At 35.5% G+C, this 144,179-nt stretch overlaps 3 protein-coding genes across 6 annotated transcripts in view; 2 read left to right on the plus strand and 1 right to left on the minus strand.

The window, feature by feature from the left end:
• Nucleotides 1-42,193: 42,193 nt before the first annotated feature.
• sema4c (sema domain, immunoglobulin domain (Ig), transmembrane domain (TM) and short cytoplasmic domain, (semaphorin) 4C) lies at nucleotides 42,194-115,386 on the plus strand. The gene is made up of 16 exons (XM_051109665.1): nucleotides 42,194-42,672; nucleotides 80,956-81,166; nucleotides 94,182-94,336; nucleotides 94,594-94,656; nucleotides 94,788-94,886; nucleotides 96,856-96,952; nucleotides 97,181-97,300; nucleotides 101,129-101,280; nucleotides 102,977-103,152; nucleotides 103,434-103,578; nucleotides 105,715-105,928; nucleotides 108,484-108,599; nucleotides 108,784-108,941; nucleotides 109,168-109,259; nucleotides 110,033-112,072; nucleotides 114,302-115,386. Exons 2-15 carry the CDS (start codon nucleotides 81,064-81,066, stop codon nucleotides 110,938-110,940), a joined length of 2,598 nt encoding a protein of 865 aa, XP_050965622.1. The 5' UTR covers nucleotides 42,194-42,672; nucleotides 80,956-81,063; the 3' UTR covers nucleotides 110,941-112,072; nucleotides 114,302-115,386.
• Nucleotides 115,387-116,301: 915 nt separating this feature from the next.
• LOC127165260 (uncharacterized) lies at nucleotides 116,302-123,326 on the minus strand. 2 transcript variants are annotated; one of them, XM_051109674.1, is made up of 2 exons: nucleotides 122,131-123,326; nucleotides 116,302-116,346 (listed from the first exon to the last, which is right to left on the minus strand). In XM_051109674.1, exon 1 carries the CDS (start codon nucleotides 123,040-123,042, stop codon nucleotides 122,134-122,136), a length of 909 nt encoding a protein of 302 aa, XP_050965631.1. In that variant the 5' UTR covers nucleotides 123,043-123,326; the 3' UTR covers nucleotides 116,302-116,346; nucleotides 122,131-122,133. The 2 variants fall into 2 exon arrangements, with proteins under 2 accessions (XP_050965631.1, XP_050965630.1); XM_051109673.1 differs by lacking the exon at nucleotides 116,302-116,346 and adding an exon at nucleotides 118,878-118,922.
• Nucleotides 123,327-133,355: 10,029 nt separating this feature from the next.
• The window catches only part of cdca2 (cell division cycle associated 2), a 20,674-nt gene continuing 9,850 nt past the window's right edge, over nucleotides 133,356-144,179 (plus strand). For all 3 annotated transcript variants that reach the window (XM_051109667.1, XM_051109669.1, XM_051109668.1), the window contains exons 1-9: nucleotides 133,356-133,560; nucleotides 133,835-134,037; nucleotides 134,237-134,367; nucleotides 136,241-136,397; nucleotides 137,196-137,350; nucleotides 137,523-137,634; nucleotides 139,378-139,682; nucleotides 139,790-139,850; nucleotides 139,941-140,093. In XM_051109667.1, coding sequence (XP_050965624.1) covers nucleotides 133,881-134,037; nucleotides 134,237-134,367; nucleotides 136,241-136,397; nucleotides 137,196-137,350; nucleotides 137,523-137,634; nucleotides 139,378-139,682; nucleotides 139,790-139,850; nucleotides 139,941-140,093 — 1,231 coding nt within the window. In that variant the 5' untranslated portion in view covers nucleotides 133,356-133,560; nucleotides 133,835-133,880. The remainder of the gene's footprint in view (nucleotides 133,561-133,834; nucleotides 134,038-134,236; nucleotides 134,368-136,240; nucleotides 136,398-137,195; nucleotides 137,351-137,522; nucleotides 137,635-139,377; nucleotides 139,683-139,789; nucleotides 139,851-139,940; nucleotides 140,094-144,179) is intronic.

Consider the following 144,179-nt stretch of genomic DNA (forward strand, 5'->3'; position numbering starts at 1 on the left):
AGACTAGAGTAATGGCTGATGAAAATTCAGCTTTGCATCACAGGAATAAATTGTATTTTAAAATATATTAAAATAGGCAACCACTATTTTAAACTCTAATAATATTTCACAATATTACTGTATTTTATTTATTTTTTTTCTATATTTGTGACCCTGGATCACAAAACTGGTCGTAACTGGTCAGTTTTCTGAAATTGAGATTTATACATCATCTGAATAAATAAGCTTTCCATTGATGTATGGTTTGTTAGGAACTTAGAATATGACAATATTCGTCCGAAGGGTGCAAAAACTTCAAAATACTGAGAAATATTAGAATATAAAAGTTGTCCAAATGAAGTTCTTAGCAATGCATATTACTAATCAAAAATTAGGTTTTGATATATTTACAGTAGGAAATTTATAATATATCTTAATGGAACATGATCTTTACTTATTATCCTAATGATTTTTGGCATAAAAGAAAAATCGATAATTTTGACCCATACAATGTATTTTTGGCTATTGCTACAAACCGTGCTACTTAAGACTGGTTTTGTGGTCCAGGGTCACATTTTTTATTTTTTTTTTATATATATATATTTTGCATTATGGATTTGAATGAATCTCAGTTGTATCAGACTTGAACAGGTAAATTCATACTAAATAAAACAAAACAGCTGTTTTAAATTTTAATAATATAAAAAAGAAAATCACTACTTTTACTGTATTTTTAATGAAATAAAATACAGCATTAGTGAGGGGAGACTTCTTTCAATAATTAAAAAGAGATCTTACACACCCCAAATTATTAAACAAAGTTAGTAGTGCTTTTAGTCAGTTACTTTCCAACACTGCTCCTTTGATCTCTTCTCTTCTGCTATAAGTTGATCTTCCATCTTCTCCGCTCCTCTCACTTCTTCTTGTCTCATCTCCCTTGAAGTTCTTTCCTCTCCTCTTTGTTGATCTCCTGTACTCTCCTGTGCAGTGACATACTTCAGAGAGTGAGAGAGAGTGGATTCCTCGCAGAATTATGCAAACACATGCTGATCCTCCCTCAAACCTTTCAGTCTTTTCTTTCTTCTGCGCAAACACACCTTACTCTCCTGCTGCAGTGACCGCCTGCAGTTTGACAAGACGCACAAACAGTTTTGTCAGTCGTGCTCATGCTTTTAAAATGTGCGAGACATACTCCTGTTTTCCTCTCAGTTCTCAGTTCCAAGCAAGCACAGCACACAACAAAACACTTCAACATGTATGCAGTACACGCATTCATACAGAACACATTTAAAAATGGATGTGAGAAAATGCAACAATCAACATGTCAGCAGCACTAAACAAGTTTGTGTGGCATTCAGAATTGAATGGCGAATGCCTTCAATCTCTCACTTTGAATTGAGATGACGAACTGGACAGAGAATTGCAGTATAAATTGGTATATTAGGAAGTAGAATGAATTCATGTGACTAAGTTTTAACTAGAAAAGCAATATCTGTCAAGATAAATTTGAGATGTTTTGAAGTTGGAGGCTTATAGGATTGATAGATGTTTGTAAAAGATAGATCAGTGGAGGATGAATGGATGTGCCAGCGGGCGGATGGATGGCTGGATAGATTTACGATAAATGGATAAGTGGAGGATGGATGGATGGATGGATAGATTTAGGATAAATGGATAGGTGGAGTTTGGCTAGATGGATGGATGGGTGAACGGATGGATAGGTTTACATTAAATGTATAGGTGGAGGATGGATGGATGAATGGAAGTGTCGGCAGGTGGATGGATGGATGGATGGATTAAAGATAAATGAATAGGTGGGGTTTGGCTAGATGGATGGATGGGCGGGTAAATGAAAAGATTTACGGTGGATGGATGGATGGATGGATGGATGGATGGATGGATGGATGGATGGATGGATGGAGGATAAATGGATAGGTGGAGTTTGGCTAGATGGATGGGTGGACGGATGGATAGGTTTACATTAAATGTATAGGTGGAGGATGGATGGATGAATGGAAGTGTCGGCAGGTGGATGGATGGATGGATGGATGGATTAAAGATAAATGAATAGGTGGGGTTTGGCTAGATGGATGGATGGGCGGGTAAATGAAAAGATTTACGGTGGATGGATGGATGGATGGATGGATGGATGGATGGATGGATAGATTTAGGATAAATGGATAGGTGGAGTTTGGCTAGATGGATGGATGGGCAGACGGATGGATAGATTTACATTTAAATGTATAGGTGGAGGATGGATGGATGAATGGAAGTGTTGGCAGGTGGATGGATGGATGGATTAAAGATAAATGGATAGGTGGAGTTTGACTAGATGGATGGATGGACGGATAAATGGAAAGATTTACGGTGGAGGATGGATTGGTGGAGGATGGATGGATGGATGGATGGATGGATGGATGGATGGATGGATGTCCAGTGGGCGGATGGATGGATGGAGGGATGGATGGATAGATAGATTTACGATAAATGGATAGGTGGAGTTTGGCTAGATGGTAGGAATGGACATTTGGGAAAATTTCTCATTTCGATCATCAATAGGTTTTAAAAACGATTAATCGAGTAATCGGGGGTGGGGCTTGTGTGGGCGGCGGGACATGGTCGTAATGGATATAATGAAAAAATCTGAAGACCATTATGAAAATGATTGTTAAAAATATAAAAATATAACATAAAAACCTGTCTATGAAAAAATGAACACATTATTAGGTCACTGTTAAATTATGATTATGATGCAGCAATGCTTAATTAATAGCATCTAAAAAGAAATAGTTGCCTGAGGTAAGGAGTGACTTTATGCCAATAAACTAAAGAGAGAGATCGAGCTCCCGCCGTGGCGGCTTTCATAAAGGCGTGGACGGGCAAGTACAGAATTTACTATTCTGTAAAGTTCTCTTTATAGATGTTTATGGCAGATTTGTGCTATATTTTCATCTACATCAAGTGATTGCATAAATCGCCTGCGCGTTTTTGAAGCCATACAAATTGAATTATGCCTATTGTTGAACAAATATGACAAAAACAGTGGCATGATGGGTTTTCATGACAGTACATTGCAAGGAAAGCAGATAGAATTTACTATAGATTTCACATTCTATAAAGTTCTAAGTATAATGCTATGTTTGTGAAATGCCATTGAACTTTAAGTTACGTGCTATAGCGTGAGAGAGAGTGCTCCTGCCGTGATGCGCTTTCATAACAACGTGCTGAAACACGAGCAAGGAATTTACTATAGGTTTCACATTCTTTTAAGTTCTCATTATAATGCTGTTTATGGCAAATTTGTACTATATATTTTTATCTACACTATCAAGTGATTCCTGAAATCACCTGCGCGTTTTCAAAGCTATACGAATTCCGAAAACAATTGAAATTGAAGTAATCCTTGTTGAACAAATATGACAAAAAAAAAAGCACTGCTGCATTATTATGACTTCAGTATTATTTTTTTTTTTAAAAAAACATCTAAAAGCAATATGACCGTCTCAAATATCGGGTATTACATTTGAGCATAACCCTAAACACAGGCAATATGCAGCACATTCAGCATGTTAAATATCCCAACGCATCCTAATAGATTAAGCAGATATGCATGTAGTTTACCCAGACATCACAAAGTGACTTCAAAGCTATGCATCTCTCTCTTCTTATGTTTATATATTTTGGACCACATGCTAAACAATCAGAGCTCAGGGTGCCACCCAAAGTGCTGCTACAACCAATCAGAAAAAAAAAAAAAAAAAGCTCCACGATCATCATTTTCATGATCGATCATTGCTGTAACAGCCGAATACTCGAGTACTCGATCGCTGTTGCACATCCCTACTAGATGGATGGAAGGATGAATGGATGAATTTATGATAAATGGATAGGTGGAGGATGGATGGATGGGTAGATTTACAATAATTGGATAGGTGGAGTTTGGATGGATGGATGGATGTCCAGTGGGTGAGTGAATGGATGGATGGATAAATAAATAGATTTACGATTAATGGATAGGTGGATTTTGCTAGATGGATGGATGGATGAATGGATAGATTTACAATAAATGGATAGGTGGAGTATGGATGAATGGATGGACGGATGGCTTGATTTATGATAGTTGGATCAGCAGAGGATGGATGGATGTGCCGGTGGGGGTGAATGGAAGGATGGGTGGATCGATTTACAGTACATGAATCAGTGGATGTTGGATTGATGGATGGATGGATGGATAGATTTACGATAGATGGATTGGTGATGGATGGATGGATGGATGGATGGATGGATGGATGGATGGATGGATGCATTAATGATACATGCATAAGTGGAGTTTGGCTAGATGGATGGATAGTTTTAAGATAAATGGATAGGTGGAGGATGGATGGATTTATAAATGGATAGATTTACAATAGATGGATTGGTGAAAGATGATTGGATGGATGGATGGATGGATGGATTTACAATAAATGGATAGGTGGAGTTTGAATAGATGGATGGACGGATGGATGGATAGATTTAAGGTAAATGGATAGGTGGAGGATGGATGGATGGATTTATAAATGGTTGTATTTACGATAGATGGATTGGTGAAAGATGAATGGATGGATAGATGGATGGATATACAATAAATGGATAGGTGGAGTTTGACTGGATGGATGGATGGATGGATGGATACATTTAAGGTAAATGGATAGGTGGAGGATGGATGGATTTATAAATGGATAGATTTATGATAGATGGATTGGTGAAAGATGAATGGATGGATGGATTTACAATAAAGGGTTAGGTGGAGTTTGATTAGATGGATGGGTAGATTAAAGGTAAATGGACAGGTGGAGGATGGATGGATTTATAAATAGATAGATTTACGATGGATTGATGAAAGATGAATGGATGGATGGATAGATTTATCATAAATGGATAGGTGGAGTTTGGCTGGATGGATGGATGGATTTACAATAGATGAATTGGTGGAGGATAAATGGATGGATAAATGGGGTTAAATAGGGTGTCATATTGGTCACTGATGGATGTAATTTGGAAGGGTGCTTACAAACCCTTGTGTCCACATATTTCTCTCAACGCAACATTTTCTCCTCTGTGAAAAGACTGCTTAACTACTACCCAACAGTCTGTGCGGCATTACATCACTAAAGTTTATATTCAGAGAAGGATTGCAACAGCTGAGGGCACCACTTAGAATAGGGACTATTGGTTTAATTCTCTTGGTGGCATCTCAAATTTTCTCCACGAAACAGTAAAGCTGCATTGTGTGATATTCGTATCTGTGTGTGTGTGTGTGTGTGTGTGTGGGCCGACAGACTCTCTGTCCTCTTTAGTTTCTCCTTCACTGCTATGTGTTGGTCACCTGAGGCAGTTTATACACTCACACAACATCAGCCTCTCCCTGATGCCATTGGATTTGAGACTGCCAGACATGAGAACAAAGTGTATGTGTGTGTGCACAGAGGAATACTGTTGTGATGAAAGTGTGAATGGAAGATTAGCAACTCTGATGGATGTGTGTGTGAACTTTGTGTGTGTACCCGCGTCGTGCTCCAGCCAGAAGCCAGCAGGCCGTACCACGGCTCCGCACGAGTGCCTACGGAGAGGGACCGGGTGCTCCCTGGAGAGGTGAGGTGTTTAAAACAGGGGCCACTGTGACAGGAGCCCTGCCCTTCCTGAACTCCCCAGCGGCACAACATCAGCGCCTCCAGTAGTTCAACTGTGAGCTTGATGACACACAAGCTAAACACGAACGCACACACACAGGAGAAAGAAGGAGAAAACGTAGAGAGGATAAGGAGAAGAGGCGGGCTGGCGACAGCGCTGGGACTTGAATGCTGATGCACAAGTTATTTTCTTCCTACAGATTTCAAGTGGCTGTGAATCAGAGCAGTGTGTCTGAATGGCACGTGCGAGCCGCTGAGATTCTAGTGCAAAGTGAGGTGAAAATCTAGAGGTCAGATTGTGGGATTGTGTGAGTTTGAGTTGTCTGCATTTTTGCATTTCTCAGATTGATTCCTTCAGAGGTTTTCGTGTATGTGCCAGTCTCAGACAGAAATTAGCATCCGACTCGGTATGAGTAGTTTTGATGCAAATTTTCCTGGCAATTTTCATCAAGCAATTAGAGTCGTTTTGTCATGTTGCTCTTGGTGTGAATAGGCATTTACTCAAAGAGCAATGATATCAACAACCTAATGTCTGTTTGGAATTCTCACATGACTCAAGTCTTAAATCTTATTGGTTCATGAGATTATTTACCTATTGAACATTAAAAATGACAGCATGGCAGAAAACACACTTTTGGCGTCAAGTTCATTCTTGCATGTAGTGTACAGGGATGCCATAGGGTTGCACTGTTTGGATTTTAAAGTCTTACAATGGGGAAAAATTGTTGAAAGGTATATATAAAGGGTATTTTGATGCAAATTTTGTTAACAATTTTCCTCTGCAATTTGAACCACTTTGTTGTATCCCTCCTTATATGAATGGCTCTTTACTTGCAACTAGGCCTATTATTTCACTCAGCGTTTTGACTTGAAAGCTTTTGGAGGTGGAAATTTGTGGCAGAAGGGTCAAACTGTGTGAATATAAAATACTATAAATACTTCATAGTCTTGATGCAGAATTAACATTTTTAGGCTTTGATGATTAACTGAAATGCCCGCTTGATCCAAAATCTTCTATCGTGACATTATTTCACTTTTTGAAAAAGGCCACATTTATGAAAACTGAGCAATTTTAACACAGGAAGAAGTCTCACACAATGATGCATTGTTTTGATTGAAAGGCTTGTCATGGGGGAAAATCTGAACTAGAAATTCTTTCTAGTAGTCTGTAGGCCTTTAGACTGGTGCTTTTTAGTGATTAGTATTTGTGTATGCCAGTCTCAGATGAAAAATTGTATTGGGATCAGTGTAATTAATTTTTATGCTAATTTTGTGGACAATTTTTGTCTGTGATTTGAGTCGCTTCATTCTAATAGTGATGTGAATAGAGTTTTATTAGAAGACCATTGCAACTCACTTTCATGGCGGCTCACAGCATTTTGTGCTTTGGTGAATTTAGGGGTGGACCTCCATGCTTATTTATTTCTAAAAAATTTACATTTCTGTACAAATCACATTATATGGATTTATTTGAAATCATAAAATAGTTACGTTTTTTTAACTCTAGTTACATTACAATCAGAGAGGTCAGGTTGGACCAATGATTTAAATCGGCTGATTTCTATTTGGAAAATATTTCTAGTCAAGTGATTCTAAAACACAACTTAAATAGTCTGTTTTTTTAAACCACAATGACTTTATTCTTAAATCCTTTGACTTTAAAGGTGACATATTATGTGCCTTTTTACAAGATGTAATATAAAACTTAGGTGTCTGTGAAGTTTCAGTTCAAAATACCCCACCGATCATTTGTTATATTATTTTTAGTAGAAGCAGAAATATGCTGTTTTTGTGCATGTCTCTTTAAATGCAAATGAGCTGCTCCCCGCCCCCTTTTCAAGAACAGGGCTGTGCCTTTACAGCTCCTACCTCAGATACTCTGCCAAAAAACATATCTTTGGTTTTGATTATCATGCCTATCCTGTTGAAATCATGCGTTTTAAAGCCATATCAGTTTAAACTTCTGATATATGGTTTTATGATCGCACATATTCGAAGTGCTCGCACAAAAAGTGGTTGTCACATAGCACGTGAGTACTAAATTATGTTCTCTTTCATGTCTTATTGCGCTTAAACTGTCAAATATACAAGTTTATGTTAAAAACACACAAGTTACACAAGCAGTCAGTTATGTCTGTGAAGGTAAACAGCTGGGAAAGAAAATTGCATGTTTGTATTAGATCTGTGTGGGAGCAGAGTAATACTGGGTTGGTATATGCACCAGGGACCTGTTTATAGCACTTAGACATGGAAAAAGTCAAGATTTTCATGATATGTGTCCTTTAAAGTGTTCTTAAGGTAAAAATCTGTGACAAAAATTCATGGTGTAAATATCTAATAATATAAAATATGATTGCAGCTGTGTATAGTTTTGGGAAGTAGGCTATTTGGTATGCCAGTTCCAGACACATGACCCAAACATATTTTAATAGGTCAGTGACTTTTTGCTGAGCAAAGAGAAAAATCAACGCACAGAGCCAAAAAAAAAAAAAGTTGCTTTGTCACAGGAAGTCTGAAGGAGTTCATAATGATGCATTGTTTCAATTTTAAATGCTTGTTGCTGCTGCAAAAAAAAAAAGTGCAGTAAATTTGTGCTTGGTGTGAGTTGGCCTTTATATTATGTTTATGTGTACTGGCATGTCAGAGAACAGCAGTGGGCATCAGGCGTGGGAGAAACAGAGGTGGAAAGCAGGGGAGGGGGGGAACTGGACAACAGCTTTTACAGAACAGAGACTCATTCACCAGCCGTCCCACCACTGAAACCGCAGGGGCACAGGAAGTCATGTTAGATTTGCATCCACATCAGTTTGGCTTCTCTCTCCATAAACGTCCGTCCATTCATTTGTGTGATATTGTGAGTGGAAGCAGCAGATGTTACTGGAGGCTGGTTGGGGTGGAAAAAAAGAAGGGGGGTTTATCGTCCCATTGGGGGGCGCAGTGGACAGCTGGCCCTTGTCTGTCCACACCAGACTTTGTCTGGACAATGAACGACAGAGAGAGAGAGAGAAAGACAGAGACAGAAAAGAAACATTAGGGTGGGGAAGGAGAAAAGAGAGAGAGATAGATTGTACCGTTGTCTGCTCAGGGCTTAAAAAGGGATTGACGGAATGGATGATGCTGCAACTGGTGGTAACAAGACCTCAGTTCCTTCACCACACATGACGGGAACCTAATCTCAAAGTTTTCGTCATCCCTGCATACTTCTTTCCCATAGGAAAAAAATATCACAAATGAGATCTTTAATAATTCAGATGTTTTCCCACACAGCACTGAGATTAATGGAGAGCAAATTAGGCTAAAAGGCTGAAATACTGAAAGGAAAATTTGGCTGAAATACTTCCTTCTGTCGGAAATGTTTCTTTAACAGCATATCATTTTGCATTAGCCTTAACATTACTGACAGGTCATTTGTACAGTGATTCATTTTTAAACCTAATTTTTATTCTGGGTGAAATATGCTATTGTTCAAACATTTGAGGTTGGTATGATTTTTTTATTTTATTGAAAGGTTTTTCATGGTCACCAAGGCTATATTCATTTGATTAAAATTTTGTAGTAGTAATATTGTGTAAGTAATATTGTAAGATATTATAATTTAAAATAAGAATTTTCTATTCTAATAGAAATGTAATTAATTCTGGTGATGCAAGGTTGAATTTTCAGCATTGCTCACTGTCATATGATCCTTCAGAGGTCATTCTAATATACCGATTTGGTCCTCAAAAAACATTCAGTATGCTATCAGTCTTAACAGCTGTGCTGCATAATGATTTTGTGGAAACCATTTACATTTTAATATAATATAGTAAATAAAGTTCAAAACACCTGCATTTATTAATAAAAGTATTAAGTGTTACTGACCCTAAACCAAACTTTTGAACAGTAGTGTATCTTCCTTTTAAAAAAGTTAAGTGCACTAATTTGAGAAGATGTGGAATCGGTTATTTTATAATTGCATTTACTTTGAAATTGGTGTGAATTGAGACATTTGATGGGATGAAAATTTTAAAAAGTGTTGTGTAAGTGAAATGGGTAAAGAGTGCTGTCAGAAATCTGCCTTATTATTATTTTGTTTTCATTCCTTATTAACTCAATGTGTTAAGCCAATTAAAAAAATACACTGACCAAAATTATAAACGCAACACTTTTGTTTTTGCCCCCATTTTTTATAAACTGAACTCAAAGATCTAAGACTTTTTCTATGTACACAAAAGGCCTATTTCTCTCAAATATTGTTCACAAATCTGTCTAAATCTGTGTTAGTGAGCACTTCTCCTTTGCCGAGATAATCCATCCACCTCACAGGTGTGACATATCAAGATGCTGATTAGACAGCATGATTATTGCACAGGTGTGCCTTAGGCTGGCCACAATAAAAGGCCACTCTAAAATGTGCAGTTTTACTGCATTGGGGGTGTCCCGGGGGGGTCCGAAAACTGGTGTGACCACCATTTGTCTCACGCAGTGCAACACATCTCCTTCGCATAGAGTTGATCAGGTTGTTGATTGTGGCCTGTGGATTGTTGATCCTTTCCTCTTCAATGGCTGTGCGAAAATGCTGGATATTGGCAGGAACTGGAACGCGGTGTCGTATACGCCAATCCAGAGCATCCCAGACATGCTCAATGGGTGACATGTCCGGTGAGTATGCTGGCCATGGAAGAACTGGGATGTTTTCAGCTTCCAGGAATTCTGTACATATCCTTGCAACATGGGGCTGTGCATTATCATGCTGCAACATGAGGTGATGGTCGTGGATGAATGGCAAAACAATGGGCCTCAGGATCTCGTCACTGTATCTCTGTGCATTCAAAATGCCATCAATAAAATGCACCTGTGTTCGTTGTCCATAACATACGCCTGCCCATACCATAACCCCACCGCCACCATGGGCCACTTGATCCACAATGTTGACATCAGCAAACCGCTCACCCACAAAACACCATACACACTGTCTGCTATCTGCCCTGTACAGTGAAAACCAGGATTCATCCGTGAAGAGGATACCTCTCCAAAGTGCCAGACGCCATTGAATGTGAGCATTTGCCCACTCAAGTCGGTTACGACGACAAACTGCAGTCAGGTCGAGACCCTGATGAGGACAACGAGCATCCAGATGAGCTTCCCTGAGATGGTTTCTGACAGTTTGTGCAGAAATTCTTTGGTTATGCAAACCGATTGTTGCAGTAGCTGTCCAGGTAGCTGGTCTTAGACAACCTTGGAGGTGAAGATGCTGGATGTAAAGGTCCTGGGCTGGTGTGGTTACACATGGTCTGCGGTTGTGAGGCCAGTTGGAGGTACTGCCAAATTCTCTGAAACGCCTTTGGAAATGGCTTATGGTAGAGAAATGAACATTCAGTTCACAGGCAACAGTTCTGGTGGACATTCCTGCAGTCAACATGCCAATTGCATGCTCCCTCAAAACTTGTGACATCTGTGACATTGTGCTGTGTGATAAAACTGCACATTTTAGAGTGGCCTTTTATTGTGGCCAGCCTATGGCACACCTGTGCAATAATCATGCTGTCTAATCGGCATCTTGACATGCCACACCTGTGAGGTGAATGGATTATCTCTGCAAAGGAGAAGTGCTCACTAACACAGATTTAGACAGATTTGTGAACAATATTTGAGAGAAATAGGCATTTTGTGTACATAGAAAGTCTTAGATCTTTGAGTTGAGCTCATGAAAAATGGGGGCAAAAACAAAAGTGTTGTGTTTATAATTTTGGTCAGTGTAAATCACAAGATTAATCGTTTTAATTGTTTTAAATCTGTATATACTTTATTTTAAAGGACGTAATTTCTATACTTTATATACTTTATTTTTCATAAAATCAAAATCTTGCCGAGTACCTTCCGACTTGGGAATCACTGCTGTATTGTTTCAGAAAAGATCTCAAGCTGTGCTCAAATTTACCAGTTTTAATAAAAAATCATATATTTTTCATTAAACTGTTCCAATACCAAATCGTACATGTGACTCTGGACCACAATACCAGTCGTAGCACAGGTATATTTGTAGTAACAGCCAACATGCATGGTACGGGTCAAAATTATCGAGTTTTCTTTTATGCCAAATATCATTAAGATGTTAAGTAAGGCCATGTTCCATGAAGATATTTTGTAAAATTCCTACCATAAATATATCAAAACTTCATTTGGACAACTTTAAAGGTGATTTTCTCTATATTTTTGGCACCCTCAGATTCTAGATTTTCAAATTGTTGTATCTCGACCAAATATTTTCCTACCCTAACAAACCACACATCAATGGAAAGCTTATTTATTCTGCTTTCAGAATGGACCCTTATGACTGTTTTTTTTGGTCCAGGGTCACATATTCTCTATAATCTTATTAAATGTCAATAGTTATCTCATTTGTACCTATTTTTATTTCTCCTCAGGACTTTTAAGAGAAACATTTGAGACAAAGTTCATACTTTATTATAACTCAGAACTTCTTTAATCTCTGAATGATCAATTAAAAGCCCCTTCCCCCTCTTTCATTAGATATACTTGCATCTGAGAGAAAATGCTTATCAAACCCTAATTAGTAACTGCAGAGGTTTTACCCCCATTTTATGTAGGACACTGATGCAGCAATAAGCCCATTAAATATTTACATCCCTCTTCCCCTTTGTGTCTGCTTTGTTGTCTGGTTTTCTCTCGTTCCATTGTTAGAGTCCTTTTCCCTTCTTTCCCCACGTTAGGGTGTATTATTTAAAAAAAAAGCCTGGGCAGGCTGCCCTACTGAGCGGAGCATTTTATCTGTTAAACCGCGAGGCATATCACCATCTGAACGTTGGCTGAGGTCCTATCAGATGAGCTGAGAGCAGGAGAGATGAGATGGAGAGGAAGTGAGCCTCTGGCCATCTTAAGAGAAACTTAAGCACACACACACACTCACGCACACACACCTCTTGAGAATTAATCTGTGTTCAGCTGTCCTATCAGACTTGGCACGGATACAGTAATAGTTGTTAAAGTTATCTCAGCACCTCTTCCCCTGGCTCCTATTTCATGTCAGCCTCTCAGATCTCTTCTTTTTCACAGCAGAAGTTTGCTTTTAGTTGGTGTTTTACTGCTATTGTGTATCAGGAATTGTTTTAAATGCCTGCAGATGCTAATTACGCCCAAGTCACGGCCTAGCGGTTAGCGCACATCCTCCAAATTGCAAACAACATGAGCCCGGCTATGTTCGGAATGGAATACTAGTGTAATGGATCTCAACTGGTGGGTCACGACCCAAAAATGGTATTAAAATCTATATTGAGTGTTGCGGACAGCAGGAAAAAATAATGCTAAATGCAAATAATAAAATGCATCTAACCATATAATCATGCGTCGTTAGGCTTATTAGCTTTTTAAAGCATCCCATATCTTTTGTTGTTAGCATTAAAGGCTCTACGTTCTATCAGGCTGTTTGATATTTTGCTGCAAATTGTGTTGGGTCTCCATTTGATGTCTAATGCAAAATCTTGGTCTTGAGGCAAAATCAATTGGAAACTACTGCTCACTGCATACTGCACAGTTTACATTGACTACTTTATGGCCCATTATGCAGTAATATCCTGCATAGTTGTTGATTTAATTGTGTTGCATTTTTAATTCACTGACTTGCATTCACTTATAACAGAAATTAGTGTTTACATTTGTATTTTAATGCTGCTTTCTTTAAAGCTGTCTTAATTATGAGATACGGTATTTTAGTCTATCAAGACACTGTAGTGGTTGAAGTCAAAAGTTTACATACACCTAGCAGAATCTGCAAAATGTTAATTATTTTACCAAAATAAGAAGGATTATACAAAATGCAAGTTATTTTTTGATTTAGTACTGACCTGAATAAGATATTTCACATAAAAGATATTTACATATAGTCTCAGTCAAGTCAAGTCACCTTTATTTAATATAGAGCTTTTAACAATACAGATTGTGTCAAAGCAGCTTTACAGTATTAAATAGGAATTAGTGTCACACTCAATTTTCAGTTAAAGGCATTTCAACATTGAATTCAGTGATGTCATCATCCAGCCCAATTCAGTTCAAGTAGTATACGATATCGCTGGACATTAATTTTCCCCAACTAAGCAAGCCAGAGGCGACAGCAGCAAGGAACCAAAACTCCATCGGTGACAGAAATGGAGGAAAAAACTTTGTGAGAAACCAGTCTCAGTCGGGGGGTCTCAAGAGAAAATAATAGTTGAATTTATAAAAATTACCCCATTCAAATGTTTATCTACTGTACACTTGATTTTTAATACTGTGTTGTTACCTGAATTATCCACAGCTTTTTTAAGTTGTTTATGAGTCCCTTGTTTGTCCTGAACAGTTAAACTGCCTGCTGTTCTTCAGGAAAACCCTTAAGGTCCCACAAATTCTTTGGTTTTCAGCATTTTTATGTATTTGAACCCTTTCCAACAATGACTGTATGATTTTGAGATCCATTTTTTACACTGAGGACAACTGAGGGGACTCATATGCAACTATTATAAAAGGTTCAAATGCTCATTAAGAGCATTAATGCATTAAGAGCCGGAGGGTGAAAACTTTTTTAATTTAAAGATCAGGGTGAATTTAATTTATTTTGTCTTGTAGGAAACTTCTGTAGCTTCTGGGCAGTACAAAATGAAAAAAGGCAGAATAAAATGGTAAAATAAAAATGCACACGTCTTTATTCTGTTCAAAAGTTTTCACCCCCAGCTCTTAATGCATCATGTTTTCTTCTGAAGCATCAGTGAGCGTTTGAACCTTCTTTAATAGTTGCATATGAGTCCCTCAGTTGTCCTTAGTGTGAAGAGATGGATCTCAAAATCATACAGTCATTGTTAAAAATGGTTCAAATACAGAAAAATGCTGATTTATTTTTCTGAGGAACAGCGGGTAGTTTAACTGTGCAGGACAAACAAGAACAACTTTCATGAACAACTTTCATGAACAAAAAACACAGCTATGGATCATTGAGGTAACAACACAGTATTAAGAATCCAGTGTATGTAAACTTTTAAATAGGGTCATTTTTATAAATTCAACTATTATTTTATCTTGTGTACTATATGTAAACGTGTATGTGAAATATCTTATTCAAGTCAATACTAAATAAAAAATAACATGCATTTTGTATGATCCCTCTTATTTTGCTAAAATAATTAACATTTTGCAGATTCTGCAAGGTGTATGTAAACTTTTGACTTCAACTGTATCACTGCACCGCACATAAAATAACCTTCTGTTGTTGTTTACATGTCAGAGATGCATTAATTTATGCATTAATAAATTATTCACACAGAAATAAAGTTCTTTACCCACCCTCATGTTGTTCTGAATCTGTATGCTTGACTTTCTTCTGTGGAACACAAAAGAAAATATTTTTTTTTTAATAAAATAATTATATTTTATTTCGTTTTATTTTATGTACAAATGTTGTTCTGCAGTGTTATTTGGATCATCATCTTTTGAAGAAAGAAAACCTCATTCAGGTCTGAAACAACAGGAGGGTGAGCAAATGGTTATATAATTGTCATTTTGGGTGAACCTAATATTTTTAGATTTTCTTAAAAGCAATTAGCCCAGTTCGTTGTGCCTAACAACACTTTTACTGTGTTGCATGAGGCATGGAATACAGCAAATTTGCATAATGCATGCACAATATACATACTGCATACTGTGGAAAAAAAAGCACTAGTAGTATGGATGCTTGCTAATTGGAACAGCCTTTGATTTGCCTTGCATTTTATCTATTTATTTATTTATTCATTCTGTGGTTCTGTAGATTCTCTTTCTCCCATAATTCATCACTTAAAAAAAATAATAAAAGTATAATATACAATTTATAAGTCATTTAGCATCATAAAATGTCTCTCTCGTGGACAAACACATGCATAGGCATTTTCCGGTCTCACGTCACAGGCGTCCAGCAACCAGTCATACGAGTTTTCACATGATCTTCAGAACAACAACAACCTTATTAAGAAAGAGGGCACAGTGCGTGCATAAAGCCCGAATCACCCTAAAGTCATCTACAAGCTATTAGATAACACATCTCTGTGTTTCTCATTTAGGTTTGTTGTTTTGGACGATGGCTAATATTTTGCCGTGATGTTTCAGAGAGCTGCCAGGCCCAGATGTGCTCAGTCTAAATGAAAACACAGTTGAGCCTCAGTCACAGGTCTGCTGCTGCAGGATTGCAACAATTAGCCCAGTGTTTCTTCCTCCGCAGTGCCTGCAGACCAACAGCCAGCACAGCAGTCTCTCTCTCTCCTGCTCTCTCTCTCTCTTCCTCTCAAATCTTTCTCAAGCTCTGTGCCTTTGCTTCAGTACCCTGAAACCACCTTTTTGCACCATCACATCCCTCTAAACACACTTTTGAACATGTGCTCTTGCTGCTGGCCATCACTGTCACTTCGTTTTAAAAAATAGTGAGGAAAGTTAGAGCACAATGAGGGGGTGCACAGACATTCTGGTTGTAACATCAGTTAGGTTATACAGAACTAATATAAGGTGATTTTATTTATTTAGTTAATTAGTTAGTCATTCATTTATTTTGAAAGTCAATGGAGTGAGTACTGTAATTGGTGACATAATTGTCATTTTTGGGTACAATGTTGCTTTAAAGGAATAGTTTACCCACAAATGAAAATTTGTTGAAAGTTGACTCACCCTCAGATCATTCAAAATGTTGATGAGTTTGTTTCTTCATCAAAACAGATTAAAAGAAATTTAGCTTTACATCACTTGCTCACCAATGGTTCCTCTTCAGTGAATGGGTGCCGTCAGAATCACAGCTCAAACAGCTGATAAAAACAACAATTCACAAGTAATCCACACGACTCCAGTCCGTCAAGTAATGTCTTGTGAAGTAAAAAGAGGAGAAAAAAGTCAGAATTGCGAGATGCAAACTCGCATTTGCAAGAAAAAAAGGCAGAACTGTGAGATGCAAATTCGCATTTGCAAGAAAGAAATCTGAATTGCTATACAAACTCGTGTTTATTTGCGAGAAAAAAATCTAAATTGTGAGATGCACACTTGCATTTGTGAGAAAACAGTCAGAATTGGGAGATACAAACTCACATTTGCGAAAAAAAAAAAGTCAGAATTGCGATACAAACTGGCATTTGTGAGGGGAAAAAAGTCAGAATTGTGAGAAACAAACTTTCATTTGCTAGAAAAATGTCAGAATTGTGAGATGCTAACTCGCATTTGTCAGAATTTGGAGATGCTAACCCGCCTTTGCGAGAAAAAAGTCAGACTTGTGAGAAACAAACTCACATTTGCGAGAAAAAGTCAGAATAGTGAGATACAAATTTGCATTTGCGAAAAAAGGCAGCATTGCGAGAAAAAAAACTTGCATTTGTGAAAAAAAGTCAGCAATGCAAGATACTAACATTTGCGACAAAGTCAGAATTGTGAGAATCAAACTCGCATTTGTGAGAAAATCAGAACTGCTAGAAAAACAAACTCGCATTTGCGAGAAAAAAGTCAGTATTGCGAGATACAAACTTTCATTTGTGAGGAAAAAGTCAGAATTGCGAGATGCTAACACATTTGCAGAAAAAAAAGTTAGCATTGTGAGAAACAAACTCGCATTTGTGAGAAAAAAAGTCAGAATTGTGAGAAAAGTTGCAATTACCTTTTTTATTTTTTAGATCAGTGGTGGAAATGGGCTCCCATACCATCATGTCATTCCAAACCTGTAGCTTTCTTCGATGGAACACAAAAGAAGATATTTTAAAGAATCTTGGTAGCCAGTTTTGTTTCCCATTGACTTCCACTCTGTTTTTGTCCATATAGTAATAAACCAACATTTTTTTGTCTATAAACATTCTTAAAAATATCTTATTTTGTTTTTCATAGGAAAAAAAAAAAAAAAAGTAATACAGGTTTGGAATGACATGAGGGTGAGTAAATGATTACAGAATTTTCATTTTTGGGGGAACTATTCCTTTAAGGTAAGAAAACCCTCAGTTATAATTGTAATGCAATTATAAATTCAGTGTTTTCTTTACTTGAGGGTTTTTTTGCAACTGGCTCGGAGCAGCTGTATGATATAGTTCCAGATTTGACACAGCAGCACTCCTTCACACAAAGACACCTGTTCGCACATTTATCTTCACACATTTTTATTGTTTCTTCCCTGTGCAAAACAGAGCATGACTGTTTGAAGGAAAGGAACAGAACTGGTTTAAGGCGATAAAGTGGGGTGCCTCAGATCTGATTGGTCCTTGTTTTCTCTCACACTGCATTGAGGAGAATTAAAGCACTGCTAGTAAAGTCATGTGACCTGCATTGTCACATGTACACTGAATCTGTCCCATATGGAATAGATTAGATAACACGCCTCCCTCTTTCCCCCTTTTCCCTTTAGAGACTGTGGATGAAAGCAGTTAGTTTAGCTGTGTGTTTGTAACATATGAGCCTTTAGTATTTCTTGCAATTGCTTTACATAGTCCGCAATTCTGACTTTATATCTCGCTATTCTGATTTTATAACTTTTGAATTTTGAGTTTATATCATGCAATTCTGAGGGGGGAAAAAAGTCAGAATTATGAGTTTGTATCATATAGTTGTGAGGGGAAAAAAAGAGAGATAAAAGTGAAATATAAATTTGCAATAGGGTGAAAAAAAAAAGTCAGAATTGTGAGATAAAGTTTGTTGCCTTAAGCCTAAAATCTGACTGGGTGATCCAAGAAAATAAAAAAAAGAATATATATATATTTTTTTTTATTTTAAAAAAGTTAGAATTACAAGTTTGTATCCCGCAATTCTGACTTTATATCTCGCTATTCTGACCTTGTAACTTTTGAATTTTGAGTTTATATCATGAAATTCGGAGAGAAAAAATGAATTACCGGTTTGTATCATGCAATTGTGAGAAAAATAAAGAGAGATATGTGAGATATTAACTTGCAATTATGAGAAAATCAGTCAGAATTGTGAGATAAAATTTGTTGCCTTAAGCCTTGGTTGATCCAAGAAAATAAGTAAACAAGAATATATTTATTATTTATTTTTTAAAAGTTAGAATTGCAATGCAAACTTGCATTTGTCCGAAAAAAAAGTGTATTTTTTGTTTAATATATTTCATTAATTTTTGTTTAATATTTTTATTTTATTACAATCAAAAAAAAAATATGAGGATTACATTTAGAGCCATAAAATTGGAGTAAATATAGGAATAGATTTAAATATAAGATATATATATATATATATATATACACACACACACACACACACACAAAACACAATGTAGTGCTATTGATTGTAAAATAAATATAGAAATAAATTTCTTTTGTTGCTATTTTAAGGCTTTTCAATGTGTACATTTGGTGCAACTAAAGTGTAAAAATAAAAATAAAAATTTTAACTGAACATAATTACTCATATAAGCAAAATCAGCAGCCATATTTGTAGCTATTTTATCCTCTTTTATTATTTGTTTAATTAATGTGCGTTCCTTAATATGTTCATTATGTTTTTAGATTGCTGCTTTCTTAGTTTGCACTACTTCATTCTACATTCATTTATTTATTTGTCTTTTGCCTACTGCAATTATTTAGGACTCTGTTTTCACTTAACATAGTTATTTAGTGTGATTGATCATAAAAAAAATAAAATAAAATAGCATAACATAACATAATGGATTGTGTTCAGTGGTATGGAAACAAAGCAAATATGTATTGACGACTTGCCACATTTTATCATGTAAAGTCAGTGCTTTCACCTGCCTAAGGTGAAAGTATCTCCAGTCTTGTAGAATATGGCAAAGGCCCAGTTCCCTCAAAACATGAGGGCCGCTGCCAGTTCAAACACATCTGGAGTGAAGCTGAATCCTTTCAGCGCCGGCCAGCTGCAGTCAATACAGCACGCTCCCCTCACCTCTGTAGACAGGACCCGGTTTAGGGCAGGTTTAGCGCGGTAATTACTACAGAGCCACGTCCAGCCCCCGGGGGACCAGAGATGGGAGTGTTCGAGCAGGCGTGTTTTCTTTGTGTGGCGGAGTCCTGCTATCGCATTACTGCACACATGCTGATGCAGCAGTGCCACACAACCCCCCAACATCCTACCATCCCCCCCTCCTTCCCTCAGGACCCCAAATTTCAGACGGCCACAAAACGCCCGGCACCTCGTTACGGTTCGGTTTCCAGAACTGACTGTTTGTTCTAAGTCAAAGAACAAACGCTTTTTTGTTTTCTCTTTCTTTCTTTCAGCAGAATTAGCATTCGTATTTCCTTTTTCATCCTTCGTAACAGGCCGAATTTGCCACAGATCAAACGGTCTGACTGCAACTCTCTCGCACTGTGATGAATTTTTGATCAGTAGGCATAACCTGCGAGAGAGGCCTTTAAATCGGCCAAGGCACATGAAATATGAAGTCGGCGCTATTGGAAGCGTCTAAAAAAAGTGTTGAAAACAGGAAATATTCCTAGGGGCTTCTTTTATTTTCCTCCCGGTAGAAAGACGCTCATTGACGCTTTAGGAAATTGCTCCTCTGAGGTACGCCAAACTTTATTATTAGAGCATTTCAAGGGGGAGCCTGTAAACTCAACAGCCGTTGCTGCCGTACTTGATGATTTTTGTAATAATCCTGCTTTTATTAGTAGGAGTAGCGAGGGGCGGGCGCTCTGTAGTCATAAATGCACAATTCATGTTCATACAAAAGCCGAACTGTACTCGGTGATACTGTACTGTTTGTTTCAGACTGCCAGACACGCATGCTACTGGAAAAGTGGTTGTGGTTGTGTAATGTACACAGTACAAGACATATGAGAGGGCACATATGCCTGTGTGTGTGTTTTCAGTCAGCAGAACGGTATATGTGAATATATGGGTGGGGGGTCTTTATGACCTGCTGGTGTTTGAACAACTTATTCACAGTTCATCTGGAGTTTCTGTTTGGATTTTTCCACAGTTGAAAAAAATAGAAATAAAAAAAAAAAAACCTCTCATGCACTGTGATTTAGCCAAGTAAAGGGCATGTTCACAGACCAACATTCTCTAATTTTAAGAGTAATAAATTGTTATTATCTTTTATTTTGTACAAATGATATTTTAATATGGATTTTTTAATATAGTTTTAATATGTTATATGATATATTAATATACTAAATTATATTATTATATTTTATGATAGAATACAAGGATAGGGCATGTTCATGGACCAAAATTTTCCAATTTAAAACATAATTAATGGTTATTTTATTTAATTTTATACAACTGATATTTTGTTTATTTTAATATGTATATTTTTAATATAGTTTAAATATGTTATATGATATATTAATATATTAAATTATATATTTATAGATTTTATGATAGAATGCAAGTATAGGACATGTTCATGGACCAACATTTTCCAATTTTAAGCATAATTAATGGTTATTTTCTTTCATTTTATACAACTGATATTTTGTTTAATATTTTAATATTTTTTTTAATATACTTTTAATATGTTATATGATATATTATTATACTGAATTATATTAATATATTTTATGATAGAATACAAGTATAGGACGTTGATGGACCAACATTCTCTAATTTTAAACATAATTAATGGTTATTTTCTTTTCTTTTTTTTATACGACTGATATTTTGTTTAATATTCTAATGTGTATTTTAATACAGTTTTAATATGTTATATTATATATAATAATGAATTATATTAATATATTTTATGATAGAATACAAGTATAGGACATGTTCATGGACCAACATTTTCCAATTTTAAGCATAATTAATGGTTATTTTCTTTAATTTTATACAACTGATATGTTGTTTAATATTTTAATATGTGTATTTTAATATGTTATGTGATTAATACATTGAATTATATTAACATATTTTATGATATAAGAACTTCATATTTCCCTAATATTTTATTTCTTATTACAATATTACTTGTTTCCTCCATTGTTGGTGCTATAAATTTAACCCCTTAATTCATTACAGTTTATCATATAAAATAATGAGATGATATAACATAAATGACTATATTCTTATTTATTTATTGTCTTGCATCAGCCAATAAGATTTTAGGCTTGAATTGGTGCTTGAACAACATAATTTTTTTTATTATTATTTTATTTTAAGGGTTTTTATTTTATTTTATTTTATTTTATTTAGTTTTTAAATTTGCACATTTCATATTTAACTCAATTGTATTATATATTGTTAAAATGATATGATGTAACTCACCATAATTCTAATACAATAATTTTTATTTTAAGTTTACTAAGATTTTATTTCTTAATATTTCTCGCTTACTACCTTTTGAGGCCATCAGTATGAATTGTTAATTAAGTGTGATTTGTTTTGATTTTTTTTTGGATCAGCCAATCAGATTTTAGGGTTTCAACGAATCAGATTTTTTATTGCATTTGTAATAACCTGTTGTTTCCATGTCATTTTAGGAGTAGTTTTTGGTTAAGGTTATGGTTGGAATTGGTTGATTTTGAGTTTAACTTATAATAGCCATTAAAAATAACTCATTAGTACTGGTTTGATAGGAATGTTTTTCTAGAAGAAGCCAAAAACGTTGATCCAGGAACATGTCTGGCAAAACCGCATCATGGAAGCACTCAAAATGCACACAAAGCCAACAGGTTCTAATCCAACTAGTTAGGTTTATTGCAAATAGTCTGGCTGCAATTGAAGACAGAGGTCCATTGCGCCGTGTGAATATCAATTACGCTTTTAATTCCAACAGGTCAGCAGAGATTCCTTTGACCTGCTATGGTGGACGTTTAAAGACCACACGAATCTGAAGCTAAAAAGCACATGTGGGAGGATTAATAAAATGAAAATGAATCTTTAAGAAGAACCCCATACGATGAAATTAAAATAAATGTTTGCCTCTCTTCTCAGATGAAATTAAAGGGCCGCTCGGAAACCATCGCCTCTCTGAATGACGTTTGCCAGCAGCGGGGGCCAGAAATGACTCTCAGGCCAATGGGTATTTAGCAGACAGATGAATACTGGCTGAACTTTCCCGAAATGAATAATTTGCCCTTTAGGACTACGTGCATGCCTATGGACTCCAGCGAACCCTGAATGCACAGCAAAACAGAGTGGTATTGATATGAAAGGGCAATGGTGGGCATTGACAATCTTGTTGGGGTTATCAAAGGCCATGGCTTACACCAACAAAAAATGCTTTTTTGAGAAGTGGCATGCATGTTTTGAACAACTGGTGCCATATGAGTTGAAAATGACTGGCATCTGCTGGCATCCTATAAACACATTTGCTTGCATTGTGTTTGTTCTGAGCACATGATATCAGTTGCCTTAAAAGCCACAAGTGTGTCTAGGGCAACAGATATGAGGCGGGTAATTGATTAAATCACATTAAGGCGGACGCGTTATGAGAGTGCACCATGATTTTGATTAAATTAGCTGATTTAGAACAGTGGGTGGGGTGGCAATTGTTCAAAGTGCTTGTTGCCAGGTGATCTAAACCAGGATGATTGTGCAAAAATAGTCTTTGTAATATCTCAGACCCATAAAATACTGTACAGTATATAATCCTCATATGTACTGTAAAACACCAAAGCTGGAAAAACGCTGTTTATAAATTCAATTTCTAAATTTGCACCTCTGCAAATCAAGAGTGTTTGTTTTATCATCTCTAAAAATGTTCTGGAAAAATGCTTGGGCTTTTGCACCTACACAATATATGCATTTCTCAGATCTAACTTTAGAGATGGGAGTAATTGGTTCATATCAGTCTTGTTACTAAGCAATGTGCAACGAAGCCAGACCACTGTATATTTCACAGAGGGGACCAGAGGCAAAATGTCAGCTTCAGCATAATTTGGATGTCTGACCAGGCCAGCGTTTGATCTGCTCAAGAAAAAAAAAAAAGTACTGTAGATTAGTTCACTGAAAAATGAAAATTCTGTCTCACCCTTATGTTCTTCAAAACCTGCAATTTTTCTGATCTGAACACGAAAGCAGAAATGTTCAATAATATACTAGTCGCTCATTTCCGTGCAGTTATAATGAATGGTGCCTGGGTCTTTCAAGCTTCAAAACGTGCATAAAAGTTGTTGTTATGACTTGTGCACTATAATCCAAATAGTGAAAAAATTACAATTTATATAGTTTTTAACCTTAAATGCTCGTCTTGTGTAGCCCTGCGTGTACTCTGTGTATTCCAGTTGAAGACAGTTAGGGTAGGTAAAAAAAAATGCCAAAATCATCTTACATTGCTGTTTTACCTTTTTTTTTGTAAAGGGCGTTTGATCTTCTTTGCACGTTTACTTTGTAAACACTGGGTCGGTACTTCTGCAGCGATGTAGGACGATTTTGAAGTTGAAGGAGAAAATGAGATGGGAGATTTTCGACCTACCCTACCTATAATGAACCAGAATACACAGAGTACGTACAGAGCTAGACAAGACAAGCATTTGAGATTAAAAAGTATATCAACTGTAATTTCTTTTCAGAAAATAACTGATCGTTTTGATAGATAAGCCCTTTCTTCCTCGGCTGGGATCGTTTAGAGCCCTTTGAAGCTGCATTTAAAATGCATTTTGGAAGTTGAAATGCACTATATGAAGCGAGATCCTAAAATGTTTTCCTCAAAAAACATAATTTCTTTACAACTGAAAAAAGAAAGACATGAACATCTTGTATGACAAAGAGGTGAGTCAATTATCCGTAAATTTTTGTTCTGGAAGTGAACTTCTTTAAAGGGATATTTCACCCAAACATCTAAATTCTGTCATTAATTGCCCACCCTCATGTCATTCCAACCCATAAGACCTTCGTTCATCTTCGAAACACAAATTAAGATATTTTTGATGAAATCCAAGAGCTTTCTGATCCCAGGGTTGCCAGGTTTTCACAACAAAACACACCCAATTGCTACTCAAAACTAGCCCAATCACATTTTGAGAGTGGACCCCCATTAAAAATTGCATTCTGGGGGATAAAATACACACTTTTTTGTCTATGCAGTGTCAGAAAGCTCTCGGGTTTCATCAAAAATATCTTAATTTGTGTTCCAAAGATGAATGAAGGTCTTATGGGTTTGGAAGGACATGAGGGTGAGTATTTAATGACAGAATTTGCATTTCTGGGAGAACTAACCTTTTAACATCTCTGACCGGATCACTGAATCAATGAGCTAAACTTTAGAAACTGATCATTTTGATTCATGAATAAATCATTCAGTTTTGTGAACTGGATTAACTGATTCACTAAAAAATGGATCCATCCATATGTATATGTAAGTATGTTCTATAGAGTAAAGTCACCTGCTATATATATATATATATATATATATATAAACTAAGTATGTTCTATAGAGTAAAGTCACCTGCTGTGAATTCAAACATACTACACTTTTCATATATATATATATATATATATATATATATATATATATAATTACTAAGAAATTACTTACTCGAAGAAAACACCCATTCAGAAAACATATGGTTTTGGATGCAGCCAATTTGTTGAACTGGTTGAACCAGAGTTGATCTGGGTCATTTTGATTCATGAATGAATCATTCAAACTGGATCAATTGATCAATTGATTCATGATTTGTTCACATTTCTATGAAGAGCAAGAACAAGAATAACATCAATTTTCTTGCAGAAAACTACTGTATAACTTCAGAAGTCTTAGTACACAAGTCACATACACCACTTACATACACATACACCACTTTTGGAACTCTGCCCCAGTCCTTATTCATGTTCATTTATATTGAAACGATTGACTAGAATATTGTTCAGACTTTTTTTTTCCTTTCATGTCTTGCTGAAGAAATATCGTCACACGGGTGAGTAATTGATGACTGAATTTACATTTTCATTTTCTTTAACATTGCCACCCTGGTTCACAGGTGAAATTTCATCTGCTCTGACATCAATGGTCCCCTCTATCTCGGAACACGGGGAGAGTTCTGGAATAAGAACAATTCCTCTTTGAACTACCATTGAAGTTCTAATAGAACTTACAAGCTTAGCTGAATTCTAATGGATTGTGTTATCATCTGAGTGCTCTGTGATGTGAGGCAACTGTTCGTGTGTGTGAGTGTGCGCTCATTAAAGTGAGCAGACAGCCAGAGACAAGCTGGCTAGGGAGGAACAGAGAGCCGGTATAGTCCCCTGAGTCTGCCCAACATGCCTCCCTCAGCACTTTTCACTGTGCTGCACAATGGAGCAGCCAGAGGGGATTCAACCCACTAAGTCTCGAACACAGTCCAAATGTGCTCACAACTTTCCTAGTTGCGTCCCACAAGACATTTGCATAGCGCGATGCGATAATGTGACTTCAGCAGAGCGTTGGCCTTGGTTGGTTTCGAAAACACAAATTCTCAGTTGCAAATCTGTGATATGTCTCATCATTTTCCCGTGATGAGCGAATAATCCATCCCAAGCGACTCCGTCCGAGCCGCTCCAAAGAATGAGAAATGGCGCACAGCGTGGATTTATGTTTTTATCTGGGAATGACTGACTGCACCCCTGTACAATATTTAACAGCGTCCCTGCATATTCAAATCTAATTAAACATTATCAGATGGAATTAACATGCTCTCATCAATTTGTAATTGTGCAAATGAATTCTAAACACATTCTTCCCCTTTGAGCCTCTTAATTCTAGGCTTTCTTCTCTGAATCATCCCCAAGCGGCCACCCAGCTGCGCATTTGTACGTTTATTTAAACATTTCTGCTGCGAAAGTGGGTTTAAAGTGAAAATGTCCTCTTTTTTTAAAAAAAAAAAAAAAAAAAAAAAAAAGCACCCAATGGATGTGCCACTCACAAGAAATCGTGTAGCGCCGGCATGTAATTTCCTGCTAGAGCCACAGAGAAGTGTGTAACTCATCTCCTTCCGACATCTTTTAATGCCTTTCTCAGATGTTAATGAGTTTCGGTACTTTCTGCCAATATTGAAAAATACCACCCACGACTCAAATATATCAAGCCCCTTCCTGCATGCCCGCATGAAAAAATCACTACACTTCAACTGGTTATGTAATGCCGAGTGACAGCTCGTCATTTTGGGAAACCTGGGTTCCTGTCAGGCAGCCAATGTAGCGATAAAAAACTCTCAGACGAGCGTGAAGATGTATCTGTACGCAACTCCAAACTTCACAATTTCATCTCGCTGCTTATAACTTCTTACATGGTTCATTGGCGACGCTATAACCATTAATTGTATATTCTAAACGTGCTGTAGACTGAACGTTTCTCTTGTGTTTTATTAATTGCCAGCGCTGATGGAGTGTGAGTCTGGCGTTTTGGTGCATAAATGAATGATGAACTAATCCGAAATGACACTTCAAAATGCTGCTGCAAAAACAGAGAGTAAATTGGACACCTGTGAAACACTACAGAGCCATTCATCAAGATGTCTCGCAGGGTTAATGAGAAAGGGCAGGAAGGAACTAAATAAATAAATAAACCTTTTTATTTATCTCCTTGTTACGTCTATTCAAAGATTCACCCAGGGTGTCTTCTGTGTCAGATGACCTATTCACAGGTGCTGTATGTCAAGATGACAGAAGAGAGGTTAAGTCTGTTAGATCTGTTACGCTAAACCAGTTCTAAGCCGGTTGGGGCTCAATATTTCCTTTCAGATTTTCTTAAACAGGCCCTAAAAGCTATGGAGCGCCAGGTGTAACCTGACTAATTTTGTGGACTGACAAGAATTGAGCTGTTTTTTGACAGAATGCCGTTTTAATGCACTTTGTACACAAAAAAGCAAAAGCCAGTTGGATTTTTGTCAACAGGAATGTAAAGTCAGCACTATGTTCTCCACATAATGTACATTTTGTAACCGAAATGCATACATAGGACATAAAATGAAGTGCTGAACTGCATTTTTGTTGACAAAATACAACTGGCTTTTATCGTTCTTTTTACATAGTGTATTAAATGCAGTGTTGGGGGTAACGCATTACAAGTAAAGCGAGTTATGTAATTAGATTACTTTTTTCAACTAGTAAACTAACACATTACTTTTTCATTTACAAGAAAATATCTGAGTTACTTTTTCAAATAAGTAACGCCAGTTACTTTTTTCCCCCATTTATTGACTGAAAGCTGTCCTGTCTCCATGTTGAGAAAAATTGGGAGTACTTTAGTTCTAGAATAAATGTGAATATTCATTAATTCATCTCACTAACAAATAAAAAAAAAAAAACGGATTCATTATTCCTCAAAATGAATAGAAACTGAAATGCATCTCAGAATATAATGCAAACCTGCAATAATTAAATATATTAAATAATACAAATATCCTTAATACCATAACCATAATAAGCAAACATTACTCAAGAAAAACTAACATTTGTTCTTTTTTTCTTGTTGAAGAATGTTGAACTTTTTTTCTGTGTTCTACTATACAGACAAGATGCCCTGCCCAGATTTAAAAAGTAACGCAAAAGTAATGTAATGCATTACTTTTTTATAAAAAGTAACTAAGTAACATAATTAGTTCCTTTTTAGGGAGTAACGCAATATTGTAATGCATTACTTTTAAAAGTAGCTTTCCCCAACACTGATTAAATATATAACTGCATTTTCTTATGAAATTCAGCATTTTGTATCATATACTACAATTAGTTTTTTTAAAGGAGACATTGGATGCGAAATTTACTTTTACACTGTGTTTGCATATAAATGTGTCTTAGCAGTGTGTGGAATTTTTAAATACCCAAAAAACCTAAACAGTCTCAATTATCAAGCCGTTTTGATTTTCTGAGCATTATGATGTCATACTGCTCAGGCCCGCCCACAACTGCTGACGGACTGTCCCATATTAGCTGTATGCTATCCGCCATTTTCTCCACACTCGAGTAGCTGTAGCGACAACAGTAGAGGTGTGTTTGACATCACACTGAAAGCTATATTGGCTCCATATGCTTTCGAATCGGTCTCGCGATACTTTAATGTCAGACACAATCGGTCTTCGCAGCGGTGCTTTGAGTCAAACACACCTACTGTCTCATGAGCAATGCAGGTTTGTAGTTGGATGTAAGAGTGAACATAGGAGTCTTCATTGTGTCCCAATATGAGAAGCACTGAAGATGCAGTGGATTTGTTTTGTTTTTGATGATAATGCACCTCCAAATGCACAAAAAAATGGAAGATTTATAAAGAGGCATGCACCGAAATGAGTGGCTTTGATAAGGTAAAATGGTGTTGTTTTACATGGCCATTGAAGAATTTTAACCAAAGTATGTTGCAGACATTTCATGAAGACCTTAAAGGATCATACCAATATGAGTAAAAATGATAAAAAGGATAACTGATGTCCCCTTTAAGTTATACAGTATCGTTAAAAAGTGTGGAGTAAGCAAGATTTTTATTCAGCAAGGATGCATTAAATTGAATAAAAGTAGCAGTTAAGGAAGTAATGGTAACACTTTAGTATAGGGAACAATTCTCACTATTAAAGAAGTCCACTTCCAGAACAAAAATTTACAGATAATTTACTCACCCCCTTGTCATCCAAGATGTTCATGTCTTTCTTTCTTCAGTTGAGAAGAAAATACGTTTCTTGAGGAAAACGTTCCTGAATTTTCCTCCATATAGTGGACTTCAATGGTGCTCCTAAGTTTGAACTTCCAAAATGCAGCTTCAAATGGCTGTAAACGATCCCAGCCGAGGAAGAAAGGTCTTATCTAGCAAAATGATCGGCCATTTTTGAAACAAACTGACAATTTATTTACTTTTTAACCTCAAAGGCTCGTCTTGTCTGGTCTCTGTGATGCGCATGTGTAGTCTGTGTAATCCGGGTCAATACAGGTAGAGTACAATACAGGAGTTTTTCGACATACCCTAACTGTATTGACCATATTGAACCGGAAAAAGAAACGTTCACGTAGACTTAGACAAGATGAACGTTTAAGGTTAAAAAGTATATAAACTGTCAATTTGTTTTGAAAATAACAGATCGTTTGGCTAGATAAGACCGTTCTTCCTCGGCTGGGATCATTTAGAGCCATTTGAGGCTGCATTTAAACTGCATTTTGGAAGTTCAAACTTGGGGGCACCATTGAAGTCCACTATATGGAGAAAAATTCGGGAATGTTTTCCTTAAGATACATAATTTCTTTATGACTGAATAAAGAAAAACATGAACATCTTGGATGACAAGGGGCTGAGTAAATTATTTGTAAATTTTTGTTATGGAGGTGGAATTCTCCTTTAATTAATTGCTTATTAGTATACCTAATATTAACAAATTGACAGTTTATTAGTGCTAACATATTCTCCATATTTTATAACATATAAAGCACATATTTTGCATAACCATATTCTACATTCCTAATCCTACCCAATACTTAACAACTACCTTACTAACTATTAATAAGGAGTTCATAGCAAATTAGGAGTTTATTGAGGCAAAAGTCATAGTTAATGGTTTGTTGATAGCGAGAATTGGACCTTAAAATAAAGTGTGACCAAATTTCTAGAAAGATTTCTATTTGAAATAAATGAACTATAAACAAATAAATTATTTATTCTTTAAAGAAACCTGAAAAATGTATCATGGTTTTTTACAAAAATTTTGTCTTTGTTCAACATTGATAATAATAAGAATTGTTACTAGAGCACCAAATCTGCATAGTAAAACGATTTCTAAAGGATCATGTGAAGACTGGAATAATGGCTCCTGAAAATTTAGCTTCCACATTTTAATTTATATTAAAATAGAAAAGTTATTTGAAATAATAATCATTATTATTGTGTTATATGTGACCCTGGAACACAAAATCAGTCATAAGGGTAAAAATTTTTTGAAACTGTTTGAAAATCTGGAATCTAAGGGTGCAAAAAAATCAAAATACTTAGAAAACCACCTTTAAAGTTGTCCAAATGAAGTTCTTAGCAATGCATATTACTAACCAAAAATTAAGTTTCTATATATTTACGGTAGGAAATTTACAAAATATCTTTATGAAACATGATCTTTACTTAGTATTCTAATGGTTACTGGCATAAGAAAAATAGATAATTTTGACCCCTTACATTGTATTTTTGCCTATTGCTACAAATATAGGCCTACCCGTGCTACTTAAGACTGGTTTTGTGGTCCAGGGTCACATATGTGTTATGTGTTATAATTAATTTGTATTCATTAATTTATTTATTGATTCCTTTATTTATCATTGTAAAATATTACAGTTTTTACTGTATTTTTAATCATATGAATGCAGCTTTGGAGGGTATAATAGACTTCTTTCCAAAACATTGGGGAAAAAAAAGTCACCAACCCAAACTTTTAAATGGTACTGCATGTTTTGGCATTTTTTTTGTTTTCATTTGAATAGGACGGTTTTAAGACAGGACACTGTTGCACAGTTTATCAAAGCACTTTGTACAAGAATATGACTCAGATCAACCCACAAAATTAGTTAGGTTACTCTTGGCGCCTCATAATAACAGGAAACATATGTCACCTCCTAGTAAATCTAAACTAACACAAGTCACCCTGTAAATGTTGTTTTAAAATTACTTTTAAAATCGACCTTAGCAAGTTTTGTTCTTTAGTAGTCAGCTCACTGTCTTAAACATTATTGCTGTCTGATCGACTAGGTTTATGTGTGTTCTGAATGTTAAAATGCTTTGTCCTATCCCAGCCTAATATGCAGCGACAAATACAAGCATTAAAGAGCAAACACTGAGGCGCTATCAAAATATTGATCTGTTTGTTTTAGCATCCTGACGTGATTAGCGCCAGTTTGAGGTGGGACTGTTTGTTTGACCGACCAGTGGTGGGAAATCAACCTGTTACAATTTTTGCACTTTACTTTGCTAATGCGCGTGCCAAAAAAATGAGTCATTTCACCTTTAAGAACTAAGATTGAGTAGTTTGTCCTTATTTGATCCAAGGACCTCATTAAAGGGTCGTGTAGCTCGGACATGATTAGATGCTGTTGGCCGGCGACTGTAGATGCCTTGCAATCCATCAAGTTATTTTTTCCTGCGCTCCTAACATTGCAGCAACTCAGAGGAGAGGAGAAGAAAAGAAAAGCACGTATCGGATGTTTTGACATGCCATCTTGGGATATAGGCTCTTCAGTGAAAAAGAGCTTTTTTCAGGTGTTAAAGTAGAAGTTCGTTTTCAGAATAAAAATTTACAGATAGTTTACTCACCCCCTTGTCATCCAAGATGTTTGTGTCTTTTTTTCTTCAGTCGATACAAAATTGTTTCTTGAGGAAAAAATTCAGGAATCATCTCCATATAGTGGACTTCAATGGTGCCCCCTGGTTTGAACTTCCAAAATGCAGTTTAAATGCAGCTTCAAATGGCTCTAAACAATCCCAGCCAAGGAAGAAGGGTCTTATCTAGCAAAAAGATTGGTCATTTTCAAAACAAATTGACAATTTTTATAATTTTTAACCTCAAAAACACATCTTGTCTAAGTCTGCATGAACTTTTTTCTGGTTCAATACGGTCAATATAGTTAGGGTATGTCGAAAAACTCCCATCTCGTTTTCTTCTCCAACTTCAAAATCATCCTACATCACTGCAGAAGTACACAAGTTTACAGAGTGAACATGCAAAGAAGATCAAACGCCCTTTACAAATGAAAAGGTAAAACAGTGATGTAGGACGGTTTTGGACTCTAAAAAATTAACCCAAATGCTGAGTTGAGCCTTTTGGGTCAATTAGGATTTTTTTTGTGTGTGTGTATTTGGGTAGTTTTTGTATTACTCAGATCCTGGGTCAGGACGTAACCCAGCAGTTGAGTTAATTATCATGGGGATTTTGCATCGAGAGAGCAGTTCTAAGTGCCATCGAATTGATGCATTTCTTTGGTAAAAACAGGTTTGTGTACATTTTATTTTATATATAAAAAAATTACTGTGCTGGATCGTTCAGTTTCATGCAGAGCAACATGCTGGCGCACAGTGTGAATCACCAAAACATCAGTCTCATCGCGTGATGGAAAAGCCTGATGCTCTGCATAAAATAAACGATTTTCATAAAGATACAGAATACAAATACTTTTGGATGTTAAAGTATTTCCTCAGAGCTGTTTACTGTTTGTTTTTGGGCAGACTGTGAAAGCAGTCGCAGTATATTTTAGCTAAACACAGGGCGGCGGTCTTAGCCATGAGCAGTTCCCCGCCGAACACTACTCCAGCTAGGGCACGAGAACCAGCGCCGTTACGGTGGAAATGGAATAACAGAGACTGGTCGATTACATGTGAATTACTTCTGTTTAATGTTTAATTCGTACTTTTAATGTTTGTTAAACAAATTTAAATAGGCAATATGTAATACATTAAAATTATATACATTTAAATGCTGTAAATGAAAAATATAGGAAGTTATCAAGCAAACCAGTGGTTGTGTGGTGTATTTTACAAAAGTTTAGATGATTTAAGTTAATCTGTAAACATTATTTCATATATAAAGTAAAAAATAAGCTATATTACAATAAAAATGAATCAACCCATTATGATGGGTTAAATAAACAACCCAATTTGCTCGGTAATTAACCCCAAATGTTCTACCTAACTATTTACCCAGCCCTTGGGTTAAAAACAACCTAAATTGAAATTAAAAGAAATTCTGTTTTCTGAGGAAACATTTCAGCATTTTTCTTCATATAATGGACTGCTATGGTGCCCCGATTTTGAACTTTCAAAATGCAGTTTAAATGCAGCTTCAAACGATCCCAAATGTGGTTGTAAACGATCCCAGCCGAGAAAGAAGGGTATTATCTAGCGTAATGATTGGTTATTTTCATAAAAATAATACAGTTTATATACTTCTTAATGTCAAACGCTTGTCTTGTCTTACTCTGCCTGCACTGTTTTGTCCGGTTCATGACAGTTAGGGTATGGCGAAAAACTCCCATCTCATGTTCTCCCTCAACTTCAAAATCATCCTATATCGCTGTTTTACCTTTTTTGTTTAAGGGTGTTTGATCTTCTTTGCATATTTACTTTGCAAAGACTGGGTCGGTACTTCTGCAGCGATGTAGGATGATTTTGAAATGATTATTGAAGTTGAGGGAGAAAATACGACTGGAGTTTTTCAACATACCCTAACGGTCTTGAACCAGAATACACAGATTTCAATGAAAGCAAGGCAAGATGAGCATTTGAGAATAAACAGTATTTAAATTGTATTTTGTTTATGAAAATAACAGATCGTTTCGCTAGATAAGACCCTTCTTCCTAGGCTGGGATCGTTTGGAGCTGCATTTAAATTGCATTTTGGAAGTTCAAAATCAGGGCACCATAGCAGTCTATTATATGAAGAAAAATGCTGAAATGTTTCCTCAAAAAACATAATTTCTTTACGACCGAAGAAAGAAAGACATGAACATCTTGGATGACAAGGGGGTGAGTACATTATATGTGAATCTTTGTGTGGACTTCTCCTTTAACTCAGTGTTTTTTAGATTGTGACGCTTAAGGAGAAAACAAGATGGGAGTTTTTCAACATACCCTAACTGTATTGACCCAGATTGTACAGACTACGCATGCGTATCGCAGAGACCAGACAAGACAAGCATTTGAGGTTAAAAAGTCAATTTGTTACGTAAATGGCCGATCGTTTTGCTAGATAAGACCCTTCTTCCTCAGATGGGATCGTTTAGAGCCATTTCAAGCTGCATTTAAACTGCATTTTGGAAGTTTAAACTTGGAGGCACCATTGAAGTCCACTATATGAAGATAATTCCTGAAATGTTTTCCTCAAGAAACATAATTTCTTTACGACTGAAGAAAGAAAGACATGAACATATTGGATGACAAGGGGGTGAGTAAATTATCTGTTAATTTTTGTTCTGGAAGTGAACTCAAATGAAAACAAGCTGCTGTTGTGAAACAGAAACTATCCGCTCCCTTCTGTTGTCATTGTTGACTACCGTTTGTGTTTAAGGTTATTTGAACTCTCTTGTTCTGCGAATGGTACCTCGTCGCCTTTAGCGAAGATGCTATCACGGTTGATTTTAAATCACCTTCTGAACGGCCGTATCTTTAGATGGGATGTGGAAGGAACCAGCGGCAGATTTGTCTTTCTTGGAAAGCCCTCACAGCAGACTCCGTACTGAGATTATGGACGACATGGTGCCAGTGCACTTTGTGCATGAATCTTCAAAAGTCGGGCAGGGTTCCACACGAACGGAAAGATCTGAGCTAGTTTTTGGTGCAGGATGAAAAGTTGCCAGAGCATCTCAGGCGGTTCCTTTCATATCTGAACTTATTCAAGCATTCAATGAATTCATCAGTGCTTTGGCAGCAAGTTTAGTGGCAGGCAGAAGGAATTACCACAGCTGTCCAAAGCATCCGTATCCTGTGAAACCTCCAGGCTTTGAGATGATGCATTAGTGATAGCGAAATTCTCGCTCTGTCTTAGATGCTTTGCATGCGAAATGAGTGGCTTGGTGATTTCAGAATTGGCCGCAGAGTTGTGTGAATAAGCGAGGCTTAATTAGGCCTCTACATGCTGTGCCAGATACTCACTGTTTACCTAAACCCGACGACTAAAACAAGTTCTCATCAGCATTCATTCCTTTTGAAAGTGTGTCTCTGCATCAGTAAGACACCAAAAATCTGCAGCAACTTTTCGACGGTAACACGATAGGATTTAGCTTCCTTACATCCTGCCGTTTTTTCCCCCTAATTTCCATCTAATTCTGCAGCGCTGAGCATTTTTTCCCCCCCAACTATATATTGAAGCTGCCTTGTGTTATTTTCTCATTGTTTTCATTTAATTGCTCCAGATTAGCTTATAGCAAGGCTTGCAATAGCTGTGCTATCATCTTCCTGCTGTGCACTAGTGCAAGTCAATTCCAGGCCTGTCATCCAGAACTGAGCATGTTGGCTCTCTCCCTGAACTGTAGCTGAACCTGGCAGCGTTTCTCTTTCGGCTGCAGGTAAATAGAGTTAGACGACAGACACGGCTAGCCTATCCACATCACTCCTGGGAGTCAGGCTGCTATGGAAATGCTCAAGTCGCTCTAGATTTATTTCGCTGTTGGGACAAAGTTACTGTAAGACTTCAAGTAAAAATGTGCTTTTAAGGTAATGCGCACCCATGATAAACGATGGTGATGCATTTGATGAAGTGATGCATTTATGATGAATGCAGCCATATGGGATTTTTGTAGATGCCAATAGATGATAATTGAGTTATTTTAATGCTTTTGGCCTGAAAAACCAATATGAGGTTCGTATTATAAATTTAAAAGGTTTGTTTGTTTGTTTGTTTGTTTGTAATTAGCCTATAATAAGCCTCATAATATCAAGAATCAGGTGTATAGAACAAGTGTTTAAAAGGACTGTTTTTTATTATTATTATATTTATTAAAATAATATTTTTTAAATTCTGTCTCAAATGAAAATTTAGAAAATTTCTAACTTTTTTAAAAGTTTAACAAAGATTACATATTAGCACCCCATGAATTTTTTTCCCCCTAAATTCCATGTTTTCCCGTTTAATTACATTTGAAATAATAAAATAATAATAAAAAATTATAAAAACATGTCTAATCAACTGAATTTTTAAAACTTTTAAGCAATAAAATAATTTATTACAATTTCATTTTTTTTTATTTAAAAGGTTTGTTTGCTTATTTATTTATTTATTTATTTATAATCCTATGAGCCTTTTATAATCCCATAATAAGCCTCATATTGTCAAGAATCGGGTGTATAGAACAAGTTTTTAAAAGGACTGTTTTTTTATTATATTTAATAAAATTATATTTTTTAATTCTGTCTCAAATGAAAATGTTCATGTTTTCCTGTTTAATTGTTTAATTACATTTTTAAATAATAATAAATAATAATAATAATAATAAAAATAAAAATAATAAAAACGTCTAATCAGTTGAATTTTTAAAACGTTTAAGCAATTTAATAATTATTACAATTTCATTTTTTTAATTAAAAGGAATTTTTTTTTTTTTATTTATTCATAATTCTATGTCTTTTCTAATCCCATGAAAGCCTCATATTGTCAAGAATAAGGTGTGTAGAACAAGTTTTTAAAGAGCTATTGTCTTTAAAAAATTATATTTATTACAATTTTTTAATTCTGTTTTAAATGAACATGTAGTGATCAAAATATTTTCTAATCTAATAAGGAATTGTATACAAATTCATAGCAATTTATTAAAAGATTATGAAATTGTTTTATTTTCATAATCTCCCATGAAATTGCTTTATTTTCCCAAATTCTATGTTTTCCAGTTTGTTTAGTTACATTTTAAGTAACAAAAAAACATGTCTAATCAAATAAATTTTTAAAACTTTTGAGCAATTTAATAATTTATTACAATTTCATAGATTTTTTTATTTAAAAGGTTTATTTATTTATTTATAATCCTATAAGCCTGTTATAGTCCCATAATAAGCCTCATATTGTCAAGAACTGGGTGTGTAGAACAAGTTTTTAAAGGGCTATTGTCTTTAAAAATATATTTTAATTCCTTTTTTTAAAAATTCTGTCTTAAATTATAGTATTGATCAAAAAGAATTTCTAATGCATTAAAATCACCATGAAAACTATGAACTATGAAATTGTTTTATTTTTTCCCAAATTCTGTTTTATTTTTCCCAAATTCCATGTTTTCCAGTTTAATTGTTTAATTGCATTTTAAATAATAATAAAAAAAAAACTAATCAATTGCATCACTTTTTTAGCACTTTTTTAAGCAATTCAATTATTTATTACAATTTTATTTATTTTATTTAAAAGGTTTGTTTGCTTGTTTATTTATTTAATTATTTATTTATAATCCTATAATAATATATATATAATATAATATAATAAGCCTTATGTTCATCACGAATCGGGTGTGTAGAACAACATTTTAAAAGACTATTATCTTATTAATATATAAAGAGAGAGTACTTTATGAACATATAATATGTGTGGAAAGCATTCACTCAGTATCTTTATATTTGACCAAGATGGCTTTTAGAGGCTTTTGCATTGGAACTCTTCATATATATATATATATATATATATATATATACATTTATTAAAACTATATATTTTTAATTCTGTCTCAAATGAAAATGTAGTGATCATCATATATATATATGATGTATGTATGTATATATAATATAAAAGTAACTGGTATTAAGCCACTTTACCTCACATTAGAGTATACTTCATTACAATACATATATATATATATATATATATGTGTGTGTGTGTGTGTGTGTGTGTGTGTGTGTGTGTGTATACAGTATATATATACATATATCCTAAATGTATCTGCAAATCTAAAGTGCATTACAAGGTTCTTCATTGGTTCATAGATCTGACTATTGACTTTGCATATGCATATTTATAAGTATTCCGCTAAATAATGAGTAACCTTGTTAGTGAAGTTGTGCAGTCATGCTGTATTTTCACTATCATGACAGTGCATGTTTTCGGCACTGTGGTTTGTGTCTAAATTAGAGCATATGAGCTGTAGTAATATATCTATAGTTGTAGCTTTGGGGATTGGACCTCTGGACCCCATCCTAATGAGTGTACACCTTACCTCTTTGTCCTGGCCTAGTTTCCACATTTGTCTGCTTTGTGTGCTATATTCCAAGCTGTGCTGGTTCCACATGACTAATACAACCTTGCTGAAACAGGAACTGTGAATAGAGACAAAGTCGACTCTCACTCAAAAAGTGATTCTGCATTTCAGTAGAGTGCTAAAAAGTGTTTCACTCAAAAGGCAGCGTCTTCTCAAGGTTCAGCATGTATCAGAAAGACTCACCCACCTCCATAACTTAATTGGAATTGAGAATAACCCTGGTAAACCTTCCATCAAGGGCAGAACCTTCACATAAATAAAAACTGGTAAAGTTTGCACCTAAATCCTTTGAACTGATGCAAGCAACAGGGTTGTTTCTTTCTACAGTACGTTATGTTAAATGTTGTAATCATATTCCATAAGAAACCGCATGAAATAGTCCAACATTGAGATGGCAATCAGAGGATATTTTTGGAAATTCCAATTATTTTATTTTATTTTATTTTATTTTATTTTATTTTATTTTATTTTATTTTATTTTATTTTATTTTATTTTAATTTATTTTATTTTATTTTTCCCTGTATTCTTTTTTCTGGATTTTTCTATTTTTTATTTTATTTTATTTTATTTTTCCCTGTATTATTTTTTTAGGATTTTTCTATTTTATTTTATTTTTTCTGTATTTTGTTTTATCTGTATTTTATTTTATTTTATTTTATTTTATTTTATTTTATTTTATTTTATTTTATTTTATTTTATTTTATTTTTATCTGTATTATTTTTTCTGGATTTTATTTTATGTTATTTTATTTTATTTTTTATTTTTTATTTTTTTATTGTTTTGTTTTGTTTGTGTGTTTTCTTTGTTTTGTTTTTTCCAGATTCTGTTAATGGTTAAATTAAATTTTAGAGATTAGTGAAAAAGTTTAATTAATTTATTATTATTATTATTATTATTGTTGTTGTTGTTGTTGTTACTGTTAACATCACAGCCAAGATTAAATGTAATTTTAATTTATTTTAATTATATTTAAAATTTAATTATTTTATATATATATATATATATATATATATATATATATATATATATATATTTATATATATAAATTACATTTTTATGTATTTTATTTATTTAATTACAATTAAATAAAAATTATTATCAATTTATTAAAAGTTTAACAAATATTGCATTTTTCCCCCAAATTTTGAGTTTTCCAGTTTAATTGTTAATTACATTTTAAGTAATAATAATAATAATAATAATAAAAACCATATCTAATCAAATTAATTTTTAACACTTTTTAAGACATTTAACAATTTTTATAATACCAAGGCCCTGTGAAATGTTTTATTTTTCAGATATTCTGTGTTGTCTTTTAATATTTCTGGATATATTATTGTATACAGTTTTATTATTGAACATAGTGGCAATCAAATAAAGACATAAAACATTAACAATTTAATCATTGTAAGAATAAGCAGACTCAATGTTTCAATATCAGTTTTTGTGCTTTAATATTCACACTGATATATATGTCTGGTGTGAAAATGAAAATTAATGTCAAAATTAAGAATAAAAAAAAAAAAGTTCTTTAAATGCTTTGAAATAATTTTTTTCGGCAAATCGGTTTTGAAAACGACACCAGTACGATAGCGATAACTTTAAAATGCCTAATATCAGCGCTGATAATTGGCCAGGCCAATTAGGACAATCGGTTGACCACTAATTCCTTTGATATCCAAAATGTGCAAACTTCTGTGATTCTGTCTTTATAGAGCTCTACTACTGGTACACCATGCATGATCACTGATAATCGATTAAAACATGTCACCATGCAGAAATACAAATCAAATCCTTCTCATTGGGTCAAATGAATCTTTAAAGGTGCTCCATATGCTGTGGCAATCGCATGTTTCACCATGCAGCTTGGCATGATGGAGACTGTTTTTGTTATAATGCGAAGGGTTTTGTGGATTCGTCTCTCTGTGGTCTCCTGGGTCCTGCTGTGGACTGGTGTCCATTATCCATTCGATTCGCCTCCCAGAGTAAATCCTCATCCAAACAGATTCTAAATGATATCTATGCTTCCTCCGTTGCCAGCGCCTGCACTCAAGGCTTTTATTCGTGAATCTGAGGGGCCTCTGGGGCAAGAGGCTTTTATTTAAGTAGCCTGTGCCACTCAGAAGTATAATGAAGATTTCCATTATGATTACACTAGAGAAAGCACTGCCCATAATTGAGTGTCACAACTGCAGTTATACATGTTTAGTTTGAGAGGTATGAAAGACTCCGTCTAGTCAACTGAAGACACTCTAAATGTTCTAGAAAGGCCCCTCCTCATTCAGATCTGCTGCAGTCCCTTGACTGTCCTAAGCATGAAGTATAATTGGTTATGTGCTTTTCTAAAGAAATATATGCCACAAAAACATTGACATACCCTTTGAAATACTCTTTTCTTTTAATTTAGGTTAATCCTTTGGCTTTAGCAAACGCAAGATGCTTATCTCTAAATAGTATATATTACATGATAGAGTGTTTTAAGCTGAGGATGCAGACAGACAGATCCATTCAAGTGTTAAAATGCAGAGACGGCCGTAATCCATTGAATCCACTGAAATCAGAATATAAAGGATTATCTGAGCGTTTGTTGTTTTGCTTCCTGCTGCTTCAACTAATGTTTTAATCATAACCCCATGCATATCTGTCTGTCTATCTATCTATCTATCTGCTGGCATTTTAGTGCCTGTATATTTCAATTCATAACTTCATATTTCTTTATAAACCATTTCACACATATAAAACCATGTACACTACCAGTCAAAAGTTTTTTGTTTGTTTGTTTGTTTTTTTTAAAGAATTCTCTTCTGCTCACCAAGCCTGCATTTATTTGATCCAAAATACAGCAAAAGCAGTAATATTGTAAAATATTTTTACTATTTAAAATAACTGCTTTCTATCTGAATATATTGTGAAATGTAATTTAATCCCGTGATCAAAGATGGATTTTCAGCATCATTACTCCAGTCTTCAATGTCACGATCCTTCAGAAATCATTCTAATATGCTGATTTTCTTTCATTTATTATTATGCTTATTATTAACATTTAAAACAGTTGAGTAGAAATTAAGAAAGAAATCATATAAATGAATGCTTTTGTTTAGCAAGGATGCTTTAAATTGATCGAAAGTGAAAATAAGACATTTTTAATATTACAAAAGATTTGCGTTTCTGATAACTTCTTCTGAACTTTCTATTCATCAGAGAAACCTGAAAACAAATCTGTTTTCAACATAAAAATTATAAATGTTTTTTGAGTAGCAGATCAAAATATTAGAATGATTTCTGAAGGATCATGTGACTGGAGTAATGATGCTACAAATTCAGCTTTGCAATCAAAGGAATAAATTACATTTTAAAATATATTCAAATAGGAAACATTTATTTTAATAGTAAAAATATTTCATTTTTACTGTTTTTGTTGTATTTTGGATCAAATAAATGCAGAATGACTTGGATCTAGTCAGATCTTTAAAAAAAAACGTAAAAAATCTTACAGTTCAAAAACTTTTTACTGGTATTGTATTTCAGCTGAAAACAATAAAGAGAAGTGTTTGTTTATTTAAATGTGAAGCACAGCGATGCTATTTATTACAATTATGTGATGCACATACAATATTTCTCTTATTTAAGCTTTGAATGTAAAAAAAAAAGGTTAGGTTTTACAAGGTTTTTTAGGTTGTAAAATCACATGTATTATCCTATTAAATCGAAAATACCTTTACATATGTAGACCTAACGGTAAAGTAACTTACAGTTAACCGTACATGTAACAGCTTGTATGGGTGCTAACAGCATGGATACCGTAATGTGTCTTACACTTTAATACTGTAAAGTGTTAGAAAAAGTCATTAAAATAATGTAGTAGTCTACAGCACTGAAGTCCATTAGAGAATGACAAATGCTTCACTCCGTCTGATTATGATGATATTCCGGCCCCGTTCCCGTACAGGACAGGGGAGGTTGGGGCGGAGACCTGTTTGTAGTGCTTTTGTGAGCCACCGGTCCGCCTCATCGCTTTACCGATACCCATCAGGAGGCAGTATATCCTCCAGTGCAGTGTGTGTGGCGTACTGGAGCTGCGCTTCCCATCCGCTAAGCACCTTTGTCTCTCTCACAGAGCTTCTCTTGGACAGGGGCGCGGGGTTCAAGTTGCTGAGACGGAGGGGAACCGCTTTGAATAAGTGAATCTGGACGGGTTTAATACACCCTCCCTCTCCAGAACTACTACAAAGGGAGTGAACGGAGAGAGTCTTGCTGCGTAAACCGACACCGACCATCGCGTCGCTTGCCCGCTCGCTCGCTCTCCCAGCCGTCAAGAAAGAAAGCATGCGGGAAAACACAAGGAGCTGAGTCTTTCTTTGGAAAATGTGGGATTTGTTGGCCTCGTTTTGAAATGGTGCTCTTGTAAGACCCAAGCGCTGTGTGCGTTTTCAAGCGTTTTTGGACGCGCTGACAGCCCGTGAGCGTTACGCACTGACTCGCCGGAGGTAAGTTTGACGCCTCCAATACAAATACAACTGGATTTATTGCAGTGTTGTATTATTGCAGCGTTGTGTTCTGTTATAAAGTGACGTCACAAGGTAACATAATTAGTGTTTTTTAAAATGCCGTTTATTGTAAAAGCGATGGGGGTGGAAAGGATATTTGATACCGTCATTAAGTCAGTCAGTCATTCAGTCGGCGGAGCTCCAACTGTTGCCATATTGTTTAGATAAGTTTAAAATCCCAACTAAAGAGGATTGGAATAAATGTTTTTGTCACTTTAGCGAATATAACTTGGCGCAAACGCATTGCGGTTTTAATTGGACGCACATCTCAACGTGAAAACAAATAAGACACTAAAATCTTTACGTGCCATATTGAGCGAGTGAATAGCGCTGACGGTTTATTGTATATGTAGTAGGGTTTTATATATTTGAAGCACAACATCAGCACTTTTTACTTAGTGCAATTACATCGCTCCTGCCACGTTCACAGGACAATAAAACGGTTTGCCTATCTCTGAGGGAATATTGACTGAACAAAAAAAATCACAGTGACACAGGTACTATGTGATGAGCATATTCTGTTGAAATTATACGTTAACGTGGTGTTTAAAACCACACAGTCGTGCTTCAGATTGACCACCGGCAGATGTTTTTGTGCTGTGACACAGGCAGAGCGCCTTTTCCCTTCTTTTCCTTCTTTTCTAGTGACTGGTTGTCTATAATGAAATAAGTGCGCACTGCATACTGGAGATTACAGTAATTACAGCATGGAGTGGACACTGGTGGTTATAGGCTGGGCGCTCATTCAGGCAGTGAAACGGTCAAAGGGACAGTTAACCTAAGAATAAAAAAATACTGTCATTATTTTCTCACCTTCATGTCGTTCCAAGCACTTATGGCTTACTTTCCGCTGTGGAACACAGAAGGAGACATTTTGGAGAATGTCTGGATCACAGCTTTGACAGACAAAAGTGACTGAAGATGTCAGTTTTAATGTATGATTTAAAATCTTGCAGTAGCACAGAAATTTAAGTTGTTATTTAGTGATCTTCCCTTCTTTTGAGCTGTTAACTGCGATGAGTTGAACTCAGAATCAGACCAGACGTAGCTGCCATACTTGTTAAAGAGTGCAAGGATGGATGTAAGAACTTTTTTAAGCTTAAAATTTGGTTTGTTGGTCAGATAAAGCTATTGTTTGTTCAGAAGACTTTAAAAGAACACGTTTTTGTGAATTTTGTGTTGTTCTCGGGGCTTGACGTCTTCATTTACCCTTCTTTGTTATTGCATGGACCAGTTGTTTGTAGAGATTTGGATTGGTGGTAAGCAAATGGCTACAGAATATAAATTTTGGGGTGAAACATCCCTAAAACATACAAAGTTTTAGAGGAAATGTGTGTTTGCTTACAAGGTTCATAAATGGTCCAATTTACATCTTAATTAAAACGCTAAAATGACAAAAAGTGTATGCGAATGGGATTTTATAGCTTGCGTGTGTGTATATGTGAAAGTGAGGTCAGTGTATATCATCACATCCATTATAATATAGTGATTCATGCTGTGTCTGTAAGCATAGAGAAGACTTGAAGCCTCTAACAAAGCTCTTTATTATTGTGACGTGGGGCTGTCATACGCTCTCGTCATTGTCTGTTAATGAACAGTGGAGGCAGAAGAGAGCGATAACTGTATTATTGTGCTCCATTCATGTTTGTTTCCAGCCTGTCCTGGACAGTGTTCTCGCATTAAATGCAACTGGCAGGGAATAGCTTGCTGGGAGCCCATATACTGTCACCCCTTCAGCCCAGATGTTCCTCAAACCCATTGAGAGTCAAATTGGGCTCCTGGAGGGAAGATCTTCTCATTGTTGTGCAACAATGGACTCACATCCTTCCTTAGTCAATAGTAGCTAAATCTGAATCACGCACACACACAGATTCCCATACAAAGTTTAGTACATGAGGGATTCATCCAGTGTTTAAGCTAAAATGTTCAAAACCAACTCTTAAAATCAAGACTTTGATTTCAGGCTCTTTAAAGAGAGGTTAGGTAACGTAAAAAAATGTTCTTCATAGAGTAACATCTAAATTAACCCATTTGATTTGGTTCAAAGAAACAATTATACATGACTGAGTTACTCAAATGTAAGAATCAAATCAGATAGAAAGGTCTTTTCAGCTGCGTGTGTTCACTTTTGTAGTGTTTTTATTCCAAAATAAGTGCTATCCATGAGCTTTAAAAGCTGTTTGACTGGATCCAAGTCACAGTTTGACTTTTTATGTGACTGTAAAGATACATTCATGGTAAATGTCAGGTATAAACCATCCATGCTAATTAGATCGTTGGAAGTTCACTCATAATTCCCAGAACAAAAATATATTACAGTGTCAAAAACGTGTGCACAGAGCAATCGGAAATACCTGTACGGAATTGGAAAGCCTCTTTTCTAAGCCGTCCCGAACGCTCGCTATCAACCCCTGCAGGAGCTCATATCACATGAATGAATTATTGGATTACATCCCTGACATCACGAAGCAAATGTTCTGGCCTTGGGTCTTGTTATGATCGTGCGGTTTTGCGGACACAGTGGCACAATTAGTGCATGCAGCTAACCAACGTGACGCGTCCCTGAACCGCTTCTACGGCGAATGAATAGAAATCAATTGGCGAGCACAATTGCGTAACACCTTCCGTCCTCTGGCTTATTGTAAAGTTTGTTCCCTATTCAAGCCCGTACAAGGGTTGTTTGTCCCCGCGTCTCTGCTGGGAGTTGATGTGTGGTGGCCGTGCGCATTGACGGCGACCCCTTCGACTAGAACCCTCATTATTCTCTATCAGTGTGCGCTCCTATATGCCATTTCCTCTCTGCCTCTAGTTAGTCTCTGTTTTCTGGCTTGCACCTGTATTAGTAATGAGCACAATGGTACTCCAGGAGTGTGTGGGTCTCGAGAGAGATGTGTAAAAGTGGAGGGAGGTCATGCAGTCAAGGCGAGTCCGTGATCTGAAGTGGACGCATGCGGACGGCTTGTCTGCTGAAAACGGCTGAGTGAAAACAGCAGGGGCTGGGGATGGACATGGGTGATGTTTAGATAAGGGGATGGGGAAGAGTGTTTTAAGAGCAGCACTGCAAATAGAGAAGAGATTGCATGTGTGTTCGTGAGTGTGCGTGGATGGAAGGCCAGCTTGTGTGCATTTGTGTTAAGGGTAGTGCTTTTTTCCACCATCCCCCAGTGTGTTTACACATATTGGAATGATGTGATGCTGCTTGCGTGTGTGTGTGTGTGTGTTTGTGCGTGTGTGTGCGCAGCTGTGGGCCAGAGGTGGAGAAACACATCCGCACAGAGCTGTGAAAGTGATACAGACTTGACTGTTTCAGAAAAATCAAGTTTTGAAAGATAAACACATTTAAAGTGATAGTTCAGGCAAAAGTTAAAATTGTGTTGTCATTTACTCTTTCCTGTCATTTCAAATCAGTTAAACTTTCTGTCTTCTGAAGGCCAGTGCTATTTTAGCATTATTTATAAATATATATTTTTATTTTTTCAGCTGTCTTTTTAAGTTTAGTTTAAGTCATTTTGTTTTGTGCTGTTTTGATTTTTGTTATTTTTAAAGTATTTCTATATCTTTAGTTTGTATTTGTATTTATTGTAGTTTTAGTAACTTCAGTACCTTAACTTTAACTTATTTTATGTCAGTTAGTTGTCAAGGCGAAATGTCAAATTAATACTTTAGTATTTTATGTCAGTTGGCTGCCAAGGCAAAATGTCAAAATAATACTTTAATATTTATAAATATTTAATTTAATTTTTTTTATTTTTTTTCTATTTTAGTTGTAGTCATTTTGGTTTGTGCTATTGTAATTTTTAGTAATTTTATATCTTTATTTATTTTTTTATAATAGTTTTATTTTAGCTTATTTTATTTCAGTTAGTTGCCAAGGCAAAATTTCAATTTTTTAATGTTTAAATGTCTCATCCAGTATTTATATATCTTTTTATTTCCACTTTGTTTTAATTAACCGAAAACAATTTTTAAAGGTGCTGTATGTAATATTTAGGAAATATGCTAAGTTCACACACTGTAAAACTTTTCTCCAGTTTCAACTTAAAAAACGTAAGTTCAGCAGCTGCCTTAAAATTTGAAGTTAAATAAACATCAAGTTAAATCATCTTTAATTTGTATTTACTTATTGCAGTTTTAGTTTTACTATCTTTAGTACCTCAACTTTAACTTTTTTAGGTCAGTTAGCTGTCAAGGCAAAATGTCAAATTAATACTTTAGTATTTTACGTCAGTTAGCTGCCAAGGCAAAATGTCCATTTTATTTTTTATATTTTCAGCTTTCTTTTTTCTATTTTAGTTTTAGTCATTTTGTTTTATGCTATTGTCATTTTTAGTATTTCTATATCTGTATTTTTTATTTATTTTATTATAGTTTTCATTTTAGTGACTTTAGTTTTTAAATTTATTTTAGCTTATTTTATTTCATTTAGTTGCCAAAGCAAAATTTCTTTTTTTTTTTTGTTTGTTTAAATGTCTCATCCAGTATTTATACATCTTTTTATTTCCACTTTATTTTAATTAACCAAAAACAATTTTTAAAGGTGCTGTATGTAATATTCACACACTGTAAAACTTTTCTCCACTTTCAATTAAAAAACGTAAGTTCAGTAGCTGCCTAAAAATTTTAAGTTAAATCACTTAAAAGTACAAGTCATTTCAACTCACTACAATAAAATACATTTAAATGACTTGTACTTTTAAGTTGATTTAACTTACGAGTTGAAATGACTTGTAATTTTAAGTTAATTTAACTTTTTTTAAGTTTTTGAAACTGGTAAAAACTTTTTTACAGTGCATTGTTTCTCTGAAAAACAATGCTTTGGCCAGTTATTTTACTTTGAAAATGTGCATTCCGTGTCGGAATGTCTGTTTTTGACCACTGCCGGCTTAACCAGTAGTATTTCGAATTCTGGGTTGCCAGTTGTTGGAAAACACAGCGTACTGAAGCCATGAAGTGCAGCAAATGTACTGGCTCAGAGATCGGAGATTCTGCCCAAACTAAAAAGCCTCAGCATCCATCTAAAAAGCTCTGTGAGCAGAGGAATATTAAACCTCAGATTAATCAACTCATAAACTTAGTGTATGGTTCATTGCCTTCCATTGTCAGTTGTGCTCGTTTGTGTTTTGTGTCCTCAAACTGACAACCGTGTCTGAGGAGGAGGAGGCTGTCAGTATTACCTACTGCATCTTTAATAGTTTTATTTTTAGTTAACAAAACTGCTGCAAAGCAGAAAAGGACCAGAAAAGTTTTTTTATCCATACAATGAAAGACTGATGTCTGTATAATGAAAGTCAACGGCGTCCAAAATGATACCGGACCCCAGTGACTTTCATTGTACAGACCACACTCTTTCTACAAGTATTTTCTTGCCAGAATTTTCATTTTTCCTGAACTGTCCCTTTAAAATGGATTCAGTGTTGCTCATTAGGCCATGAATGCCATTTTCGGTAGCGTTTCCCTCACCTCGTTTCGCTTCCTCCGCCCTGGGGCTTGTTTTCCCGGTGCTGAGATGGATCCATCAGGCCAGTTTTGCGTGTCTTTTACGAGCTGCATATGGAGGCCTCGCAAAGGGGAAAGGTGGAGAGCGTAGGCCCTCTCGTTTGCTAGCAAATGACCAGTATCGACCATCTGCTATTTCGGTGTCCTTCCCCGCAGGCTCTGCCAGTGATTTTTTCAAGCTGTGCATTTGTTGTATATGTATGAGCGCAAGTGTATGCGTTCGTGTTTGCGTGGCTTTTCTTCTAGTCCGTCCTAAAATTAGGATCAGATTTTTGTTTTTGGCCATTCAGAGCTTGGCAGCCACAGGTAGGAACTGAATTGCATTAAAAGAGCCGGTCAATGATTTGCTTTTGTGTGAGCCATTTCCAAATGTCCTTTTGGAAATTGTGTTTACAGAAATGTTATTTAGAAGCACAGTCACATGTCTGTGCTTTTGCTTTGAGCAAGTGCAGCCTTTCTCCTCCCTCTGTGCTCTTTTCAGTCTCTCGCTCTCTTCTCCTTGCGCGTTCCTAACAGATGTTTGCCCTAATGCATCTCGGGCTCAGGTTGTTTACTGAGCTCACATCTGGTTTGGGTGCTTCATATCCCCCTTTGCCCAGAATTAATGGGTGTTTTTGTTCTCCCCAAAAGCCAAATGTATTTGCTTAAGTGTATTGTTGCACACAACGGTGCTGGAACGGTGAAATCTCAGGCCTTTTTCAGAGAATGTTTGGTACTGATTTCAACTCTGGCTGTATGTGAACGTTGCAATGTTTAAAGCCCATCTGCACCGAGAAGTGTTTGAAGGGTGTTTAAACTTTACGGTTTGTGTCATTAGTGGTTCTAGGATTTGAGCAAACCTGTAAGCCTAAGCATTAAACTTAAGTGTGTAACTCGTCCCACACCATTTGTGCTATACAGACATTAAGGCTGCATGATCAATCAAAAGAAAATCAAAATTGAGATACGGCTTAGTGCGATTATTAAACAAAAGCTGCAATTGTAAGATATATGGGCTGCTCATTATCTGCCGGTGTTTGCAATGTCTCAGAGCGGCTCGGTGCTACTCAACATAAACTCCATCTCTGCATCTGCACTGAGATTGAGTCGCTTTAACATGCATTTGGGAACACAAAATGCACAAACCATCTTCCCATACTTATAATGAGAAACGCTTATCAACAAAAGAGATTTTTTTTAAGACTTTCCTGTGGATTTCTATCGAAGTAAACCATAAATATTAGGTTGGTGCCCATAGCGGAGCTTTTCCAATCCCATCCCGCCCCCTATATATATTAGTATTGTAATTCTACAGTTGCAAAATAAAATTATTTTATTTTTTATAAAATTATTTTAATGTGAAATATTACAAAAGTATTATTAATATTTTTTTATTTAATTGTTTTTAGATTTTTAATTAGTAATAATAATAATAATGATGATGATTATTATTTTATAGCCATATTGACATATAATCACAAGATCTGGCCAAATTGTGCAGCCCTACAAACAAGCACATCAAGCTTTTTTTTTTTAAATTACAGTAACAATTTGAAACCGAAAAATTGTGCAGTTTGCAACTTGGAAAAATTGCAAAATATATATATATATTTTTCTCCATATTGTGCATGAATGATATGCCTTGTTGAGATGTGCATTCGTTTTTTAAAGGGATAGTTTATCTAAAAATGAGAATTTGAGAATTTTTGCAAATTGCAGATATTGTGAAAAATTAGTTTTTATTTTTTTCCATTTTGTGCATGAATGTTGTGACTTGTTGGGATGCGCAGTAGTTTTTAAAGGGATAGTTTACCTAAAATGAGAATTTGAGTATTTTTTTCAAATTGCAGAAATTGCGAAAAATTTGTTTTTATTTTTTCTCCATATTGTGCATGAATGATGTGCCTTGTTGAGATTTGCATTAGTTTTTAAAGGGATAATTTACTTAAAAATGAGAATTTGAGAATTTTTGCAAATTGCAGAAATTGCGAAAAAAAAAAAAAAAATTCTCCATGTTGTGCATGAATGATATGCATTTTTGAGATGTGCGTTTATTTTTTTAAGAGATAGTTTGCCTAAAATTGAAAATTTGAGAATTTTTGCAAATTGCAAAAATTGTGGAAAGGTTTTTTTTTTTTTTTTTTACTTTAACTCAATTTTTTTCTCCATATTGTGCATGAATGATGTGCCTTGTTGCGATGTGAATTAGTTTTTAAAGGGATAGTTTACTTAAAAACGAGAATTGAATCATTATTTACATCATTATTATGTGTTTTTGTCCATATAGTAAAAGTCAGTGGAGTCCAATGTTATTTTGTTCAAGTAATTAGATTATTAGCAATTAGATGATTGGGTATGCGTCTCTTTTTTGACTGTTGACAGTAAGAAACCACATAGCAACCCCCTAGAAACGTATCAGAATGTCTATTCTATGTCAATTGCAACTTTCAACCACGTGCACTAGCAATACGTGTTACATTTCAGAAAAAGGTTTTTTCTTCAGAAAAAGTAGTAATCTAGCTCATTTTGGCATTGTTTCGCCCATAATTCCTTCCCGTGTGACTTAAAGATTGAATCGTTAGCAGCAGGAAACACCAGAGGAACAAACATTCAAGCACTCCAGCATTCACGCACACAATAAAAGTGGCTGTGTGTTGCCGTTGGGCCAGAAACACAGCCAGGGAAATGGCTCCACAGCTGGGCTCGGCCCCCTTCCCTTAACCTCCCCCCCCTTCCCTCGGGAGATACGTCCACAAAAAAACCTCCCCGCACAGGCCCGGACCACCCCAACACCGCTGCCTCCTGGTGTAAGGCAGGTTTCTGTGCCCGTTTCTACAGCTTGATCCCCAAAGCAGATCCCCCCCAGATGTGCAAGACCCACAGGATGGAGTAACAATAGCGAGGCTGTTGGACCATTAGACCCTGGTGAGGCGGTGTGTGCGAACGCTTAGCCCCTCACCCTCCCCCATCTTCTGCAGGACGACCTTTAACCCTGGTTCGCTACATGCTGCACACCTCCTGCTGCGCCTCTCACACGCCGCCACACTGGCTCTGTCACTCAGAAAGAAAGATACTAATGCAGATAGAGAGGACAGAGAGCTGATATAAAAAAGCAAGATAGAGAGAGATCAAATGCAAATACTACTGGGGGAGGATAGTTCATAGTGCGTCTGCAGAATTCATATTTTAGCTGCACACCCTCAGAAACCACTTCGATCATCATATTCTAGTTGTCTGTGCTATAGAGGACTCTTAAAGCTATAGCCCAGCCAGAAATGAACAAAATCTATCATTATTTATTCACCCTCATGTTGTTCCAAACCTGTATGACTTTATTCTTCCATGGAACGGGATACTTTTATGGTGCTTTTTGTCATTTTGGAGGTTGACAGCACCAGTCTTTATTCACAATCACTGTATGGAAAAGAGTAGCTAGGATATTTCTCATAAAATCATATGTTGTGTTTGGAGTGACATGAGGGTGAGTATATGATGACAGAATTTTCATTTTTGGGTGAATTATTCCTTTATTATTATTCCATTCTGTCTTTCTTTATTGCTATTTTATTTTTGATTTTTTTATTCTATTTTTTCTTCCTCTTTTTCTTATTCATACTTCAGCAGTATACTAGAGTTTTTAATGTTATTTTATTTTTTATGTTTTATTGTATTCAAATTCTTGTCCCTCTTTTTCATATTGAAGCTTCGGCAATATAGTATATAATTTACTTGAATTTTTATCTATTTTTATGTTTTATTTTATTATTCTAATTTGTTTCCCTCTTTTCCATATTGATGCTTTGGACATATAGTATGTAAAGTACTTTAAATTTGTTTCAAATTTTTCTCCCTCTTTTTCATACTGATGCTTTGGCAATATAGTATGTAAAGTATTTTAAATTTTATTGTATTTTCATTTATATATTTAATTTATTTAAAAATAAATTATATTGAATTTTTAAATAAGAATTTAGATGAACAATTTCTTTATTCATAGAATGTTTGTTTAGTCTTTATTTATTTAATTTTATTTAAATTTAATTCTATTTTTGAATATTTTTTTGTTTTGTTTTGTTAATATTTTTTGTTTCAAATTTTTCTCCCTCTTTTTCATATTGATGCTTTGGCAATATAGTATGCAAAGTACTTTAAATGGAAATTGAGAAAGAGAGAATTTCTTTCCAAGAGAGAGGGGAAGATAGAGGAGCAAAGCATGGGAGCACCCATAAACGTTGGACCTGAGAAACAGAGATAACGGTGAACCAGCAGACAGCAAATACAGCATCAATCTCCTCAGTCACTCCTTCTCTTTCTGCTCCTCTCTCCATCTCTTTTCCCTCCAGTGAGTCTTTTTTCTCCTAGATCCTCATGCCGAGTGCTCCTGTGTGTTTGTAATAGACCCTTTCCACGTGCTGCCTGCTCTTTCTCTCTTTTCCTTTGCCTTGCTCACTCTTTCTCTCTCTCTCTCTCTCTCTCTCTCTCTCTCACCTCTCCAGCACACATGGAACAGTTTATCTAGGAGCTTATTTTTTGCGCCTATTAAGCAAAGTTCCTTCTCACAAAAAAAAACAAAAAAAAAACGGCAGCCATAGAGAGAGAAACTCTTTTTATTATGATTGTATAGCAGTGCTGCGAAACAGCCGGAGAGATCGAGAGAGGGAAAGAGAGACAGAGAAAACCCCCCGGTAAGCCATGGCTCCACCACGCATGAGAAAATCAATAAAGCATCCCTTTAAAAGAGGTTGACGAATAATGGAGAAAGACGGGTGGGAGAAACAGACCTGGTCCCACGAATACCTTTCTGCCCTTTCTCTTTTCCCTCCAACCCTCAAATACGCCTTCCGTGCTGTGAACAGGCGACACAAAGCAACAAAACTGCATCGCTACCATTGCTACATCACAAATGCATGTTTGCAGTGCAGGTTCTCTTGTTAATCGTAATGGGAGCAATATAGCTGTCGTGTCATAACAGAACAACCGGTGTCAAGAACATCTGTAATTCCTGAAGAGAGCTTTTCGTTAGCATTCCCATGCATCAGTGCCAGTTCCTCACCTGGTATTCAACCTCCAAAGTCGTAAATTTGGCATATATACGCCGTATGTCAAAAGGATGCTGTGTGAATTGGATAGAAGGTGGCACTCCAATTAATAAATGTAGATTCTTTTTCACATTTAAGGAACCTTGTTAGCCAAAATGTAAATCCTTCATCTGAATCTGTAAGTGAGTGACTACAACTAGAGATTTGCAAAGAAGTTTTGATTTATTACCTATTAATAAAATTTCAGTTTTGTCACTAGTAGCCTTAAGGAAATTACATGTAAGACGACAGAGCAAAAGAGAAGGCGGTGATAATGTTGAATTAGCCTTTGAAGGCATATAGAGCTGAAATCTAATGCCAAATTTATGGAAGTCCAAAAGGCAATAGATAAATAATAAACAGCAGAGGGCCCAAAACTGAGCCCTGAGGCACGCCACTAGTAATGTAAGATCTGTCTGTCTATCTATCTATCTATCTATCTATCTATCTCTTTCTAATATATATATATATATATATATATATATATATATATATGAAAATATTGTTTGTGAAGAATTTTTTTTATTGTACATGTTGTCATGCCTAAATTTACTTGCTTTTAACATTTGAAAAGAATTTTTGTTTTGTAGTGATTTATTTTGAATTTAATCAACCCTTGGGTGCCATATAGACTGCTTTAAGTATAATGGGTGCATGATTTAATTTCAGATAAACAAAGCAAATGAGAAGGTGATAATGTTAAATTAGGCTTTGAAGGCATATGGAGCTTAGTGTCATCAGCATAACAATGAAAATTTATACCAAATTTACGAAAGATTTGTTCTAAAGGCAATAAATAAATAATAAACAGAAAAGGGCCCAAAATTGAGCCCTGAGGCACGCCACTAGTAATTTGAAATAGCCATGATTTGACATTTTTAATTTGAACAACCTGAGTTTGACCTGATAAATAACATCTAAACCAATTAAAGGGAGTACCAGTGAATCTAATGGAAATCAACCTCTCCATTTTACGGGTTTCCACTTTTTTCTAACATTTTTCATACCCTTCTTAAGCCATTTAAACAATTCACTTGAAATTTGGTCTACAAATTATTATTACTGAATAATATTATTGAAGTATGTTTTATACAAAAGTAGTATTTCAGTTATTCTATACTTCAAAATGTCATGTTTCATTCAATATGTTGTTTGCTGTTTCTTTGTAATTATTTGTGAAATTTGCTAGCAGTTTCTGATTGAAAAATACACAAAATTGGTTAATGGCAGATATCAACATTGTATAGATAGCATGTGTTATTTTAGTTTTAAGAATGCATGCTTTTTCATATATATATATATATATATATATATATACATATATGTATATATGTATGACTTGAAATAGACCGTTTTTTATTGTACATTATGATGTTGTCATGCCAAAATTTACTGGCTTTTAAGATTTGCAAAGCATTGATTTTAGTTTTTTAGTGATTTATTTTTAATTTAATCAGCCCTTGGATGCTGTATAGACTGCTTTATTAATTATAATGAATGCAGTGTGGTTTTTTTTGCATTGCTTTGCTTGCTTGCAGTATAGACTGTATCATTTATTAAAATGCGATCTAGTTTTCCCCACTCACTTGATTATAATGTGATCTAGTTTTGTTGCGTCGCATCATGCCACACGTTGAAAGAGTGCACTACGCATGACATTACCTCTCTCTCTCTTTCTCTCTCTCTCTTTCTGTCTGCCCATCCAGCCTTCTGATGCTGTTATTGAATGTGTGCTGATTAAATTCACACAATCCACACACCCCCTCCTCTCCCTCAGGGAGCTTTTATTTAATTAATAACGCAGGCTTACCATTAAAACACTTGCTGCGTGTGTAGGTGTTTGTCTGACAGAGTGAGTCTCATGGCTGTTGTGGTTGTGATCGCCGTGTGACGCTGTGTGTGCACTTGTATTGTTGTGTTGGTGGGGTTCCCCTCCCAGCCTAACAAAGCAGTATTGTGTGCGTGGTTATTGTGGTGGGTTAAGCTGTGCTCAGGGCTGTCATGGCTAATCTGCAGCGCTTCACTCCATTAGTCTGTACCTGGAGATTCAGGTTTGGCTTACATATTAGTGCTGGATTGTATAACACGTATATGATGTGCATTGATCAAACGGATCGGGTGTCTTGGAGTACCGATGGAATGTAACTGCCAGTGTTTCTGCTATTTTTAGGGATGCACAATATATCGGTTAAGCTATGGATGTTGGTCAATATCTGTCTGTCTGTCTAGAGAGTGAGAGATACATTACCATTCATAAGTTTGTTATCTCTATTTTTGTGTATTTGAACACTTTCCAACGACTGTATGATTTTGAGATCCATCAGAAGGAAACACAATGCATTAAGAGCTGGGGGTGAAAACTTTTTGAATTTGAAGATCAGGGTAAATTTCACAAAAATTGTGAAAAATCAAAAAATGTGTGTGACCTAATGGATTTTTTCTGAAGAACAGCAGGCAATTTAACTGTTCAGGACAAACAAGGGACTCATGAACAACTAACAAAAAAAAAAAAAACACCGTTGTGGCTTATTCAGGTAAAAACAGTATTAAGAATCAAGCTTATGTACACTTTTGAATGGGGTGATTTTTATAAATTAAACTATTATTTTCTCTTGTGGACTATATGTAAGCGTCTTTTATGTGAAATATCTTATTCAGGTCAGTACTAAATAAAAAATAACATGCATTTTGTATGATCCCTCTTATTTTGGTAAAATAATTAACATTTGCAGAATCTGCAAGGTGTATGTAAACTTTTGACCTGAACTGTGTATATACATTGTATATATTTGTATTTTTTTACTTATTAGATTTGAGATAGTTTGACTATATGAATATGAATACTCATATTTTGCATTAGATTATTGGAGTATGTTAAAGTATGTTAAAGAAAATACTATTTCAGCTTTTCTACTTCAAATTTTCACATTCAGTTCATTGATGTTACTTGCCATAACACACTGAATTTTTGATATTTACTAGAAACTGAAAATTGATTCTGCACTTTTTTACAGTGTAGGAAATTGGTATCCTAGCACAAATTTAACATTTACAGTAGGGGTGTAACGGTACACAGATGTCACTGTTCGGTACGTACCTCGGTTCGAGGGTCACGGTTCGATACGATTTCGGTACAACAGGAAAAAAAATGCTAGGTTTCTTTTCATTTATTTTAAACGTGAAAATACTAAATATTATATCAAATTAATGTCTTATATAGGCTATAAAGTCTGCAGTACATATATACATACAAGGAATAAATACTTGAAATATATTTAATTTAGTTAACTGATAGACAAGGGGAAAAACTGTGCGACATGTAACGTAGCCTATATTTGCTGAGTTTCAGTTCAGTGTTGTGACAGAAAGGAAACTCAATTGGCAGAAAGTGACATTTGTTTTTTGTTTAAGTTGATTTTGCTGGTATGAGGAAAAGTTGAAGTAATCGCGCCGGCGCACACAAACACAAGACATATCAGTTCCAGGCTTCTAGCATTGCTAACTTGACAACGCAGTTTATCAAAATAAAACAGTGAACCAAACATCAGCGCGCCCACCTCACTGAGTCACTGTTAGAACGCAACTGAACTACAAAGTATATAATTTACATAATAAATAATAGTTTAGCATTTGGATGCATCGCAAATATGGAAATATTGGATTTGTGCCAAATGAGAAAGATAAGATACATGAACAAGCTGTTCTTCTGCTGGCGGTTATCAAGCAGTGTTGAATTACTGTGGGCGCCCCCTTCTGGATTGAGGGTGAATTGCCTGTATTTGTTGTAAGGCCTCATGGACCGAACTGAGATGCCCGTACCGGGACGGTTCGGTACGAATACATGTATCATTACAACTTAATTTACAGGTATACAGGTAGAATATTTGGCCACAGAATGTCACAACTGACCAATGGGAATGGACCATTTCCAGAGTACTGGAATACTAATAATATACATGAACATGCATTATCTCATTACATATCATGTGTTCAGTTTATCTAATTTGTCTTGTCAGAGATTAAGTTTGTGGAATGACTCATTCGGGTATTGGTTTGACTTCGAGCTTGTGTGTGTCTGGCTTCACTTGTTACTAGTGTAATCAAGGATGCTGCACAGGTGGCCTTCATCCTCTCAGGAGGAGACCTGAAGTGCTCTTCACCTCTGTGCAGCTTTTTCCTATTTCTTTTGTTTTTCACTACAAGGCACTGACCCCAGGCCATCCCAGTGGTGTACTTCTTCCCATCCTTGCCTTCTCTCTCATCTCTCTTTGTGTGTCTTCATGCCTCTCTGAAATTTTATTTTCATTCCGCCTCTTAACGGAAAATATATTCTCATTTGAAAGGGCCGACTCGCCTGTAACCGAATCACTTCGCACCCTGAACATATCAATTTAAAGATGCGCGAGAAGCGAGACGTGAGACGTGAGCTAGCTGCACTGAAAGATTTCACAGTCATTGATTGGCTCTGGGTCCGTTGCGGATTTTAATAGCGGCTTTTAAACTTAGCAACATTTACCAGCAGTTTATTAGCTGGCCGTTGACCGAAAGTGGTTCTAAATGAATTTAGACCGAGGCCGGAGAAGGTTTGAGAGCGTCTACATGGGATCCGCTGAGTAAAACAGAAACGGGGCCTCTGCTTCCTCTTTCTCAGCTCTTTACCTATTAGAGATCCATTACCAAAGAGAAGACAGGACTAGAGGCCCTATAGAACAGAGATAGAGTTTCAATCCTTATCTACTGAGAGTCTATTGAAAAGAAAGAGAGAGTGATACACAACCTTTAGCTGTAGGTGAGACTGCTTTAGTGGTCGCTCTGATGACTTGGAATAACTTGACTTGAAACTTCCCTGAAATCTGGTTTACTGTTGTTTGTCATGGTACGAAAATTTCAATTATCAATACCAGAGAAAGTGCACTTTGCATGGACATTGTGCTCTCATGGACTTCATGGACATTAAGTGTACCATTCTGGTCAGAACCATTAGTGACTTTTTTAAATAGTGATGTAAAAGCTATAATTTTAAGTCCATTTAAAAATTAAATGAAATAATACAACTGGTCATTGGAAAAACAGCTACTGACGTATAATGGACTATATTTGATTTATTTGTTACTTGGCAAAAAAAAAAAGTAATTTAACTTCATTAAATAATTATGTATTTCACATTATGTTCCAACATTACATCATACACCATTAAATGGCCCAAATATATTACTAATATAGATGTTGAAATAGATTTACATGAATATATTTGCAATAAGTTTTAGTTATTTGATTTATATTTATTCATATTTTTGAAAAACTCTATAAGACATTGATAAATGTACATAAATAAAATATATTAAATTATATATATAAAAACCTGTAATACTTTTTTCAGGATTGTAAGTTAAAAATAAATAAAAAATAATATATATATATATAGTTAGTTTTTGTTATAGTTATATAGTTTTAGACCATATATATAGTTTTTGTTGTTTTGTTTTTGGAATCTATGTTTCTTTCTAAGTTAAAAGAATATATATATAGAGAGAGAGAGAGAGAGAGAGAGAGAGATAGATATAGATATAAATTTTTCAGTTTTTTAAATACAAAGTTTACTAAAATACTATCATTTTTTTTTAAATACTAAGTATTTATTGTAAACAGTATGGCGTTTAGATATTATTTTGATGAAACCTTGAAAAGCCAACAGATATTGTAATATATATATTCATATGGAAATTTATTTTATATTACAATATATTGTATTATGTTACAATATTCCTTACAATATACAATAACCTTTTCAAGGTTTCATCAAAATAAGGTTTCATTAAAAAAAAATATATATATATATATAATTTTTTTTTTTTTTTTTTTTAAATGCTGCTCTTTTTAAAAAAGTATCACAGGTTCCAAAAAAAAATTAAGCAGTGCAACTGTTTTATATATATACATATATATAGTTTGAGTGCTTTCCCAGAGCATGCATGCTAGTGTTTAAAATCAGTATGTACAGATACTGCACAAAAAGTGATGTCTTGTTTTATTTTAGTATCGACTTAGTGCAGAAGTACCGTTACAGTACTTTTGACATTCTTAATCACAGCAGTAAAATGTGCAGTTGGCAGTAAGACCGCAGTATATGAGTTACTCTCTCTCTCTGTCTCTCTCTCTGTTTCTGTTAGCTTTTGACAGATGTGCCTCTAATCCATCCAAGCTCCCAACCGCCACCATGGCCCTGTGTAACCTCTATTTTTCTGTGTGTCTCTCTCTGTCTTTCTTTCTCTGTGTTCTCTATGCAGTGTTCTCTGACAGACCAACCCTGCTGAGTTATAACAGGGGCAACGTGTCCTACTAAACAAACGTCTACACACACATACACAGGGGAACACAGGCACAAACACACATGCTTACATGTGCATATTGTCCCATTAAAATCGTCCCTGTCTGTGCACACGTCGGCCTGCCTGTTTGTATTAGTAATGGTGTTATTAATAAATATGACCTCATCTGTGTCCACAGAGAACTTCCTCTCCCTTCCCGGCGCTCCCTCTGTGGACTTCATTTGCTTTTCCCTTCTTTCTTTGCAACTCTCTCTCACAGTCTCTTTCAATGCAATACATCTTTCTGTGTCTCTGGTATATCTTGCCTTCACCCTCACCCTCTGTGTCTCACCTTTTCTCTGTTCTTGTTCTGTTTCCTCTGCTGTTTTTTTTTTTCAGAGTGTCATCCATCTGCCCTCCCTCTGTTTTTTCTTTACTCTAGTAGTCTGTGTCTCTTTCATGTCTGCTCCTTGTCACTCTCTGGCTCTCACAAGCTCAGTTGTACTCTTATATTCTGTGTGTGGTGTATGAAAACACAAAGAAATATCTTAAATTTACCAGGTTGAAGCCCACAAAAATACGTTCAGGTCATATTTCACACTAAAATTAAAAGATTTTATGTGCATGTAAATATGCATGTGTATATATATATTTTTTTAAACTACAAATTACATTTAATTTAAAATAATAATTTTAGAATTATATACCTTAGTAATATATAGTAGTATATTTAGTATTCCATAAACATTTAGTATTCCATAAAAAAATATTTAAAAAATATTTCAAATTGAATATATTAAAAAAGTATTTTTACATTTTTTTATTCATTAAATGCAGTAGACTGCTGTTCAAAAGTTTGGGATCAGTACGATTTTTTAATATATTTTTTAAAGACGTTTCTTATGCTCATCAAGGCTGCATTTGTTTGATCAAAAATACAAAAAAAAAAAACAGTAATATTGTGAAATATTATTGCAATTTAAAAAGCTGAATTTTCTTCAGACATTACTCCAGTCTTCAGTGTCACATGATTAAATTATTTTTTTTTAACAATATATATTACTGTTTAAAAGTTTGGGGTCAGTAATTTTTTTCATTTTCTTTTTCTGATAAAAATTAATGCTTTTATTCAGCAAGGATGTGTTAAATTGATATAAAAAAAAAAAGTAGAAAAGATGTATATTTAAAATAAATTGAAAAGGTTCCAAAAAAAATATTAAGCAGCACAACTGTTTCCAACATTGATAATAAATCAGTGTATTAAAATAAATTCTGAAGGATCATGTGACACTGAAGACTGAAGTAATGATGCTTAAAATTCAGCTTTGCATCACAGAAATAAATTATATTTTTAAGTATATTAAAATACAAAACCGTTATTTTAAATTGTAATAATATTTCACAATATTATTGTTTTTTTATTTTATTATTCTTACCAATCCAAAACTTTTGAACAACAGTGTGTAACTTAATTTGCCGTCAAACATGACCTGGACACATTTCGTGAGATTCGTTCAATATCACTGTCAGTCTATAATTCTTTTATCCACATCGATTTACTCTGCTTGTTATATTATGTTTTTTTTTGGACAATTCCAGCTGCGTATCTGCATGAATGTTTCAGATCGCAATGTATCATAATTAACCTTAAGATAGCGTGTACCTCATTTATTTTAACGATAAACAACTGGCAGCTGGTTTACTTTCAATTAACATTCACTGAATGCATTAGCTAATTTACGCTGACAGACTGCCATCAAACTATTTACCTGATGTTTAAATAGAAACATTGATTCATTGTAGAGCAGCAGCCATATGTGAGAATTATTGCAATTAGAACCAGCATGTGAGGCTTATCCCAAAGGCTTGATGTCATCATGTCGTAATTAGAGCCAATGATGTTTCTTTTATGATGTGATGTTTTATACAGTGTGAAAAGGTGTATTAGGATGCATTAGAGACTGTGGTAATCAACTGGATACCATAGTATTTCCTCATTATAATGTGTAGCAGCTCTACTGTTCCCTTCGGGACGGAGTCTCAGGGTAAACATATGAGCTCACCTCAACCTTACCTCACCTCTGCGCGTGTATGTGCGCAAAGGTGAGCCTTCGTATTCTTAACGGTCAATAAAGCATGTCAGTATGCACTTATTTGAAATGGATATGTGCATTTTTCTATTATTCATATCTCATGAATAAAACTCAGCTAAAATATTCTGGTTTCTCCAGTCTCGTCGAACACAGCTGAGATATCAGTAACCTTTGGAAAACTGACCCACACGCTCTCCTTTCTCACCCCGCATGGACGTCCGTAGGGCTCGCAAACACTTGCTGTTGAAAACTGAAGCGTCATTAAGAGAATATTATTTATTCTGCTGTCGAAAAAATGAGGGAGCAGATTGTTTTATAGCAGAGCTGAACTAATGCAAGACCAGCTGATTTTTAAACAATTGAAAGTAAACCAAATTACTTAATGTTGTTTTTCATGCAGTCACCATCTGTCGTTTTCGTTCTCTTTGCATTTTGCTGCACTATATAATTACGGCCATTGTGAGAAAGGTCCTTGAGAATAATGTGGTAATTTCGAATGGCAAAGTTTATCACAATGAAATGTCCACTAACGAGACATCTAGTTTTATATTGTGATAAAACAAAAATTGCTTCACCCTCAGCAGAACAACTTGTACAGGAACGCTTAATTCTGTACCTAGTAGACCAAGAACGAAAAAAAAAAACAAGTTTGTTTGGGCAGGGTTGAATCCTGGGCTCGAGAGCCACAGTTTATATCAGTGGGCATCTCCTAACATGGGATTTGTTTGGTTTGTACTTTTTTATGAGAAAATTTTCAGATAAATCTGACACAGCCCTGAGGTTTGTTGTGAAAAGGCTTGAAATGAAGCCAGAGCATTACTTTGTGATCCTCCCACTTATATAAACACAACACACACACTAAGCACTGGCACCCTAAAATCTCACCCACACAGATCCTCTCACATACTTGATAAAGTATCAGCATGAATTATAAAGACATTAAACACTTATTGGTATATACAGTTTGATTAAACCACACTCCATAAAATATTTCAAAATATATATTTTTTATTTTTTTTTAGACATATTCAAAAAATACAATTATAATAATGTATTAGTAATATAAAACAAATATTTTATATATTTATGTTTTACATAATATAATATTTTTATTTTTTATCATATATTATTTTGGCTATTTTTAACATACAGTACATTTTAAATGTAAATATCTTATATTGAGAATATAAATATAGATATAGATGGATCTTGCAGAATCTGCAAAATTGTACTAATTTTACCAAAATAAGAGGGATCATACAAAATGCATGTTATTTTTTATTTAGTACTGACCTGAATATTTACATAAAAGACATTTACTGAATGATCTTCAGAAGGAAACGTTAGACCGGGGGGTGAAAACTTTTGAACAGAATGAAAATGTGTACATTTTCCTTATTTTGCCTAAATATCTTTTTTTTTTTTCATTTAGTACTGCCCTTCAGAAGCTACAGAAGATACTTGTTATATATACATGTTTCCCAGGAGACAAAATAGGTTGCATTTACACTGATCTTCAAATTCCAAAAGTTTTCACCCTTGGCTCTTAATGCATCATTTTTCCCTCTGAAGCATCAGTGAGCATTTGAACCTTCTGTAATAGTTGCATTTGAGTCCCTCAGTTGTCCTCAGTGTGAAAAGATGGATCTCAAAATCATAGTCATTGTTAGAAAGGATTCAAATACACAAGAATGCTGAAAATCCCCAAAATTTGTGGGACCTCAAAGACTTTTCTGAAGAACAGGGTGTAGTTTAACTGTTCAGGACAAACAAGGGATTCATGAACAACTATCACTAAACAAAAAAACAACAAAAACAAAAACAGCTGTGGATCATTCAGGTAACAACACAGTATTAAGAATCAAGGGGATGTAAACTTTTGAACAGTGTCATTTTTATAAATTCAATTCAATTCAATGTAAATGTCTTTTATGTGAAATGTCTTATTCAGGTCAGTACTAAATAGAAAATAACATGCATTTTGTATGATCCCTCTTATTTTGTTAAAATAATTAACATTTTGCAGATTCTGCAAGGTGTATGTAAACTTTTGACTTCAACTATATATAGAAGCAAAAGCCTCTAAATCCATCTGACGTCTTCCTTTAAAAAATGCATCAGGCTCCTATATGTGGGTTTCTGTGTAAGTACCAGCACTTCTGATTGGGCTGAGGCTGGGATTTTAGTGAGTTTGAAGTAAAAGTATTTGACGGACATATATATGTATATATATATAGATAGATAGATAGATAGATAGATAGATAGATAGATAGATAGATATATAGGAGGGTTGCACCACAAGCTTGCTATTTAAAGCTTGAATAAAACGCATTTGCACCAAACACTGTGTGCTTCAGTGAACTTATTAGACATTTCACCATCTCTGGACGGAACAGTTGCACAAGTTCTTTCAAGGTCGTGGCGCTCATAAAAGGTGGTGCATGAGTGAAACTATTTTAGCACAGAAGATTCTCTAGACTGTTTCTCAACCGTCTCAGAAAGGCCGTCCTCCCACACACTGTCTAGTCATAGAGAATGTGTGTTTGTGTGTGTGTGTATGTGTGTGTGAGCGTCTCCACGCTGGCCTTGTTGGCGGGTTGCTAATTTCTTGCCAGGCCCAGCAGCAGGTGGAGGGTATTACATGCTTCTTTCCCCACACACTGGCATAGTTAAAGAAATAACAAAAGCAACCCACGGCATTTTCTCAGACGAGCTTTTATCGGCTCAAACACACCACAGCCAAAGCCCACTCTAATGAATGCTGCTCGAGCTGTGTGACTGTGCCACTAAATATTCATATTTGTCACAACCACTGCTTTTTTCCTTCTTTTTCTTGCTTTCTTTCTATTTTTAGAGGACTGAGGGTGAGGGTCAGCTTGACAGCAGGCTAATTTAAAGCGAAGGTCGGCCATCACGACCCCATGAATAATTGGCTTCTTGGGGTCAAAGGTCAATGCAAAAGTGCAGTCACTCAACAAAGAGAGCACACACGCGAGCCGACGCTTCTGCCTCGCTGACCCACACTGCTCCTCTTATGTGTGGACAGACTTTAATGGCCTAACGAATGACCTTGCAAATGGACACTGGTAGAAACGAAGGACACAATACGACACTTTGATCAATACTAGTGCTTACAAGCATGCTAATATCTAGATGCTGTTCACATACTAAACTAGTTTCACTCCATTTCACATATGCTGCTATCAAATGCTTGGGCTAATTCAAGGTAATGTTTTCGATTGTTTTACCCAAAAATTAAAATTCTGTCATTAATTACTTACCTTCATGTAACCCATAAAACCTTTGTCCATCTTTGGAATATGATGTTTTTTTAAGAAATCAGTGAGATTTCGGACCCTGCATAGACAACAATGCAACTGAACGTGCAGCGAAGACTGACACACAAGAGAACAAATAGTTCAATAAAGTCGATTTTTTTCTTTTCACACAAAAAGTATTCTCGTAGGTTTATAACATTACGACTGAACCACTGATGTCACATGGACTCATTTAACGATCTCCTTACTACCTTTCTGGGCCCTGAACGTGCATCTTTGTCCTAAACGTCTATGCATCTTTGATGAAATCTCTCGAATTTCATAAAAAAATTCCTTAATTTGTGTTCTGAAGTTGAACAAAGGTCTTACGTGTTTGAAACAACATGAGGGTGAGTAATTAATGACAGAATTTTCATTTTTGGGTGAACTGTCCCTTTAACATTTGTACTTGTAGTACTATATCCCTCTCAATTTTGACTGTATAGTGTCTCAAGCTTCATTTTATGATTCTGGGTAATTTTTGGGTAAAATTTGTTGGATAGTCTACTATTCAGACACTATTGGTATACTAGTTTCAACATGTGCTTTGGGACATGCTTATTAGGACGGGTATATGCAAAATGGGACATAAAACAAGACTTTTACACTTAGAAAAGTGTTCCAGTGAATCCAAAACCACAGTTGCATGAATGACGTCCAATCTGAAGCGAATGCAGTAAGCGCTAAGCCAGTATTCTCGCAATTAGCACTGCTAGCACCAGTGTCTTCACCAAAGCCGAGCCAAAACCGCAAAAGCGGCCTCGGATAAGCATCAGAGAGCATATGACTCAGCAGTGTCTCCCCTCCGCTCTGCACGGCTGTGATTAGCGTTAGCAACGTCAGCTAATGAATCATCCGTATTATGCCGCTGTCACGCTTGATTTCAGAGCTTAATAAAGGGATGTTTTAATTTAGCTCTGACTGCTCTCTGTGCGTTTCACCATAGGTGAGAAGGTGGTCAGATTGGTTTGAATTTATTCATGGCCGAGGCTTTTTACTACAGCACTGTTTCAGAAACTCATTTACAGTGGCCCATGGTCGATTTGCTATTAAACGAGAGGTTTTAAACAGTGTGCTGGGCTACACATGTCTAATTCATGAGGGTGTTGAAAGGCTTTCTGAGTGACACAGAAAGTTTGGAGGCAAATTTGCTGAAAATTGTTATGGGAAGTTAGCTGAATTTGATCAGCTGAGTGTTTTATCAAGGGAAAAACTGGTTTATAAATAAAGCAAATATGTTTATAGTTTTTAGTTGTTATAATTAACTTTGTATTGAGCTAGCATTTAGATAACTACAGTATGTAAATGTTTGTGTGTTCTGAGAAGTTTAAAACTTCGGAGTTTGGTGCGATATTTAGACTAGACTCAGAAAGTTTAGGTTAGTTTTTAGTAGAGATAATTACATTTGTATCAAGCTAGCATTAAGATAGCATTTAGAAAGCTACAGTATATATTTTTGAGAAGCTTAAAACTCAGGAGTACGACTTTTAGTGCAGCAGTTAGATTAGATTCTATAAATGAATGTTAGCTTTTAGTAGTTAATTACCTTTGTGTCAAGCTAGCATTAAAATAACATTTAGAAATGTTTTTGTATTTGTACAACTTTTAGTGCAGTAGTTACATTAGGTTCAGTAGGTTAGTTTTCTGCAGTTAATTAACTTCGTATCAACCTAGCATTTAGAAATCATCAGTATGTAAATGTTTTTGTGTTTGAGAAGCTTAAAACTCAAAAATAAAACCTTAAAGGGATAGTTCACCCAAAATGAAAATTACCCCATGATTTACTCACCCTCAAGCCATCAAAGGTATATAAGACTTTCTTCTTTCAGACTAATACAATTGGAGTTATATTAAAAAATGTCCTGGCTTTTCCAAGCTTTATAATGGCAGTGAATGGCTGTTGAGATTTTGAAGTCCAATGAAGTGCATCCATCCATCATGAAAAGTACTCCACGTGACTCTGGCGGGTTAATAAAGGCCTTCTGAAGTGAATCAATGTGTTTGTGTAAGAAAAATATACATTTTCAAAACTTTATAAACTTTAGTTAGCGGATGGCGGATGATGTAGGTGTAGCGTAAACTAAGGTAAGAATATGCTAGTCTTGAAAGAAAGATGTTTTGTTTACAGCAAAGGAAAACCAGTCTAATTTGGCTCACATCAAAATCCTCCAACATTTTTCTTTACAAATCTAGAGACTGCCGTTTATAAAGTTTTAAATATGGATATTTTTCTTACAAATTCATCGATTCCTTAAAGAAAGGCCTTTATTAACCCACCAGAGCTGTGTGGAGCACTTTTTATGATGGATGGATGCACTTTATTTTGCTTCAAAATCTCAACAGCCATTCACTGCCATTATAAAGTATGGAAGAGGCAAGAATTTTTTTTAACGCATCTCTGATTGTATTCATCTGAAAGAAGAAAGTCATTTACACTTAGGATGGCTGGATGGTGTGTAAATCATGGGGTAATTTTTATTTTTGGATGAGCTATCCCTTTAAGTGCAATAGTTAGATTAGTTTCAGTAAGTTAAGGTTATTTTTTTAAAAAGTTTAACATTAAATCATGCTAAAGTTAAACATAGCATTTATATAGCTACACATAAATGTTTGTGTGTGTTCTGATACGAGTTTTAAGTTGTATTGTGCAGGTGTTTTTCAAATCCCACATTCTCCACCAGAAAAACACCAAACCCCACCACTGGATCTGTTTGGAGTGTTTATATCTTGAGTGTGCGTGTTTGTTGTAGCTTTTTCTGCACAGGATAAGGTGAGGAAGCAATGGAAATGAAGTTTTTTGATGGCCTATTTATTTTGGAAAATCAACAATGAGCACAGTAGCAAATTGTGCCAGCAGACATTTCGTACACTAGCGTGTTTGTGCATGCACATCTGTGTATTTTCCATACAGTTAACCACCATTAGTTTGACATTTCTTTGCCTCTAAGAAGTGCACACTCGTTCCCGATGTGTCCTAGATTTTTCCAAACAGATCGTAAAGTCATTGGGATATTTTTTTTCTTTTTCTGACTGGTGCGGAAGGTTCAACTCTTAAGCTGAGGGACTCTCCTTTAGGGGTTAAACGTTTTAACAGCCACGCTTCTGCAGAGGCACACACACAATTGCTCTCCCAGATGGGTCGTGCTTCTAATTATGGCCCAAATTGAGTTTGCAGGTCATTTGATTAAAGTAATCCGATATGAGATATTCGCAGAACTTAATTTTATGTGCATGGGTGCGCAACTTTTAGCATACTCAAATGGACAGCGGCCCTTTTCTTTCTTAGTGATTCAATGTGACTGTGCTTTATTATAGCATGTGTAACTATACCTTTTAATCGATCACGGGGGGAAAGGGTGAACTCTTCAGAAACCTGATCTGTTTAAACATCCCCTCCTGTCTTATTCGTTACTCTGTCTTTTTAGTGCTGTATTCTTATTACAGTATGGATTCTTTCATGTGTTATGTGCATCTGTGTGACAGCTGACTGTCTTTTCCATGAGAATATTTCAGACACACTGGCTTCGTCTCTTCATCCCCTTTCGTGTGGCTGTGTTTCTATCTCAGATAGAGAGAGAGAGAGGGATCACACTCTAGAGAAGGACATTAACCTGATTGAAAGCGCCCACCCCTCACCCCCCGAGCTAGCTTGACCTTCAGTCACTTGTCTGTGTGTGTATCTTACACTCCCATAGGAGCTTGAGTGAAAAAAAGAGTCCTCTGGTAGTTTCAGTGAGAAGCAGAAGAAAGACTCAAGATAAGGAGCCGGAGAAAAGATGGTTGTACATTTTGAGGCCAGTCGACAACAGGAGAGTGATCATGAGAGTCTAGGGAATGACGGTATGATGATATACTGGTGATCAAACTTTGTCAGTCGGTAGAGATTTTGCTATGCCTTTCATTCAGAGTGGCCCTATTTAAAACATCTGATAGAAAAGTGCATTCTGCAAACTTTCACAGACACTTTAGACAGCTTTGTTGATTATAAAAGGACTGGTTCAGATATTGATGCGTCTAGTCTTTTATGCATTTGGCAAGTGCTTTTATCCAAAGTGAGTTGCAGTGTATTTTAGGTCGTTTTTAATCATCTTTCTTTGGCTCATGCGTTCCCTGGAAATCGAACCCTTGATCTTGCTGTTGCTTGCGGCATGGCCTGTTGTTAAAGCAACAGGGATGCTAGTCTAGTCACTTGCATCCAGTGTAGACACAAAATTGTTTTTTGGTGCAGAGCCAACTTAATGTATTAATATAGTTCAAATGGTTCGCAGTCACATGTATGAATATTGGCTTCTACAATAATTTAATATGATTTTTTGTTAATCTTATCTTTTAGTTTTCTATAAAAATAATAATCAAGTCAAATCCAAACAAAAATACAATTATTTAATCTATGGAGTATCTTTTATTTATTAAATAGTGACTCAGTTATCAAAAATATGCATTACACTTTGGTTATGTAATTTATACAGTCAAACCAAAAATTATTCAGACACCAGATATAATTTTTGATATATATTTTTTTTTTACTAGTGGGTGCAGGACACTATAGTTCATTTATGTAAGTGAGGATAGCAAAATAAAGTAAACTGTGAAATAAAATAACCAAAAATTCTTCATACAGTGTTTAATTGCTAATGTGACCTTTTTTACCCCACAGACTGAACAAAATTAAGCATTGCTTAGTAATTAATCAGCAAAGTATTGATAGTTGTGTAAATATTGTCATACTAACAGTTTGTACTAACAATTTTTGGCTGATTGTATGCATTACATATCTTTCTATCAAGATGTATTTGTTCTGACACAGTTTAACTTGTCATATTTTATTACCATTTTCTATAGCAAATAAACTGTGATAAATGTGAGAAATGTTGAAGGTGTCTGAATAATGTTTGACTGTACATAATATTTTTGTTATATAATATGATTTTCGTTTTGATGCCAGACTTTATTCCTACCTTCTACCTATCTAAGAATCTTACCTTTTACTTTCCAATAAAATAATAATAAAATAAAATCAAATCCTATATAATATTAAATATATAAAGTATCATAAATGTGTAAAGTATTTAAATGACTCACTTATCAAAAAATATGCCTAAATGTAATTTATACCTAACATTTTTGGATGCATTGTGGTTATATACCATTTTTTTAATTATTGATTATAAATATATATTTTTTAATATATTGATTATAAATATGCTATACTATAATTATAGTTAATAAAAATGATAGAAATGAATGATAGAAATTCTCTCATCATTTGGTTCCAAGCTGTATGACTTACTTTTTTTCTGTGTCACACAAAAGAAGATATTTTGAGAAGGTTTATTTGTAAAATACAATGAAAGTCAATGGTCACCAAAACTTTTCAGTTACCAGCAGCCTTCAAAATATCTTTCTTTAAGTTCCACAGAAGGAAAGTTGTACAGTTTTGGGGTGACGTGAGTGTGAGTAAAGGATTTTTTGATTGAACCCTTTAATATTGATTTTAAGTCGTTAGCTTAGCAACTTGCTTACATTTTACTCCATTGAAATCTATTGTCTTTTGTTCACTGCGTATCTGTTGAGTTGCTGCCTATGAAGACTGTTCCAAATCAGTCACTTCTGTGATTTTTCTTTTCTCTTACAGTAGCATGCTGTGTTGAATGGAGGAAGTAGACAGCAAAGCAGTTTACTAGTATTTTTGAGAGCCTTTGTTTCCGATGGTAGTCTTACTTCCATGTTTTTGAAATATAATCAGCATAATTTTTGTAATTATGTTTTAAAAGACGCCATGGACATTGTTAAAAGCTGTTGGTTGTAATGAGAGCTATTGGTTGTAATGAACTGCATTAGGTAGTTTTCTGAAATGGGAATTTTTATAGCTAGAAATCTAGTCTTAGATACTTCTTGAGTAAAAGAAGATCTGAGAAGAAAGATGTGAATAAGCATTTCAAAACAGAAGCGAGAGGGTGTCGCAAATGAGAAGAAAATTACAGGTATTTGATAAACTAGTCAAAGAGAAGAAGTGATTTATTCCACAGATAGCTTTCTCTCCTCTGGCCGCAGCACGGCGGTGAAACAAATAGGTCCGCGGGGCGAGGAGCAAAACAGAGAGATAGAGATGGCGAACGAGAGATGGAGGGATGATTTGGGTGAGATTGGGGTAGCGGGGCGTGCGGGAGAAATCAGAGACAAATTATTGTTGTGTGAGGCAATTGTTGCGATAGAATAAGCATTCAGTTAAATTGAAGACCTCAGACTTTTGCAAATTGCCTGAGATAACAGTGTCGCGAAGACAAGGCAAGTCGTTTGTATTCCCGCCGTCTCACGAATTCGCACACAAAAGAGGGGCTCGCACTCAATCAACAGAAAGAGTAAAAATAACCCACAGTCTTCCCCTCCTTAAGTCTCTCAGTTTCTGCTTATCTCACCTTATCTCTCAAGCTCTCATTTGCGTACAGGAAGTGAATGGATCGAATCTGGCCATTGGTTGATGATCATAAATAGCTTTACACCGTCTAAATCCCCCTCTGGCATGCTGGGAAGGAGGAGACCGGGGGAAGGAAGATGATAAAAGCAGGATGCGGGGAGGAGAGAAGAAAGGAAACAGGAAGATAAAGAGGGAAGTCTGAGGTGAAGTGGGCTGGGGAGGGATTTGAAAAGAAGCGAAACCCGCATATCATGACAGTAAAGACATGCATTTCGAAGCCACAAACGCTACAGATATCCAGAGACGGATGGATTAGTGCGCTTCGGAATAGACGCCACAGTGCCTTCTCAGCAAAATAAAAGAAAAACAACACCAGCGATACGAAAAACCAAATTCGTCCCAACATGACATGCGAGTACATCACAGATACTTGCGAATCAGCATAAACACAACCCAGCGCTCCTACAGACGCGCACTGGATGTTGATTAAACCTGATCTGTCCTCTTTCCGTCACTGAGATCCTTCCTGTTTACATCCCACCAGATCTCCCATTGATCTCTCATCTTATCGTCTGCTAAAATGCTCTTCCTCTTTCTCTGTTTCTAGCTCTCTCTCTCTGTATTGAACAGTGGGATGTGTGTCATGCAGAATGAAGGTGCCAGTTTTGTATCGTACAGACAATTGCAGAGCAGCACCGCATGACTTCCCATTAACTCCGCTAACAGGAAACACTTGAGGGGTGCAGAGGTTCGTCGTGGCCTCTTCTCCACCTTCTCTCTCGGCTTTCACTTATTCCATCTGAAAGACATAGACGTCAATGAGAGAGGACACAAATAGCCTCTCCACCTCTGCCCACCTCTGGCCCCAGTAGCTCTGGCTGTCAGGAACTGCAGGGTGGAGGGAGAACGACGGAGGGAAAAAGTATGGCCTGCAGGACAATTAACCCCCAAGGGAGAACAGTGGGCGTCCTGCACTTCCAGCCTATTAGCATACAAAAGTACTCAACCTGAGTGAAACACAGCTATAGCAATGGACCAAGAGGATTTACTGTACACACATAGAGATACAGTACATGCACAGTAGATTTGTTCATCTATCTATCTATCTATCTATCTATCGTTTGTTCATTCTGTTTGTACATTAGGTATATCTGTCTGTCTATCTATCAATCTATCATTCGTTCTATCTATCTATCCCATCTATCTATCTATCTATCTATCTATCGTTCGTTCATCCATTCGTCCATTCGTTTGTTTGTTCGTTCGTTCATTTGTTCATTCTGTCTGTACATTTGGTCCATCGTTGTATGTGTCTATCTATCTCTCTGTCTATGTATCGTTCGTTCATTCGTTCGTTTGTTCATTCTGTTTGTACATTTGGTGTATTATTTTATCTATCTATCTGTCGTTTGTTCATTCGTTCGTTTGTTCTGTTTGTACATTTGGTCTGTCTATTATTCATTTGTTTGTTTGTTTGTTCGTTCGTTCATTCTGTTTGTACATTTGGTCTATCATTTTATCTATCTATCTATCTATCTATCTATCTATCTATCTATCTATCATTTGTTCATTTGTTCTGTTTGTACATTTGGTCTATCGTTTATCTGTCTGTCTATCTATCTATCTATCTATCTTGATCTATCGATCGATAGATATCGTTCGATAGATATTGTATCGTTCGTTCGCTTGTTTGTTCATTCTATTTGTACATTTGGTCTATCTATCTATCTATCTATGTATCAGTCTATTATCTATCATTAGATATCATCTATCATTAGATATCATTTATCATCTATCGTTCGATAGATATTGTATTGTTTGTTTTGTTCTGTTCGTCTATCTATCTCTATCTATTTATCTATCTATCTATCTATCTACCTACCAACCTACCTATATACCTGTCTATCTACCTACCTATTGTTTGTTCGTTCATTCTGTTTGTACATTTGGTCTATCATTTATCTATCTATCAATCGAACGATAGATAGATATCTATCTGGGCCAAATGGCGTAGTAAATTAGTATGATGTTTCTCTTCACGCCCACCAGTTGCGTTCTGTCATGTTTTGCAAGTCATGTTGTGATGAATGTGGTGGCGTAGGATTTATGCATATTTAAATATGTATAGAAGTATTATACCCCTGCACAATAACAGGAACTAATGCAAGCGTGTCCCTGTAAGATATTGTATACAAAATTCTGAATTTTCCTTCCAGGCTCCCAGCCAGCTCTCCAAACATGCTACAGTTCTCTGCTGAAATGATTATGCGCTCCAGCAGTCATTGCTGAAATCATAAAAGTAGAACATAACCGTAATCGTTATTGCATAATGTTAAAGCCAATCCCGTCGCATAGCTATTTCCTGCGCTGATCGCCGGTGTCTTTAGCAGAAACGCAGCAGGCATGTCTCTCTTCTAAACGCCCCTGCGGGACCGTATGCACACAATGTGGTTACCGTTGCATTGTCTGCTAATTGCTGTTGTTCTGTTGAACGTGGCAATCATGTGAGGTGCGAAATCAACCTATGGATGTGCGCACACACACACGTGAAAGCAGCTGGGTAATGAGGTTGTCGCCGTTGACGTTAATGAAGCTGATTGAATTGGCAACACATGCAGCATTAACGACAGGTCAGAGAGGGTATCCCAGCATCCTCTGCTCCTGAGGGCATGGAAACACGTGTGTGTTGCCAGTTTCTGGCTCTCCCTCACATGCGCCCCAAACACACACTCACTCAACAGTTTGTGCTTAAACCTCATCATTAGAGTAACTGACAGAGCAAGGTCAGAGAGAGATGGACTATATTCAGAGAGGTTTATAGAGAGACGATGAAAGAGAGAGAGAGGGAGAGATGTGGCAGTACAGAGAGGAAAAAAGAGATGGTTTTAGAGTATATGGGTGTTTCTTCCATTATAGGCACTTTTGTCACTGTAGACTTTTAAAAACACCATTTTAAGAACACTTTCACACTTGAATTACTGTATTTATTTTGTCTACTAAGAATGACTTATAGTGTGTATACATACATAAGAATAATGTCATATTTATGTCATTTACAGATTACATTTGTGTTTATTATCTATACAATACATATGAAAAGAATCATTTCAGAGCTATAATTTTATAGCTTTCCAAGATTGTTTAATATGACTTTCATATAACAAAAAAATCTTAGTTTTAATTAAAAAATCAATCTCTGGGACATAAAAGTTGAAGTAACACCCAAGAATGAAAGCAAAAGGTGAAATGTAGATAATTGTAGACACGAAGTGTGATAAAGTAAGAGAACAGATGATCCTGAAGGGCATCTTAACACTCCTCCTTTCGTTTTTTGCTCTTGGGTTGATAATTAAGTGGATTAAACTTAAATTTAGCTGTTTTTTCCAGACTCAAAGATGGCCTTGATCAAAGAGCTCTTGCTCTGTGGGCTGAGGGCCATTGGGAGGGGGGAGGATCCCGGTGACAGGAAGGGATGGGAAGGGAACAGGAAGTGGGATGCGCCTGCAGCTGATCAAACTCCATTTGATTATTAAGACTTTCATCTCTGCTCATTCACTAAATGAAACATCACACGGCTTGTTGATGTCCGAGAACAGACACACACGCTCAATCATTCAACACACACACGAGCTGTCAGCCTCCCACTCGTTCACACACTCCCACTTCTAACATCATCAGTCACACTTACAGCACACATGCAGTCCGACCGAAACAACATTCACACTTTCTTCTACGAAAAAAACACACCATAATACATGCATGCCAGCTGCAGGCGCTGCCACAAAGGCATAAACAAAGAGCAAACAGCATTAAACCTTCAGTTCGACACTTTCATCAGCACAAGACTGCAGACTTGAGAGCTTCTCAGAAGTCTTGAGACTCTTTCTGAAAGTCTGAGGGGTGAGCTCACTAAAGCATCGCGCCACATTTTGGTGCAAAATGTCTTATTCATTTCACATACGCAAGACAGTTTAACCAGGTGAAATGCAGCCGCTGTGCCATGCTATTTAAATTAAGTCCTTGTCATTCTTTTCAGTGCAAACACACCTCTCTTCTATGTAAATCAGGCTTATTATAGATTGTGCCTAATTCACAAAACTCCTTGCCTGGCGCTATTAACATTGTGCTATTATCACCTGCAGAAAGCAGGCTGTAAATGGAAGTTCATTTAATAGAGGTGTTTGTTTCAACGCTGTGTGCCATTCAGAATTTAATTTAGTGCCTTTTAAATTCAAATTTGAATGTAAGAAATTAAAATGAACAAGAACTGTGTTTAAACAAATGTGTGAATCTATCATTTTAATTAGAAAATGTAGTTAGTCATATATATCACTTATATATGATAAGTGTACATTTTGTGAAATTGAGATTTATACAGCACATGAAAGCTGAATAAATAAGCAGGACAATATTTGGCCGAGATACAACTATTTGAAAATCTGGAATCTGAGGGTGCAAAAAAATCGAAGTATTGAGAAAATCGCCTTTAAACTTGTCCAAATGAAGTTCATAGCAATGCATATTTCTAATCAAAAATTACGTTTTGATGTATTTACGGTAGGGAATTTACGAAATATCTTCATGGAACATGATCTTTACTTAATATCCTAATGATTTTTGGCATAAAAGAAAAATTGATCAATTTATCCATGCAACATAAGACTTGTTTTGTGGTTCAGGGTCACATATAAGAGGTAGACCAAACAACAAAGCACTTTTTATGTATTTTTATTTTTTATCAGGATACCAGGATAGTCCTACTGAGATGTAAAATCTCTTCTATTAGAAAGTCCTGGCCAAAATGGCAGCACAGTTTCATATTAAAACTTTTTAACTTTTAAATTTAAAATGTTTTCATAAGATCATTTTGCATTTAACTGCATGTTACAACACTGAAATTATGGAAGCATGTTTCCACCACTGAATAAAAAATAAAAAAAGTTTAAAAATGCGAGTTTGTATCTCACAATTCAGATTTTTTTTCCCGCAAATGAAAGTTTTTATCTCACAATTCTGACTTTTTTCTTGCAATTGCGAGTTTGTATCTCGCGTTTCTGACTTTATTTCTTACAAATGCAAGTTTATATCTTGCAATTCTGATTTTTTGTCTCGTAAATGCGAGTTTATATCCCACAATACTGACTTTTTTCTAACAAATCCAAGTTTATACCTCACAATTCTGACTTTTTTCTTGCAATTTCAAGTTTGTCTCACAATTCTGACTTTTTTTCTTGCAATTCTGACCTTATAATTTGCCATTTTTTATAGAAAAAACCCACTGGTGTACACTGTAGAAATTATTTTTCAAATATGTAAAATGGGCAAGGATTATTGGAGTATTTTTCACAAGAGAATGCTATTTAAGTTTTCAGAATGGCTGTTTCTTTGTAATTTTTTGTATTTAGTCAATTTTAAAGCGTCTATGCCAAACGTTTTACAGTGTAGGATTAATGTGAAACAAATTTCGCTTCGAAATTTGCTACAATATTTCACAAACTGAAAAAAAACAGGAATACATAACACATTGAATTAAACAGGAAATTCTGAAGTAGAAAGACTGAAATAGTATTTTCTTGTGAAACATAGTCCAATAATATGTTTTATATAAATATATTGCCGTGTAAAATGCATTTATTTTTAACACTTTATTATTTTTATCTATCTATCTATCAACCTTTTTATTTGTTTATTTTTCAAAACATTCAGAAAAATGTTTCTCAGGCCAACGGTACAAGTTTGTCTTGACAAACTGTCTTTACTTCAGTAGGTACAGCTTACTGACACTTCGTGCTGGTTCACCTGATATTTCCTCTACATTACCGTCTGTCGTTTTGGAAAATAATACAACGGAAAATGTATAGAGTAAACAGCTCTCAGTGCCGCTGAGATGCGCGTATCTGCGGTGCTTCACGCCAGACTGAATACGTCAAGCATAAACAAGACTTAAGTGGCAGGGCAGAGACCTTGAGAGGGTTGGTGGCTCCTCTAACCGCCTACTGCCCTGTTTCTGCGGCTATAAAAGATCCCCGCCTGTTACTCTGGGGGATGAAAGCACGCTGCCCTGTTTTGACTAGTGCCATCTGATCTTATACCGAAAAAAATAGATCATATGCTGAAGGCAGATTTCCGCTTTTATTCAGCTCATTCTGTTTATGCTGTGTACTTTTAGACACAATCTGGGAGCTTTTTTTGTGGATTTGTTGATAGTGTTGAGCAGCTGGTGTTGAGTGGTCAGTTTCTGAAATCGTTGGTGTAGAGATAGTGACAGGATGTTGGGAAATTACCGGCCACTGACATGCAATAGCCTTTGTTTGACTTTCATTAAAGAAGAGATGATGGGGAAACGAGGGATGGAAGGAAGGAGGAAAGCTCTTGAGTGTGACACTGGAAAGATGTGTTTATGTTAAAGGGTGGAGTTGTTTCCTCTTGTGCAACAGTACGTTCATAGTCCACCTTCATCTCACGGCTGTGTTGTCCTGACATCTGCTGTCTCTTGGGGGTCAGGAGGTCAGAGTTCAAAGGGGGCTTATTTTAGTTTAGACGACCAACATTGGCTGTTAGTTCTGGAGAAGAGCTTATTATTGACAGGAAGACAAGAGCAGATTGGTTGGAGATGGGAAACGCTTTAGACTCACAAAGCCGGTCATCACTCAACCTTTGGCCTTTTTCCGGAGGGGCATGAAAAATGGCGGAAAAAGGGCAGTTTGTTTTCTTATGGGAGGAGTTCGCTTCCAAAGAAGTGTTCACTTCCTTTGGATGAAGCACAGTATTTATTTCTTTTTTATTAAATTATTTATTTGTTTTACAGTAGTTGGGTTTTGTGTTAATCTGTATTTTGAGATTTCTTGCTGTATAATATTTGAAAAATATGATATTTTAAGCATTATTTAATGTGTAATAGTCAACGTGTAGAAAATATAGCTTTATATATAGGAAATCATGTAGCTTTTTACATTTATTAAATGGTCTGCCTACAGCAATGTGCCTTCGCATGTGACAAGAGAGATTTACTCTCTGTTCTTGGAGGTTGAAATGGTAGTTTTCCAGAGATTTAGCACAAGGTCTCTGAGAGCTGCTCTGCTCTGTTGCTGTTGGAGCTCTACCCATAATCCCTCTGCAGGTCAAACATGATCATATGAAGCTTCTTAGTGTAACAGTCAGATATCTGTTAGTGAGCAGCAACACAGGGCAGTTTTGTGTGTGTGTGTGTGTGTGTGTGTGTGTATGTGTGTGTATGTCATATATAAAAAACAATATTTATTTTGTCTTATAAATTTTTGAATTATTGATTTGTTTTGATATTGTGTTGGTATCTGCTGAAATTTTTAGAAGTGGTGTGCAGTGTTCTGAAATAAGGAGGCAAAGTCCTCAAATTCCAAGTTTATATCTCACAGTTCTGACTTTTTTCTTGCTAATGCAAATTTGTATCTTGCAATTTAAAGTTTTTTCTTGCAATTATGACCTTCTAACTCACAATTATGAGTTTATATCAGAATTCTGAGGGGAAAAAAAGCAAGATGTAAATATACAAAAAAAAAAAAAAAAAAAAACTGAATTGTGTTGCAAAAAAGTTGCAATTACCTTATTATTATGGGCTTCCATAGAAAACAAAACATCGATGTACACTGTAGAAATGATTTTTCAAATATGTAAAATAGGCAAGGATTAGTGGAGTATTTTTTACAAGATACTATTTCAGTATTGAGAATTGCTATTTCTTTGTAATTATTTGTATTTACCAAATTTTAAAGTTTCTGTGTGTGTGTACGTTTATGTATATAAGAACAATATTTATTACTTTTTTTAATTTGTGAAATATTAATTTATCTGATACTACCTAAATTTTCAGAAGTAGTGTGCAGTGGTGTTCTATTTTTTTTTTATGTAAATTAATTTCCCGGTCACGTTTTGTTGGTTAAATAAACATTACTTACACTATCTGAAAAAAAATATATATATATATATATATATTTTTTTTTTTTTTTTTAAATAACAATGTAATCAATATTCTGTTTTTTAAAGCTAAGTATGAATCTCACCAACGCAATTATATTGTTCATTCAGATTGATTTGGAACGCGAAATGCGCATGAACACAAGAGGCGGGACATATCGTATGAACCAATCAGAGCCGAACATAACCAGTAACATCCAGTCATATCACGATGGAGGCATTGCCTCATCTCACTTAACTTTCCTCAGTTCTTTCTCAGTTACCCCCCAACAAACTCACTGCACGTTTTAGGGGTCTGTTAAAACTCAATGGGCTCAGGGGAGGCGAGAGAGTCGTGGACTCCTGCTGTAACTTTACCTGCTGGTGTTGCTGTTGGATAATGTTTCTTTACAAAAACGAGGGATTTATAAACTTTTTAATGTTATATTTTGTAATATTTGCAGTATTTTGAGAAGGCACTGCCTCCCTTTCCTCCCTTGCCAGGGAAGGAAACGCCCTTGATGTATATGTGGAAGTGCCGTCCAAGAAAAAGTGCGGAGAACACAATCACCTGTTTTTAAAGTCATGTAGACACCGCCTGTCACAACAGCCTGACGCATACCAGTCCCTCCCCACAGCACAGATATAAGCAGCAGCGCATCGATCCAATAAAAAACTGCCGTGCAAGTGGAGATGTGAGTCATCGAATTGCTATATTGCAACCCCTCTATTACAGACAACTCATTTAGAGCGAATCGCCAGCATCTTTGACTCCTCTTATCTGTCCTCTCTCTCTCTCTCTCTCTGGCTCTCTTTTTCATGCTAATGAAAAAAGAGAAACAGAAATCAATGGTCGCGAGATTGTTCCCGCACAGGTCCGCATCTCAATCCGATGATGGTGAAAGGCCGCCCCTCTGCACTTGCTTATCACTTCGAACGTTTAAATTCACACAACCTTTTCAGACTGAATGATAAAAGACAGTGCAGGCAGAAAGAGGGCTTTACATTGTTAACTCAGCCGCTAAACAGTATTTGACATTTGACGCACATTTAAAAGTCAATGGGTTTGCTCTCAAATCAGCAAATATTATCAAGGCCCTAATTTCCCTTTTTAATGGAGAGAAACAGGTGTGAGTTGATGATTAGAGCAAACGTGTGAAAACAGCAATTGCTGAACAGACTGGACCGTTCAGGCCTCTTTTTTTTCCCCTTGAAACCTTGCTTCGGGCTTCATCATAATGCATTCAGGAGAACGCAGACTCCAATTATAATTACAAACGCATCTCTCGTTTGTCCGCGCCTGTCAGAAACAGGCCGTCTTCCACGTGCGACGTGTTCTTCGTAAACGACGGTGAGTTGTGTTGATGCTGTCGCGCTCTGACAAGCATCCACAATTTTGCTGGTGGTCTGCCAAGATGCATTTATCCTTGTACCTTCTGAAAGAGTGTAAAATATGTCATTAAATTGTCCTGACTGTGTTTTGCCACTCCATAAACAGTTCCAGCTCTACTGGGATAGCGACAGGAAGGCTCTAGGGAGGTCGGCGTGTGTCTTGTAATCACTTTTGTTTATGTTTTTTGTTTTCTGTATCTCCCCTGACAGGAGCCGTTGTGTGCATCTGGAGCCTCCACACCTCGTCGTCCAATTAGAACCCTCGCTTCTCATCCAATCACAATCTGCATTCCGGAATAAAAGGAGTGGGAGCGAAAAATGGGGTGTGCGAAAGTTCTTCTCGTGATCTTCGTGATCGGCTTTGAAAAGGGGATTTGCGTCAACTGGAACCCCGTCCCACGCAAGACAGTTAAATATAATGGTGAGTATCTAATGACCAAACAAAACTGTGAGCCTACTGTCCCGTTCCCTTTTTTCCCACACTGTTTTTATGGTACTCCTCCTTTCTTTATTCGTCCGTCCCTTTCTTCTTTTCTTTAGTCGGCCCCTCCCTTCATTCTCCATGCAGATTTAAGATAAGAGGTGTGATTTCTGCTTTGAATTCACTGAGATATCACATTACTGTATGGTTTATAGGCCTTTATGGTAAAGAGCTTACATCCCTATTCGTTTGCACTCTCTCCATTTGTGCCTGTTCTTCCTTTCTCACAATGTTTTCTATGCCGCAGCTCTTATGCTTTCTCTGAGGGGAATTCGCTAAGAACAAGTTGTGCGATAGTGTTTTTAATCCTCATCAGTATTTTTGTTATTTTCTAAGAAAAAAACATCTAAACATCCTTGAAAAAATCTCTAAGCACGCAAAATGCATTTACTTGAAATATTATAAGACTTGTTATCAGATAATATCATTTGAATTATGAATTATGTTTTCTTTCCTTATTGGAAAAATGTTTTTCTTTTACATTTTTAGCATACATCTAACAAAATTTAGTGAGGTTTATACTTAAAGAAGTTCATTTCCAGAACAAAAATGAACAGATAATTTACTCATCCCCTTGTCATCCAAGATGTTCATGTCTTTCTTTCTTCACACGTAAAGAAATTATGTTTTTTGAGGAAAACATTTTAGGATTTCTCTCCATGTAATGAATGTCTATGGTGCCCCCCAGTTTAAACTTTCAAAATGCAGTTTAAATGCAGCTTCAAAGGGCTCTAAACAATCCCAGTAAAGGAAGAAGGGTCTTATCTAGTTCTAAAAACAAAAAACTCTACCTTCAAAATCATCCAGCGTTGTTGTTTTACCTTTTTTGTAAAGTGATGTAAGACAGTTTTGAAGTTGGAGGAGAAAATGAGATGGGAGTTTTGAAACAGAAATACACACAGTTCACACAGAGCTAGACAAAGACGAGCGTTTGCGGTTAAAAAGTATATAAATTGTACATTAGAGCCCTTGGGATCATTTAGAGCCATAGATGTCCATTATATGGAGAGATATCCTGAAATGTTTTTTTTTCTCAAAAAACAGTTTCTTTACGACTGAAAAAAGAAAGACATAAACATCTTGGATGACAAAGTGGTGAGTACATTATCTGTGAATTTTTGTTCTGGAACTGAACTACTCTCCTAAAACAGGAGAAAAAGTATTTGACAGTAGGGTGTGAAAACTTTTGGGCTTCGGACTTGAAATGCTCTGAAATTTTGTTTCTCAAGTAAATCCATTCTGTTTAAGCATTTGTTGATGTTTTCACAGCAATAAGAGACAAAATACTGTCTAAGAGGCAGTATTTGCATTCACTTTAGCACAAAAATTCGGTTAATGATATTCATTTGTACGCCAGTTGCAGGCTAGTTCTGCATAAAGGGTTGTTAGCAGACTACCGTGATCTGGCATACTATGCTGAGACTGTAAAACATCACTTCACTACTGTAGTCCAGACATCTGAATCGGCTCTTTAAAATGCAGAAAGTGCACTAGTCTACACCGCAAGTCTGGATGCGTGCCCTGTTATAACACTCTTCTCCGTCATTTGATGAATTACTTCTGTGAAGATCAATAGATGTTTCTGAAGTGTCTTGCTTACCAAGGTTGCATTTATTTGATCAGAAATCCAATAAATAAAAACTAAAATTAACTAAAATTAATGGATTTCTATTTATATGTTTTAAGATGTAATTTATTCTTTTGATTTCAAATTTCAGGATTCTTTAATGAATAAAAGTTCAAAATAACAACATTTCTTTAAACTAAAAATCTGTTGTAACATTATGTCTTTACTGTCACTTTTAATCAAATGCATAAAGTTTTGAACAGTAGTTTATATTGAAAGGAGACAAGTAACATGAATGACATGGCTTAAATTAAAGCTTAACGATTAGATTACTGGTGTTTAATGATAAGCTGCATGCAACAGTGGCACAGCTGTTTAGTAAATATTCCTCTCAGTCTTTTCCTGTTTTAATCCAAATTACTGTTGATAATCAAACAAACAACCACAGTAAACATCAAGCAGTAGGCATGATTTTATATGTACACACATGAACTGATAGCATCTCCTTTTAAGCTCTCAGTAGAGAGCGTAGCGGCTGGGAACACAGCCTTAAATGGACAGGAAATGGCTTTAGTTGAGCTCCAGTGAGAGAGAGAGAGAGAAAGACGTCAAAGAAAGTCCAGAAAGAACAGAAAAGTACACAGTGTGTCTGCAGTGTGTGTTTAACTACTGTTTCAGGTCATGTGTGACTACGTTTGGGCCCTAAACCACAAAAACAGTAGGCCTGCGCGGCGCACATGCGCTTTTCAGGGAGGATGAAAGAGTGAAAAACAGGCAAAGCATCGGAGTGCACTTTAATGTTTATGTGTGTGAGCATGCAGAGTGCTTAGACTGGCAGTCTGAGGGATTTAGAGCTCCAGTATCGTGTGTGTGTGTGTGTGTGTATGTGTGTGGTTGGAGGTGGAGAGCTGGATCACAGCAGAGATAATATTTACCCACTACTTTCCACACCCACAGCCTCTGAAGACCCCTCCTCCACAATTATCTCCATCTTAAAAACGCCTGGGATTCACAAGTAAACACGTCTTTCTAAACTAAATGTCTTTTCATTCCCATCTCTCCCCCTCCGTTCATTATCAAAGCGCTGTGACTTACTTTGGCAGACGTTATACTGTTGTCTTCGCCCTGAAAAACAGCTCTGAGAGTTCAAAGGGGAGTCGCAGGCCCCGCCTCTTTCCACACCCCACCCGTAACTTTCCACAGCAAAGCAATCGGTGCACAACGTGGTCAGAGAGAGAGAACGAGAGCGGGTCACAGAGAAAATTAAAGACCCGAGGAAACTCCTGCTGACTTAGATGAATAGTATGAATGCGCAGACTAAAACTATTCAAAATTGCTTTCAGTAACTGAAAAAAGCTGAAGTAAAATAAATATTAGATGATAATCTTAAATTAAAAATCTTAAAGGAAAATAAGGCTATTAAGACTTGCATGGATTAATGTACTGTAAATAATGTCTCTTACTGAAATATGTAGTAGAAAACCCATGAAAGACTTTTTAAAAAATCCACATTGTCCACATCCACCATTATTTCAATGATGTGAAATGGTTGCACTCGGTGGCACTACCTGTTGCTATATTTACCACAGCACAACTTGGAATACACAACTCGGAAAATAAAATACTGATATTATGCCACATTGCATGGCTTTTGGTTGTAATTTTCAGTCGAAGGGGAACAAGAGAAGTGATGCAAGTCTTCACTGTTTTTCCTAGCGATAAAAAGAGGAGAAAAGAATAGGACAAATAAAACTTCCTAAAGACCCATATCTTTGTTCTGTCCACGTTAGCTCTGATGCTTTTGAGGCTTTTAGTAGACCAAAACTACTGAAGGAGCTTACAAATGGCAGAGACAAGAAACGCTAGATGCCATCCTGGCAGGAAGTAAACATGCTGACGCTTGTTGTGACGCCGCAGCTGCTGAAGGAGTTTTTCAGCGTGGATTTCACTCGATATTCGGGGCGTTTAGACTCCTTATGGGGAAATCGATGGTACAGCATTTTGTTAAAGCCTCACTCTTTCAGTAGCTGTGGTCATTGTATTAGTATTTTATTTTCTGAGTTTTGTTGTGGTAAAAATAGCAACATGTACCCCAGTAGCTCACCAAGTACAACCATTTTACATCATAATAGTCCAAAATACGTATAAAACAATGTGGATTTTTTTTAAATAACGTAAATCTTTCATGGGTTTTCTACTACATATTTCAGTAAGAGACAACATTTATGTTATATTAAGCCATACAAGTCTTTTAATACCCAAGGTTCCCTTTTAAAGTAAATTATAAATATTGCTTTTGCAATACATTTTCTGAAATAAGGTTAACTTGATGTACTACAGTTAATAAATCTAAAACTAAAATAGAACTAAAGTTAAATAGAAATATAAAAAACTTTTATATATATATATAAAATAAATGATAGAAAATATATAAATATATATTTATAAATATATAAAATATATGTAAAAAATGTAAATAACAAAATTACTAAATGAAAATATAAACAATTTAAAAAAAAAACATAATTCAAAATCATATTTAAACTAAATTTAAAATTAAAAAAATGAAAATATAAAGAGCAAGTTAAACAGAAAATTAAAGACTTTCCAAAAGAAACTGTAGCTGACTTAGATTACACTGTAAAAAAATCTTTCAAAACGTTGTTTCAACTTAATATAATTTGTTACCGCACTGCCTTAAAATTTTTAGTTTAGTCAACTTCAATTTTAAGTTACTTAATGTTAATTTAAGTCAGCGGGGGAACAAATTATTTTAAGTTGAAACAACTATTTATTTTTTTTTTATTTTTTTACAGTGTAATAGTATGACTGCACAAATAAAACTAATAAAAATCGCTTTAAGTGATTGAATTAAAGCCGAAATAAAATATAAATATTAGAAACAAAAATTAAAACTTAAAAACCTTAAAAATACTGAAATGTTTAACGTGATGTACTAAAATTACTAAAACTAAAATAAAAATTAAATTATTTGTAGATACATATATGTGTATGTGTGATAGATAGATAGATAGATAGATAGATAGATAGATAGATAGATAGATAGATAGATAGATAGATAGATAGATAGATAGATAGAACTTGAAAGCTTAAGGGAAAAAAACTTTAAAAAAAATTCAACTTAAATGAGAAATAAACAGAAGTGAAAATAAATTAAAGCTAAATAGGATTACTTAGCACATAGCAAAATTACAAAACTTTTAACTAAAATCCAAATGAAAAATAAAACTATAAATAGAGCTGATCAAACAGAAAATTAAAGACAAATTTCACCAGAGGCCAAATGAAACTCCAGCTTACTTAGAGGGTTTGTGCGTTTATACTAAGCCCAATGCGCTGAGGATGGCAAAGCTACGTAGAGAGAGAGAGAAAGGGACTGCCTGCCTAGCACATCTCCCTACCCTCCAATTACTATAATGACGGCCTCCGCTAAAAAAGGACAGGCCCACTGCGTGTGTATGCGTGTGTGTTTATGTAAGTGGACCGAAGCCAGTCCTATCCGTCTATCCGTGCCCAGCTCCTCCCCACACACAGATATACACAAACGTCTGTGATTTATCCTCTCTAACAGACGCCCTCTCCTGCACTTGTACGTCTCATTGTCTGTAAAAGTGTGTTGCTTTTTTCATTCAATAAATCTGTCTCCCGTACCCTTTGTGGACCTGTACGCTCCAGAAGGAGGCTGTTTGTTAAAGGGGACAGAAAAAAGAAAGTCTTTCTATTTTTTGTGTGCTCGCCACTTTCATGAAAAGGTCAAACTCGGTACAAGCTGTGAGCTCAATTCTCGACTGCAGTCTCCCCCCCGGTCTGTCAAACGCCGGCCTATTTTCAACAACCTTTCACACATCTCTCCCTTTTACTGTCATCCTGTCTCTTCCGCTCTCTCTTTCATTTTCTTTCAATCTTGCATTTTTTTCCCCACATTTCCACCTTGCTCTTTTACTCCCATACTGTTTCTGTCATTTTCTCAGCACCCACACCTTTTTCGCTCTCTCTGCCATTCCCGCATTCGCTCTTGTTGGGCCCCGAGGACAATTTCATTGCTCTGATGTTGCTGTTTCATAGCTCGGGAGACTTAGTCAACGTGAAATCGAAATTGACCATATTGACTTGCCTGATGCATGTTTTTGGTCTTACTGCACACATTTTGTCAGTGAACATTACTCTAGAGCAAAAATTGTTATCATAATCTTGCTCCACCTATGAAATGACTTTCGTTTTTAATTTCTAATCCCATTCATTCATTGCAGTACGTCCTGTGCTACTCTTTGTTGTTGTTTCCTCTGAAATACGTCACATGAATGTAAAACGGTTGTGAATGTCTTATGTTGATTTAATGTTTGAGATCTTATGAAATTGATTGCAGGCTTTGGTATTTTGGCAAATCTGAGCATAGTTCGTGAGATTGTTGAGATCTCTTACGAAACTTTCCTTGGTAGCTGTGTTTTAGAATAATAACTGGCTTCTAGCTGGTCTAAGGTAGTCATTAGTTAGTCTGAGCTGGTCATTTGCTGGTGCAAGTGTTATTTTAGTATAATATAGCTTTTATGTTTATATTTTCATTTTTCATATTCATTTTAGTGTTAATTAACATTGTTATGTGTGTTTGTTGTGTGCACTTTTTTTATTATTCTGATATTTCTATAGCTTTAATTTTTATTTTAGTTTTTGTTATTGTAATCCACGTTGTCAACTTATTTGTTTCAGTTAGTAAAAAATGTCAAATAAAAATATTAGATTAAAAATGTACATAAACTCAAGAACTTAAACTCAGATGAGAAATGTTTTAATTGTAAAATTACTCAAACCAAAAAATGAAATAAAAATAAAAGCTAAAGAGAAATGTTAAGCACAAAATTACCAAAACTTTTAACTAAAATTAAAATTAAAAATATAAAGAGCATATCAAACATTTGGTGCAAGAGTTACTTTAGTATAATATAGCTTTTATTTTAGTATTTTAAGTTTTTTGTTTTAATTTTTATAGTTATAGTAACATTGTTATGTGCTTTTATGTACATTTTTATTTTATTTGTATTTATTTAAATATTTATTTAGTTTTCATTATATAGTTTTCATATATATATAGATTAGATTAAAAAAGTAAAAACTTAAACTAAAATGAGAAATAAGTTTTAATTGACAGTAAAATTACTAAAACCAAAAATGAAATAAAAAGAATAGCAACAGAAATATTAAGCACTTAACAAAATTAGCAAAACTTTTAACTAAAATTAAAAGTAGGAACAAAAATATAAAGAGAAGTAGAGTTTTATGTACATTTTTACTATTATTTAAATATTTCTTTAGATTTAATTTTAAGTCAACTTATTCTTTGTTTAGTAAAAAATATTTTAAAAAATATTAAATAACAATAAATAAATAAAAACTTAACCTGAAATGAAAAATATGTTTTAAATAAAAAATGTAATAAAAGTAAAAGCTAAATAGAAATATTAAACACATGACAAAATTACCAAAACCTTTCACTAAAATTACAAATAAAAATAGCAGATCAAATATTTGGCAAGCTGATCATTTGCTGGTAGCAAATGTTATTTTAGTATGACGGTTTTTATTTTTATATTTTCAGTTTCAATTTTAATTTTAGTGTTAGTAACATTGATATGTGCTTTTGTTATGTGCATTATGTTGCTTTTTAAATATTTCTTTAGCTTCTTTAGCTTTATAAATAAATTATATAAATATAAATTATAAATACTATATTGAAAAATGTAAAACTTGAACTTAAATGAGAAATCATTTAATGGACAGTAAAACTGAGTTAGTTGAAAAACAGTTAGTAGCCAATGCAACATTTATAATTGAATTTTGTAAGTTGAAAGGTTTTTAAGTTTGTTTGTTTGTTTTTTTTAGTTAACAATGTTGCAAAAGTTCTTAACTGCACCAAACCAGGTACAAGCACGTCTTAAGTTAGTCCTACACTGGTTTTGCATGGTAGCTGGTAAACCAGCTGGCACCATTAACTAATGGCCTGCTGTTTTCCAAAACCCAGCAATTAGCATAAGACTTTATAGAGAATACAAAGGTCTTTTTCTCAGAAGTAATTTCTGTTAGCTATTTTGCTAACACCCACCATTTTGCTAAACCACATGTCCTGCTTTCAAAGCCCCTCTGAAACATGTAAGCAACCCAGATGTCAGCAATCATGAACATGCACAACGATTCACATGCAGAGAGCGTTTCTGGCTAAGAGGCGTGGGCCGCTCCCCCGACTCTTCTCTGCTGTTTACGCAGTCACTGAGACAGGTATGACACATATTTCACTGACATCTGTCAGGAAGTTGGGATGTCTGTCAATTTACGAGTGGGTATTCCACAGCACCTTCAAGCAGAAGCCTCCAAGTGCTAAGCATCTCATTGCTAACTAGGAGAAAGAGTGTGAAAAATACCACGTATATTCTCATATCGTGACGTTTTTTTTTCCACACCACACCTCTTTCCATTTCTGTCGACGTTCCCTCACTCGCTCTGTGCACTTTGTGGCGTTTGCGAGTTTTTCGGCCTATTGTTGTGGTAATCCGCTCTGACCGTTTCCTGTTGCTGAGCCGTGTTCTTCTCTCTCTTCCCTTCCCAAAGCAGCGGCAGCACCACTCCTTCATCTAATCTACTGCAATTACAGCACTTCCCCTCGTCCCCCCAGCCGCCCACTCTCTCACGCTCTTAAGCGCACCGTTTGTGTTCGCGTGTCAGCGTAAACACGCCACCTGCGTCTTTCTTAATGTGTTTTTTTTTTTCCTTTTCTCTTTTAATTGTGCCGTGAAGTGTCGGCCTCAGACGGTGGCTCCTCTCGTCTTTGTCCTAGCGAACGTGGATGTGTTTTTATAGCCTGTATATGCGTGTACGCGCTTTTCTCTTCCTAATTAGTGTGTGTGTGTCCATTTTTTGTGTTTCTAAGTCATTCTTTGGTGTCCATGTCAAAGCTTCAAAGGACTTAAAATAGGTCTTTAATAGCAGAGTGTGTGTTTGGAGTGCTGCGGTTATGAGCTATAAGCAGGGGCAGGACTGTATTTATAGCAAAGCTGCTTTGTAAGGAGCCGTGGAGGAACATCAGAGAAAAGCAGCAGCCTTCAACTTGACTCGTTTCAGTTCTGTGGCTCGATTCCCTCAACCAGAGCTCGCTGCCCTCTCATTCGGCCCAGCTGAGAGCTCGTGAAGGACAAAGACACACACACACACACACTGAAAGTTCACCTCTGTTCCCTTTATGTTGCTCACATCTGGATTCAATTCAAAGTGACATCTATTTTTAGCTTGTTCCGTTTTTAGGCCATACACTTAGATAGAGACTCCATTAGATACGCTCCTGTGGGCTTTGGTTGACTTGTTCTTTGTGTGTTCCTTGTTTTTGATCTTCTTTTGTTTGCTTTTTTAATTAAATTCTGCTAGCCATCCAAAACCAAGTGGGAAAGTTTTGCAAGTTTAGCATTGGCAGTCAGCCCCTGCTGGTGGATGCTGTAACTGCACCATCTGGCATCTTTCTCCATTGATGGCCATTCAAAGTATTCATGTATCTGCTTTATTTTTATTTTTGAAACCGACAAATGCAATGGTAGATGTTTTACCAGTGCCTAATTAATTTTTGGGAGGATCCTACTGATTTTTTCCTTGGAATGAATATTTACTATATATTTATTATATGAATATAAGTGTTGTTATATATATATATATATATAAACATTTATAATTTAATAACAGTGTAATATTCTAAATATTAATTTACTTACATCTAATAACATTTTTCATGGGATGCACAATATTTATTGAATAATTATTATAGATGTAAGTCTTAATTCTTTTTGATTTTTAAATACATCTAAAATTATGTAACTGTTAAAATATAGTTTTGTCTTGCTTTTGTTGTTTTTATTCATTTTTAATATAAGTTTAGTTTTATTCTTATTTTAGTTTTAGTAAATTTAGAGTGTCAACATACTGTAATATTTATGAATATAATATTTATACTGTACATTACAGTGTTTTGATGCCTAAATTCTTATGTAGCATTAGGATTCTGATTGATTTTATTTTTTTATTTATTTAACAAAATAAACAAAATATTTTGACAAAATGGAATGCATTTTAATACCTGCTGTTTATCATTTTTAACCATAACATGAAAATAATTATCAGCTTATATTATAAATATACATTGTAATGTTGTGATGCCTACTTATATTTTCTATGGGATGCATAATATTTCTTGTATATTTGTTATTAATATAAAACATAATATATGTAATATACATCAAAACACTCATAATTTAATAACATTGTTAAATGTAATATTATAATTATACATTTACTTACATGTACTAACATGTTTTATGGGGTGCACAATATTTACTGAATAATTATTATAGATAAAAGGCCTAATTCATTGTAGTTCTTTTTAAAAATATATAAAATGATATAACTTAAAATATTGTTTCTTGCTTTTATTCATTTTTTAATGTCAAGTTTTAATTTATTTTTATTTCAATTTTAGTAAATGTAGAGTGTTAACATTTTGTAATATTTATACAATGTTATATTTACATTGTACATTACAACGCTTTCATGCCTAAATTAATATGCAAGTTAATTTATTTAACAGAACAAACAAAATATTTTGACAAAATAATACGCATTTTTAATACCTCCTATTTATCATTGTTAACCATAAGATGAAAATAATTATCAGCTTATATTATAAATATACATTATAATGTTGTGATGCCTACTTATATTTTCCATGGGATACACAATATTTGTTGTATATTTGTTATTAATATAAAACATATTATAATATATATCAAATATATATACATTTACTTACATCTACTAACATGTTTTATCGGATGCACAATATTTATTGAATAATTATTATAGATGTAATTCTTTGCAATTCTTTAAAAAATATATATAGTTTAAAAAATAGTTTTGTCTTGGTTTTGTCATTTTTCATTATATGTCAATTTAGTTTTCATTTATTGTAATTTAAATTTAAGTAAATTTAGAGTGTCAACATGTGTAATATTGCAACATATACATTACAATGTTTTGATGCCTAAATTTGTATGTAGCATTAGCATTCAAAAGGACTGATTTTGTTTTATTTTTAATTGAACAAAACAAAAAAAATTAACAAATAATATGCATTTTTAATAGCAGCCATTTATTTTTAACTATAGCATGAAAACAATTATCCGCTTTGATTATTCACCAGAATTTTGACATTGATTAATCCCTCATTTTTTTCCTGTCAGCTGTTGTTCACGTCGTTGCTCAGCATTGTTACCAGTGAAAAGTTTGAGACTATATATTTTCTCATGGCACCATCAGCCACCAGACCTCCTTGTACAAAACAGACAAAGAACCCCCTCAGTGGCCAGTTTGCTCAGCATTGCCACTATCTGGTCAGGATCTGTAAGTGCGGCCTGCCCCACTGTGCATAATTGGCATCTTCTCGGAATAATAATTAGAAATGGCACTCTGTGCTCGTCTCAGCACAAAGCTCAATAAACTCAAAGGTCTATGACTGGCTGAGAGGCATTTGAGTCATTATGCAGGTATTTAGAAGTGAGAGCATGTGTGTGTCTGTGCGCTCTGTCACATCTCCCTGGCTGTTTGCAACCCAGCAGATGTTCTCCATCCTCCCTGGGGGAAATCTGTTTCCCCTCTCCTCTTGGATCATCCAGCCCTCTTATATGTTAACAAGCTGCCGCTCTCCAACTAATAACCACATGCTCTCCTGACTTCCATCCTGGCAGAATCTTCACCAGCACTCACCGTGTCTCTCCAAGTTGTCTTTTCTCCCCTCTTCTCTTGGAGCACTTGCTCATCATAACCTTCTCTCCTCTCTGCACTCGTCTGCCATGGTAGCGGTAAATCAGATCAGACACAGTGTTCTGGTGTGTTCAGGGATGCATGGGATTCTGGTGTCCCCTCCTGGCTTCTTCACTGGCTTAAACCAAGATTGAAGATGCCGCCCTTTGTTTTAAGTCTGCCACAGATAGCTCAAGATGATACTCAAGATATATATATGGATGGATTACTCGGTATATATTAGTTGGTTATATATATATATATATATGTGTGTGTGTGTGTGTGTGTGTATATATGTATATGTGTGTGTGTATTAGGGCTGTGATATAATTAATGTATATATCAGAGAAATATGTTAGTACAAAATATTTTTATTATATATAAAAAATATAATAATACATATACTTATAAATATTTATTCAATATATACATAAATGTGTTTGTATTTATATATACATAATAATTACACACATCACACACACATATATTAGGCAAACTCAAACTTTTATTTTGTATGCAATTAATCGCAAAATTTATTTGCGATTTATTTTAAATATATATATATATATATATATATATATGTTAATTAAAAGTAAAAGTTGGTGTTTACATAATATATGTGTGTGTACAAATATTTATGTATGTATTAATAAATATACACACATCCATGTATATATTTAAGAAATATATGCAATATATATTTATATTTATATATAATATAAATCATATATGATTTTATTTGTAGTAAATGAATGGTTATTTATTTAGTTTATATATCATTAAAATATACATTATTAAAAAATATTATTACAATATATCAAGATATAATTAAAAAATGGTGCTGTCAAATTGATTATTTGCAATTAATCGCATCCAAAACAAAAGTTGGTGTTTACATAATATATGTGTGTGTACATTTATATTTCGTGTATATATTTAAGAAATATATGCAATATTTATATATAAAAATATTTATATATAATGCAAATCATATATTTTTTTCCTTATATACATGTACTTGTGTGTATTTATATACACATTTAAATATACACAGTACATGCATTATGTAAACACAAAAATTTATTTTGGATGCGACTAATTGCAAATTTAACAGCACTAATTAAAATATATTTGCACATAAATGTTATTTATATAACATTAACAATTAACATTTTTTAATGTAGGTTTATGTTAAATCATAAATATATATTGATTTCATTTATATCATTTATTGTTAATTTATATTTGTTGATAATACATCATCTGATGCTATAAAACCTGCACTATCCAGCATAACTGGATCACGTAAATTCATATTGACCCAAATTAATCTTTTTAACACATTGCCAACCAGTTCAGGCAAAGGTTATGAGTATCCATGGAAATTCATGCTTGCCTAAGTTGGCATTTTCAGAAGGGGTGTCGGTGAACATGATAAATGCGAGAGATTTTTTTTAAAAGCCCAAGAGTCATATTGGATCAGTGACATTTGGATCACATTTAATACCCCCAAAAAACACATTTCCTCTCTCCTTTCAGACGTGCACGACAGTATGGCGAGGTTTCGCGCAGTCGGGGTGTGGAACTACACCATGTTGACCCTGGCAGAGCATGAGAGGGTTTTGTACGTGGGCGCCAGAGAGCACATCTTCGCCCTGGATCCCAACGACATCAGCAGACAGCTCCGACCACAGGTATGTTCGGTCAAGAAAAAACATTTTATTTGATTCAGAAAAGCCCTGATGCACCCAATAAATACTAATCCACAGCCATCAAGCAAAAAGGGCATTAGCATTTTATCATTCAAAAATATCAGCATTTAAAAATGACTCACTCTTTCAATGCCACCGCCATTTGTAGTAAATTGCCAGTTGCGGCATTCATAGCGAATGCACGTTTTACATGCAGAGTGCTATTTGCTCGTAAAAAGTCATGTCTCTTTCTCTCCTAGATTGAGTGGTCTGCTCCAGTGGAAAAGAAAAGAGAGTGCGCAGCGAAGGGGAAGAATAACCAGGTAGCGGCTGATGTTGCATCCTTTATGTTTTAACAGCTTTACTTTGTCTGGCCTTGCTGAAATGCATTTACTCTCCCTCCCTCTCACCTATTTTCTCTTTGTGTCTCTCGCTGTCATGGCCGTCTTTGCAGACTGAGTGCTTCAACTACATACGCTTCCTGCAGAGCTACAACCACACATACCTGTACACATGCGGGACGTACGCCTTCCAGCCCAAATGCACCTATATTGTGAGTGTGCGCTCTTATCTTTGACTCAGAAATCCATCTCAGCCGCATGATCAAGTGGAGCAGGCTGTGATATGATGGAGGAGCTACATTTGCTGTGTAGTTGAGAATTGTTAGGATTTTAAAATGTTTTTGAAAGAACTCTCATGCTTTTATGCTGGATATACAGTAAATTGAAACATTGTTGCAATGTACACTACCAGTCAAAAGCTTTTGAACAGGAAGATTTATAATGCTTTTTAAAGTAGTCTCTTCTGCTCACCAAGCCTGTATTTATTTCATCCAAAGTACAGCAAAAACAGTAACATTTTGATGTTTTTACTATTTAGAAGAACTGTTTTCTATTTGAATATATTTTAAAATATAATTTATTCCTGTGATTTCATGCTGAATTTTTAGCATCGTTCTGATCATTCTAAATCATTCTGATATTCTGATTTGCTGCTCAAAAAACATTGATTATTATTATGATGTTGAAAACAGCTGAGTAGAATTTTTTCAGGTTTCTTTGATGAATAGAAATTTCAGAAAACAGCATTTATCTGAAATAGAAATCTTTTGTAACATTATTAATGTCTTTATCATCACTTTTGATCAATTTAAAGCATCTTTGCTAATTAGAAGTTTTTATTTATATAATTTCTTTCCAAAAAAAAAAATATATATATATATACTGACTTTGGATCTTTCTAGTCATCAAAGAATCCTGAAACAATTTACTCAGCTGTTTTGATAATAATAATATCAAAAAATGTTTCTTGAACAGCAAATCAGCATATTAGAATGATTTCTGAAGGATCATGTGACACTGAAGACTGGAGTAATGATCAAGAATAAATTACATTTTAAAATATATTCAAATAGAAAGCCGTTATTTTAAATAATAACAATATTTCAAACTTTTACTGCTTTTGCTGTACTTTGGATCAAATAAATACAGGCTTGGTAAGCAGAAAAAAACATTAAAAAACTTTTGAGTGGTAGTGTTTATTGGAGTATATCTTAAAAAGTAATTTATTCCTATGATGGCAAAGCTGAATTTTCAGCAGCCATTAATTACGGTTCAGTGTCACATGATCCTTCAGAAATTAAAATGCTTATCGGTGCTTAATTATTAATAATGGTTCTTATTATAATCAATGTTGAAAACTCTTTTTACTGCTTAATTATTTTGTAAAAACAATGATGCATTGTTTTCAAGATTCTCTGATGAATAGAAAGTTCAATTATTTGAAATAGAAATCATTTGTAACATTATAATAACATAATATTATGTCTTTACTATCACCTTTGATTAATTTCATGCATCTTTGTTGAAGAAAAGAATTAATTAAAACTGTCAGGATTTACACAGAAATGTAAAAAAACAGCAAAACTGTTTTTAACATTGATAATAATTTTTTTAAATAGCAATTTAGCATATTAGAATGATTTCTGAAGGATCAGGTGACACTGAAGACTGGAGTAATGATGCTGAAAATTCTGCTTTCCCATCACAGAATAAATTACATTTTAAAATATATGCAAATAGAAAACAGCACTTTTAAATTATAATAATATTTCACAATAATACCGTTTTTACTGTAATTTTTTAAATAAATGCAGCCTTGGTGAGCATAAGAGACTTGTTTCAAAAACATTATTCCAGTCTTTTAAACCGGTAATCTATGTGCGTGTGTGACTCAGCGAGTGGCTTCCAGTGTGTCAAAGTGAAATATATCAAATGTAAATGAGGATGTGTTATCACGCAGCGTGGACCGATGTGATAAGACGGCATGTTGTGCGTGTATTGTCGTTGTGTGCGCGCACTTATTTGTGTGTGGGCAGAAGGACGATACAAGAGGGCTCAGCTGCTGCTTAAACTCTAGTTGGCAAACACGGCCGGTGGCGCAGTGTGTGTACATTAGGTCATGTGTGTGTGTGTGTGTGTGTGCTCGATCCATATGTGACCGTTTCTGTCTTTGTCTCATAGAATGCTGATCATTTCACTCTGGATAGCGCCGCCCTGGAGGACGGCAAGGGAAAGTGCCCCTACGACCCTGCCAAGGGTCATACAGGCCTCATCGTGGGTGAGTTATGCATTTCTGACATGCAGAAACCTGCATTATGATTCTTGTGTCTTGTGTGTGGGTGTCCTTATGTGTTCGGTGCAGCCTGTGGATGCGTTTATTTCTCCTCTCTTCCTACACTTGGGAGAGAATGGAGTCCCTCTTTAATATCTCTTAACCGCGAGGCTGTAGACAGGAGTGCGTGCATGTGCGCCTGTTCCCGCTCTAAGCGTTCTTCTCTTTTCCTAGACAAAGAGTTGTACTCCGCCACCCTCAATAACTTTCTGGGCACTGAGCCCGTAATTCTGAGAAACCTGGGACAACAACATTACAGCATGAAGAGTGAATACCTACCGGCTTGGCTAAACGGTAAGTCTAAAACACACACATACACAAAATATATATCATGCTTCTGCTGAGCAGACCAGCTTATGTTGTCTTGATAAATATGGATGACCAGCGTTATCAGCACTAGAACAGTCAACAAACCATGTTGCTTCTTCAGTCATGGATTACGGACATGGAGTTTTTGGATTCAATTGTTGGCAACTTAAAGGGACAGTTCACCCAAAAATGAAAATTCTGTCAGTAATTACTCACCCTCATGTCGTTCCAAACCATAAGACCATCTTTCAACTTTGGAACACAAATTAAGATATTTTTGATGAAATCCGAGAGCTTTCTGAGCCTGCATAGACAGCAATGCAACTGACACATTTAAGGCCCAGAAAGATATTGTAAGGACATTGTTAAAATAGTGCATCAGTGGTTCAACTGTAATGTTATGAAGTGTCAGGGCCAGAAAGCTTTTGGATTTCATTAAAAATATCTTAATTTGTGTTCTGAAGATGAACGAAGGTCTTACAGGTTTGAAACGACATGAGGATGAGTAATTAATGACAGAATTTTCATTTTTGGGTGAACTGTCTCTTTGGCATGATTCTGCATTGCTTTCATAATTTTCATATTTTACATATTATATTCTCATATTATACATATTAAAGGAGTAGTTTATTTCCAGAACAAAAATTTACAAATAATGTACTCACCCCCTTGTCATCCAAGATGTTTATGTCTTTCTTTCTTCAGTCGTAAAGAAATGATGTTTTTTGAGGAAAACATTTTAGGATTTCTCTCCATATAATGGACTTCAATGCTCCCCCCATGTTTGAACTTTCAAAATGCAGTTAAAATGCAGCTTCAAAGGGCTCTAAATGATCCCAGCTGAGGAAGAAGGGTCTTATGTAGCGAAACGATTGGTTATTTTCTAATAAAATGTACAATTTATATACCTTTTAACCGCAAATCCCGTCTTGGTCTAGCTCTGCGTGAATTGTGTGTATTCCTGTTTATGACAGTTAGGGTATGTTGAAAAACGTATTTTCCATCTTATTTTCTCCTCCAACTTCCAAATCGTCCTACATTGCTGTTTTACCTTTTTTTCTAAAGGGTGTTTAATAATTTTTGCATGTTCACTTTGCAAACACTGGGTCAGTATTTTTTGCAGCGATGTAGACCAAGACGGGCATTTGCGGTTAAAAAGTATATAAATTGTACATTTTATTAGAAAATAACCAATCGTTTCGCTACATAAGACCCTTAGTCCTTTGAAGCTGCATTTAAACTGCATTTTGGGAGTTCAAACTCACCGGCTCCATAGATATCCATTATATGGAGAGAAATCCTGAAACGTTTTTCTCAAAAAACATAATTTCTTTACAGCTGAAGAAAGAAAGACATAAACATCTTGGATGACAAGGGGTTGAGTACATTATTTGTGAATTTTTGTTCTGGCAGTGAACTACTCCTTTAATATTACACATAGTTATAATATTTCTTGTCTTTTATTTGTAGTAAATGTCTGGAACAATTAACATTTTTACAGCATTTATTAACTGGGAATAAACCTTGTTACTTCTGCGGACATGGATTACTGAGTTATTATCTGGATTCAATTGCTACAATCTTGTATTGTTTCATTCTTCAAAACTCATCTCTGAGTCGTTGTCATAGCAACAGGTCCATAAGCTCAAACCTGGTTTGTTTAACGGAAACAGGATTAGATTTTGGCTGTTAACATCTGTCCCAGCCTCTGCATCATTTTTTGTGAGTGCACCCTGTTGAAACAGAGGATGTAATAATGTAGTATTATTATAATTCTTTTAATAATAGCGTAATTTACAATGATATAATCATATTGTTGAAAATAATAGGCACAGATGTTTTACCCAGTGTGAAGTAAGACGTGAGGGAATAATTTCCCTTACATCAGCAGCAGACTTTGTCTGATCTGTGCATTAACTGCAGCACAGACAATGATTTTCGGTTCTTGGTGTTGTCATCAACTCAGGAGATGCTGTCTGTTGTGCCATTAGAGAAGTGTACCTGCTGCTCTTACGTAATAAGAAATCACTTATGATTTTCATAGTTTCCCGGCCACATTTCCGGCTTTTAAAAAGAGCTTTTATGCCAGGATGCATGACAGAATGTGTTAGGTTCATCTGGATGCATTAGTAACTAATACAGAAAAAACACATGAAACCTGTAGACATTAAATTGATCAAAAATTACAGCAAATACGTTCACATTGTTAAAAAATGTTTCTGTTTCAAATAAATGCTTTAAATAAAAGAAAATCCTAAATTTAAAAAAAAAGTACATTTTACATAAAAATATTAGGCAGCACAACAGTTTTATAATTGATAATAATAATAAATGTTCCTAAGCACCCAATCAGCATATTAGAATGATTTCTAAAGCATCATGTGACACTGGAGTAATGATGCTGAAAATTCAGCTTTGCATCACAGGAATAAATGAGAAAACACAGTAGTCTTGTGTGCATGTTTTCATATTGTCTATATGTCCAGATTCATACATTAAAATAGAATAAAATGATCTCAGTGACTCATTCCAGGTGTGTTAAAGGGTTACTCCGTCCCAAAATGAAAATTTTGTTATTAATCACTAACCCTATATCGTTCCAAACCCGTAAAAGCTTCGTTCGTCTTCAGAACACAATTTAAGATATTTTGGATGAAAACCGGGAGGTTTGTGACTGTCCCATTGAATGTCAAGTAAATAACACCGTCAAGGCCCACGTCAAGTATGAAAGACGTCGTCAAAATAGTCCATCTGCCATCAGTGGTATCCGCGTGGCGCAGCTGACACAAAACGACGTACGCAGTTTGCGCCCAGCAGATGGGACTTTAAGCAACAGCTTCCAATGGAACGGCTACGATGACCGGAAATAAGCTGTTACACCGCCGTAGCCGAGAACGTAAAAGCATTAAGCAGCCGTAAACAAGATTCATTTATTTAAGTACAGATTATGGATTATGAGGACGATGTTTAGGCAATACTTACATTGTTCGTTTCACATCGTTTCTAGTCTCAGTGCTACCTGAGATGCTGATGCTAACAGCAGACATATGTTTGTAAAAATGAAAAAAAACGTAAAAATTAACTTACGTTTAAAACATATCTACACAGATTAAATGAAAGACTAATGGTAGAATCATATACTGATGGAATTACAGTGGTATAAACTATAAAACATAACGTTTATCTACCTAATCTGCGCTACGGTGACGAATTGCTGAATAAAGTCATTATTTTTGTTTTCTTTCCGTACTAAAAGTATTCTCGTAACTTTGTAGAATTATTCTTGAACCACTGATGGCAGATGTACTATTTTGACAACGTCTTTCATACTTTTCTGGGCCTTGACAGAGGTATTTCCTTTTCAAGACAATGGGACAGTAACAAACCTCCCGGTTTTCCTCCAAAATATCTTAAATTGTGTTCCGAAGACCAACAAAGCTTTTACGGGTTTGGAACGACATGGGGGTTTTAAGTGATTAATAACAAAATTTTCATTTTGGGGTGGAGTAACCCTTTAATCAAATCCAAGCATGTGTTTGAAGAACCGAATCATCCAGAGAGGAATTATCACAGTTAAAAGATCTGGTCTAGAAGGTATTATCTCAGACATTCTGTATTAAGCAATGTACAGGGAACATAGTCCTGATCTTTCCAGCAGGGTTAATCCGAATTCAACTCAATAAACAATGTCCCAAGGTGAAAAGTTGAGATCTTTTATCTGTTCATCAAGTAACCACCAGCCTCTTATCTGTTAAGCGCTGTGTCCCCAATTCTAACACATCCTTCCATATCTTTCTCTGTTGTCTGGTACAGAGCCAAACTTCGTGGGTTCGGCGTTGGTCCGGGAGAGCCGCAACAGCAAAGATGGAGACGACGATAAGATCTACTTCTTCTTCAGTGAGAGAGCGGTGGAGCTGGACTGCGACAGCGATCTGACTGTGGCACGGGTGGCTCGTGTGTGTAAGGTGTGTGAAAGAGTAAACTCTGGAAGCATATACACCTTAACTAAACTACCAGTCAAAAGTTTGTGAACAGTAAGATTTTTAATGTTTTTAAAGAATTCTCTCCTACACTTATTTGATCCAAAATACAACAAAAGCAGTAATATTGTATAATATGTTTTTCTATTTAAAATAACTGCTTTTTGAATATATTTTCAAATGTAATTTATTCCTGTGATCAAAGCTGAATTTTCAGCATTATTACTCCTGTCTTCAGTGTCACATGATCCTTCAGAAATCATTCTAATATGCTGATTTGCTGTTCAAGAAACATTTTTTATTATTATTATTATCCAAAGATCAGCATTTATCTGAAATAAAAAGCTTTTGTAACATTATACACTATACCATTCAAAAGCTTGGAGTCAGTGTTATTTTGGTTTGGAGATTATAGAAATTAATACTTTTATTTAGCATGGATGCTTTAAATTGATTAAAAGTGATGATAAAGACATTTATAATGTTACAAAAGCAGTTCTTTTGAATTTTTTATTCATCAATGAAACCAGAAAAAAAATCTTCTCAGCTGTTTTTAACATAATAATATATATATATTTTTTGTTTGTTTGTTTGTTTGTTTGTTTGTTTGTTTTATCAGCAAATCAAAATATTAGAATGATTTCTGAAGGATCGTGTGACTGGAATAATGATGCTAAAAATTCAGCTTTGAAATCACAGGAATAAATTTATATTCAACTAAAAACATTTATTGTAAATAATATTTAAAAACATTAAAAATCTTACTGTTCAAAAACTTTTGACTGGTAGTGTATAAGACCAGAAGTTTCTTGATTAAAGCATTTTAAAAAAATATATGGTTTCAAATATATTTTTATTCCTTTTAAAATGTATTGGTCATTGCAGAGCTATTTAAAATTACTAAAAGGAATTCTGTCATATTAATTGAGAGACTACATTAATATTGTTATAAAAATATTTATATAAAAATTTTGTAATGAAATATTTAATTATATTTATATATTTAATTTATATTTAATTTTTATATTTCCTTAAAAATGCATTTGTTACACAACACGACTATTTAAAATCACTAGTGAAGGCAGGTTTTTGCGAACTGAAGGATCACATGAATATTATTTTATATTTAGAATATTGTTATATTTTATATATTTTATATTTTAATATAGTATATTATGTCTATTTCAATAATCCAGTATACATTATTTATTATAATGTAGATATAAATTTAGAATTTTTAGTAATAAAATATACATTTTTATATATATATTTATATATTTTAAAATGCATTTATCATACTACATGACTATATCAAATTACTTGTGAAGGCAAAAAGGGTTTTATGACATTAACTGAAGGATTAAATAAATTTTATTTTTAAAAAGTTTTTAAAATCTTAATACATTTATATTAATTTATTTTTATTTATTTGTTTTAAAATACTAGTGAAGGCCAAAAGGGTTAATTGCACAATTTTAATTGAGAAATCTGTTTCTCACCATGATCTCACTGTGGTGCGTGTGGCACATGTGTAAGATGAGAACATAACTTCTGAACTCATATATATTAGAAGTATATGAGCAGAAGGTTGCTGAGTGAATTTAGCTCTAGGGCCATTGTTCCTGTATGAAGTGTCCTGCGAGTCGCTTTGAACTAAATGGCTTCGTGCTTCACTTTTCAGGGAGACTTGGGCGGCACACGGACCCTACAGAAGAAGTGGACCACCTTCCAGAAAGCTCGGCTGATGTGTTCTTTCCCTGAGCGCCACATCACCTTCAATAACCTGCGTGCTGTCTTCACCCTGCCTGGGGCGGACTGGAGGAGCACAAGCTTCTACGGCATCTTCCACGCGCAGTGGTGAGCGAACCCTCCTGCCATGCCTGTCCGTGTCATAAATATTTCTCTCTCTTCCACCTCCTGACGTAGTTGTGAAAGTCGCACTGTCCTCTGCTTATATAAAAGTGTCACCGTGCCAAACATCCAGCCGTGTTCCTCAAGTGTAGAAAATGCTGCACTGTCATTATGTTGACAGTAAGGCTATTACTGTAATAAACCAGCCAATGTAGCGCAGTCATTTAGTTCAGATTGGCTGACTTTTTTCCTCTCTTTTTCTTCATCCTTTGCTTTCTCTCTCTCAGGGGGGATGTGGATGTATCTGCTGTGTGTCAGTACCAGATCGGAGAGGTGAAGAATGTGTTCGACGGGCCGTATAAGGAATACAGGGAGTCGTCTCAGCGATGGGGCCGATACACTGGCACCGTGCCCAGTCCACGACCTGGAGCGGTGAGCTTAGCAGCCGTTGTGATGGGAGGCCGAGAAGGCGTCCGTGACTAAGCACTCGGCTAAAAATAGATTTTTGTGCATTCAGTAATTTTTTCACCCCGTAAATCAAAACTTAATGAGTGTCCTGTAGGATTGCAGCATTTTATAAATATCTTAAAGAATTTGAGTGGGAGTGTGTTATATCAGAAAAGGTGATTTGGAATATTTTTTATGTGACCCTGGACCACAAAACCAGTCTTAATTAGCATGGGTATATTTGTAGCAATAGCCAAAAATAAACTGTATTGGTCAAAATGATCGATTTTTCTTTTATGCTAAAAATCGTTAGGATGTTGAGTAAAGATCATGTTCCATGAAGACACTTTGTCAATTTCCTACCGTAAATATATCAAAACTTAATTTTTGATTAGTAATATGCATTGCCATTTGGACAACTTTAAAGATGATCTTCTCAATTGTTTTTTTTTTTTTTTTGCAACTTCAGATTCCAGATTTTTACGTAGTTGTATCTTGCCCAAATATTGTCCTATTCTAACAAACCTATTATTTATTCTGCTTTCAGATGATGTATAAATGTCAATTTAAAAAAAAATGACCCTTATGACTGGTTTTGTGGTTCAGGATCGCAAACGTATAAATATTTTAAGATAAAGCAAAGAGCTCTGGACTGTGGAAGCCTGTTTCTGCCACTGAAATAAAAATAAAATAATGTTTGCTTGTTATGAAGTCAGAATTGCCAGATATAAACTCACAAGTTTTTTTCAGACAAATTCGAGTTTGACTTGAATTCTGACTTTTTTTTCTCAGGATTGTGACAATTGCGAGATACTGTACAAATGAGCCATTCTAAGAAATAAAGTCAAAATTGCAACTTTGTTTCTCATAATTGCAAGTTTATATCTCAGAATTCGCAGAAAAACAAGTCAGAAAAATAAAGTCAGAAAGTCACAATTACCCTTTTTTTACCTTTTACCTTTATTTATTTATTTTTTTTTGGCAAACCGGGTTTCCATACTGTATTCAATTAAAATTTATTTGTAAAGCACTTTTCACGATACATATCGTTGCAAAGCAACTTTGCAGCAAATTAAAGTTTTTACAATATATTTAGTAGTAGCTTGTCAAGCTGATGTACATATGGCAGAGATGTATGGTAAAGATCAATTGATGACGTAATCAAACAGACAAAGAACACTATAAATTAGTAGCACATATATATAAATATATATATATATATATATTTATATTATCCTGGAGTAATGATGCTGAAAATCTAGTTTTACTATTACTTGAATAAACTACATCTGTATGTATTAAAATAGAAAACAATTATTTTAAATAATATTTTACAATATTACTGTTTTTGCTGTATTTTTGATCAAATAAATGCAGCCTTGGTGAGCAAGAGAAAAATTCTTGAAATTGCATTCAAGATTCTTAGAATTTAAATTAATTAAAAATTAAAGGCAGAAACTTATGCTGCTTTTTTAGCTGAAATACAAAAATGCTTTGCTTTTCCTTGGACCAACTTAAAAGAATGCGTAATTTCCCATAATTCTTTCTTATTTCTTCTTTATTAAGTGGGGTGTATTTTACTTTGTATTATGTTGTTTAAAAAATATTTATCATATATGATGTGTTATATTAAAGGGATAGATCACCCAAAAATGAAAATTGTCATTAATTACTCACCCTCATAAGGTTTCAAATCTGTAAGACCTTCGTTCTTCGATATTTTTGATGAAATCTGAGAACTTTCTGTCCCTGCATAGAGAACAACAGAGCTGATACGTTCAAGGCCCAGAAAGGTAGTAAGGACATCATTACAATAGTCCAATTTTATTATGGTTGAACAGTAATGGCAGAGACTGACATGGAAGTAAAATTGGACTATTTTAACGATGTCCTTACTACCTTTCTGGGCCTTGAACATTTTAGTTGCATTGCACTTGAATTTCATCAAAAATATCTTAATTTGTGTTCTGAAGATGAGCGAAGGTCTTACGGGTTTAGAACAACACGACGGTGAGTAATTAAAGACAGAATTTTTTCATTTTTGAGTGAACTATCCTTTAAGTTATTAAGTTAAAATCCCTAGTCAACTCAAAAGACGTTCCTTTCTTGCTCTTTCCACAGTGCATTACAAACTTTGACAGGGAAAACGGCTACAACAGTTCTCTACAGCTGCCGGACGCTACGCTAAACTTTGCCAAGAAGCATCCGCTAATGGAAGACCGGGCGGAAGCTCGCCCCCTGCTGCTTACTAAAGGGATCAACTTCACTCGACTAGCTGTGGACAAAGTGAGCTCACTGGACCAGAGATCCTACAACATGCTCTTCATAGGCACAGGTATGTTATTGAAAGTGAAATGTGTAAATGGATTCACGCACAAAATATTACACAGCAAATAAAAGCAATATTTCTTTGTCAAGAGGGTTAGTTGACAGTTTCCTGCAATGTCTTCCTTGGTCTTTTGTCCTTTTGTGCACAAGTGTGAATAGAGCAGCCAAAGAAAGCATTTTATTAGCCATAATGTTGTGGCTAAGTGGGAAAGTCACCTCCGCCAATTGATTCCTGTCATGCAGGAAGGTCAGTCCTTCAAATAAAAATTGAAAAGATGTATTTGGCCTTGGCAATTTCACATAAACACATTCACACTCAAGGCTCAACCGTGTGTGTGCAGCTTTTTAAAGCATCCAGTGAGTCTAGTGTTGAACCAATTGCACACAAAAGACAAAGACCTAGCCTTAACCTGGTTAAAATAAGATTTTCACAAAGGTGAGCTGTAATGTTGTGTGATATTTTAAACAATTTGCCATTTTTTAATAATTAGTATTCGGTTGTAATTTAACATTATATTAAACATCACATTAATTAAGAGACTTAATGAGTGGTATTATAAAATATATATTTATTATAAAATATATGCTTCAAAATATATTTTACACTTAAAAAATGGTTTTAAGACCATTTAGACACTGCATGAAAATTATTATAAAATATATTTTTTATCATAATATATATGATTTAAAATGTTTTTTTACACTAAAACACTTTTTACACTTTTTTATGTCAAGACTTTAAAATTACTAGTGAAGCCAAAAAGGGTTTTATGACAATTTAGACACTGCATGAAAATTATTATAAATAATTTTTTAAAATAAAGTACAGATTTTTAAATATTTTTTATTGTTTTTTTAAAAAAAAAACATTGCTTTACCAAATACTGAATGTTATTATAAAATATATGATTTAAAATATATTTTTACATACAAAATGTATTTTTTCTGTCTCAATTTCAAAAATTCATTAAAAATTACTAGTGTAGGCAAAAAGGGTTTAATGACAATTTAGATACAGCATGAATATTGTTATAAAATATATTTTTATAATAAAGTGTATTTTTTAAATATATTTTAATTTTTTTAAAAAAGCATTTGATATACTGAATGCTAAATGTTGTTATAAAATAATTTTTATTATAAAACATGCTTTAAAATATATTATTAAACTTTTAAAAATGTATCAAGGCTATTTAAAATTACTAGTGAAGGCAGAAGGTTTTTATGACAATTTAGACACTGCATTAATATTCCTATAAAATATATTTTTATAATAAAGTGTAGATTTTCAAATATATTTTTATTTTTAAAAAATGCATTTGCTATACTGAATGCTGAATGTTAGTAAAAACTGTATTATAAAATATATGATTTAAAACGTGTATTTTTATAATACATATAATAATTTTTTTAAATACTTTTAAACTTTAAAAGGTCTCAAGACCATTTAAAATGACTAGTAAAGGCAAAAGAGTTTAATGACAATTTAGACACTACATAAATATTATTATAAAATATATTTGTATAATAAATTATACGTTTTTAGATATATTTAAAATTTAAAAAATACATTTACCATACCACAGGATTATTTCAAATTACTATTAAAACATTTTTATTTGTTTATTTATGTATACTTAAAAGTTTTTGTCACCACAGAACGATGTAAAATCACTAGTGAAGACAAAAAGGGTTTTATGAAATCATAGTTTAGAAACTGCATAAATATTATTATAAAATATGTATTATAATATACATAAGTGCATTTTTACAAATTTATTTGTCATACTGCAGGACTGTTTAACATTATTAGTGAAGAAAAAAATGTTTTACATCATATATTAATTGAGAAACTACATTATAGTTTTTAAAAAAAGTAATTGTTTAAAAACCCTTTAATATGTATTTATCACACTGCAGGACTATTAACAATTACTAATGAAAGTAAAATGGGTAAAAAATAAAATATACCCCTCCTCCTATACATTCATATAAGATTAAACCTAATATCAACTAGCATTAGCTGTTTTGAGTGCAGGCAGCACCTGAGGCAGATTGTGGGTTTGTGTGTGTGTGGCAGAGAAAATCAGAGTTTTGGATTGAGGATTAAGAGTGAACATAGATACTCTGACATGAGCAAAAGTGGCAGGGTGGATTTGTAAAGCACACCCTGTAGCTCTTCCACTCTCCTCCGTTATCCCTTTTTTCCGCTCTCTCCCTTTTTCTCCCAGACTGAGAGAGGGGTCAGTGGCACATTATCTGTGACAAGCACTGTGTGTGAGAGAACGGGATAAAGCGCACACACACACAAAAACACACACATAAGGAGTTATGATAGGTCACGGCACCAGCTGGGGTGTATTCAATTTTCCTGCCGGTAATCGGCGTAACCTTGTTCCTAAAATCCAATGACGGAGAAATATGCCATGTGTTGATGATGCATTAATAGACTATTTGTCTCTCCTCTGCCTTTTCCCCTCTCTGTCCCCATTCCATTATTTCTTTCTTACTGAATAATCTATCCCCCCATCTTTCCTCTCGCTCTCATTGTTTGTCGTTCAGCGGACGGATGGCTCCAGCGCGTCGTGATTTTGGGTTCAGAGGCTCATGTGATAGAAGAGATCCAGCTGTTTGATCGGCAGCAACCGGTGGACAGCCTCACCATCTCGCACAGCAAAGTAATTTCTGATCTGTTTTCTCACTGAGCCAATCTCTTTGAACCTAGCTCTCCTGCCTGACTAGCATTAACTGGTTTTGTTCAAACCGAGAAGGAAAACAGTGCACTGATAACTGAAAATAACTGACTTGCTTGTATTGTTTTCCTTCATTTATTCCCGAATCTTTCCCATTCTTTCTCCACAGAAGTATTTGTACATTGGCTCACGCTCTGAGGTTCTTCAGCTGCCCTTGGCAAACTGCAGCCGGTACCATTCACAGCCAGACTGCCTGCTGTCCCGAGACCCGTACTGCGCCTGGGACAGCGAGGGACGCGCGTGTGTCCGCATCGACCTCCACCGCGGGTAAATTCATCTATCTTTTAGTTAGTTCTGCCACTAACATCCGCTCGTTTAGACATGTCTCTCCTTTCTGTTTCTACTCTTGCTTTCCTCCGCCATCGTTTTGCAAAGGCAAAACCCCCTCTGTTGTCCTCCACAGGTCTCTCTTTGTACTTTTATGCTGCATCCCTATAGCAGTGTGTATAGTCAGCCTTATGACACATTGTCAATATTTGTGCTCCCCCCACAGCTCCACATCCACACTCTCGCAGGACCTCATGCTGGAGCGGTTCAACCGAGGAAAAGCCAAGTTTGATAAGCCTTTCTCCATCCCCAGTCCCGGTACGTCAGACTTACGCTGCCCCCTGCAGGTCCCCCCTCTAGTGAGCGGGTTTCCATTAGGGACTTTTAGGGACATTGACTACTACTATTAATCACATCATTGAGATTACTATGTGTGTATATATTTATATATGTATAGATAGATAGATAGATGGATACAGATAGGTAAATATAGATATATAGATATATAGTCTTGCCTTCTATACATACTCTCAGTTGCCTGATGTAGTCAGAATTGTGAGATAAAAACTAACAATACGGACTTTTTCTTGCAAATGCGAGTTTATATCTCAAATTCGGACTTTTTTTTCTTAGAATTGTGAGTTTATATCTTAATTCTGACTTTATAGTTAGTTATTAAGTCAGAATTGAGTTAAGTCAGAGTTATAAACTAAGTGAGATATAAACTAAAAGTCTTTTTCCCCCTCAAAATTGGAAATTATGACTTTTTAAATCAGCATTATCAGTTATAAAGTCTAATTTTGAGGAGAAAAAAGACTATGCTCTCGGAATTGCGAGTTCAAAATTCTGACTTAATAACTCGCTGTTCTAAGAAAAAAGTCAGAATTGCGAGATAAAAAGTCGCAATAGTCTTTTATTCAGTGACGAAAAATGGGCTTCCATTGTCAACAGCTGAAGGAAAACTAGATTTTTAACAGAAACTATTTCTAAAAATGCAAAATGTAAAAAATAAAGACTGTATTTTTATACTTTATTTATTTTTATTATTTTACAGATGAAATATATTAATGCTGTTGTTATTTCCTCCCCAGATCATTCTAGGTTGAGAAATGTGACTGTGGTTGTTGGGTCGGATCTGGTATTGCCCTGCCATCTGGTTTCCAACTTGGCCCAGCCCTTCTGGGAGCTAAACGAACGTGAGCTCGCCCTGGTGGAAGGTGACAGCATGGGGCCACGATTCGACCGAGCCCTCAATGCCCTTGTTATCCCCCAAGCCGGTCCTTTACAAGCGGGCCGCTACATCTGCTACTCTGAGGAGCAGGGCGTGAAGTTCCAGATGGAAAGATACCAGGTCGCGGTGGTAGCCAGCGCGCCCGTCTTCATGGAGGCCCGTGCTCCTGATGGCAGCATGGGCTTGTTCTGGGTCCTAGTGATCACTTTGGGTGCAGCTTGCCTGTTGCTGCTAATCGCATCGTTGTACCTTCGCAGAAGACTGAAGTTAGCACTGGGCAAAGGGGCGGAAATGAAGCCGCTGGAGAGTACTTTGGTGTACCCTATTACGTTACCCAAAGAGCCTCCCAGCCGGCCGTCATTTGTGCCAAGCAAGATGGCGAACGATGAAGATCGCTTTTGGGAAACGGGGGCGAATTATTACTACTCGGACGGCTCGCTGAAAATCGTGCCTGGGCACGCAATGTGCTCCACCGGAAGCACGGCATCTCCGAGCGCCATTCCGGGTCAGCCCATTCACTCGCCAAGCAGGTTGAGTCTCACCAACATTCGAAACTCAGGCACCAACGGATACATCCGCCTGAATCTGAGCACGGCCGGAGAGGAGAGAACAAGCATGGGTTCGGGAATGGGAATCGGGATGGGAAGCGGACTCGGCCTAGGCGGCCGAGAGAACGACTACTCCAGTCCGTTCAAAGAGGAGCTCCGGAAAACTCTCCAGCAGAGGAGCGTGCTTCCCGACGCCAATCCTGAGGAGTCTTCTGTGTAGATCTCACAGGAAGAACACAGAAAACCTCACCTACCTCCCTCCTGCTTGGGGAACTCTCTTCATCCTACTCGCAACCTATTTCTTCTGTCAACACTTCTTTGCCATGGCGAACATCTCCCGTGCCATAAGGCCACCGTGCTTCACGACATTCCCTTGGATTATTCTGGTTCTCACACTACTAACACTCAACCGAGACTGAACACAACTCGCAAAGCTTTTGTAAATGTCTGTATTTAAAGGACCAGACCGACAGGGCCTCGTGTTGATCTTGGCTAACAGGCGAACGCAGGTACATCTCTGAGAGGAACCCAACCAGCCAAATGTAGCCGTCAGTCTGCAGGCGTCTGACAACGGATCCAAATCATTTGGCAAGCTGGAGGATACAGAGCTTATTTTTGACGTCTGGAGGTTGCTTGCCTCAGGTGTTTGGACACATTTTTTGCGCCCTTTTATGGGTAACGCTTGAGAGAGGAGATGAGGACATGCTTAAACTCAAATCGCTAGATGACAATCACGCTCTTCTCTCACGAGGAAAGCAGAGGAGGAATTATTAAAGACAAGAGAGGGGGAAAAAACAACCGAGTGAGCTGTAAAAGCGAAACAGGACTTGAATAATGAACAAATGCTTTGCCTTTCTTTCTTTACAGCTCAAGAACTTTTTTTAAACATCGTCTTTTTTTCTGAGAATGTGTACTAAGACTTGCAGCACTAATATATTGTGAGGTTTTTCCATGTCTGTTTATTGCAACTGTTGAAGGAGGATTTCTTCTTCTTCTTCTTTTTTATTATTAATAGTTTCATCTGAAATGTGAAAGGATTACCAGTGGTAGTAGCATGAGGAAGGTGTGAACAGAATGTTGTACTAAGACTGTGTTGGATGTGACAGCAAGTGCATTATTGTATATATTTGGCTTGAACTGCCAAATCAAGTACAACCCCAGTGTTTGCCTACATGATAAACCAGGTGAATGAAGCCACATGATGGAATGAAACTTCTGGAATAGTATAGAAGACTCTGCCCACGTTCTGAAGCCGAACTGTTCTCAATGAAAGGGATTCTTCAAAGACAAGGAGCTGGACTTTTCAAATAAGTCCAGATTGAAAGGAAAAGGCTACGGCTGATCAAACGCAGGTAAGAATACACCAAAATCACATTTTTTATTTGGGATGCTTACCTGATGTGAGACCTAGTTTGTTTGAAATTATACATTACTATTCAAACATTTGGAGATTTTTTTCATATTTTTGAAAGAAGTCTCTTTACATTCATTAAGGCTGCATTTATTTGATCAAAAATGCAGTAAAAATAGAAATATTGTGAAATATTATTACAATTTAAAATAAATTGTTTTCTATTTAAATCTATTTTAAAACGCCATTTTATGGCTGTGATGCAAAGCATCAATACTCTAGTCTTCAGTGTCACATGAAGGTTAAAAGAACCATATTTATTTGAAACAAAAAATATTTGTTAGGTATTAATGTCTTTAAAGACCCCAAACTTTTGAACGATCGTGATAAAACCAACAAATTATATAAATGTTTTTACGGAAAAAAAAAAAAGTTTTTAATGATTTGTATATGTTTTTGTTTAAATCTATAAAAACGGCCACAAAACAGTTAATAACCATGTACAGTTGAGGTCAAAAGTTTACATTCCCCTTTCAGAATCATTAAAAATGTTAATTATTTTACCAAAATAAGAGGGATCATACCAAGTTCTTGTTATTTATTTAGTACTGACCTGAATAAAATACTTCACATAAAAGATGTTTACATATAGTCTAGAAGAGAAAATAATAGCTGAATTTGTATAAATGGCCCAGTTCAAAAGTTTACATCCCCTTGATTTTTAATACTGTGTTGTTACCTGAATGATCCACAGCTGTTTTTTTGTTTAGTGATAGTTGTTTATGAGTCCCTTGTTTGTCCTGAACAGTTAAACTGCCTGCTGTTCTTCATAAAAATCCTTCGGGTCCCATAAATTCTTTGGTTTTTCAGCATTTTTGTGTATTTGAATCCTTTCCAACAATGACTGTATGATTTTGAGATCCATCTTTTCACACTGAGGACAACTGAGGGACTCATATGCAGCTATTACAGAAGGTTCAAACACTCACTGATGCTTCAGAAGGAAAAACAATGCATTAAGAGCCGGGGGGCTGTAAACTTTTGAACAGAATGGAAATATGTACGTTTTCCTTATTTTGCCTAAATATAATTTTTTTTTTCATTTAGTACTGCCTTTCAGAGGCTACAGAAGATAGTTACATGTTTCCCAGAAAACAAAATAAGTTCAATTTACCCTGATCTTCAAATTCAAAAAGTTTTCACCCCCCGGCTATTAAAGGAGAAGTCCACTTCCAGAACAAAAATTGCCAGAAAATGTATTCACCCCCTTGTCATCCAAGATGACGTCTTTCTTTCTTCAGCTGTAAAGAAATAGTTTTTTTTTAAGGGAAACATTTCAGGATTTTTCTCCATATAATGGACTGATATGGTGCCCCGATTTTGCACTTCCAAAATGCAGTTTAAATGCGGCTTCAAACGATCCCAAATGCGGCTGTAACGATTCCAGCTGAGGAAGAAGAGTCTTATCTAGCAAAACGACCGGTTATTTTCATAAAAATAATACAGTTTATATACTTGTTAATGTCAAATGCTTGTCTTATCTCGCTCTGCCTGAACTGTTTTCTTCCGGTTCATGACAGTTGTGACAGTATGTCGAAAAATTCCCATCTCATATTCTCCCTCAACTTCAAAATCATCTTATATCGCCTTTTTTGTTGTGGGTGTTTAATCTTCTTTGCATGTTTACTTTGCAAAGACTGGGTTGGAACTTCTGCAGCGATGTAGGATGATTTTGAAATGATTTTTGAAGTTGAGGGAGAAAATACGATTGGAGTTTTTCGACATACCCTAACTGTCTTGAGCTAGAATACACAGTTCATGGTGAGCAAGACAAGACGAGCATTTGAGATTAAAAAGTATTTAAATTGTATTTTTTTAATGAAAATTTAAAAAAAAAAAAAAAAAATCATTTCACTAGATAAGACCCTTCTTCCTCGTTTGGAATCATTTACAACCACATTTGGGATCGTTTGAAGCCGCATTTAAACTGTATTTTGGAAGTTCAAAATCTGGGCACCATAGCAGTCCATTATATGGAGAAAAATCCTGAAATGTTTCCTTCAAAAAACATAATTTCTTATTATTAAAACATAATAAAAAAAACAGAACGTTTTTAATGAATCTGAAAGGGGGGATGTAAACTTTTGACCTCAACTGTATTAACTTGATTTTGTTTAAATAGATATAAAAGCTGTAAACTAACTGACTTTATCTCTCTTTTCTCTTACAGAGTGGGCTTTGTGACTCTTAAACAGAGACTAAATACAAAAACAGGGTGAACGCAGAGGACTTTTCATTCCGTTGACTTTGATTGTGAAGACAAATGAAGGAGATTTCGATTTTTTGTGACCCCGCGGGTGGAGAGGCACTCCAATGCTCATCACGGATCCATACTTTGTTGCATGATGTTCTACAAAATATATTGTATAAGTTTCAACAAGAAAACAATAGTCTCATGTATTTCAAAAGAGGAAGAAAAAATAGGCAGTTTTTGTACCTGTGCCTCTTCACCTAGGGTGAAGCCAAAGCAGACTGCAGACATGTTTCTTCTGTTTCCTGTTTTTTCATTTCTTTTTATTCTCTATTTTATGTTTTGGAATTTGTCCATTGCACAGAACTCAGAAGTGTTGTCTGAAATCTTTGTTACTACTACTCTTGTTTTGGTGGAATGCTATTCTTTGTGGCATGAGAGCTTTACGATTTTCTCAAGCGGCTTTCCATTCTGTCATCGGCTCTTTTCTAGTCTACAATCTAGTGTGCGCCGCACTGCATAAGAGCGAAGTTTACACTTGCCAGAAAAGATCTTTGTACTAAAAAGAATGCTGAGAAATGTCAGATTAACAAGAACCCAATCCTTTCTGCCAGGACTTCTCAGGGTGGGCTTCTGACTCTCTCGAATTTGAGAGATTTCACCGTTCTTAATTTCACTAATCGCTTTGATAAGCCTGTCTAATTTCACTGAGCGACCAGAAGTGTTGCATATGCTTGTTGCATCATGGCTTTTTTTGTACTGACCAGTATTTCCTGCTTGATTAGAAAAAAAAATACGGTCATCTCGGTTCATTTCATCTCACGTGGCTTTAAATCTGCTGTTACTTTGTGAGTTTTTGTATTACGAAATTCTCTTTTCTTGCAATTTGAGATATCTTTCAAAAAAATCTTGCTGTTATGTTTTTTTTTCTTCTTTTTTTAGGTAATTATGTTAAGTAACTTATTTTGCTTGTACAAAAAGTTGATATTTATTACCATTGTACATATGCCCTTATTTTTTATATATGTATATATCAACAGAAAATAAAAGTAGAGAACAGTTCACATCCTGTAGGTCTTATTTGAGTGTTCAGTTGACTTTGAAATGCCATTGAAATGTCAGGTGCTACATTTGCCTAATGCAAAATACCTATATAGAGGTTTTTAAAATGCTTCTGCTAAAAATATTTCAAGTCCGTGTATTGCAAACCTCATGGAGTCCAGACACAACACTTGGACAACAACCAAAAGTGCAGTCTCTGCTGCTTACCGTCTATATTTTGCTCTATCGTACTGTGCATCTGAACACCCTCACAGGTACAGGTGACCGAACAGCCACGTGCCGCACACGCAGAAGCCACAGCTGTGTGTTAGACATCAGCGGTCTGGACTGAGTGCATCATCACGGTCTACACAGCTGGGCCTCCTATTCACAGCCGTCTATAAAAGGAGATAGAGCCATTATCTGAAAAATATTTGCTCTCTAAGCTTTTTTCTAACCACCACTGATATATACAATACACTTTCATGTCTTTTTTGGAAGGAATTAATCATTTTATTCAGAAAGGACACGTTAACTTGATCAAAGTTGCACTAAAGACATTTATAATGTTACTTTTTCTATTTCAAATAAATGCTGTTCTTTTGAACTTTCTATTCATCAAAGAATCCTGAAAAAAATGAAGCAGTACAATTGTTTTCAACTGATAATTCAATTCAATTCAATTCAAATTTATTTGTATAGCGCTTTTCACGATACATATCGTTGCAAAGCAGCTTTACACCAAATTGACATTTTTACTATATATGTAGTAGTAGCTTGATGTACATATGGTAGAGATGTCTGGTAAAGATCAATTAATGACGTAATCAAACAGACAAAGAACACTATAAATTTGTAGCAGAATTTGGTAGTGCTGTATGTTTTCAGGGTTGGCATCAGGGTTGGCATCATCTGAAGTCCTCTGAAGGGTTGGCATCATCTTTTCTTAAGTGTTCTGGATCCACACTGGAGCTTGTGAATTCCTAGTTACCATGGGATGTCAATCCCATGGCAAAAACAGAGAACAAATAGGAACATAATTAGCGTAGCTGCTGTTCAAACTAAGAAAAGGAAGGTTTGTTAAACCAGAGCTAAAAGATTAAAATGAACATTTGATCAGATATAGCTGCAGAAAAAGTTTATGAGATGCATTATTTGAATGCTTGGCTAAAAAGATGTGTCTTTAATCTAGATTTAAATAGAGAGAGTGTGTCTGAACCCCGAACGTTATCAGGAAGGCTGTTCCAGAGTTTGGGTGCCAAATGTGAAAAAGCTCTACCTCCTTTAGTGGACTTTGCTATCCTAGGTACTACCAACAGTCCAGAGTTTTGTGACCTTAGGGAGCGTGATGGATTGTAGCGTGGTAGAAGACTAGTTAGGTAGGCAGGAGCTAAACCGTTAAGTGCCTTATAGGTAAGAAGTGCTATTTTGTAGCTGATGCGGAACCTAATAGGCAGCCAGTGCAGAGACTTTAAAATTGGGGTAATATGATCATATTTTCTTGACCTGGTAAGGACTCTAGCAGCTGCATTTTGGACTATCTGTAGCTTGTTTATTGAAGATGCAGGACAACCACCTAATAGTGCATTACAATAGTCCAGTCTAGAGGTCATGAATGCGTGAACTAGCTTTTCTGCATCAGAAACAGGTAACATGTTTCGCAGCTTGGCAATGTTTCTAAGATGGAAGAATGCTGTTTTTGTAACATGAGAAATATGATTTTCAAAAGACAAGTTGCTGTCTAATATAACACCCAGGCTTTTGACTGTAGTGGAAGTAACAGTACATCCGTCTAGTTGTAAATTGTAAGTCAAAAGATTCTGTGTATTGTTTTTAGGTCCAATAAGTAATATCTCTGTCTTATCTGAATTTAATAGCAGAAAATTGTTGGTCATCCAATCTTTTACATTTTTAACGCACTCTGTTAACTTTGATAATTCAGAAGTTTCATCTGGTCTTGTTGAGATATATAGTTGAGTATCATCAGCATAACAATGGAAACTAATCCCGTGTTTTCTAATAATATTACCAAGGGGCAGCATGTATATTGAAAATAGTAGAGGACCTAGAACAGATCCTTGTGGCACTCCATACTTTACTGGTGATAACTGAGATGACTCCCCATTTAAATAAACAAAGTGGTAGCGATCAGACAGGTAGGATCTAAACCATTTTAAAGCCTGCCCTTGGATACCTGCATAATTTTGTAGTCGATCTATTAGTATGTCATGATCTATAGTGTCAAACGCAGCACAGACATGTTTCTTCTGTTTCCTGTTTTTTCATTTCTTTTTATTCTCTATTTTATGTTTTGGAATTTGTCCATTGCACAGAACTCAGAAGTGTTGTCTGAAATCTTTGTTACTACTACTCTTGTTTTGGTGGAATGCTATTCTTTGTGGCATGAGAGCTTTACGATTTTCTCAAGCGGCTTTCCATTCTGTCATCGGCTCTTTTCTAGTCTACAATCTAGTGTGCGCCGCACTGCATAAGAGCGAAGTTTACACTTGCCAGAAAAGATCTTTGTACTAAAAAGAATGCTGAGAAATGTCAGATTAACAAGAACCCAATCCTTTCTGCCAGGACTTCTCAGGGTGGGCTTCTGACTCTCTCGAATTTGAGAGATTTCACCGTTCTTAATTTCACTAATCGCTTTGATAAGCCTGTCTAATTTCACTGAGCGACCAGAAGTGTTGCATATGCTTGTTGCATCATGGCTTTTTTGTACTGACCAGTATTTCCTGCTTGATTAGAAAAAAAAATACGGTCATCTCGGTTCATTTCATCTCACGTGGCTTTAAATCTGCTGTTACTTTGTGAGTTTTTGTATTACGAAATTCTCTTTTCTTGCAATTTGAGATATCTTTCAAAAAAATCTTGCTGTTATGTTTTTTTTTTTTCTTTTTTTTAGGTAATTATGTTAAGTAACTTATTTTGCTTGTACAAAAAGTTGATATTTATTACCATTGTACATATGCCCTTATTTTTTATATATGTATATATCAACAGAAAATAAAAGTAGAGAACAGTTCACATCCTGTAGGTCTTATTTGAGTGTTCAGTTGACTTTGAAATGCCATTGAAATGTCAGGTGCTACATTTGCCTAATGCAAAATACCTATATAGAGGTTTTTAAAATGCTTCTGCTAAAAATATTTCAAGTCCGTGTATTGCAAACCTCATGGAGTCCAGACACAACACTTGGACAACAACCAAAAGTGCAGTCTCTGCTGCTTACCGTCTATATTTTGCTCTATCGTACTGTGCATCTGAACACCCTCACAGGTACAGGTGACCGAACAAAAGCAGCTTTTACACCAAATTGACATTTTTACTATATATGTAGTAGTAGCTTGATGTACATATGGTAGAGATGTCTGGTAAAGATCAATTAATGACGTAATCAAACAGACAAAGAACACTATAAATTTGTAGCAGAATTTGGTAGTGCTGTATGTTTTCAGGGTTGGCATCAGGGTTGGCATCATCTGAAGTCCTCTGAAGGGTTGGCATCATCTTTTCTTAAGTGTTCTGGATCCACACTGGAGCTTGTGAATTCCTAGTTACCATGGGATGTCAATCCCATGGCAAAAACAGAGAACAAATAGGAACATAATTAGCGTAGCTGCTGTTCAAACTAAGAAAAGGAAGGTTTGTTAAACCAGAGCTAAAAGATTAAAATGAACATTTGATCAGATATAGCTGCAGAAAAAGTTTATGAGATGCATTATTTGAATGCTTGGCTAAAAGATGTGTCTTTAATCTAGATTTAAATAGAGAGAGTGTGTCTGAACCCCGAACGTTATCAGGAAGGCTGTTCCAGAGTTTGGGTGCCAAATGTGAAAAAGCTCTACCTCCTTTAGTGGACTTTGCTATCCTAGGTACTACCAACAGTCCAGAGTTTTGTGACCTTAGGGAGCGTGATGGATTGTAGCGTGGTAGAAGACTAGTTAGGTACGCAGGAGCTAAACCGTTAAGTGCCTTATAGGTAAGAAGTGCTATTTTGTAGCTGATGCGGAACCTAATAGGCAGCCAGTGCAGAGACTTTAAAATTGGGGTAATATGATCATATTTTCTTGACCTGGTAAGGACTCTAGCAGCTGCATTTTGGACTATCTGTAGCTTGTTTATTGAAGATGCAGGACAACCACCTAATAGTGCATTACAATAGTCCAGTCTAGAGGTCATGAATGCGTGAACTAGCTTTTCTGCATCAGAAACAGGTAACATGTTTCGCAGCTTGGCAATGTTTCTAAGATGGAAGAATGCTGTTTTTGTAACATGAGAAATATGATTTTCAAAAGACAAGTTGCTGTCTAATATAACACCCAGGCTTTTGACTGTAGTGGAAGTAACAGTACATCCGTCTAGTTGTAAATTGTAAGTCAAAAGATTCTGTGTATTGTTTTTAGGTCCAATAAGTAATATCTCTGTCTTATCTGAATTTAATAGCAGAAAATTGTTGGTCATCCAATCTTTTACATTTTTAACGCACTCTGTTAACTTTGATAATTCAGAAGTTTCATCTGGTCTTGTTGAGATATATAGTTGAGTATCATCAGCATAACAATGGAAACTAATCCCGTGTTTTCTAATAATATTACCAAGGGGCAGCATGTATATTGAAAATAGTAGAGGACCTAGAACAGATCCTTGTGGCACTCCATACTTTACTGGTGATAACTGAGATGACTCCCCATTTAAATAAACAAAGTGGTAGCGATCAGACAGGTAGGATCTAAACCATTTTAAAGCCTGCCCTTGGATACCTGCATAATTTTGTAGTCGATCTATTAGTATGTCATGATCTATAGTGTCAAACGCAGCACTAAGATCAAGTAAAACTAGCAGTGAGATGCAGCCTTGGTCTGACGCAAGAAGCAAGTCATTAGTGATTTTAACAAGTGCAGTTTCTGTGCTGTGATGGGGCCTGAAGCCTGACTGAAATTCTTCATAGATATTATTTTTTTGCAAGAATGAGCACAGTTGAGCACATATAACTTTCTCTAAAATTTTAGACATAAATGGAAGATTAGAAATGGGTCTATAATTTGCCAGTTCACTAGGGTCTAGCTGTGGTTTCTTAATAAGAGGCTTAATAACCGCCAGCTTGAATGGTTTAGGGACGTGACCTAAAGATAACGATGAGTTGATAATATTGAGAAGCGGTTCTTCTGCCACAGGTAACAATTCTTTTAGTAATTTAGTGGGTACGGGATCTAATAGGCATGTTGTTGGTTTAGACACAGTGATGAGTTTATTTAACTCTTCCTGTCCTATAGCGGTAAAGTACTGCAGTTTTTCTTTGGGTGCGACGAAAGAAGTTGACATATTAGATGCAGTATAATCTACATTGGTTATTGTATTTCTGATGTTATCTATTTTATCAGTGAAGAAATTCATAAAGTCATTGCTATTAAACTGTAAAGGAATATTTAGCTCAGGTGGTGTCTGGTTATTTGTTAATCTAGCCACTGTGCTAAATAAAAACCTTGGATTGTTTTGGTTATTTTCTATGAGTTCGCGGAAATGCTCAGCCCTAGCAGCTTTTAAAGCCTGTCTGTATCTGGACATACAGTTTTTCCATGCAATTCTAAAAACTTCCAAGTTAGTTTTTCTCCATTTGCGCTCAAGATTGCGAGTTTCTTTTTTGGGATTGGGTATTACTATTGTACCATGGTGCAATACGTTTTTCTCTAACTTTTTCAATTTGATGGGGGCAACAGCTTCTAACGTATCGGAGAAGATGGTGCCCATATTGCTAGTCATTTTGTCTAGATCCTGTGTATTAAGGGGTACACAGAGCAGTTGAGATAAATCAGGCAGGTTATTTGTGAATCTATCTTTGGTGGCTGGAACAATAGTTCTGCCAAGACGATAACGCGGAGCCCTACAGTTAATATCAGTGATACGCAGCATGCACGATACAAGGAAATGGTCAGAAACATCATCACTTTGAGGTACGATATCTATATCAGTAAGATCAATTCCATGCGATATAATTAAATCTAGCGTATGATTAAAACGATGAGTGGGCCCAGTGACATTTTGCTTAACTCCAAAAGAGTTTATTAGGTCAGTAAACGCAAGTCCTAACGCATCATTTGTATTATCAACGTGAATGTTAAAATCTCCGACAATTAGCACTTTATCAAAATTAACCAATAGTTCCGAAAGGAATTCTGCAAATTCTTTTAGGAAATCTGTATATGGCCCTGGCGGTCTATACACAGTAGCTAAAACAAGAGATAGGAGAGATTTCTTTTGCATATCTGGCAGAGTAACATTAAGCAAAAGTATTTCAAATGAATTAAACCTGTATCCTGTTTTCTGAGTAACATTGAAAATATCACTATATATTGTTGCACACCACCACCACGACCACTCTGACGGGGCTCATGCTTATAGTAGTAGTTTAGTGGAGTAGACTCATTTAGACTAATATAATCATTAGGTTTTAGCCAGGTTTCAGTTAAGCAGAGTACATCAAAACTATTATCTGTGATCATTTCATTCACAATAACTGCTTTGGGTGCAAGTGATCTAATGTTTAGGAGCCCAAGCTTTAAAAATGGTTTCTGTTCGTGTATTTTGCTTTTTTCTGGTTTAATTACGATCAGATTTTTTCTAGATCCTACATTAAATTTACGTTTTGACCTCACTATTCGAGGAACAGACACAGTCTTTATAGATTGGACAGTGCAACTACTATCATTTAAGCGTTCAGAACAAAAGCCATCGTAGCAATCATATAAGAATGTACTCACTAGTCAAATGGAGCGTAGCGTCCTGGAGATGTTGTCCGACAGCAGCTCCGCTCCGACTCTGCTGGGGTGCAGGCCATCAGCACGGAAAAGCCTAGGACGCTCCCAGAAAAGATTCCAATTATTAACAAAGAGCAGTTTCTGTTCTTTACACCATGTCAATAACCATTCATTTAGAGCAAGAAGTCTACTGAACCTTTCGTGCCCACGTCGATACGTGGGAAGGGGTCCTGACACGATGATCCTCGTCGTGGGCGACGTGCTGCGAACCGTCTCGATCAGGCTGCTGAAGTCCCTCTTCAGAACCTCCGTCTGCCGCAGCCTGGTGTCGTTCACCCCCGCGTGCAGGACGATCGCGCCGACGCTCTCGCCGTCCTTCAGGATCGCGGGTATCTGCGCAGAAACATCGAGAACGCGAGCACCAGGAAAACAGTGGGTGTGGACTTTACCTTTAGCTAAAGTAGCACGTACGTACCGGACAATGGAGTCTCCGACGATCACAGCGTCGCGTTCCGTCTCGCGGAGGGGAGCGAAGCGGTTCCGGGTGGAGATCTCGAAGACCGGAGGCGGCGGAGGGGGCGAGGTCCTCGGCCGGGGCCTGGCTCGCGTCTTCCGCTGCTGCTGCACCCAGGGTCCGTGGTGTCCCGGCGCCGGAGTGAAGGACATCTGGGAAGATCGCGTCCAGGGTGCACGGGAGCTGTGCAGAGAAGCACACGGAGTAGAGGTGGTCAGAGTGTTAGTATCACGCTGTATACTCACCCGGGAGGACTCCAGAGCGGCCCTCCGCTCTCTCAGCTCCGTCTGCCGCACCAACAGCTCCTGGATCTGCTTCTCCACGGCCTCCAGCTCGAGCTGCAACGAGTGCAGCTCGAACGTGTCCTCACCTGCACTCAAAGGTGGACACAAATTCGCCATTAAAGCAAGTAACAGTGAGTAAACAATGGAAATGTGTGTAAGCAGTGTGTAAACAATGCAAGCAGGATTAGCGGCAACCACGCTGGTGCTGCTAACGGGCTATAAGCTAGCGACTCCGGAAATCAAAACAAAACTAGTGATAACAAAGCAATCCGGATGTTTTAGTTGTAGAATACAATAGGGTATATTCACACGTTATAAGAAACAAGAATGATTGTGTATAAAATTGATTTTGAATTGAAAAACAGACAATAAGAAATTAACTCGACGGAGCTCAAACTCTAAGCGTGTTTATTTAAATAAATAAAAGTGTCCTGTCGACGTAAAGATTATCGTTACTGAATCACATTCTGTTTATACTCTGTTCATTTATTTAACCAGAACAGGTTTCACAGGAACTGTGAGAACTGGCATTAATTATACAAAAGAAAATGTTCTCAGCATTTACTCACCCTCATTTTTCCACATCCATATGACAAAACAAGACCAAAATGTTGCTCTTGTGTATCATTAGAATTCATAACTCTTTCACATTTTGGCAAATTGGTGGTGGTTGAATTCACATTTGTACAATTTCATTCATACACTTTTGTATATTTAATATCATGAGCTGTTTTCAGAATTTTTCTCTTAACTTTTTCCTCCTACAACCCCAGAGGTCTCTAGACCCCCTTTTAAATCCACTGCTCTAACCAGTTATTAGTGAGCATATTCAGCCAAAAAATGTATAAAGCTCATAAAGACAAAAACTGATTTGGTGTGACCCTGTAAAGTCCTTTAACAACCTCCCCAGGCCCATTCTGGCCCTGTTACCTTGAATCATTTGCTAGCTTTCCAAGGTGTATCTGCAGAAAATCCAGCCAAACACTTGGCTCAGGCAGACTGACCTCACACCACTGTTTGCCAAGCTCTCTGCAGAAATCCAGCGCTCCGGAGGGAGTGTAGGTCTGAAATCTCCTTCAGGCTTGTTGTCAGAATGCACCATCTCCCACCACAGTCCTCATTGTTCCCCATTACACACCTTGCAATAACTACACGCAACTGCCACAAGACAAACAATGTTATTTTAGAGGCCTGGAGTTTGACGTTATAACATCTTAGTGATGATGATCAGCATTAGAGTTTGCAACTACTTTACCTGCTCTCCAGTCAGCCCTAGCTGTCATGCCAGTTTCAGACTCACCTGCAATGGTTTTATTCTTGGTGGCTGCTGGTTGACGCAGCAGATACAGCGCTCAGTCGCTTCCAAAGCTTCTACAGCTTTCTAAGACTGTCACAGCTAGCACTGAAGAGATGCATGGCATTTTAAAAAAATAACACTGTGCTTACTGGTCTCCTATAAACATTTTATATGAGATTAGTTGCATAATTAATTTGCGTGCATGCGATGCCTCTTCAGGTAGTGAAATCTAGAGATTTCTTTCAAGCACCTAATCAAAGGCTTCATCACAGCATGCATGTTATTTGAGCACTGAAACATGTTTATTTGCTTTCATTCACATGAAAATTTAATTAAGTTGCCTACCATATTTTTTCATCACTTTAAATGATGACAGCCTACGCTGGACCTTAGCTGGGTTAAGCTAGAAGTAGCTGGTTTTAGCTGGTCTCCCAGCCTGACCAGCTAAGGAAGAGGCTTAAACCCCTCTAAAACCAGCCTGCTGACCAGCTATGACCAGCTAAAACCAGCCAACCAGCTTAAAGGATTAGTTCACTTCCAGAACAAAAATAAAAATTTACAGAAAATGTACTCACCTCTTTGTCATCCAAGATATCATGTCTGTCTTTCTTCAGACAAAAAGAACATTTCAGATTTCTCTCCATGTAATGGACTTCTGTGGTGTCCGTGAGTTTGAACTTCCAAAATGCAGTTTAAATGCAGCTTCAAGGGTCTTATCTAGCGAAACGATCGGTTATTTATTTATTTATTAATTTTTTACAGTTTATATACTGTTTAACATCAAAAGCTCATCTTGTCTAGCTCCGTGTGAACTGTTTTTTCCCGCTCATCACAGTTAGGGTACGTCTGAAAACACCCATCTTATTTTCTCATCCAACTTCAAAATCGTCCTACATCGCTGCTGAAGTACCGACCAAGTGTTTACAAAATTAATATGCTTAGAAGATCAAACACACTTTACAAAAAAAAAAAAAAAAAAGGTAAAACAGCATGTAGGACGATTTTGAAGATGGAGGAGAAAATCAGACGGGAGTTTTTAGACGTACCCTAACTGTCATGACCGGAAAGAAACAGTTCACTTAGAGCTAGACAAGACGAGCGTTTGAGGTTAAAAAGTATATAAATTGTAAATTTTTTTTTTTTTTTTTTTTTAGAAAATAACCAATCGTTTTGGCAGATAAGACCCTTCTTCCACGGCTAGGAAAGTTTAGAGCCCCTTGAAGCTGCATTTAAACTGGATTTTTAAAGTTCAAATTTTTGGGCACCATAATTCCATTACCTTATGGAGAGAGAACCTGAAATGTTTTCTTCAAAAAAACATAATTTCTTTACTACTGAAGAAAGAGAGACATGAACATCTCTTGGATGACAAGGGGGTGAGTACATTATCTATAAATTTTTGTTCTAGAAGTGAACTAATCCTTTAAGCTGGTTTTAGCTGTTTTTTATTCAGCAGAGTTTTCACTCTTTGTTTTTACTTCAAGTTCTCTTGAATCTCAAGACATTTATATTATATTAAAAAAGAAGAGTCATTTTTAAATTAGTGAACAGAACTGAACATCACTATTTTTAATTGTAATAAGATTTCACAGTATTACTGTTTTTACTGTATTTTTATTAGGTAAACAACTACATTGTCAGCATAAAAGATTTCTTGCAATTGCAAAGACATAAAAAAGGATTACAGATGCCAAACTTGTAACGTTAGTGAGAAAACGTTTAGTAATAGTGAGGAAAAACTTTCTTAGGAAAAAGTTTTTGCTGTTTGGCTGTCTCTAAATGTCTTTTATGCATCTAGTCAAAGGCTTCATCACAGCATGCATGTTATTTGAGCTTTGAAACATGTTTATTTGCATTCATTCACGTGAAAATTTAATTAAGTTACCTTATTTTTTCATCACTTGGAATCATAACAAGAACATTTGCATTTTCTTTGTTTTCACTTCAAGGTCCCCTGGATCTCAAGACTTTCTGAGCGTCCTGCTGGTTTAAAGACTATTTACTGAATCATTTTCTGCTCTGTTCAGGCTTTACAGGAAATGCGAGAACTAGCATTAATTATAAAAAAAAAAAAAGGAAAGGAAAGAAAAGAAAAGGAAAGAAAAGAAAAAGAAAATATTCTCAGCACTTACTCACCTTTATGTTTCCAAATCCCTATTACAATATGAGACATTTTGCTTCTGCTCTTTTGCCAAAACAGTCTCATTACAATTCATAACTATTTTACATTTTGGTATATTGGTGGCCATTTTGCATTGTACAATCTGTTTATGCCCCACTGTTATGGTAAAAGAAATGAACAGAGTATGAACAGAAAATGATGGAATGATAAATATTCTTTATGCCAGCAGGCCACTCAAAAGCTTTGAGATCCAGAAGGCCTTGAAGTGACAACAAATTGTGAATATGTTCTTGCAATCATTCCAAGTGATGAAAAAAATAAGATTTTATTATTTTCCATGTGAATGTATGGACAAATATTTTCAAATATCTTTGACAAAACGAGACTAAAATGTCGCTTCTGTGTTTTTGCCAAAACAGCATGCAGTTTGCAAATATATTTTACAATGTGGCAAATTTTCAGGAATTCTTACATGAAATATATACAAAATTCAAGCCTATTCATGTTTTCTCATTAGATGGGGCTGTCGTTTTGCATATAATGACAGTAGAAAGTGACCACAGGCTGTCAAGCTCCAAAAAGCATAGACAAATCAGTATTTCCCCTAGGTTTACAGCTTTGGGGGGTACTTTTTATTCTGTACTGTACTCTCTGTGTAATAACGAAAACATTTATTTCAGGGCCCCACAATCTTTTTCTTTTTTCCCCAGAAATCTAATTACATTTTTCTGATAATCAAATGAAGGCATTAATTTTTTTAATCAAATGAAAATTAAACCATTTTATTTTTTTATTTTTTTTGCCAAATAAAGGTTTTTTGTAAAGGTTTGCTGTTAAAACATGGAAGAAAATTGTGTGAATATTTAGTTTAAAAAGTTTTAAAGAGGTCATCGGATGCAAATTTTACTTTTACATGTTGTTTGAACATTAATGTGTGTTGGCAGTGTATGTACAAATCTCCCCTATAATGATAAAAATCCATGCAGTGATTTTCAATTAATCTGTAAAAATAATATCCCCTTTTTCAAATCGAGCCATTCTCAGATGCCTGTCGGTGTGGCGTCACACCCACAGAGGCCGCTCCCACGATAGTTGATTGACGTAAGTGTCTTACCTCAGATCATCTGTCACAGTCTGACCTCCATTGTTTAGATGCCGGGGCAGGGATGTAAGTTAGACAAGAATATCTCAGATTGAGCGACTGAGGTGTTGTGTTGCTAGATGTAATAATGAACATGAATTACATTTGTTTGTGAAGGGAATGCGCCTCCCGATCTACATAAATGCTTCTATGTTCACGCAAATCATTCGTGATCCAGCTTCACCTACAGCAGAAGTGAGTATAAGGGGTTTTTTTATGAATCTCTGCAATCACCTTTCCTAATAACGTGCTAGTTAGCAAGTTTCGTGGCTAAACACACTAAATGCGGCTAAAGTAAACAATCTCTTGGAGCAGCTGGTCACTCCACAGAGAGAAGACAGGGGCGGGGTGAGCAGAGCTCATTTGCATTTAAAGGAACAATCCCTCAGAATGGGATGATTTTTGCAGAGCTCATTTTGACAAGGTAAAAAGGGTGTTGTTTTACACTACCATTGAGAATTTTTAACCAAAGTATATTATAGACTTTTCATTAAGACCCTAAAGAATCATATCAACTTGTGGAAAATGGGCATCCGATGACCCCTTTAATAATAATTGTAGTACTTTTCTCTACAATTAAGTGGTTAATCCTGTAGTGATATTTATTTTTATCATTTAATTGTTTCATTTAAATTTGGCAGAAATAGGAATATAAAAAGACCTACATTTTACTGTACAAAAGTAATACAAGACATATATATTTCTGTTACATTTTAAACTGTACTTTTATTTTGATGGTATACAGTATATGATGCTAGTTTTCTCAGATGAATCAGTAAAATTCACATGAAGTGACTCTCAAAGCTAGATTAAGTTTATGTGTTCATGTTGTCATATAGTGAGGCGCAGAGGCTGAAAATCACAGTGAGCGTCACACGTGCTTCAGTACTTATGTAGTAAACAAAACCGCGTCTCTGTCATTCATTCATACATACAGAGGCAAACAGAACATGCAGGATTCATATTTAAGTTTCAGTATTCACAGACACTAGTGCATATCGCAATTCAAATTAAGTGACAGACCAACTTTTGATTTATTTATCCAAAAATCGCAGAATTCCTTGGCATTCCACGCTATAGAGTAAATTCCGTTTTTATGAATGGACTCGCAATCCCATCAGTGTTTATGCGGAGGAGAAATTATAGACGTGCGTCCATGTAGAGACAGAAATGACATGCTGTTGTGTAAGTAAGAAAAATACCATAAGGTTATTTAGTTTGTTTAATAAAAGATTATAGACCTGTATGGACCTGTTCTATAGGAAAGGTAACCTTAAATGACTTCTGTTGTAATCTGGTGCTATATTGAAAATAAAATTAACTTGACCTTCAAGGTCAGGGCGCCCCCCCTAATATAATGGTAGGGGAAACACTGCAAATTATATAGTTCATATGATGGAGACTATATTTCAAGTCCTCTGAAGTTATATGATTGCTTGTGAGTAAAATATTTCAATTTAACTCACACTAACGCATATTCACACTTGCTGCGTAGCAGACGATCACATAAGAACCAATGGTGTCAAACATTAATGAGTTTTCGAAGCTGCAGCAAAAGCAAAGCTATAGATTTTGACTTTAAATGACAAAAATTAAAAAATTTTCTTTCCACTGGAAAAAAAAGTTAAAGAATTGAAATATTATCTGGTGTACTTTCCAAAGGTGTCACTGTTAGGCAATGACTCATGGAAGTGTCTTTTTCTTTCTATATTTTTGGCCACTTGCATGTATGTATGTTAACACATCTCCTGCCATCATGTGGCTGGAAAAGAAAAAAAAACATTGTTAATGTGTATGGCAACACATACAGCATTGATATGCACCTGCTCTTTTCATCTCTATTTCTGCAAATGTTCCTTGTAGTTGAAAGTACATTTACATTCATACATTTGGCAGACGCTTTGCAATGCGCACAAGCTATACATGTTAATCGGTATGAAACTGTGACCTTGATATTGTTAACTTAACTGTTGTCTCTTTGCAATTTTTAAACGGCATGTCCAAGAATGCCTGCCTAACGTTACCTGCAAAAAGCACTGTACACTAGTCAATTAGCTTGCTAAAATCTGTCAAAGAAAGAAAAGGTGACAGTCGTAGGCAGCAAACATTCATGATCAAAGAAGACACTAGACAGTTTCTACAGACATCCACACTTAGCTCAATCTTTCACAAAGAGACACCTCCAGTCAAACAGAGCGAGATATTTCAAGATCACACAGATTTATTTCCTTCGAGATGGAGGCTGTTTGCAGTGCTTGACTGAATATCTTAAGGAATAAATTATGACTGATCAGTTTCGTTTAAAGCAGCTTTTGATCTTGCACTCGGCAACCTATAAACTGTGTCATTTCCTTTCTCATAAACAGATACAAAATGCAAATTTACTGTTTGGTGGGTTTTTAGAGTAACATGCAAAACTATAATTACAGACTGTCTAAATAACAGAAGCAGGATATAATGTGATTATCGGCTCAGCTTTAAAACCCTGCTAACAAGACAAAATATAGTTGTGTGTGTGTGTGTGTGTGTGTGTGTGTGTGTGTGTGCGCTAAAGTTAGAGGCAAACTGCTAATAAGAAATCAAAGTGGTGCTCTGCAGCCCAGCTTAATGCTACCACCAGGCATCAAAGAATTAATGTGAAAAAAACATACAAGTTCTCAACGATATTTGACAGAATTGGGGTGCGCGGCAAGAGCACGTCAAAGACACAGTGACTCAGCCGTAGCTGTCACTGGATCCAAATTAGTGGATATCAGCGGTGCTTACGGTGAAAGTCAGTGCTAAACCAATTCTCTAACTTTACATGATCTGTCAAACCTTACTGTAACGCCCTCTTTCACATCACTAACTCTCAGACACGTCATGTCAGTAAGATGTTCTTTGGTACTTTTGTTTTCAACTGGTAAGCTGTCATTATTTTATCAACTTGGTTGTCAGATTTTCTGTGTTGGTGTACAACAAATGCCAAAAGACAATGGAGAACTGGGAGTACAACAAAAATAAAGCAATCAAATATAATTGTAATACTTACGTTTATTTTATTTAAAATTAATATTTAATATTCAAAAATTAATTTAAGTGTTCACTAATTGATTTATGAAGTGGCAAACTAGCCATTTTTTGTTTAAATTAAATAACAATATTTAAATGTCTATTAATGTATCAATTTAAAAGGGTAAGTTTGATTGTATTTTAATTTTAATGCAATTTAATTGAATACAAACATTTAACTGTCTCTTTATTTGTTAATTTAAAAAATTGTTTAATTTTATTTTCTAAATGTGTTTTATGTAAACAACATATTTATTTGCTAATTTTAAAATTAACTCATTTACATTTTTATTTTTTAATAAAAAAAATAAAGCAATCAAATGTTATGTCAATACTTACATTTACATTATTTATTTTATTTAAAAAACATTTTTTCATTCAAATGAATTAGGAACTGGGAAATGGCATATACAAACTGGCCAATTTTTACTTAAATTAAATAATATTTAAATGTATATTAATTTATTCATTTAAAATGGTAATTTTTATATATTTTAATTTTAATGCAATTTAATTGAAAAAAATATTTAAATGTATGTTTATTTGTTAACTTAAAAATAAATTGTTTAATTTTATTTTTTAAATGTGTTTTATGTAAACAAAATATTTATATGCTAATTTTTTAAGTAATTTATTTACATTTTTATTTTTTAATTAAAAAAAAAACATTAAAAAATACATTCAATTTTAAGTGACACACAAGATGTTCTTTGGTACTTTTGTTTTCACTGAAGTAAAGTAATTTATTTGCATTCTTATTTTTTTCAATTAACAAAATAATAATAATAAAAAAAAAATCATTAAAAAAAATACATTTATGCTATAACATAGCATTACCATGGTATATATCCAAAAACCACAGTATTGTCATAGTACAGTATTATGAACAAAAACATGCCATTACCACATTAGCAAATCCAAAAAGTACATAAGCAAATTTCAGGGATCAAAATAGTGCTCTTGATTTTGTCTATTAAGAATTCATGTCTGCTATTCTTAAATCTGTGTACTACTTCTATGTCTCAAGTGACCTTTGCTTGTATTTGTTTATGCCACTTATTTTTAGTGTAGAATTAGCTTTGGTTTTTATGGCACACGGATAATGATGTTGGCAGGTCTTAAACAAATCCTGCTTTTTAAGTCAAAAAGGTCAAACGAACATGAAACAAAAGGCGGTTTCATTATTAATGGTATTTATCACTACAAAACTTCATCGATATGAAATGTCTGTTTATGAGGAAGCATTTAACTGACAGTTAGAGAGTGCCATAGCCTGAAGCATCCTCCTCTATGTCCTGAAACACCTGGGCTCCCCTGGCACGTACGTCTGGATGCTGTTTGTGGTTTCCAGCTCTCCATTCAACACAATCAGACCACAGCATCTCCATGCCAAACATCACTCCATCCATCTGCCAGCGGATCAGCCTTTCCGATAAACAGGACAAAGTCTTTATGACGCACAAACATCTACCTGTCAGACCTCATATCTGTGAGTGCTGACAGACCTCAGGGTTTTCTTCTCCCTGATCACTAAATACTGCACATCTGCTAAGACCCTCAGGCTACTGCTAAAATATGCAGATCGCATCACTTGAATTGGAATCAGCACTATCAGTGATGTATCCATCTGCAGACGTCTGGTGTTAAACTACTGTTCAAAAGTTTGAGGTCTGTAAGATTTTTTATCACTAAGACGTCTCTTAAGCTCACCAAGGCTGCAATTGGTCATTATAAAATACAATAAAAACAATAATTTTGTGAAATATTATTATCATTTCAAATGATGGTTTCCAATTTGCATGTTTTGATATAATTTGATGACTAAATTTAATTTTTAGCAGCCATTACTGTACAGAAATCATTCTAATATGCTGATTTGGTGCTCAAAAAACATTTGTTATTATTACCGATGTTGAAAACAGTTGTGCAGCTTAATATTTTTGTGGAAATCATGATACATTTAATTAGGATTTAGCACATAAATGTCTTTACTGGCACTTTTGATCAGTTGAATCCATCCTTGCTGCATTAAAACTATTAATTTATTTAAATAAATAAATAAATAAATTGTTGTTTTTCCATAAGGTTGCTAGCAATAAATGTAATATTTTCAGAACACCAGGCTACTTTTGAATGTCTATCAATGGACAAAACATGGTTTTTGGCCTACATAATAATGTAGTTATGTTATCTACCAGCAGGGGCCGAGGCACACCAACCAAATCCTGCCGCCTTGAAATGTGCCAGCAAAACCCATAGCATACATACACTGTAAAAAAAAAGAGCTGAACTTGTTCTACTTGCATGTCAGAGGAGTTTGAAACGTGTTTAGTTTTAGATGTTTAGTAGTTAACTGCACTCTGTGACTGGCACAATAAGACAGCATGCAGCCTATCGGGAAAATAACACTTTAGACACGCTTTAAAAATTTCAGCTCGAAAACAAATGATAGCAAATATATAGCAAATGATAACAGCGTTTTCATTTTGAGGTGGAATATCTTTTAAAATACTTTTAGTCTGTACTTAACCGCTTAAAAAGTCTGCAGTTTTTATTGTATAATTTTATGGAATGTTTATTTATTTATTTATTTTGTTCTTACAGTCGCAAACTACATATAACGTATAGCACATTTACATTTTATTTAAAAAATGTTTTTTAAAAATAAAAATAATTTTTAAAACTTAAGCACTACATATAACGTCACAAAGTGCAACAGGCACGTTCGGTGAGCCTGGAAATGATTGGCCGTTTTGAAGCACGTGATGCATTTCCTTAAACCTGATTGGCTGATTCATATGAACAGGGGTTGTTGCCAGATGGACAGCTAGATGCGTTAGAGTCAGTAGTGCTTTCTCATGTCTTGAAAATACACGTACAAAAACATATTTAAAGTACAGTAATGTGTATAAATGTTTTCAAGATTAGTAGCTGTAAACATTAGTCGTTTTTATTTTAAGTAACAATCCAAGTGCTTTGGGGTTCCTTCTCAGCGGAAGGATATTTGCGCCGTTTTAACGTGCGGTAAGGAGCGAAGTTTGAACATTTCACTACAGTGCAAACAATATTTTACTTTATTTACATATTTAACGAAACATTTAGATATCAAAACAAAGTTGTAGCTGTGTTATTAGTTAACATACACTGCTAGGTAAAACAATGCAGATGTGTAGCCTTTCTTAAAGTAACATTAGATGTTACACATCGCTGGCCTGATGTTTTAAGATGTTAACAGACGTGCATAAAGGAGTGGACGATCTTGTAATCTTACTCTCTGATTTTTTTCTCTCATGTTTAGCTAATTTATTTACTTAGATTTCATATCTTATGTACTGGACTCAAGAATGGAGGTTACTGAAGTCATGGACAGCAGAGCACCGCTGGCAGCCCTGTCTCCCTCTCGGCAGAACACTGAAGCTGGAGATGTGGATTTCTCCAAACTTACTCCTTCACAGTTTGGCATATCAACAGACAGCTTCTTACCATCCTCCAAGATTAAAGGTTAACAACATTGAACTGAATTTTAATAATGTTCTTCCTCATGAGTCACTGATTCAAGAATTGTAGTTCTTGCAGTGTGTAAATAAGCACTCTTTTAAACTTATTGCTGTTTTTTTTTTTATTTTGATAATTTTTTGAGTTACTTTATTTTTATAAATCAAACTGAAGAAGCACTGTTAATACTAAGTTTTCTCCTCAGATAAATCCAGAGTTGCTCAACTGAAGGCCAGGAGGAGATCCAATATTGGGGTTCGAGGATCTCCAGAAACGAACTCACTCATCTGCTTCAGAGCCAAACAAGCTGCAAAAACACCTCCACGAACACCCCAGGTAGATGGATGGTGTAACACAGCTGTATTTGCTTCAGGACTCAGATTTTACATCAAGTGATTATCAAACAAAAGTAACCATAATGCGTTTAAAAATGAAAGAAAAAGTTCAACCAAAAAATGAAAATTCACAGAAAGTTTACTTACCTTGAGGCCATCCGAGATAAAGATGAGTTTGTTTCATCATTGAGAAAGCTTTGGAGAAATTTAGTGACAGAGTGTCATCTGAAACAGATGATAAAAGCACGATATTCCAGAAGTAATCCATATGACCCCAGTCCATTGATTAATGTCTGTTTAAAAAGCGGTGTTTGTAAAAAACAAATCCATCATTAAGCCATTTTAACTTTAAACTGTTGCTTCTGGCCAGAATATGAGTCCATAATCAATAATAATGCATCATCCAGTGAAAATATCCATCCCCTGTTGTCCTCTCACATCATTATTGTGATATTTGTTTAAAACGGTTTTTGCTTGTAAAGGTACTTGATCTGTGCATTTTTCTTCCCTGATTCAAACAAGACAACTTTTCCCTGGAGAAAGCAATCTTATGCATAGAGGACTCATATTTTAGCCTGAAGCAAAAGTTTGAAGTTAAAAACATCTTAATGATGAATTTGTTTTGTACAAACATGCAGCTTTCCACACAAGATGTTAACTGATGGACTGGAGTTGTGTGGATTACTTGTGGATTATTGTGATTGTGTATTAGCTTTTTGGACTCTGATTCTGATGGCACCTATTCATTGCAGAACAAGTGATGTGATGCTAAATTTCCCCAAATCTGTGCTGATAAAGAAACAAACTCATCTACATAATGGGTGGCTTGGGGGGTCATTTTGAGGTGAAATATTTCTTTCATATTTCCATTAACCATCAACTATGCAAAATTATCATCCTCACATTAATTCTGTGAATGCGGATGTGATTTGTTAACCTAATGCATGGAAGTGACCAATAACTTTGTATCAAAATACTGTAACATTTGAGTAGATGCATATATAGTATAGAGGGTTTGCACTTACTTCACGATTTGGTCAGTTACCCGGATGCGCAGCCATATTGGCGATACTCAGATGTAAACAGCATGGATTGCATGGTAAATGTACTACTGAATATGTCGTTCTTCTAATTTATGCTGTCTAAACCATGGAAAAAACATGTGGAAGCTGGTGAATCATATAGAGATGGACTTAGTAAGCAGGAAAGGGCACATTAATTTGACAAGCTAAAGTTAATGGGTGGTGAAGATATGTTTGAGCAGTATTAAGATATTAGCGTAACATTCACCTACCTGACCAGAGATGATCAGAACAAACACAAATGTTGTCAAGATTCTTGCCCTGGAAATCCTGGTTCAGTTTGGCCAACCACAAACACCTTTAGTTCCTCAGACAGTTTTTTGCACTCTTCTCCTTGATTTGTTATAACTTGGCAGTCTGTAGTATTCTAGAAGTTTTTCCTGGTCCGACTGATAAGTACAGCCCAAAATATGACAATAATTGACTTTCCACAGCAAAATATGCAAGTTTCATTCAGTTCAGTGGCATTGTTTACGTTCTGTGCTTCCAGTATGGCCGATTGATGACACATCGTAAAACACTGTATGTGAACCTTTTTAATTTGCTTTCCAAAATGGATGATATTATAGCTATTTGCATTGCTTTTCCCCCGTAGTCTACAATCCTATCAGGACATACTTGCAATCTGTTTTTGAGTAACAACCCACCAGTTAAGAACCTCTGGTATAAGACAACATGCATGTGTTTCAAAGAGTGGACCACATCGTATATAATCATTATGGTGGTGATGATGAAGGCTGTTTGTATTTTTCTTAATCAGCAGTTGTAACTTTGTGCACTGTCCTCATGAAGCTTTTGCAGGGGAGTCCATTCCTTTCACGCTGTGACTCTCTGAAGAAGAAGATGGCTGCTTTCCAGTGTCTGATGGAGGAGGACGAAGAGGATGAACAGAAGAAAAATGAGGGGAATGAGAGTGCTAGAAGCACTTTGGCTAAAGATTCTAAGAACGGTCAGTCTCTTCTCAAAATGTTGACTGCTGCCGACACAAAAACAGGATGTCTATGAGACGCAGTATTCTAGGACCAGAAGAAATTGAAGTAATTATGAGAATGTCATACTGTCATTGCTTGCCATTTCCAGATAATAGAACTTATTCAGAATAAGCAGGCACCATAATAAATTTGACGCAGTTTGATTTCTTCCATTGATCCCAGTTAGAGCGCAGCAGGATGATGTGCAGAATAAATCAACTGATGATTGTGAGTCCTAAAATAAACATGTTCCTAATTTCAGAGAGCATTTAGTGTTAATAAAAAGATTGAAAAAGCATATCCAGTCTTCCACTTTGAATAATCAGTGATGATTTCAGGTTTTGACGTTATGAATATTTATGATTTATTCATATGTAAAGAAGACATTTGAGGCATAACGGTATAGTTATTTTAATACGTCACATTTAATTTTTAAAATTCATAACGTCAACCTGGAATAATACAGAAAGCAGTCTGGAATATTTAAGTTTATAAGCAGCTCTTTTTCTTTTGATTTATATGTTAGATGTGGGATTCTGTCTTTCATGCTGTGCTTTAACTTGGATCAGTGATGGCCTCATCATTAATAGCAATTTTTAGTTCTGCAGAGTTTTCTCTGCATGGCTTTCATGCATTTTAGTCAGCTACTGTTGAGAACAATTAGCACTGCAATTTTAAAATGAGCACAGATGAATTGTATTCTTATGTAGCGTGACCCATATTTTCCAAATGCCATCTTGGGTCATCACCTCTTTCTGCTACTGTCTGTCCTGCAGAAAAAGAGAACACACTGACTACTCAAAGCCCACCCACTTCGATGACGCCTCCTCCCTCTAAGAAGCGTTGCTGGGGCCCTCAGGGGGAGTGTGAGGACAAGATTACTGAGACTGCACTCCCCTACCCCACCTTCACAACACAACAGGAGCAAGGGGTAAACAAATCCACATTTAGCGGTTTTGTGTTTGATATTTGATTATATGGTTTTGAAGCTTATCATGTGTTAAATTGCCATTAGCAGATAAAGTGGCACAGGTAAAGTGCTTGCAATGCAACCAATGGATGATATGCAAGCTCCAACAGACTTTGTTTTTCTGTGGTTATAGTTGAAATACTTTGAGTCTCAAAGCCAGAGGCCTCTTTCAGACTTGGATTCGAATGCAAAGAATGAGCTTTTGTCTTTACCCATGCTGTCAAAACCAGAAATTAAGCCAGCAGGTAAGGAAACTCTAAATGCATGAAAGTGTTTTGAAAACTTAAAAGGCTATGTAATACTTTTATATAGGCTATATCATTCATAAAAACTATCCTACCATTTAAAAGTTGAAAGAGTTTGTTTTTGAAAGTATCTTATGCTCACCAAGGCTGCATTTATTTGGTTATAAAAAATACAGTACAAACCGAATTGCAATTTAAAGTAACTTTTTTTTTATATATATATATATATATAATATTATTTATAATATAATTTATTCCTGTGATGCAAAGCTGAATTCCCAGCAGCCATTACTGAAGTCTACAGTGTCACATGATATTTTAAAAAATCATTCAATACTGTTCAAGAAACACTTTTTAACATCAGTGTAAAACGATTGCTGCTTATTATTGTTGTGGAAATTGTTGGTTATGCTGAAACCTCATAATTTGTTTTTCATTTGCACAGGGAATGAAAAACCTGGTAATTGTCATTTTTTTTAAATAAGTCCACTTCCAGAACAACAATTTACAGATACTGACCCTTGTCATTCAAGATGCTCATGTCTTTCTTTCTTCAGTTGCAAAGAAATTGTGGGGTTTTTTTTTTTGAGGAATTTATTTCAGGATTTTTCTCCATATAATGGACTGATGGTGCCCCGAGTTTGAACTTTCAAAATGCAGTTTAAATATGGTATCAAACGATCCCAGCCGAGGAAGAAGGGTCTTATCTAGCGAAACGATCGTTATTTTCATTAAAAAAAAGTTGAGGGAGAACATGAGATGGGAGTTTTTCGACATGCATTCAGGCAGAGCAAACTAGACGGGCATTTGACATTAAAAAGTATGTAAATTGTATTATTTTTATAAAAATAACCGATCGTTTCGCTAGATAAGACCCTTCTTCCTCGGCTGGGATCGTTTACAACCGCATTTGGGAACGTTTGAAGCTGCATTTAAACTGCATTTTGGAAGTTCAAAATCGGGGCACCGTATCAGTCCGTTATATGTGATCCTGGATCACAAAACCAGTCATAAGTGTCAATTTTTCAAAACTGAAATTTATACATCATCAAAGCTTTCCATTGATGTATGGTTTGTTAGAATAGGACAATATTTGGTCGAGATACAACTATTTTAAAACCTGGAATCTGAGGGTGCAAACAAATCAAAATATTGAGAAAATTGCCTTTGTCCGAATAAAGTTCTTAACAATGTATACTACTAATCAAAAATTAAGTTTTCATGTATTTACAGTAGGAATTTTACAAAATATCTTCATGGAACATGATCTTTACTTAATTTCCTAATGATTTTTGCCATAAAAGAAAAATCAATAATTTTGACCCATAAAATGTATTTTTGGCTACAAATAAACCTCAGCGACTTAAGACTGGTTTTGTGGTCCAGGGTCACATATGGAGAAAAACCTGAAATGTTTTCCTCAAAAAACAATTTCTTTACGACTGAAGAACAAAAGACATGAACATCTTGCATGACACGGGGGCGAGTACGTTATCTGTAAATTTTTGTTCTGGAAGTGGACTTCTCCTTTAACTTAGTGAGCAGAATTGAGCTCATTAGCTGTGCTTTGCTTTTAGTTTCAGTAAATTGTTATTTTGGATTCTGAAAGTTGTTGTTGTTTCATAGTGCATTGTACTCTTACTTAGACTATCAAGAAAAATTTAATGATAAATACATAATGTTTATTGGTGGTTTATTTTGTTTCAAATCCTAAACTTGTTAAAATCTATTTTCTTCCTATAGATGAGAATGCAGTCTCTTCTGTACGCAAGAAGAAGCGTGTTCGTTTTGGGGCCCCGCTCTCTCCAGAGTTCTTTGACAAAACTCTCCCTCCCAGTACCCCACTACAGAAAGGAGCCACCCCAAAGTGTCCTCCGTCATCTACAGGTCCTAAACGCTCACTGCTGAAGACCCCACAACGATCTGATCCTCTTCCGCAGCCTGACTTCAGTAGTCCTCAAAGCAATGGAGCCTCACCTGTCCTGGTTATTGACAGATGCAGTGTTGGACTGCTGTACAGTGATGAAGTATTTGAAGAGATCAAGAAGGTGACACAATATATCTGATTGTAGATAAAACATATATATCAGCGTCTTGTGGTTTTATTCCACTGTTTGTACTGTAGTTGAGTTTTTGTGGCTTTCCATCTTCTCAGATCAGTTTTCCCAGTATGGAGGATGAGTCTCCTTCATACAAACCTTCTGAGGACTGCAAAGGTGAGTTATGAAATGTTTTTCAAGACAAGGAAAGGTTTTGGAAAAACTTTCTCTTCAGTTTGTATTCTAATCGTGTATCTAAAACTGTAGATGCACTTTTTGCTGAGGACCCAGGGCAGCCCCAGGCTGAAGACGTTGAAGTTATGAACGCAGCTTTTCAAGAGGAAGAAGATGTACTATCAAATTCACAGACAGAGGAAAAACTGCTCTGTCCCACTGGTGATCAGCCACTGGCACTCTCTGGTGAGTTCAACTTTCTTCCACTTTTTATAGCATGCTCTCTTTCTTGCCCTTAACAAATTCATATCATATATATTTTTTCTGTGCTGAAAGTTTTTAGCAAAATAGAATGAAGATTGCAAAAGTTCAAAGGAGAATTATAAGTTTACTGTTCTTCTAATTTTGCAACAAACTATTTTAAAGGGATAGTTCAACCAAAAATGACAATTCTGTCATTGATTACTCACCCTTATGTTGTTCCAAACCTGTAAGACCATTGTTTGTCTTAAAGACACAAATGAAGATATTTTTTATGAATTTCGAGAGCTTTCTGATCCTGCATAGACAGCAACGAAACTGCCACATACAAGGTCCAGAAAGGTAGTAAGGACATCTTTAAAACAGTCCATTTAACATCAGTGGTACAACCTTAATTTTATGAAGCTTCGAGAATAATTTTTGTGTGCAGAGAAAACAAAAATAATTTATTCAACAATTATTCAACTAAGAAAGCAAGTCAGAAAACAAATCAGTTAGTTGGCTTGTACCTGAACTTTAAAAGGGACTCAACCCTCTTTTTATTATACTGTCTGTCTAAATTAAAGGAGAAGTCCACTTCCAGAACAAAAATTTACAGATAATATGTGCACCCAAGATGTTCATGTCATCCAAGATGTTCATGTCTTTCTTTCTTCAGTCGTAAAGAAATTGTTTTTTGAGGAAAACATTTCAGGATTTTTCTCCATATAATGGATTTGGTGCCCTGAGTTTGAACTTTCAAAATGCAGTTTAAATGCGGCTTCAAACGATCTCCAAATGCGGTTGTAAACAATCTCAGCCAAGGAAGAAGGGTCTTGTATAGCGAAACGATTGGTTAGTTTCTTAAAAATAATATATTCTTTTTAATCTCAAACGCTCGTCTTGTCTTGTTCTGCCTGAACTCAGTGTATTCTGACTCAAGACAGTTGGGGTATGTCGTATTTTATCCCTCAACTTCAAGAATGATTACAAAATCATCCTACATCGCCGCAGAAGTACCGACCCAGTCTATGCAAAGTAAACATGCAAAGAAGATCAAACACCCTTAAAAAAAAAAAAAAAAAGGTGAAACAGCAATAGGACGATTTTGAAGTTGAGGGAGAACATGAGATGGGAGTTTTTCGACATAACTGTCATGAACCAAACAAAAACAGTCCAGGCAGAGTAAGACAAGACGAGCGTTTGACATTGAAAAGTATATAAATTGTATTATTTTTATGGAAATAACCGATTGTTTCACTAGATAAGACCCTATTTCCTCAGCTGGGATCGTTTGAAGCCACATTTAAACTGCATTTTAAAAAATTCAAACTCGGGGCACCATGGAAATCCACTATATGGAGAAAAATGCTGAAATGTTTTTTTTTTTTAATGTTGACTGAAGAAAGAAAGACATGAACATCTTGGATGACAAGGGGGTGAGTACATTATCTGTAAATCTTTGTTCTGGAAGTGGACTACTACTTTAAATTTACACTGGTGTTTTAGGAAGCGAAACAAATTAGAATATAATAATATAATAAAAGCAAAGACCATAATGCCCATATACTGTAAAACAATTTCAGTGTAAAATAAATGAAAATGAGTATTGTATAGGTATATTATTTTGCTTTACACTATAGTAGGTACATTACAATACTACTTTCCTAATTTCTACACTTGAAAAAGATATTTTGAATTGACTGCACAAACATTACCTATTTAAACACTAGCTGTCAGCAATTCATACTACACTTAAGCTTTTATTTTGACGCAAACGGCCGTAGAGCTTTTATTTTGACGGAAAACTCCAGCTTCAGTGAAAACAGGCTTACAAAAAGGCGTCTCACTACAAATCTGTTGAAATGCTGTACTTATCTGCCGCAGAAATAAAACACAACTGGTGGCTGTTGCGTTTCCAAATGTGTGCTAAACGTAATTTTACTCACTGTGAACCGAGCCGTTCTGAGCCGCAGAAAACACAGAATCACGAGGTGATCGCCTGAAAGAAGTGCGCACTTCACTTAGAAACACATAGCAAAAACTTGATGAAGTGATTAAGCAATATTGTGCTTTCGGTTTTAGATCATTTGATATACTGTTCCAAAGCATAATGGCCCATACACACCTTTAAAGACCTTTTATGTTAGAATAAGTTTAAACATATTGTAAAAACTACAGTTTTTGCCTGGAAGCCCTATTGTTTCATCGTCATGTGATCTAGATAATATTGAGACTAGTGTTGTCACGGTACCAAAATTTCAGTATTCGGTACCAATACCAGTGAAAATCCACGGTTCTCGGTACCAATTTCGGTACCAAATCAAAACACAAAAACATGAATTGAACAACACACTATTTTTATTTATAACAAACAAAAATAAAACAAAGTTTTGACTTGGAAGCTGGTATTTTGGGCTGAGGTGATGAAGCATTTGCTGAAATCCCCATTTTTCACTGTATAAACTGGCACTTGATCCATACATGTGAATTCAGCAACAGCTCGGTTCAGTTTTCTTGCCTCAGGTGAGTTTTTGTCATACTTCTGCTGCTGAAAAGCATCTGGAACCGTTGTCTGCTTAGGAGTTTGGTTCGTGGTCTTCTTCAGCCTGCAGCTGTAAAAGGAAAATATAATATACTTCAGTAAAACAATGGGCTGACTCTGACTAAATGCAATATTAGATTGACACCAGCTAAACAGAACTTTATATATAACTTTTCAGTAAATAACAAACCTCAGCTTTTTATAACAAAGTTAGATAAGATTACTTATACTGAGTGTAAGATATCAATGTTACACAGACGGAAACTGTCGTATTAAAAACACTTTACAAAAAGACCCCATTTAACATGACTTAATAAACAAGTGTTACATAGCAATTATTCTCTTAATTTCAAAATGTATTAATTTATTTTAAATTAAAAGTTGTATCTGTTAACATTATTTCACGCACAATGAACAAACATGAACGATCAAATGTTTGTATAAAACAACATTCACACACATTAATTAATGTTCACTCATCAAACTGCGCAAACTATATTTCATAGCCTAGAACTGCTTTTCTGATGGACCGATTTTAAGGCTATAAACATTAACCATACATTTGTTCTCTAACACACATATTTTAGCTACACAGGTCATTTAAAAGCCTCAGGTGTGTAAAAATACCACACTATCATGTCCTGTTTTTTTTTTTTTTTTTTAATAAACGCTATAAGAGCATTAAACACTTAATAATGAAGTTTATTCTAATTCTCGCGTTAGCATTAGCCGCGCTTATGCTAACGATTAACTAAGCAAATGGCGATGTTTATTTAAGGTATAATTTTTATAACAAAAGCTCTAAATATAAAATTAAATGAAAACTTACCTGCTTGAACTCTTTCATTAAATCTTGGTGTCGGTCTTTGAGGTGTTTTATTAAGTTCGATGTATTTCCTCCTTTTGAGAGAGAACTTCGATGACACCGTTTGCAAATGGGTTTCTGATGATCTATGATGTTGCCCTTGTCATCAGCCGCAAATACAAAATATTTCCACACGTGGCTCCTTCCTCCTTTCTTTACAACAAGCGGATTCAGAGCAGCCGCATCAGCAGCACCACCGGTCGCCGTGTCTCTGTGGTTTTATGAAGAAGACGCAACTGCGCAGTGCGTACTTTTCGCATAGCGCAGTAAGAACCGGGTTGACCGGGTGCTCGGTACCACCGGTACTTAAGAAAACCTGGTACCGTAACATTTAATTTTTTTTAGTACCGACTTGGTACCGAAGTACCGGGTCTTTTGACAACACTAATTGAGACAGTTTTGTTATTGCAGTATCACAATATTGATAATGTTGTTACATCCCTATAATTTACCTTTATAAAACTTGCAGAAACCCTGTATTCAATACTTCATTAAGAGCAACTAGTTATTCAGACAACCTACCTTCTAGTGGATTATGAAAATGTCATTTTTGCAGTAAGTGCTTAAACGTGAACAAGATGTGTCATTTCAGTAATTTTGCCTTGTGGAGTACAAGTAAATGTGCTTTAAGTCAAATAGCTTCCTCAGGGCAGTACTGTATTTAAAGAGCAAAATGCATCTT

The sequence above is a fragment of the Labeo rohita genome, chromosome 5 (assembly GCF_022985175.1).
Source record: "Labeo rohita strain BAU-BD-2019 chromosome 5, IGBB_LRoh.1.0, whole genome shotgun sequence".
NCBI lineage: Eukaryota > Metazoa > Chordata > Actinopteri > Cypriniformes > Cyprinidae > Labeo > Labeo rohita.

Bases quoted from the DNA above. Each gene is read 5' to 3' on its own strand.
- sema4c (XM_051109665.1), top strand. From the start codon at position 81,064: ATGGGGTGTGCGAAAGTTCTTCTCGTGATCTTCGTGATCGGCTTTGAA. The intron at 94,657-94,787 runs GTAGCGGCTGAT...CCGTCTTTGCAG, and splicing joins CGAAGGGGAAGAATAACCAG to ACTGAGTGCTTCAACTACAT. The intron at 103,153-103,433 runs GTGAGCGAACCC...TCTCTCTCTCAG, and splicing joins GGCATCTTCCACGCGCAGTG to GGGGGATGTGGATGTATCTG.
- LOC127165260 (XM_051109674.1), bottom strand. From the start codon at position 123,042: ATGGCGAATTTGTGTCCACCTTTGAGTGCAGGTGAGGACACGTTCGAG.